Source organism: Larus michahellis, chromosome 1, assembly GCF_964199755.1.
Source record: "Larus michahellis chromosome 1, bLarMic1.1, whole genome shotgun sequence".
NCBI classification, from domain to species: Eukaryota; Metazoa; Chordata; class Aves; order Charadriiformes; family Laridae; genus Larus; species Larus michahellis.
Window position 1 is genome coordinate 29,812,333 of NC_133896.1, and position 144,179 is coordinate 29,956,511.

The window sequence follows — 144,179 nt, forward strand, 5'->3', positions numbered from 1 at the left end:
TCTGGAAAGAATTACAACTGGGTTGAATTAAGTGAGTAATTCTAATGCTTTTTTAATTAAAAAAATTTTCATTCCAAAACTACATTTTCATTTACAGTCAGAATGATACATTTAACGTGGAGTAAATCCAAACAATTTTACATTTGATTTTTATGCTTACCCCACAACAAAATCCATTATTCACACAGGTCTGGTAAGTACCTTTCATTCAGACTAAAGTAATTAAATATTCCCATGTGTGATGACACCTGAGACAGAAACTGCTGCCCAAGGTTAAAGCCAGTATGGTAAGCAGTTAAGCCAGTTCGGTCAGCAGGCGTCTCTGATTTCTCAGTTGATTGCAAGGCAATGGGTTGAGGCATCGATGTTTTTAGCTCTGTGTTTTCAGAGGCCGAGGGAAACCAAAGCACTAAAAGCAACCCAGCAGACGGCACAAATGGTATTCATCAGGAGGAAATGCAGGGCTTAGTGTTGTACAGGACCAGTTGGAAATTCAGACTTGGCTACCATAAGTTAACAAGTTGGTCGTGGAAAGCTGTTTGTATACCGTGTCAGGGCAATTAAGTAAACAAAGTTGCAACAAATAAATACCAAGAATGATCAAATTCTGCTATTGAGAGAGAGAAGCCACAAGAGCCTCCAAATACTGGCAAACCCTTTGTGCCAAGGGACAAGAAATTACTACGAGGCCAACGTCGACAAAAAAATCCACATGAAAAGGCACAAAACCGAAGAAACAGAACCTTGCAGTACCCATCTGAACTGGCCTCTCAAGGCACGAGGCCCTCAAGAAAATGAACACTGAAGGGGGGAAAGATACATCTACATACACAGAAGATATTCATACATTTATATGTATGTACAAAGAACTTATTTCTGTCTTGGGCCAGGCCTTTGGAAAAAGTCAATTTACATTAACAGTAGTCCTGGCTATGTGGCACCATTCAGGTTTCTATGCCATTTTTCGTGCCATGCTTTCAAATCATAATACAGCAAGAAAAAAAAACAAAAAAAATGAAAACAAAACCAGAAAACAGCACAGCATCTGTCATGTACAGAGCCCATCCTATTTTTCCAGATAAAAGTTGCATATGTGTTTTCATCATCAAGTCTGTGAGCTTTTATTCATGAAGGCAGGCCTGGAGTTCCTCTTCTACCTGGCACAGAGAGTAATGAGATCAGAAGTGATCCCGAATCAGTCTCCAGGAAAGCGCTGTCTCATCCCCTGACTTTTCTCTTGTCATAGTCAGATTCATTGTACCTGAGATGACAGCCGCTGCCTCAACCCAGATGCATACTATAAAATGTCTTTAAGGGCCTTATAGAAGAGGAAGGTGATCTTGAACCTAACGTATTTATTTTGCGGAGAGAAGTATGACTGTGAAGGTGGGACAGGTCACATGCTCATGGAAGTTTCTTTACTTGATGAGATACATTTGTGACAGCACTGAAGAAGTCAGGAGAACAACCCGATCTGCATTATAAAAGGCCCCCCTGTCTGGGGTTCAGCCATCATCAGGGATGGAAAGGCATCTCAAGGGCACAAAACACTGAAAAGCAGCAACGCTCTACTTTCTGCAAGCTCCCACTCACATCACTAGAAACTGATCTTTCACAACATTATCCATGACTTTCTTGTAGCTTGTGTGTAATAAATGAAATGCTGGGAAAAGGATGGCAGTAGAGCTTGAATGCATCTGACCTGACTTATTGTTGCTTCTCTCTACAAGTAACATTAAAGAAAGCTTACGATTGATTGTGTTCATAAATATTTGTTCCATGGGAAAAAAGGTCCTCCTCAAGAGAAGTCAGTAATTGAAATTTTGTTCAGCTTTTCGACTTTGCTTCAGCTTAGTTGAAAAATGCTGCTTTTCTCATGACCCATAAAACCAGGGTCTTTTAATTCTCTCACCAGATATTTAATGAGTTAATAATTATTTACTAACTACTTAATGCCTAGAAGCAAAATGTTTTACTTCCAGTTATCAACTCTTTCAGCTACTTAGTCTCCTCCTGGCTTGGAGCAAAACTGGGTTATGATATCATGTAATTTAAAGACTGTACATTTTTCTTGGCATTAGCCACACAGCCTTTACTTGTACATTAAAGCAGGATCAAAATGTACCTGACATCCTGTCGGTATTGGACATCCACAATGTTTCTACCTACAGAAGATGTGTTAGAGAAGTAACGTCCAAGGACAGAGATCAGACTAGGCAAAGCAGTGGGACAAATACAGAGATTAGATAATTCATACACACACTTACATAAAATAATTATGCTACTTTTTTTTTTATTTTTGGCTCATGTGTTATAGACAAATCCAGCATTTTCATGCAGTACATACTAAAAACACTGTAAACAAGCAGCATGTGAAAACTTTGAAGCTGTTTGGAATTAGTAGATGCATCCACTCTGGCAACTCCTAATTACATCATCAGCTATTTGCCTCCTTTTAATCCAGTGTATTCTCATCTTACTATACTAAGCAAATGGCCGGATACCTTGAGCTAGTAAACATATTGGTCTGTAGCAACCTACCTGTCTACTAATACTTATCTCTAGGCCCATGTTTTTAGATAAAGCACATTTTGTGATTCATATACTGATATCTCTGTGCACGGCTATACATGGAAAGAAATATGTATTCTTCAATTATGTTTGCGCAGAAGTAATAACTCACGTGCTGTAAAATTCTGGAAAAGAATCACTTGTATTTTTAAGGCATTCTGGCAGACAAGCTGATATGGGGGAGTCTAGTGCCTACCACCATCCTGGATTTGATGCACCTGACAACTTTCTGTGATGCAGAAAATACCTCACTGGCCTAAACTGATACATAAGGCTACTATTGAAACCAGGCAAAACACCAGAAGCTCATTTAGAATTAAATAGCAGGACAGTTATTTTGATTTCAAGACATTCCCTTTGTTTTGTACCAGCGATTGTCTCACAAGACTGAAATATCATAGTTTATTCTAGGCTGAGGAACAGATTATAGCCTCAGCTTTTTCTTCCTAGACTTAAATTCCTTTGTTATTTCCATAGGAATGATTCCCCAAAACCTTAGGATTACTGTTGGCTGTCTAGGATTCCATCAAATTATCAATATCTTTTTAAACCTGGACACAGTATTCCCAAGTGTAAGCAAAGCTGCATGAAGCAGAATTATTTTCCTGTCCTTAAAAGTCATACCCTATTTATATATCTGGTACAGTACTCATTTTTTGCAACTTCATCACATTGTGAACTCCTGTCTCATCTGCTCTCCATCACCCTCAGGTCCTCCTCGGCATTGCTGCATTTTAAAACTTATGATTAGGGATCTGCCCTTAAGTAAAAATAAACAACTCAGTCAGCCCTTACCCAGAATTTTGAGAATTCAGACAATCCAACAGAACATTCCTCTGCTCTTCTAACTTCATCTTCCCTAGTCACACTACAAATAAGCACATTTACTCCCACCACACACTAATCCTATTATAATTACTTCTCAGAAAACCTTTGCTGTGGGTTGAGGGGAAATGGAGAAGAAAATAAAGAACTGTGCCAGAGGCTCCAGTCCTATCATGGACAGGTAAGTGTTCCTCCCAGCACCTGATGTGAGCCTACCACTCTTTATCCCTGAGGGCGGAAACGAGAACTGCTGCTTTGTTGTCATCACCTTTGCTCCAGCATCTTCTCATTAGCAACACCTCTCTGAAGCATTTCTCTACCATCTCTGGTTTCCCTCAAAGCTCCACACAGTTGGGAAACTCCTGCTGGGTGGCAAGCGGGCAGGCATGGCAAAGGGGGTTTAAGCTGTTTAGTATGGGTGTATGCTGAAGTTACTTTTTCCACTATATTTCTGCAATCAATAGTGCTAGAAACTTCCACATAAAGCAGAGCAAGTTAACGTTCTTAGCTCATATGATTCTAAAAGTTGATGCTTCAAGAAAATCACAAAAATAATAATAAAAAAAAGTACCACATTACAGCATGATTTTCTTTGCATCATCAAGGTTAACTGCTGCAAAAAGTTAACTGCTGCAAAAGCTCTCCTTTGCTGATTGCATTCCTACCAACCAGTAAACTTGTGAAAAAGGAAAGCCTATGGTCAGCTTCTGTTTCTAGTCATGTTGCACTGTGCTTACTGAGAGAGGCTAAGGGTCCTTCATCCCTGAAGTTTTCCAGGCTCAGCTAGACAAAGCCATGGCTGATCTGATTTAGTTCCAGGACGAGTTCTGCTTCAAGCAGGAGAGCGGGCTAGATGACGTCCACAGGTTCCTTCCAAACAACACTTCTGGGAATCTGGTCTGTGAAAGCAGCAGGAAAGTCAGAGCTTTTTAGATGTCAAATACTGAATAAGGGAAGAGGAGAAAATGCACCTAAAAATAAAAACAGAGTCAAAGGATGCCTTGTTTTTCCTGTCTCACAACAGCAACAAGAGCCAGGAGCAGGCAGAAAATACAAAAGATCTTTTTCTCTCTGGCAGCTTGGGTGGGTGACTCACAGCGAGTAATGAACTCTCCGCATACTGCTCCTGTCAGTGCCGAGTGGATTTGCCTTCTCAGCCCTGACCTGGGCCATACAACTGCGGACAGAAAGAGGGAGCCTGGCTTTTTCCTAGCAGTTTTGGCAATAAGACATAATGCTAAGGACAGCTGAGGACAGCAATCACTGAAACTTAGACTTTGCAAAGCAGCTAAAAAGCAAATGACAGAAAAGCAGGTTGAGAAAATCCCAGCACTCTCACATCCCACAGCTGCTCTGAATTGCAGCCAGCTAAGTCTCTCCCCAGACTTTTCTTCCCAAAACTCAGAGTGCCTTTGGATCCCATTAACCTTTACCTCTACCTACTGCCAGCCGGAAAATGTATGATACGTGTTCTTGTGCTTCTCTATCAGCCAAGTTCACCACCACCAATTGTAGTTTTCCTTGTGACTTCTAACTTGCAAATCAAGACTAAAGATTAAACAAAGGCAGCTTTTTCATGGGGGTGGGAGCAGGAAACAGAATCTGAGGATGATTTTGCAATTAACTTATTTTTGTCCAGTTACTATATACTGTAATTGCATGCAAGCACTGAGGCACTGATGGCATATTTCACTTAGAATGTCATGCATTTTCACAGTGCTTATATACCCGCAGAAAGCTGTTCATGCTTTTCCAGAGCAATAGTAAGACAAAGCCTTGCAGTAAAGATTTGTTTTTAAACTTTCACTTGTGTTTTGCAGAATTGATGGATTTGTATATCAGCTAAACTTACATTTATTAGACCCAGAAAGTTGAATTGTATTTCATTTGACCTTCAGCTACAGGTACTAGATTTCAGTCTCCATAGCTCAGACAGCACTATACTGGTGTCTCGCTTCGGCATGTAAATATGTTTTTTCATATATCTTACACCTACAGGCAATGAGCATTATGGCTGTGACATCTGCTGCCAGTGCAGCTGTGGCTCCAGCTGGTTTTCTTCCCTGGAGTAAACGAACAGCACAATACTTAGATTCTTGGCGGGGGGGAGGGGGTTACTTTATTGTAGACAATATCATCATAATCACCAACTATATCGTTACTGTTTTGCAACAAGTTGTTTCACAAGAAGTATGATTTAAGAAGCATTCCCAAGATTTCTTGCGCTTAAGAATGATAAATCTTGTTTTTCTTGTCTTTGCCGTATAGAATTTGTTACTGCTTACTTGTACACCAGGCAGAACAAGAGCACCTTAAGCCTGCTTTGCACAGCTTGAGGCTAAAAAGAACCATCTCCACATTGCACAGGCTTCATGACTGGAAGCTTTTCCTGTTGAATTCATCAGCACAAGGATGAAAGTGACTGTTAATTTTAAATGTAGGGTTGGTGGAAGCTTTCAGGTTCATGCCCTGAGAACGGATCCTTCTTGGTCACATTCTGGAAAGGGCTCAGGAAGTGGCAATGCACTTTCCTCTTTCCTGAGGTCTTCCTCCCTTATTTTAAGGAATAAAATCCTTTGATACTGCAAGAGGTAGTTCTATTCCATGCTGAAACAGTCCTTCGTAAGAAGTCTCTTCTTCCCTTATGCTTTCTGACCTTCTAGTTCAAGTCTAGTTCAGTTCAGTTTTAAGTGCAGCAAACTCGCAGTTCCACATGAAGCAGGACATTTTGTGGATGCTTGTGAAGTACACACATACCACAGGATCTCCTGTGACGGTGGTGGATTAGTCCTCGTGAACGCAGTGGCTCTTTCCACCACTCCTAAAACAACCTGCAGATGCTGTTAGTGATCTAGCTGCCACACAGGCACTTGTGCATTCGGAACTGCCGCTGACAGATAAGAAGCTACTGAAAAACATTGATGAGAAAATTAATTATATTTAATCCCGATTAGGATAGATCTGAATCTGTGACTTCAGGGTGAAGGAGAATGAGTTCTGTGAGCGAAATCTCCTACCATAGGATGTTCCGAGGTGAGCTGTATGATGTCAACAGCTGACTCCTTTTGGACAGCCAGTCTCTGCTCAAGGTCAAGTAAGGGCAAACCAAGTGAATGCAAAAGTAATTACTTAGGGAAAAAAGAGGCAACATCAACAAGCCTTGGAATTTTAACTGACAAGAAAGGAGGTTATGTTTATCTTAAAGATGCAAGTGTTGGTAAGTAAACACATTTGTTTTCATTTGAAGATAGACCCATTGATCTGTTTGCCCTTGCTATGTTGTCGAATTGATCACCTAGCTGGCTGATTGGATTAAAATGTTTTCCTGGTATGTGCCCTTTCCTCCTCTTAGTTTCTATTTCTTAAATTTTTAAAGCATATTAAAAACCAGTTTACAGTTCTTTTTCTAATTGCAGACAACATTTACAGTATCTCTTGTTATTTTAAACACATTGTGAGCTTTAGAACAATGTTATATTCCTCTCATGTTTTCTGTCTCTAAGTGCTGTATTTATTTGGTCATTTCCCGTTTACTGGTAATTGGTTCCTGTAAGAAATTTACACTTTTTACATACAAAAAATCTGTATCTACTACAATTCAGCTTCACTAGTAGAATTCTGTTGCGTGAAACGGGGCCAAGTGGTTTTGGCAGAAGATAAACCCCCTTGCGTTCTAACACTCCTCACCGAGGTGGGAGGCTAGGTGCGGCTAGGTTTAAATTCTGAGTGATGCCCAATTCAGCACTATCAGTCCAATCGCGTTTAATATGTATTAAACTACTATGATTTGGATACACTAATAGTGGACTGCACCTTCAGTCTAGTCGTGCTCCTGAACTAGCACGGCCTCTCTGTAGTTTTGGTCGCGTTCAGTGAGAAAGCGGAACGACTAGCTACTTAAACAGTGCAGTTTATTTAAACAACAGATATACAGGTTCTTTAGGATTGCCGGTGATAAATACACTGTCTGCAAAGCACGTGCAAATAAAGATATTGCTAAGTATACAAACGCGCGACAAAATTATAAACGATACAGCCTGGCTATAAATGTAGGGTAGAGATTCTCTAGAGAAATTTCTAAGTCCCCGAGAAAGCGCTCGGTGTAATCGAAGTCTTACCCAAAGGCGTCCCTATGGGGGGGAAGAAAGGCTCAGCCCGTCGACTGATCCCGGAAATCAGCGGTGGAATTCTTCGCGGTGGTGTCTTCCCTGACATCCCCTCTCTCTTGGGCTATTTTTGTATTATTTTTTTATCTTCAAAGTGGAGTTTGAGTGACTTTAGTCATACGTACTTTTATTATGATTAATGTATTCAAGGAGGAGTGTTCACACCTCGGGGGCAGATAGCCTCCGGGATGGAGGTGTGTTTTGGTACATTGTGGTGAGCAAAGTTCGCACAAAAGGACAGCATTTCATCAACATTTGACAAAATGTTGGCTCGGGTAGCGTGTAGGCCGCTTATCAGTTCCGTAGTACCATCTCGTCCCCATATCTGCTATTCGTCACAAGGGAAGGCCACGGAACAAGCGTGTTCCGTTCCATCCCTCGTGTAGTTTCGCAAACAACCCTGTACAGGGAATCACAGATGTTGCATTCTTCGTGTGCTAGCTGCGGCTGTATTCTACCTCAGAAGCCTCTTGATTTTATGACTTTCCTTAATGTGTGAACAATGCTGTATTTTTGTATTCTTGGCCAATTTAGTAATTATTCCACAAAATCAAACAATCTTTGTGAAACTGCAATTTCATATATATTATCTTCACTTAGCCTATAGACTTAAAATCAATCTGGTGAAATCTAGAAAGACAGATATTTAGTGTAAGTTTTAATTTTTGCTTTTCTTCTGTGATTCATTAGGTCACCTCCCATCATGTACAACGAACCTTGTAAATTTTTAAAAAAATAATCAATACTTGGCTAAAGTTACCATTTCAAAGTATGCACTCTTTAATTATGAAGTATTATTTTGCAATTAAAATACTGAATTGGGAGCCAGGAACCACAGAGCATCAAGAAAAAAATCCTGACTTATGGCCCAGTTCTTCATTACCTTGCTCTGCCTTAAGGGTCTATAGAAAGGCACAACTTCTTTGTCAACTATTCAAAGATGACAAGGGCTGGCGCAAAACTTGCAGTGCAGGTTAGGTCCCTTGGTTAATTTTGGAGGGTGTACTGTAATTAGAGGATATCTGTGGCACTCTAGCAGAGGCTACCCCATGCCAAAATGGCTGAAGGATGAGTGTCTTCGCTTCATCTCCACATTGAAACCAGCTGGCAAGAGGAACTTGAGGACTTAAATAAATGGTCCTCTGAGACAGTAGGTCTAACACCCTATATAATGCAAAGGGTCATTTTTTTTCTTAGCATGTAAAATGTATGCAAGTAACTACATAAAGTGTGCGACTTGACAAGAAGCAGATGACTCAATTCTCTTGAATTATAAAAGGTGATGGAACTGGACCCAGTTCTCCCCCTGGTTACTCTTAAAGAAATCTCCTTTCTTAAAAGTGATAAAGATATTCTTAAAAAAACATATTCTGATCAGCACTAGCTTGAGGCATAGATGCTATAGGCCAATTTACCTATGGCTTGTGAGATGATGTATTTGCATCAACATCATCTTTTCTTCGAGAATATAGCATTTAAAATATAGTCTTGCTCTTTGTTAAGAAATTCTTCAAATTCTGAACCAGATACAATTAACAATCTAATTTTTTGCCTGTAAATAATCTCAAAGGACAATACTGAAGAGAGGAACTGCACTTAATCTAGGGCTGTAGTGTACCTAAAGCCCAGTTTGCCCTTATCCTGCTCCAGCTGTAAACCTCAATTTATTCATGGACCCATCAGATTTTCTAGCTTGTGTGTGGCCTTCACTTAATGGGCCTTTGCCTCATGCTTCCTTGCACTGGTATCCAAATTTCATCAATTTACAGCACAATGCTTCCCTTCCATGCTGTTAACCTCCATGCTAGACAAAGCTGGGCAACCTGTGTTTGCTGTGCCAGCTTAAGAGGTGGTGGAGCCAGGGAGGGGTCACAGTAGGATGGCAGGGGGTCATGCTTCAATGAGGCTAAAACCAGAGAATACTTCCTACACATCAGGAATTCTCCCTACCATATGATCCTGAACGCAAGGTCTTATGCATTGTCTGAGATGCCCATTTTGAGGCTTGCGAGTTGCTCCTATGGCATTCATGAGCACATTCAACATGAATAGTAAAAAATAGTGTAATGTGCCAATTAATTTATATACAAGACTGAAAAATTGGTTCTTTATTTTTGGCTTTATTCAGTTTACAAATCTCTTCCCGTTGCAATCTCATCTGGTCTTCTTATTCAAGGATTCAACTCCATGTTTAGAAAGAAATTTACATCAGACTTCTACTTATGTGAAATTATAAAATCACACAAGAAACAGCGAAAGACTGAAGTGAGAAAATAGTTCCTCTGAGCACACTGACTACTATTCCTGCAGTCAGAATTACAGCCTGTTCCAAAGCTATGAAGCTATTCTGCCCATATATCAATCAAGATTTGCATGTTTACACACCAGATGCCGGCTTGTGATCCAATGGCCATTACTGGTTTTCTGTTAGAAGCAAGACAGATTACATTAGTCTGGAGCCAACTGTTTGTAAAACTATTGTAAAAAGAGTATACACAGAGTAATAGTGATCACAAATCCCTTACTAAGCATATTGACCCAAGCCTTGCCAGTAAGGTTGAGAGATTCAAATTTAGACCTGATAAGCAACTGCTGTCAGAAGCGGTAGCTGCTTATGTCAGTCATCTCTGAGACCCAGCAAGCACATGTCAATTCAGCAATACCCAGTAGCAAAAGAAGACTTCAGACTATAGACATTTGCTTGTTACCTTCATTTAGGGGCGGGTTCTATAGGAAGAGGAGTCTCAGAAATACTCACAGATGACCTGGTAACTTGAAATATCAGAACAGTAAGTATTACTGTCACTGAGCATATACCCCAGAGTGGAGAGAATGTAGAAGATAATTTATTTAAAATAAAATTCCATTAAAAACGTGACTCACTGAGGATTAGGTAACTCTTTTGGAAGTCTCTTACACCATACCAATTAACACAGGCATTTTGGAAAGCCCCTCTCTTTACAGTTTCAAAAATCTCAGCAAGTTGCTCAGATTGCAAAAAGGAAGTCCTAGCACTTATATAGAAGTTCAGCAATGGAGAGCTTTAAAAGATCACCTTTGTGTTGGTATTTCTTTTTATTCAGGATAAAAGAGGAAATTATGCTGGAGTACAATTCAAAATAATAACAGGATCAACCTCTGTAGTCTTTCTCAACAGACCAAAGATTACATGTTCCCATTACCTTTGGGGTGTGTTAGAAAAATCCCTGGCGTGCAATTTCCAGCTAAGCTTCTTTAGGAAGAAATCCAATTCCTGTCCCCCAAAGGCCTTTAGTGAGGTAACTTAAAGAACATCAAGTGTAGGAGATTCACAGGCAAGGGCGATTCACATCACAGAAACATTTATGTAGTGCTCTTAACCGCTAATGTAGGCAGATCCATTCAATCCCCAGGAGCAAAAAGGTTCCTCCAGCAAAAGAAAACTGGCCAGGGTCCCATTCATGTTCATCTGCATGAAGAAGCTATGGCAAAACAAACAAGCCAGGTGTGAATTTAAAGTACAATAGCCATTTGTTTTGGTTCTCTTAGCAATCTGGCTCCATCGGGTTACACTTGGGTGGCTACAGAAGCTGCTGTTTGCAGCTGGATACGTGCCCCTTGCTCAGAGGTTTCTGCCTCCATGATAAGGCTAGTTCACGAAGCAGCTGCTGGGCTGCCACAAATTACAGACTAAAATTAAGGAAACGCATCAGGCATAACACATGACCAAGAATGCATCCTCGTCCTAGGTAATCCTAGGCATCTTAAGCAATGTCAAAGCTACAGAATAAATGAGATTTGTAGGTAGCCTGAAAAAAATCTGTCAACAAGGATTTGTAGGATGCCTCGTGCTGGATCTGGGAACAGGGTGGAATTCTGAGTGCCCTCAGGAGTCCTCACCAAACATGATTTAAATATAAACAGTGGCCATACTAAAACCAGTGTCTTTCACACCATCTAATTTGAGCCGCTCCTCTCATAAACGAGCCTTCACAGACCAACAGAATTCTGTTTCTCCCACACAGTTGGGTTTACAGGCAACTCCTTTTGAAATAGCAAATTGTGTAAAAATAACAACACACATGACCAACCCTCCAAAAACTGTAAGGCCAGCTAGACCTTTCTATATATCTATGGGTCTTTAGAATTCAGCCTGAATGGTAAAAAAATGGAGATAGCCTTTTACCAAAAGGAAGTACAACCTAGAATATTTTTAAACCAAAAATTTCTTCCCACCCTTTCACACAGGTTTTAGTATTGTTCAGAACAAAAAAAAAAACAAAAAACACAACCAAACCTTAGTGAAAAGGCAGGCTTCAAAATTACTTTTAAAATATATTTTTGCTTTTAGTTCTGGTTCAGGGACCTTTAAGTAATGATGGATAAAATTCACCTTTATGAGTACAAATAGAGCTTGAAAGGTCACGAGTTATGTAAGAAAATTGGCCACAATTACTTTTTTTGATGCTTCAGAATTATTTCTACGTCTTCTAAGAAAAGGCTGTTTCTATTTAAGCAGAAAAGCCTCCAGGAGACCATTCTGGCTTCTGAAAAGGCAAGGACAGCAGCACTTCATGTACCTGTTAGGCTGCGTGATAAGCCTCATGCTGCGTTTTGTGGATCACGTCAGGCTCCAAAAGAGGCAAATATTTTAACTTTATAATATGAAATTACGTTCCTGGTGAGCATATGACCTGGGAGCTGGCAGCCATTTCACCTGGATTTAAAGGAGTCATCCAGCAAAAATCCACCTTTCACATTCCGGCAAGCAGGAGCTCTGCCTTCGGCTCTTATGCCCTCCTTACGTTACAGTGTCCTGGCAAATCATTGTCCCCATTTTGCAGTACGTTGTTATTATGACTTCCAAAATGATGTCTTTTCCTTGGTGACCAGAGCAGAAAAGCGAGTAGCCTAAATAGACATTTTTATTATAAAAGCATTGTTAATGACATTTCCCTCTAATGAAGCCATCAACATTTATAAGGAGGGTTTGCACCATTTTGAAAACTTTTCTGACAAAGAGCATCTACATGCGTTGTGTTTCAAGGAACAAGTCAAAATGGCAAATGCGAGCACTTCAGTACTGGATCCCCAGCAAAATTTGGCTGCTTTTGAAAAGCGGAACTACATTTTCTGTAAAGACACAGGTTCCACTTGACAACCACAACTCTGAAGAAATTAAGTATTTGCAGTTAGCTCTTCCCCTCCCCTTTCTTTTTTCTTTAATTAATGAAAAAGACACAGCACCTGTAGGGGCTGAAAATATGTTGCGGTTGTAATTACGGAGCCGTTCAGATCATACAGCTGGGATTCTGCCAAAGCCAGATGAAGGCGCAGGCTGCCCTGTGGCTTGGAGGTACTTCTTCCCCCTCCTGTTAGGATGCCAGTGAGATTACGGTCCTGCTCCGAAACGTTTTGAAGCTGCCTGGGGAGAAAGCACAGAAGTGCTGTAGGTCTCAGACTTTAATAGTTCATGCTTTGTGGTGGCTACCCTAGCTTTGTGCGAGCCTGCACACGTGGGTCTCCTCCATGGTTTGCTGGACATGTCTCTCAGCCTGCATTTCCACATCACCCCATCCTCCCCCGATAAATGTTCTTGTCTTCAGCGCTGCCATCTCTCCTGAGGGCAGCAGTTTGAACTTTGCCATGAGACAGATGGATGCCTTTCCTCACGTTTCCTCCTTCCTCAACATGGCTGCCACCTTCCATTTTGGACAGAGGGGTTTACGGCAGCCATTTCACCTCCGTGTGTTTCTCCCTGTGGCTTCAAGGCCGGGCTCCAGCACAGGCACTGCCCTCCACTGCCATTAGTGAGACTGAAGTTGCGGAGTTGTGGAAATCCTACAGGAAAGCAGGAAAACGAGACAGGAGCAGGCACCAGAAACCAGACCAAGGGCTTGGAGGGCTCTGCGGGGGCTGAGGCACAGGGAGGGTGGAGGGCTGGCACAGCGGGGCCATCACAGGGACTCAGGGGGAGAAGATGGTGAGAGCCACGTAGGACCTGCTGGGGGAGGGAAAGCACGGCAGAATCGCAATAAACTGTGTGACAGCCCCTGGCCTCGCGTGGGGCTGGGGCAGGGCGCTGCTGCAGCCCCCCGCCATTGAAACCTCCAGGCGGAGTTGAAAGAAGGGGTGCTGGAAGGTAGTAGATGCGCTATTTCCTTGCTGTTTGACAATTTTAATTTTTCTAACCTGCATTTAATGTAATGATTTGTGATATGTGTAGCTCAAACACACACACTTTAAATTATTATTGAAATGTTTTCAGCGTGTGAGAAGTCATTATTTTAACAAGAACTTAAGATTCCAACCATAATTATAGCAGTTTTTCTAGAAGTTAACACGACAGTTAATCTTAATCTTGGACAAGAACACTCTCACACATAGAGAGAGGTTTTTATTAGACAGAAATCTGAAAGATTTCAAGTCTTAACTAAAATCTGAACATCAGTATGAAATGTGTGTCTCCATTAACTGCTACAATACCTTTCTGTTCTATTTCCTAGTTTTTGAACATAACAGTTTATCAGTGTATCCTCAACAAATTGAAATGGTTATTTAATTTTATCACACTCTACCTATCTTTAAATAAGCATTTCAGAATTGCTCTCTTCTTCTGCAGGCTGTAGTCTCATTCATACCTCAGGGCAGCTGCTATCAGATCACTCTTAATCCATAGTAATAGGAGATAAAATTTAAAAAAAATCTAGCATGGAGAATGCTCACTTCACGGTATTTGTGTCACAGTTGTTTTATTAGATGTTCGGGAGAAGAAAAGAGAAACCATTCTTTTAACAGCAGGATAATCTTTATCTGTGGTGCTCATATGGGAAAACTATTACGTGCCTTTGTGTACTTACTGTCAAAAATTCTGAAACAGCATTAATATTCGTGGTTTCATTTCTCCTACCACCATTCTTTAGGCTCCTCAGTCCCGATCCTTCAAACCAATGAAGAGAGTACTAACCCTTTTAATTTTATTGATAAGATCTTAGGCATTAGCGTCACTGAGGCCAGACTTACCCAAACCTAAAACATGAACTCTGCACCGAATACTGTGTGTGCAGGGTAAGAGCTTCGGCATTCCTTGCTCTTCCTGAAGTATATTATACCGCCTGCAATATGTTGTCCCGAAGACAGAGCTCTGTTTGATGTTGTATGAATAGACTTTGTTGTTGTTCTCTCATCTTCTTAACTGAAAACTTGACTTGAACTTCAGTGGAGTCCCAAATAAACCACATGACAGCATTCAAGAGGCAGGAGAGATTAAAAGGACTTGGGCAATCTTTGGAATAGACAAGAATAGTTTATGCATACTAGAGATGTATTCCTTTATAGGTCATATCTAATGATACCCAAAATATCTTCTCCCACACCCTCTCATGACTTAGGAGGAAACAAAGAGAAAAGTGGAATGACACAGCATACCCTGATCTATCCACGGCTTCACAGAAGCAGATTATTCTCCATAGATTTTTTTTTATTTCTTTTCTGTCTCAAAAATTCATACGCAGCTTAGTCTTTCTCTGGGTGCCTTTTAGCATCCACAACCCCAATCAGACTGTGAGGTCATCTTAGTTTATGAGTCAGGCTATCTTACCTGCAATACAAGATTACAGGGATACTGCCGTATTTCCCAAGTTGAAAATGACATAATGTACAGCCACATTGCTATTGAGCTGAACTGGAATTATACATACCGGACTCATACAGGAAGACTGGAATTTGAATCCCAAGAATTGAGAACATCTGTAAGGCTATCAGGTTCCACAGATGCACAAATAATCAAACATAAAAGCTTTCCTACTAGCACTGAATTTTCTTGAAGTTACTGTGTCTAAATTGATTACTCAGCAAGTTTATGCATAGCAGCTGACAGAAACATGAATCAGTGCTAAAACCACATACTATTTTGACTGACATTGGAAGAAAACCAGTTAGACCTGCTGGATGTTTTGACATCTCTTGCTAAATCAAAGTGATTTTATGAGTTAATCTTTTATGACAGCAAGAAATCAGCTAAGAAGCAGCTCAATCTAGAAAGAGTAGCTAGTAGTCTTTGTTAAAGCAATCATTATATTGACTCTCTTCATTTAATAATTCATACATTCCAAATAACAGAGGAATATGCTCAAACTAAAATAAATAAAAAAACAGATTTTTAAGGGAATTTGGGATTACTTTTCAATAAGTTATGTTTATATTTAATGATCTTTGTTAATAGAGTATTAAGTATGTTTGCGATGCTTGTGTTGCAAAGAAGTTGTATAATGACGTACAGCATTTACACAAAAAAATGCATTATCTGTTCTCAGTATCAAAGGATCGTTTTACTTTCTACACATACACATAACATTCAGAATAATTCAGATATAAAGTACTTTGCTGGTTTTCCAGAAACACTTCAGTAGTTCCACAGAGTTTAATTCCCACTTTACTATTAAACAAGTGACAGACTAAAGGGAATAACAAAGTCTTAACTTTTCCCTCCTGTGTCTAAAGAAACAGTTCCTTTCCATGGACAGACACAGTTGGTATCTGCTGGACACGACAGAGATGGTGAATGTATTGTTTATCAGAAATGCTGGCTACTGTTAAAATTACTCCTGCCTTTTTTGCAACACGAGCTAACAAGCAAAAGACACTATTTGAATAAATAAAATCTCCTATCACTATCTAATTCTTGTGGTCTTGAGGATTCATAATTAGACTCCACAGTGAGCCCCCATGTGTGAAGCATTTTTCAGCTGCCTTCTCCAAGTTGGGTGTCTCTGCCTACTTGAGGAGCAACTTTAACTAGTCCTTCAATAGAAGAATCCTCTGTTTTTCAGAAGAAAATGTTTATTTCTGTAAATACTGGGACTTCAGATGCAAACTGCAGTCAATATCAAGGGTATTTTTCCACTAAAATACACAGGGGACTAAGTAATGGGACTGCTGATGTAAACTTATTTTTAAAGGTGTCAACCTCCAGGAATGGAATCCAGGATCTGTAGTTATAAAATTATTGTTATGGGGTAGCAGATTTAATTACTATGTAATTTTAATTACTAAATTACTAAAGTGTGTAGTCTGGAGAAATGTAATAATGGACCAGCTCTTAATAATTGCCTCGGTGCAAATTCAGGGATGTGGCTCCCACTTTTTAAATCAAGTCATCATATTTCGTGGCTTATAGGACTCTGCAATTAAGGAAGAAGAAAAATCTTAAATTCAAACTAAATATGCTATTGATGCCTGTTTGTCTTTCCTTTGGATACACATAGCAAAAACAGTTATGCATCTAACCTTTTATTCCTTTTAAATTACCACAGTGTTTCAGTATTCCATTAAAATCATTACATGCTTTTGGTAATATTTTTACAGATTACATTGCATTAGAGACTCTTATGATGATGTCATCACATTGGAGAGAGAGTGTTGTCTAGAAAGGTTTCTTCTCTTTGATGCTGTGTCATTTTTTTGGTTCCTTTTCAAGCAACCAGCATCTATAAGATAGAAGGGACGAAGAGGCTGAGAAGACTTGATTGATAAAATAGAGTTGGAAGCAGAGCACTGATGATTTGCACAGCTCAGAAAGTTTTCATGTTACTTTTCTTCCACAGTTTCCCTGGGGAGAAAGACTGAAAATATAGGCTGCTGTCACGCTTCCCTCAGGAAGGAAGAGCACTTCCACTTTGTATAATCTCGCAGGGAAGATGTGGGTTCAGATCCCCTGGGGCAGAGCAGAGATGTGAACTGGTTTTCCCACATCCTCAGTGGATGTCCCAGCCACCTGAGTACTAGAAAGGGCTGGGGTTATTCCTCCTCCCGGCCTGTGAACCCAGAATTTTGTTTCTAAAGCTATTCAGAAAAAGTGACGGGCACTGAAATATTATAGAAGTGTCAAAAGAACCTGTTCTAGTTTGTCCTAAATTGGTTTTGGTTTGGTTTTTTTGTTTGGTTGGTTGGTTTTTTTCCAGAAAGTAGCTAATACACAGAAGATTGATTGTCTATTTTCTACATTCAGGATAGAAAGCCTAGCTGCTCAAAATGACTCTTTCTCAGATGGTCAAACTCCATCGGCCCCATCAGGACATAGGTAGTTTATTGTCTTATCCCCCTGGAGTAAGTGCACGCGTCCTTATCGCTCGTTGTGCTCTCTTGCCTCGGGGACAATCACAAGATTTATGTTCATCTTCATTTGTTCCTTGACTCTTCCTGCACTGCGTTCAAGAAATGTACTGAGCACAGATGTTTTTTCTCTACCTTGACAGAGCAGTGGGTCATTAGTGCCTGCCAGAACCGGTCCTGCTTTAATCGCCCGCTCCATCACCTCCCGGTATCTCCATGCAGCGCTCTGGGGAAGTGCCTTCTTCCATCGCTTTGCATTTGGAGTCCATTGCTGGGACCCAACTCTCACCACGTATCTGTGTGTCCTGAAAGCATAAGGCCTCTTCCTAGAGTATTCTCTCTTTTTTATTCCTGGAAAAACATGACAACTGGTAAATGGCATTTGCTTGCTTATTGAAAACTAAACTTCTAAGTTACTTCTTTAAGAAGAATGTATTTTTTATCTTGGTCTATTTTTATGTAGAACCACTTAGGTTAAAAATTCGGTACTACTCTATTTTTTTATAAAAGCTTGTACACCTAGATATGAAAGTAGTCTGTGCATTAAAGTACTGAGTTAGATTTTTTCCCCTGTTGATGTTATTTCTAAAATACCAGAAAATAATCAAAATATTGAAAATATAAAGCAACGTCATTAACTTTTATAAAAAAATGAAGAGTTGTGTAAAAACTGTACAGTGTAAAGTCATGGTAATAAAGTATGCCCAATATTAATACTGTAAGTTTTGAAATAATTGTGACAAATTCAAACCACTTCGTATTTAAAGCCACTTTGTTAGTTTTAGAAAGAATTCCTAAGAAGTGAAACCCAACAGTGACAACATCATTCAAATAGTAAGTTTTTATTATTATTATTATATTATTATTATTCTGAGAGAGTATATTTCACATAAGACAATTAGATTTCCAGTTTTCCAAACCACAGACACGCTCAGATTTTGACTGTGTACCCTGCACTTCTGAGTCTGGAGGCTTGCTACTGGGAGGGTTGATGCCACAGCAGTATCTGCCAGGCATCCTCCAAACACCTCCGTCTCCTTTCTGTCCCTCTGGTGCTCCTACTCTTCCGAGAAGGCTCCCTCACTGCTCTCCTAGCATCACGTCGCACACAGAAGACTGGCTCATGCTTTTCCTCTTCGTTCCGTGCTTCTGCAAATCCTACACAATGTCAAAGCAGAAGGAAGAGTAACCACCATGTAGGCTGTCCCTTAACCAAAGGGGTTACCAAGTAATTATCAATGTAATCAAAGTAGTTATCAATGTAATCTCATATTACACTGTCTTAGTTCTTCTTATGTGGACTTGCATATAAAACTAGAACTAGAAATATTTCAGAAAGCTATCATTAACCACAGCACAAAGCCTTCTTTTGAATTCAGATTGAACTTCCTGAATCAGTTTGGTGAGTATGAAATACAATAACCCACACGAGAAGCTGATTTTTGGATGTTTTCCAAGTCAAAGTAAAATTAATATATAGTGGTATTTTTTTAATTAACACATGCTCATTTTTTTTTCCAGTTTCGAAATTAAAAGAAAAATGTAACTAAATGAATAACTCAACCACTACACTCCTCTTTTCTGTCTTAGTGCTGATGTCAGTAGCAAAAAATTTCATTTCTCCTGTATTTTGAGAAAAAACCCCAAACCTTCAGAAAATTTATTGGAAAAGCAGAGTGACACCATGCTCTGTGATCAGCTGTGGAATCTTTTTGGCAGGACTGAGAGAGTGCTGATGAGGACCTGTTATACACCCCACTGCACACAGTTGCATGTGTCACTGACTTCTCATTAGGATGAAATCTTGACCCTACCCAAGTCAGATTTGTCACCGATTTAATTGCAGCCGCAATTACCTCCTTAATGTTTTTGAACATCTTCAGAGAAGACAATTAGCTGCTTCTGGCCAAGTCAAACAAGCAAGCAACTTCATGGCAGATCTCCCTGCCGTGATCTCGTGAGGAGTGGTTTTGTCCATCCTGTTTCCAACGAGGACTGAAAGAGAGAGCTGAAGTACTTTGGGTTTGGTGAGAGGTTGAAGCTGGGCAGAGCTGCAGATGAAGCTCTTCCCCTCGAACGGGCAGTTTTGCCGGCTGCAGGTCTTGCTCCTTCTCCGGCAGTGTATTTCCACCCAAATAATGTCAGAAACTGTACTCTGCTGAGAAACGGGCCCAGCAGCAGCTCCATGAAGACGGAATAAAGCCTGTACAGAACCGTGCTCTTCAAATGCCCACGTCCACACCACAGACACCAACCTACCAAGGTTCGTTTTACCTTATTTTGAATTCAGTTTGTTTCCGTGAGGTCTGTTGTAGGTGGGGAATGGGTGTTACCACCCTGCTTTGGAGGGATTCACACCCAGATCTGTCACGGGTGTCCCTGGGGAGCAGGTGAACTGGGATGACGCAGGGAGAAGACAGGAGCCCCCGCTGCATCCGTGCCCTCGAAGTCCTTCAGTATCTGAAAGGGGCCTACAGGAAAGCTGGAGACAGACTTTTTACAAGGGCATGCAGAGATAGGATGAAGGATAATGGCTTCAAACTGGAAGAGGGGAGATTTAGATCAGACATCAGCTAGAAATTTTTCACTCTGAGGGTGGTGAGACACTGGCACAGGTTGCCCAGGGAAGCTGTGGATGCCCCATCCCTGGAAGTGTTCAAGGCCAGGCTGGATGGGGCTTTGAGCAGCCTGGTCTAGTGGGAGGTGTCCCTGCCCATGCAGGGGGGTTGGAACTAGATGATCTTTAAGGTCCCTTCTACCTGAACCATTCCATGACTCTGTAAGTCGTGCTGCGCCGGGACCCTTCCTGTGTTTTTCACCTGATTTCTCCCCCTAGTTTACCAAGCCCCGCGGGGTGACCTGATCCAGGTGGGGGGGTGGACAGTTTTCCTGGGCATAACTAAGCCCACACCTCCGGGGTGCGGCCAACCCCCTGCCCTCAAGGCCGAGGGAGGGCACCGACGGGACGCCGGGCGCCCGGGACGGCGAGGCTGGCTGCCGCCGAGGGACTCCATCTCCCGTCGTGCCCCGCGGCGCGCATGCCCGCCCCGCCGCAGCGCCCGGCGCTCACGCCTCCCTCCCTCCCCCTCAGCCGGGCTGCGCGGCGGAGCAGCGGTAACACCATGGAGGCCGCTCCGCAGCCACGGCCCCGGCCTGGCGGGGCCTCCACCGCCGCCGCCGGTCCCCTCCTGCCGCCGCCGCCCCCGGAGCAGGAGCGGAAGCTGGAGCAGGAGAAGCTGTCGGGGGTGGTGAAGAGCGTCCACCGGCGGCTGCGCAAGAAGTACCGGGAAGGTAACCGCGGGGGAGGGGGCCGCCCCCTCCGGGCCGCCCCGCTCCGCTCCCCTCACCGCGGGAGCCGGAACGGGGCGGGGGGCGGTCCGGCGGGGAGCCGTCGTGCCGTGGCGGGAGGAGGGGAGCCGCCCCCCGCGGGGGGCTCGGCGCGGATCGGGGTGTCCCCCCCGCGGGCGTGGCGCGGCGGGGAGGCCCGGTCCCCCCCCAGCCGCTGCCGGAGAGCCGCGGGCCGGCTGGGCCGCGGACCACTGCCGAAGGGGGTGTGTCGGCGGTGGGGGGGGGTGGCTGGGAGCAGCGGCCGGGAGCAGCGCCGGGCGCGCTTCCTGCTCCTCCCCGGGCCACCGGGGCGCCGCTGCCGTGGGGCTGCCTGAGGAGCCCCGGTGGGGTCTGCCGAGGTTCTGCCCCTTTCCTGGGGCCCTTGGCAGGGGAGACCTCTTCGTCGCTCAGGAGGGCTCAGGGCGCATCTCCAGGAGCTTTTCCCGTGGGATGTAGGAGAAGAGGATTGGTGCCCTGGGATAATGCAGCGCTTGGCTAAAGATGTGCTGCACCTGTGTGTGGACATGGGTCCATGTGGCCCTGCCTTACCAGGCCGTGTGAGACTTCATAGCCAATAGCTACAGCGAGGCCCTTCACCACAGGCAGCTTCCAAGCCGTATGGCAGTGTTTTCCACGCTGGGAATCTGCAGGAGCAGGGAGGACAGTAGGTCATGAGTGCCAAGAGCGACTAAATGGTGATTTGGAGAGGCATGGGTCTTCGTGAACTGTTTGTGCCACCTGTCTTTCAGCCGTGGAGGGATAGTTCAGGCTGCAGCTCTAAGCAAAATAGTTGGGAAAAGCTGTTATAAAATAAATTGCTCTGAGTCCTTGAAAAAATCTACTTTGTCATCAGTATTAATGCCCTTATGCAAGGTTCTTATGGCTGGTATTAGGAATGCTTAAAATCTCCCAGAAATGCTTTCAGATGAGCGTCAGAGTTGAGATTTGTTTGCTGAAATTTGTAGCCTCTTCAGGTTGATTATAAGGATCTACCTAATCTTTATAACACAGGTTACAAAAAATTCATCCATTCATTCTTTCGCTGAGTCCACATCTCTTTCTGACCTGGTGCGTATCTCAAGAAGGACACTTGTAGAATGGGAACTCTTCCTATTGGATGCACTGGTTCTTGCCTCTCCTCTACGTCCGCATATAGCACTTCTGTTGAAGGAACAAGGTCATTCTGCTTTCTGGACTTCAGAAATCTCTGTGGGAGCCTGTCCATGGGATTTGGGCACAGATATCTACCTATGTAGACAATGATCAAGAGTCACTGCTTATTTTGGCCTTGTGGAGCCAAAACTGAAGGGAGGATCTCCCTTCTTGTCCTGACGTTTAGGTGAAGGAACATAGTATGTTTTAGCAGTTGAATCCTGCCAAAAGAGCCCAGCTTTGAGCAATTCATATTTCTCTGTTATTTCAGAGTGCCTGCAGATTAAGGCAGACAACTTTAAACTAAAAAACTGTGAGCAATCTCTGTAACAACTGAATTCTTTTTTAGATGAGAGCCTAAATTACATGGAAGTCTATGTAAGCCTACTTCTCAGCAAAGTTAGTATGTAAGGGTAAGTTGTGTTTTATCTTTAGTTCAGGGTAATTGGTTAAACAAAAGAGCAAATAGCGCTCTTAACTAACTTCATATGTCCTGTAAATCATGTGTTAGTGAAAATTTACAGTGATTTTTCTAGTCACTCTAAATTAGCGACATTGTGTATGTTTTCATGGAGAGAGTTAAAACCTAAACAGGTCCTCAAGTCTGTGCAGCAAGAAGAGCTCCACCCATTACCTGCTCATCCGATAGTAGGTGGTCTTTACAAGTTACTAGTGATTAGTAGTGATAGTACTTCATATATTAGGTTGTTTCAAGTAGAGAATTTTATTTTTGGAGGTTTTTCTCCCTACGTTTCTCTATGCTTCTAAAAGCAGACTTGAGAATCTCCTTACTAAATGCCTTTAATGTCATTCTGAAATTGTAATAATAGTATGTGCTTGAACTGTGAAGGATCTTTTCTTGGGGTTTTGTTTGTTTGTTTTGTTTTCTAATACTCAGAGACACTGGCAAATACGTTACCCTGAAAAAGTCAAAGTTGACAGTTTGCTAAAGAGGAGTAAAAAAGCAACAAACCGTCTGTAATTTCTCAGTACGAATTGAATTATAACTTGGGTATGAAAAAGCAAAGGTAAAAAATGCATCCCTGGTTATATGCTTACAGCTTGTTACACAGGCGAAGTCTCTTATCTCCCCAGTGCAATGCACCCGCCTCCATATGAAGGAGAAACAGAGCTATCTGTATTATTCCAAAATCATGTATTGTCCTTTTTTAAATTTATCTTTATTTTTATTTTTTTTACTTCACCTCTTCTCACACTTACTAGAGTTCTACAAAACTTTCCTATTTTATATAAATAAGCAAACAGTACTAGAATTGCTGTTGCGTGGACTTCAGTGCTTTGTTTGTAGATAATAAAATAGAATTGCTTATTAATTTTGTTGGTAGGGGCAAAAGCATGTTGAGTATCCTCTGAAAGCTTGCACAGGGTGAATAAGTCTAAGAAAGCCTTTGGTATTGTAATACGATCTTAAGTTACTCTCTTCTGTTAGAATTGTTGAAGGGAAATATATGCGTCCTTGCGACACTGAGATGTTTGTTGATAGAAGTTATACAGGCTTGATTTTAATAAGCTGATTTCTTTGAGAATTCATTTGCCTTGCTGATGTTAGCAAGTCTTGAGTTTCAATGAGCAATTGTAAAAGGCAAGCCAGTGTATTATCTGACTTGCTTATAACTGGCACCATTGTTATCACTTTGTTTCATTTCCCACAATGGTTCCCCTCTTTTATGAAGATGAGACAGTGGAAAAGCACCAATATGCTTCAAAACTGCAAGCTAACATGTTTCGGAAGAAGTTGCATACTTGTCAAAGTGCAAAAGCAATATTTCTTAACTAGGGATGCATCACAATGATTTTTTTGCTGTTGCGAAGGAATTACTAGAGTAAAGTTTAGTCAGCATCATGTCATCTAAAGGGTTTGATTTCTTTAAATTTTTTTTTCTTGGTGAAAAACTATAACTCTTGAGATTCATCGGAGATGAATCTTGCCTTCTTTTTTAATTTCTGCATTTGTTGAACCACATATACTTTTAAGTATGGTGGATGGATTTTGGCTTTACTTCTGTACTGTAGCTCATGTCATATCATAGTCCCAAGAGTGTGCCAATGTATTTATGACAAATATTTGCCATCTTCAAAATGGTTAAGCTTAAACTTTAAGTTAGCATTGAACTGCATTTTTTGTTTTAACTTTTTACTGTATTACTTTTTCCTGTTTTGGGGATATTATTAATCTAGTGTGACTTCCTAGTGTGAATATTTGTATTTTCCTCCTTTTTTTATCTCCTTTTCTTTTCATCCTTTTCAATTTCCTTCCCTTCCCCTTACACCCTCCCTGTTGTTAATTAGTAAATATAGAGAGGTAGTAGGTAATTGTAAATGCTGTGGCACATTTGTTATTTTGTGATTGCAGGATACGCTTCCCCACCACCACCACCACTGGATGGTGGATGCTAAGGTAGTATTATATATTTAAAATGTAGTATATATTTAGAATGGTTTAATTAAGCTTAACAAATGAGTGTGGGTTTTTTAGTGTGAAGAAAAAAAGTGTATTTTTTAATTAAGGTGATCGATCCTTGTCCACACTGAATGCGTCAACTAAATTATCTAATTGTTAGTAAGTGGTTTCGGACTACTTTAAGTCAGTGATAGAGACGAAGAAAACCTGTCTAGTGGTTACTAAAAATGCACATCATTCCTCAGGTTAGCCTATAAATTCCGTTTTCATGAAGGAAACATTCTTAAGTGAGAACAAAACACACTAAGCTGTAACGTGTTCACTTAGGAGCGTACCTCATTAGCATAAAGCTGCTGTTTTTCTGAAGTTTTACTTCTGTTTCCTGTCCAAATGGATTAGTTTAATCTTAATTACCTTACAGACCAGGGTAAAATCCAAAAGCTGAAACAACAGCTCTCAAGTGCTCGGCTATTCGCTTATGAGAAACTTCAGGGTTCTGCATGCTTGAGACAAGCACTTAGAAAGTATGGAAATTACGAAACCTGAATCTGGTGTTTTCCTACTAGCCTGTTTTGGTATGGCAAAGGGGGAAAAAAAAAATTTCTCATTTAGTCTTTTGCTCTTGGTTCCGTTGCCCGGTACGGTAGGTGACCCCAGATTTTACAGGATTTTCCACTATGCATCTTTTGGGCACCTGCAACCATAGGCTAGAACACGTCATCTTTGTTGCATATATGCCTATATGTTCCATATATTGCATGTACACTGATGTCTGTCAGGCCTGACAGACAGCCTTGTTAAAGCAGATTTAGTGGTTCATAGGGAAATAAACATGATATATTGAACATCTGCTATGTTGGGGTTTTTTTTGTTTTATATAGGTTTTGCTTTACTTGTTTGCTTTCAGATGCTTGTTGCAGCCAAGTAGGGTTAATATTTACTATGATAAAAATCCCTCCCCTGGTACAGAGGCAGCCTTTTTTTTTTTCCTGAGTTGTTTCCTACCTTTATAGTCATGTAGAGCTGTATTTATCAAGTAAACATTTTCTACGCAGCATGATTCAGTTATATAGATTGTTATATATGTAGTCTGGAAAAATGATTTGGAAGACCCTCTTCTTCTCCATGGAAGTCCTGTATTGAGTACAAGTGGAAAAAAATTGCTGAGGTATCCGTAAAGGTATTTTATGAAATATTTCGCTGTGTGTTTTGTTTCTCCTTCCACACTGTTCAGGCGTGGAATCACACAGAACTGATGTTTGGCCTGATACTAGATATTGTATTACAAAAACTGATAGGTGGTAGTTTGATTCATTAAAAGAAAGATTTGTCGAAACATCAAAGAAATGAGTAATAACTTTATTAAGAGTTTTTTCACATACAGAAAATTAGGAAGAATTTACGGAACGCTGCCTGACAACAATAAGTAGTCTGAGTAGGTGAGTGGTTTAGATATTCATGTGAGACGAGTCGTTCTGAAGTCAGTTACTTTATGGTCTCTTCCTCTCATGTTTTTCATGAAAAACCTTGACAGAGCTTAAGTTCTTCCTGATGTGAAACAGGAAACATTTTGCAATAGTGGCATTTTTCACAGGACAGGAAAACTTTGTCACTAACTCTACATGATAAGTTAACAGTTGTTACTGTTTTTTGTTGAAAACTTAGGTTTATTTCTACACAGCAAACCAGTTATATTTTAGATCTCCCATTTGTCTTTCCCCACTTGGATTAATTTCTTGAAGGAGGTAAACATTTGGGAACACTAATTGTTACATTTTCAAGCAACAGAAACTAAATACTGTTTCATTAAAAATTAAAGTTGATGCTATTTTATGACATAGGCGTTAAGATACGCTTCTCCTTACAGTTTGCACACCACACTTTTGCAGTGAAACTTCCATTAGAAATCCCATAACATTTTATAGTTTGGGGGATTTAACTAATAAAATCGTTGCTATCATTTATTTAGTCCACAAATTTTGAATGCCCAGTGGCTACAGCACAGACTTGCATGCACTGAATGCTATATGTAACCTCCTTCCTAGCTCCATTAACTGCCTTTGTGGGGAAAATGGTGTTGCAGGGTCAGTGTAATGAAATCTGTGCCTGTGCCTCAGCTGCTGCTGATTTACTTGCTCCTGTGTTTGCACAGATCTACCAAACTCAGTAGTTTCTGTTAATCTCTGCATGGGTGTCATTGAGGTGCAGCACGTAGTCTGTCCCAGAAAGTCAGGTTTGGGGAAGAGGAGAGAGGGGTGATAGTTTCCCATAGAGTAGGTCCAATACCTGGGGGCAGTAATTGCTTAAACTATCGCATATAGGCTCCCCACTGTTTGCGTGACAGCCATCGGAGATTTATAGCAGATTGGAAACACCGATCATTCTTCAGGGTGATGTAAGCTGACCTCCAGTAGATGCTCTACGTAGCAGATGAATTGTACCCTGGGAGTCTAGTGTAAACAGATAGATAGGAAGTTTACCTGACAGGTCATACGTAGAAATCCGTATTTGGCCAAATGGATCCTTTTTATGTGAGTAGAAGGGAGGAACACTGATATTGAGATAAGTAGAGAAAATGAGATTCTTCCACTTTGTTCGTTTTCTTTTTTAAGATTTTATTGTGAAATATTTCAGGTAAATCCTAAGAAAGGTAAAGCAAACACTAGTCAGACAAGAGAAGGAAAATATTAGCTCTGATTGCTTGAACTTTGCCCGCGTTGAAGTTCATGTTATCTATTTAGACATATAAAATTGGAAAACAGTGAAGCCAAAAATACCTAATGTCTTTCACAAGAAATACTGGTTTTTAGTAAGACAGATGTTTGGTAAGTTTCTAGTTTATCTTGGATACACTGAAAAGTGTAAATAGCGTAGCATTAGTTGGTATTCCTCATGTAATTTTATTAATCATTGTCACAGTATCCCAACATTTAGTAGTACAGCTAAATTTCAGCTGACAAGTCACTGTTAATGAGGAAATTTTGTCGGATATTCATAGGAATTTGATTTCAGCTGTAGCCTAGTAGACAGTGTAGAGTTGCTTTTCCCATTTACTGTTTAGCATGTTGTAGAAGCAAGTGAGAGGAGGTCTTAAGAGGCTAAAAATGAGATGGATTTTTTTCATTCCACAGTGCATTGCCATCAACAACAAAAAAGAAAGCTCAAAGATCTTGCTAGGCGTTGCTATGGCCAGCAGCCTGTCATCTGAAGTTACCCAGTATTGTCATGGGCGCTTGTTAATTGTGGGGATAGGTTTGCTTCTTACAATGAGCAATTCAAAGAGCTTTATTAATAACTATTGCACAAATATGAACGTGTCACTTTTGCTTCTGGCTTTCATTATTTGTCAATTTATTGAGCTTGTTTTCTCCTCTACCAGGGCCATCAAAGGTGTACGTAGGAAGGCAGTGAGCTCTTAAATAGAACTGTTGAAAAAGGGAGTGGATTGAATCTGTTTTTTTTATGTTACCAATTTATATCAGCATGTAGGTAGCCAAGACTTCAAACTCTTAAACCCTTGCTTGCCTTTTTTCCCCCCCTATCTGTTCTTGTTCTTTTTCCCTTTTTCCTCCCTTTTTCCTCCCTTTTTCCCCCCACTTTGAATTCAGCAAATTGTGGTTTTCCAGAAGGAAATAATGTCTGTTCTAATTCCAGTTTTCTTCAAATATTAAAAAACTGTTTCTTTTGAGGGGAGTTGTTGATTAAGACCTAAACCCGCATTGCATCTACCTGAAGCTTAAGTGCATGGTGTTAGTTAAATTTTGGGATGCAAAATCTGGTTCGGTGATGGATGAAGTATTTCATACTTGTTTTTGAGATTGTCAGAGATGACTGCACTTTTTTTCTGAAGAGCACTGATGGAATTAAGGAAAATAGTAGTTAGAAAACTTGTCTGGTGGATGTAATAGTATTTTCTAATTCTATATGACTTAAATATTTTATTGCCTGATAAAATAGAATGATTCAAATAAGTTGTTTGGGTTTTTATCCCATCGCAAAATGAAAAATACTGCCTTTAGCAAAACTGAGCTCTGTTTCTTTTATATACAGAGGATTGTGTTTTGTTTAAAATACCAATTAATATGATTTGTTCTGTCGGAAGTTCAAGAATAATTGACTAATTAATTTTTCTATTTATTTCATAAACATACCTTAAATGACAGTTCCATTTAACACTCTAGAAAGAAATGTCTTTTAAAAACAAAACCAAGCAAAAAATAGTATGCAAGACAGCTGGGTTTTTGTTCTTAAAAATGGACTGCCAGGAGAGAACAGTTAAGGTGTGGGATTGTCCCACCAAGAGTGGCAAACCTGCTCTTCTCACGCTGTTCTGGGAACCTTTGGTGAGATCTTGTAAATAAATGTGAAATGAGCTCGTATGATTCTTCTTTATTAAAAATATTTTCAGTTGTTGAAACTTACAGCTAACGTTAGGTCTCTATTGCTGTTACACAATTAAAATTATCTAGTAATTAGGATCATTTAAAAATAACTTCTACATGCCTGACCTGTTCTGTTTGTGACAGGATTCAGCAACTGCTGATTACTCTGTGGTTGAGTTTGGGGATATAATTTGGCTTTTTGCAGGCAATATTAATGTGGGTGGAAATTATTTGGAGGGGTTCATCTCTTCTAGGTAAAGAGTATTGGATTTTTATTATTGCATTAGTCAGGACTGTGTTACAAAGAACGTACAAGTTGGACGGTCATTTGTTTACTGACAGAATTGCTAGAAAGAGGTGGGCTTTGGGCTTTTTTGTTTTTAAAGGAATAGTTAATCTTCAAAGTGAAGAGTAGGTAATTTATTTATTTTCTAGACGATTCTGGATAGAAAAGAGAGAAAACATTAAATAATTTTAAAATACTGCCACTGAAGTGATTTGAGAGGTATGTGAAACCCCTGTTATGAGCCAGTGTTGCCTATCACACTTTTCAGCTGGATGTTGGCCTAATTGGTTCCTTGGTGGAGATCCAAGGAGCTACGAAGATCTCTGAAGAGTAAGTGCTCAAACCATGGTTTAAATCACATAAAAGGTGATATCTACATCTATAGTAAGAGTGTCCAGTAGCCTTAAACTTTATATTATGATATGGTCATGTGTATGTGAGCTGAAAACTTTAATGGACAAAATCAAATATTAACTTTAAGATGTGATCAAACATGCAAGACACTTTTATTTATTCGTTTATATTAGCCTACCACAAACTTCTATTTAATTTACAGCATCATTGATTGCTTAACAGAAGATTTTATTTATCTTATTTCTTTAGTTTAAACCATTAGTTTTGAGGCAAAACCTTCCTGCCTATTTTACTGCCTTTTTGGTTACACAAGCAATGATTCATAAATAAATGTTTAACTCCACTAGAGTTAATGCAATATTTGCACAGGGATTATAACGTATTGTTTGAAAAATTAATACACAGTGGATTATAAAGTATTGCTTGAAAAATTTAATACGTATCTCTACTCTGTTCTGGGCATCAGTTTGAAATTGGATAGTGGACGACCTGTTGTAGTCACTACCTCAAAATCTCAACAGGTAGGAAGTATTATTTGCATTTTTAATTCAGTATTGGAGCATGATTCTGGAATTAAAGTTCCTGTAAAGCCAATGTGCCTGTCTGTGCCTGCTCAAAGCTCACCCTGGAGAAGAATGGGGGGGGGGAAAAGCCCAGAACAACTAACTTACTATCATGGTACTTGCTCAAGGGAAACTGGACCTCAGACACGTCTTTGAAAGTCCCTGCACAATGGTGCCAGTGTCTTAAGAAAACCCTTCGTCTGCAGTTGTTTTGGAGCTTACATTAATGAAAGGGCAGATAAATGGGTATCATATCAAACACAGTATTGACAAGTGGGTCAACAGCAGATGCTGAGACAAGAATATATGAGAAGTGCTGCTGGAGTGTCACTGTATGGTTGGTTACCATTCAGTCTTTCAGTGATTTCATGGTCTAGGAGCTACTGAATTTGCATCTTCGAATATGGAATTTGTCATGGATTTTCTTCCATTAGTTTGCCCAGCTACATGAACTTTAAGCTTAATTATACATTTTGTGAAGAAATAACTTTTTTGGTTTTTGCTTTGAAGCTGTCTTTTTATGCTTTTCCTGAATGTCTCCTACTCTTAAAACAACCAGAAGTTGTTCCATATTTACCTTTCCTCTGTCATTCATGATCTTGTGGAGGTGTGTCCTTTCCTGCTTTCAACTGCCTTTTTCTGGCCTCTGTTTAGGTGTTCCTCATACAGAAGCTGTGCTCTATCTGTCCCATGTTGCCATGTTCTCTATCTCTAGACCTGCTGCACTGGTAGATGAAAACAAAGCAGAAGTGCATGCAGAATTGACTTGATATAGGATGTGTGACGGAATTACTCTGTGATTAATTTTTCGCTTTTGTTCTGCATGTCGCTCTTAATAGTCTGTATCATTCTGCTTTATTTTCTTGTCAGCTCAGTGCCAAGAAGCTGTTGCTGTCGTAGGCAGCTCTGTTGTAACCCAAAGTTCATGTCTCAGAGTGCTGGTAGTCAGCTCCAGGTCTGTTGCTATATATCTAAATTTAGGATCCCTTATCTGTGGACTCTTTTGACCCTCCTCTGACTTTCAGAGAGAACTGCAAATCTGCCTTGTTCAGAAGGAAACAAGAAGAGTTGCTATGAGAGCAAAATTCAGCGTTAGGAGGCATTGCTACTTTGCTTTAAGAAAGGACTGGCTAGTTAAGAATATCTGCTCTCTGCATGTTTCTTCTTCCTCATCTGTCATATTTCTTAAGTTTTAAAGAAAAATGGTATTTGGAAATAGAATAATTGCTTAAGAATAGACCGAATGAAGTAATGGGCTAAAAGAAGAAGAGTGCTAAACTTGGGATTTTGTATTTGTGATGTTTTCCCTCAGTAAGTGTTCAGTCGTTTGCTTTTTTCCTTTGTAATTAGCTGTTCTTCAAACAAAACTTTAGCAACTGCAGGTCATTTGAGCATTTCACAGTTGTCTGGAGCATGCAGTAAGATTCAGAATATGGTGGCAGAGAAACTATGAAATTTTATCTAAATTGCACCAGAATTAATTTGCTTTGAGAATACACTTTGAACTTGGCTAGTGCTTTCTGGCTTGCTGCTGTATGGGTTCTGCACTTCGTTGACACAAGAAATAGAGATTTGTACGAGTCGTGCTTGTTTTGCCCCCTTTGCTGGTAGGACACTGTCTATACCATTTCTTGCTCTCTTTTGTCAGTAGGGTGTGTTCTGTCCTGCATGATTTTTTTCTGCTTAAGGATCTCCTGAAAGCTCTGGAAAAGTGACCCACAGATTTTAGCAGAAACCCCTGTGGGGGACAGCCTGTGAGTTGGGTGTTTCTCTGCTCTAGCTGTCACTTGGCGACTATGCTAGCACCTTTTCTTATATAGCATATCTCTCTGAACTTGGGTCATTTGGGAAATAATGAGGGATACCAGTCAAATGTAATACTGTATTTTTTTGTCCAGTCTAGTAACTTTCTCATATATGCTTGTTGAATAGCAAGCAGAATATGTGATTTCTTGCATAGCTTCCCTATTTTGTTAAAACTAAATCATGTCCACTCCCTTCCATCTCAAGTGCCGTCTCACACAAGGGAGTATAAACACCTAGTTTTAAACGTGACTCATTTTGATGATTGTACAAGTGTGCTAGATGATTATTTTTGAAGAGAAAATTGCTGTGACATCCCTAAGCCAAACTTAAATAGGGAGTAACCTGGATGGTTGGTTTGAATCTTCTAAGTACACAACTATCCATACTTGTCCATCATACTCAGTCTTGCTGTAATTGAAGTACAGGTGAGGTGAGGGATTGTTACTGCTTTGCACACATGGAGGGAGAGGGGGATGGAAAAAGTTGCCACTGGAAGAAATCTGTTAGTTATTTCCTGCTAATTGAAACAAAGCACATCAAAGAAATTGCCCTAAGTGGGTTACAAACAGAAATCTTTTAGTGATATGAGGACAGGTCATGCTGTAGGCTAGTTCCAGGCTTTAGCAGATATTAGTTAGCTTATGCTTGATACAGTTTTTAAACATTTTTTTGGTAATACAAAGGGTGCTACAAAAACTTTCTGGAACCATGTTGTGTAAATGTGTTAGTTGTCGGAGTCTAAGCTTAGAGTCAAAGCTCTGCTCTTGAAAACTTGTTAGCCGATCGGCTTGTAGGTGCAAAATCAGTAGGTAATTTTTATTCAACAGACTTATATATATTTATACTAGGTGTGTGCACACATTTGTGATGAAGAAACACAAAAGGAATTAGTGAAGATCATACCAGTGAGTATGTATTTTTCTTTCCTAGGGCAGAAATGTCCTTTTAGTAAGGTATACCAAGGGTTTTCTTGCGATAGGAATTGTGGTTAGCCACGACCAGCATTTTGTTTAGCAGTACATTATGTAAAGCAAGCTAGAAGAAGTGGATATTTAGCAGCAAAAGAGGGAAAATCATCATGTTTAATTACTTTGAAGTGCCAGAATTTAACCTGCAAGACTTCTTTTTAGCAAGATGAGGAGCATGGAAATAAATCTGTCCTTGGAGATCAGCAGACGATTTTATCTGTGACTTCCTGACTGTGGTCAGTTTGATTCCCCGCCCCCCAGTACTTTTGCCTAGAAGCTAATTCACTGAGACTGGCAAGATTAGGCAGACATCAGTGATGGCGTGAATTCCTTTTCCACTATATCCAAAGAAATCTGTATTCTGGGTTAAACTTTCTTTCTGACATGTAATATCATCCACAGTATTTGCCATGAACATGAATGCTACTAGGAAATCTTTCATTGTTTCATTTCTAAAATGTTTGTCATGTTAATGCTCATGGACAGAAATCTGAAAGCAAAACTTCCCAGGGACTTGAATTTCACAGGACAAACTGAACAAAATCAGTATACTGAGAATACTGCTAGTTTCTCAAGTATCTGATAGTCCCTTCCTTCTCCAAGACCTGGAATTTTGTGTTCGACTAGGGAAAGGGGACCTTGTTTTTGTTATGTGCAGGTAAAGTAATCTCTGGGTTCATTATGTAACATCTTTTAATTGGAAGATGGGGATTTTGCCATGGAGATAATGAGACACTTTGTATCTAACGTGCAATTTTTTTTGTTGTTGTTTTGTTTAGTGGGAGACTTTGATAAGATCTGGCGTGAGCACTGTGAGGATGAGGAAACTCTGTGTGAATATGCTGTGGCAATGAAAAACCTTGCAGATAATCACTGGGCAAAAACTTGTGAAGGGGAAGGCCGAATTGAATGGTGTTGCAGGTAAATCTTAATGTATTTGAAAGATGCAATTGCCCACTTCTACTCACAGTTACTTATAAGACAAGTCTTAAGTGTGGGGTTTTTTTGCCGGTTTTAAAGATTTGTTCTATAGCATGTTAATGATTTATTGCTTCCTAAAATAAGTACCTTCTTACTGTTCCAACTTACCAAGAAAATATAGCTTATGAAGTGTTTTGTTATAAGGTGGCCCTTTTTTTAAGTATCTTCATCAAACACCTTTTTTTTTTTTCCCTCGAATACTGAGGCTGTTTGCAAGTAAACCTCTGAAGTCATTTTCTATCGGTTTGTCTGAACCTAAACTGAACATGTACAGTGAGTGTAGCTAAAGTTTTGTTTTCAGGGCTTTGGTTTGATTTGTGCGTATAATTGTGTTTGATCTCTAAATGCAAATCTCTGCTGCTTAATTTTCAAGTCTTAATCTTGACTTTAACCTCTGTGAAACTTGTTTTAAATGGATTTTAAATTTTAAAATTCCTGTCATAAGTATCTAATTTTTATTGGGCTGTCCTAATAATAAAGTTGCGAAGTGAGTTCGGCTAGACTGTTTCAATCCTTGAAGAAGATAAACTCCTAAAAGAGGAGAAATGTTGGTCACTCAGGATTCATGCATACAGTTGGCATCCAAGGCATACCATGGAACCTGTACAGCTGAATAAAACAAAATACTGTTGAAATCTACCAGGGAAGAGAATTTATCAATGGTCCACCCTTTGGGTATGACTTTAGACAGGCGAAAAGTGACATTGTGTGCCAGTCTGTAGGTTCTGCAGGTGAGTGCCGCAGTGTGATGAGCAAAACACAGCAAAGAGAAGCAGGCATGGTGTCACTAAATTTAAAGTAATTATATGGGTCTTTGAGCCCATTTAAAAAAAAAAAAAAAAAGGAGGGGGAACAACTGTGAAACAGTTGATCTAGGGTACTTTTTGGTGTCAACTTGAACTGTTCTGTGGCTTCTGGAAATGTAGCAAGTAATAGTAAGCTCATTTGCTTTTTCCCTACAACAGACTCTTAAATACTTGAAAATAATTCCTTTACATATCAATCTTTTATCCTTTAGCTTAACATCCCCCACCCTCCAAAATAGTTAAGTGTTTCTCTATAGATCCTTTTCTGGACATGTTTTGTGTATCTTTATCCTAGTTACAAGTGAGGTGAATCAATTGGAAAGAACTACCCCCTAAAAATGGACACGGCATTCCCCTGTTCTTGCCAGGGATAAATAAAATGAAGAAATACTGTTGAGGCTGTAGTAAACTTTTGTTACGCTGCTGACCTTGTTTGGTGGGTTTTTCGTGAGGTTTTTTTGTATTGGTGCGGACATTGATTTGTGCTCACTTGTAATCCCCAACTCCCCATTTCTCTTTTATAGGCTTCCTCAGTTGATAGTTGTTTTGTTGTATTGGTGCTATTTATTACTTCTGTGGAAATGCTGATATATGTACTTCTCTTTACTAAATTACATTCTTTTGAATCATATTGAATTCTAATACTGTGATTTCTTGCAGTATCTCCCCTTCCCCCCTCGGCATAGTTCACGGATCAGTTAAGAGCAGTACTGGCTGTTCCCAGTGTTCGGGTTATCTGTGAAAGTAGTAATTGTACTGGACCCAGGACAGACTCCCATAGAATATTGCTCGATATTTTCTTACAATTTGATTGTCAAATAATGTGTGAAACTTTTTTCAACAGAGCGGTATGCACTTACTTGAAAGTAACTTCAGCTGAATGGTATTCCCTTAGCTTGTAGGACAGGATAATGTTCCTTGTGGACAGTTGATGGCCTGTGCATTCAAGTTGTTTGTGTCTCGCTTGTTTTCCTTTTGTTGTTCCTACAAGACATTTATTTAAATGTCCAGTTCGGGCTTTGCAGCATGAACTCGTATTGAGAAGAGAATCCACCTAGCAAGAGACATTAAAATGCTCTGTCTCAGTATAAAGCTTTAGTTAAAGCACGTACCTTTTCAGTTTGCAAAGCCAAGGGGTCAGGAGTTTTACATCAGTAGAAAAAGAGGTGTGCTTTTCTCTTTTGTGTGTCTCGGATTAAACCCGGGCCTGGATGGATAGATACCAGAACATATTGGATTGACTGTGTGTGTTCTGCAGTTTTTTGTTCCCTCTCAATGGGCCAAGAGGTGTGCCAGACAGATGGCAGGTCCTATTGCTGCTGCTACCCCTTGTCTCTGGGTGCATAATTGCATACAAGAGAACTTGGCTTGCATGAGACTTCTCTGAAAGCTTTTGCTCAGTGCTTTAACTGTGTCACCATGACAGCAGGAAGGTAGCTGATGTATTGGATAAAGTTTAATTTGGGAGTGGAATGCTGAAAATACTTGGGAACCACTGGTGTGTCCCTTCTGAAGAAAGGATAGTCTAGGCTTTTTTGTTTTTCTTTGAAGAAATATCTTTTTCGAGATCTGAAACTGAGAAGCGTTTTTTTCCACTAGTTAAAAGAAGTTCTTTGTGTGTTGTTTTGTTTTTTAAAAACCTTACCTTCATTTTTCTTATATTCTCCTGTAAAGAAGCACCTGATAAAGTAAATCAGAGAATGCAGAATAACCACTAGAGAAGCCATGTGTATGTCTCAGGATTGAGAATAAAAAATTTCTTGCAGGGTTCCCCTTTCGAAAGCCTTTCTGTCTATTTAGTTGAAGTCACTGGAAAAATGCTTATTCTGACATTAATTCTTAAACCAGGTGACATAAAACTTATTTTTATTTTACTTCTTCATTATTTCTTGATTTAAACAAGGACACATCCAGACTTTAGAAGCTATAGAGGATGGAAAGCAGTACATGATAGATTGTGCTGATGACCATATGTTGCATTGTATAGCGACAGTTTTACTTATTGTTTCAGTGCAACATTAGACATCTGTTAGCTGGCGGTGGAGCCAGGAGGGGAAGAGGGATTGAAACTTTGTCCCTTCCAGATGTAGTTTAATGATCCCCTGAGTGGTGGTGTAAAAAGCCTGCAACACTCAACTGTCCTTCCTTTAACGTTCTTTTTAAATGTTTAGAAAACTGAATACAGTAGCGAATGGTATTTGGAAACTAATATTTTTGTTTCTCTTTCATTTCACTTATTTTACAACACAAAACTTAAACCAAAATGGGGTAAGATGATGTTTACCGAGAATAGTTATCCTAACTCTTGATTTTTTTGCTGGCATAGGTAGGCTGGTGAACCTCTGTATGGACAACAAATGCCAGCCTGTTCTGGTTCTAGTTAAAACAAAATAAGATAGACCAGCAGGTTTGCTTCTTTCTGTTGCTTTTGCATCAGTGTTAAGACTTGTGTTGACTTGGCAATTTTTTTTAAATAACAAAAACCAAAATCTGAACTTCTAAATAAAAATTACCATCGTGACAAAGCACTATTTAGATCTGCACCTTTTTAAAGTCTTTTGACTTCCATGAGTAAACTCAAGAAACACGGACTTGGATGAAGTTAGTCAGGTGAGTGCAGAACTGTTTGGAGAAACTTGCAAAGAATAGATGTTAGAGGTTTATCTTAAATATGTGAATTATTGAGGAGGACTCTGTCAGTGTCTGTCCCTGCATCCATTACTAATCAATATTTTCATTGGCAATCTGCTAGAATAAAGTCTTATTTATTAAATTTGCAAATGAGATCAAACAGAAAAGAACTGTCACTCTGGGAGCAGGATTAAAATTAACAGTGTTGTTAACTATACCAGATATTATCAATTATACAAATACAGTCCAGAGAGTAATTGGTTGTGTCAGTCTTCTGGAAGAGCATTTGGATTCTGTAGCAGGCCACAAGCTGAATATGAAACAGTCATGTGGTGCTTTTGCAATAAAGGCAAATAACATACTGGAGTGTGTTAATTAGATTGTCCACAAGATACATAAAGTACTTCTCAACTTTATTTAGCATTGCTCTTAGCCAAAACATCACCTTGGCCACTGCACTTTAAAAAAAAAAAACAAACAAACAAACAAACAAAAAAACCCCAAACAAACAAAAAACCCCAAAACAAACAGTAGCTTAACTCCAAGAAAGATGAAGAAATGATCAAAAATCTTCTATTTTTTTCCACAAAAGCCTTGTGTGTTTTTTTTTTTTTTTTCTAAAAACTAACTGAAACTCTCTAGTCAAAAGAAGAGAAGCCAGAGTGATCTCTTACAGGATCTTTGAGAATAACACGTCTCTGCTAGACCTGGAAAGCTCATCCTGTTTGGGTCTGGAAGACTGAATGAATGAATGTTTAAAGTCCTTTCAACACTGTTTTGCAGCTTTTCTTGATGAATGTAGTTAGTCGAGCAATTCACTTTCAGGAGAATGGAATTAAGAGGGAGGTGGCATAAACAGGAGGAGTGAAACCATTTAAAATAGAAAAAAGGCATAATGTTTATTGTTCATGTTTGTATGACAGTCTTCATTTTGCTCTTAAATAATACTTTGTTCTGACAAAACTATATCTGTTTGAACACTGGAGCTAATTAGAACAGTGATCATATGGTAACTTTTGGCTATGTTCAAGTTCTTGGAATCCTCCAGTAATGAAGGACACTGCTTCCAGAAGCTGGCTAGGGCTGGAGGGGTGGACACAACACCAGAGAAACATCCAATTACAGACCTAATTGTGTTTCTCAAAACCCTAGAACTGAGACCAAGTATTAAAAAATAAAATGGAAAAATGTAGAGAAGTTTCTCAACTAGAAGTTTAACAAAATATAACTGTGATAATAACAAGTTATAATACTTTAGGTTGAGAAACCTAGTTGTCTCACTTATAGCTGAATACAGGATTTCCTTAACCTAAAGCTGGGTGTGCATGACAATAGCAAAATATTTTCCATTCCAGATAAACTTTTCTGCTCTTCTAGATATGATTAATGGGTGCAAGGGAAACTGAGAATTCCCCCTTCCTTGATTTTTTTTTTTTTTGGAGGTTGGCAGATGGGTGGGTTAAGCCCGTAGAAGAGTTTACTCTTTTGCTTTTTTTTCAGGACAGCAGCTCTGTCAGTTGACACTAATAAACTTATTCCTCAGTGTGTGAGAGGACGGGAAAAACGTTTTACAGACAGAAACCATGATAAGTCCAGAGTTTCCTTCAGCTCTGAAGGGAAGTATGTTATTTCTCTGTACCGTCAGTGAACTTCATCTTCAATATTAGGTTTTGATTAGTAAATACTGCAAGGAACATGAGTCAAGCTCATGTTTTCCTCATTATAAAGCAGAAGGGAAGGGATGGACTGTGTCAGTTCTTAGCCTGTAAAACTGGCTGCTTGAAACCCTGAGCATTGATAACAGCTATCAGAAACTGCTTTTGGCCATGATAAAAGCTGACCACACCAGTTTTAATTTAGTTGTTCATTATTACTTGATGAGAAGAACTACCTACTGATTCTTTCATGGGGTTTTAATTTCATAAGGTGTTTCTTTAGGAATTCCCCCCTCCTTTTTTTGAAATTATATATTCTGTTGAAAACCTTGGGTTTGGTTGCTGTATTCAAAAATGAAGTTTCTCTTTCATGGCTGGAGCATATTAACAAATGAATATGTATTCATGTTGGCTTTTACTAAAACTTCCTATACGTGTCCAGCCTAAATGGCAGAACATGATGGTCAGCTTTGAGATGTGAATTATGGAAAACAAGTTTCACTGAGGAAATACCTAGGGTTTGGGGTTTTTTTCTTAAAGCAAAGACATGAACTGGACACCTCACCTGTCTCTCTGCCAGCAGACTTAAACAGTTTAGACCTGAAATGTTTATTTCGCTGTTTGTGTAAACTGTAGCAAGTGTTAGCTCACGTAGCATTTACATTGCACAATTCTTCACAAACAAGCATGTTAATTGTAGAGCTATTATTGTTTCATCAAAGACTGAAAGCTTAAATGCCAGTTCAAAATGCAGACATGTCAGTTCTCAGAATTATCAAATAGATTCCTCAGTTTTATTTCTCTTTGTAGATAATTAAGGGATGTTCTGTTCGTTCCTTGAGACAATTGTTAAGTGTTGTCTTATATAGCTGCATACGCAGAACCACACTGTGATCAATGACAGCTTTTAATGGCTGTGAAGTTAAACATGTGGCTACATCAAGTTGCCGTGGGGTAACCTCTGGTTGGCTACTGTGCAGTGACTGCCCAGGTGCTCGCTGTACCCCATGGTAGGTGTGAGATCGGCTTCCACGAGGCGGGTACACATACAGCTCCTCTGTGGCCACAGAAGCCAAAAGGGCAACATGTAGTAATCCTGCCAGAATTACTGTAACTTCAGAAAGGCGTAAAATGGAGGTAACCCTCAGAGGTTATGAAGTGCAGTGTTTCCTGGGGTTTTGTGTTTGGATGGATGGATTTGGTTTTGGGTTTGTTTTTTTTTGGTTTGGTTTGGTTTTGTTTGCCTTCTTGTGGTACTGCACAGGTATGCAGACCAGGATCTGAATGTGAAGAATTTAACCCAGTCTTGGGCCTTCCTGTGGTTCTGGTCCCTCCGTCTACCAGTGAAAACCCAGGAGCAGAAGATGCCTCTCGTCATGGTTGACTCTGATAGTGTCTTATGGGCAGACAAGGAAGATCAGTTAAGAAGAATATAGAATTATAAGAACTCAGTTGACACGATAGGCAAGAGTAGAAGGATGGAAAAAATACTGATTTGTACCAGTACCAAGAATGAGGAAGAAATGGCTTCTCAGTGACAAGAGGAGCTTATACTACACTTTACAAGTAGGTAGTTCTCCAATGCAACAGCTCATTAAGCATTAAGGTGGACAACATACCAGCTTCTGGTGAGTTAAAAGGTTGATAACATCAATAATTGAGAAAAAGCACTACGTTCTTCCAAGGTTGCGAACTTTTTGATGTTCTGACTTAACATGTCAGCATCAATGGCAGTGCAACACTATTTAAACTGCCCTTGATTCTGGATGTCTTGAGAGACAATGAGGAAAAAGACTTAAAAATAAAGAGACTGCAAGATGCTAACAAAGTAGTAAGGTAGATGAGTTTCATTTTTTCCCCGAGTTTCATTTCTTTGACTAAATGACACACAGAACTAAATAGCTCTAAATTGATCATATGCTTATAAACAAATAATACACAATAGTATAAAATACATTTTTATTAGCATACCAGCCATAATTCAAGTGTTTTTTCTAGGGTTTTGTTTACTGATGTCTTTAATCTCTTTCCTGCTAAGTTAAGTGACTGGCTCCTTCTACTTTTAACTTTGTCGATTTTAGAATTGTCTTTCCGTACATGCAAGCTCTGATGGATGGAGTTGGGTGTGGTTTCACAGTCTATATATCTCGGAGTATTGTAGCCTGGACTGTTGTTCATGCTTTTGCATGTGATCTTGCTCCATATTGTTAAGAGGTGGATTTTATTTCTTTATTCCACCTGGTATCTCTTTGGTCTGAAAATAGCTTTGATTACTGAGGAACTGGAATTATAAACTTGTTGATTATAAATATAATGTTTACTGAGTTTATTTTTTATATAGCTGTGTTTTCTGCTCTAAGGTTACTGTCTGCATTTTAGACTTTTTATATATAGTACAAGAATGCCTAGGGCCTACCTGAGCAAGTAAAACTTCCTTGTGCTTTGACTTTGTTAGACACAGGTCAGTTTTGATCTTGAGGTCCTATAAGCATGTCAGCACAGAAATGCATCCAGGATAACTTATTCTTTTTCCCCCCCTCATGGCAAGAATTAGTAACCTGGACATAAAGCGTTACTGTAATTACACATTTACTGACTCAAAGTGGTCGTTTCCTACCATCTCAGAGTAAAGCAACTTCTACCTGTACCTGTTTGATTATGTATGTTTCCATTTGAGAAACTCAAGTCCAATGACTTGGTTTTATCCTTCACATCTTATATGGTGGAGAGGCTGGATATAATATCACCAACCCTTAGATAAGCCTGTGTATTCGGAGTCCTTGTCTCTGTGATTTAAATGCAGCATTATGCCAACATGTCCTTTCCTGAATCTGTGACGTGAAGTACTATGTTATCTTGATCCTGCTTTGTATAAGGTGTTATTAAACTACACTTGAATGTATGTTTTCTGAAACCTTTCCTTCAAACCTCTGCAGCTTTATTAGAGGAAAATTGAATTTCAAGAAAGCGTCATAAAAATGGGTTGTTATGAGAATATCATTCAAACAAGTACTATATCTGTTAAACTTTCCATGCAAGTACTTGGTTGGCACATCTAATTAAAAATACTGCTTTGTTCAGGGTGAGTCAGGCTTTTTAATTTCACAGCAACAAATTGTTTCCAATTTTAGTTCTATTTTGTGGACAAAATTCAGTTATTCTTGAACATAATGCTTGCTTCTCATACACTAGTGCTGACTACTGGTATGCAGATGTAATTTAACATTTTTGATAACATTCATTCCTTTAAACTGGTATACGTTTCTGTTCTAGTGTGATCAGTTTATTTTTTTCTGGTTTCTGTTAGCAAAATAAGTATGGGGAAAAAATTGAAAGCTAAAATAAGTCTTTCACAATAATACAGCTACTGTAGATATCTGTTACTTAAAAACAAAAAACATCCCAGGCAAACTCAGTTAAAATTAAAAACTGGCATAAGTTAGCCCAGAAGCCTGGATTATGTTTCTTTTCCCCAACATTATGTGCCTTGCAAGACACAGATGTTTCAAAAGCCCCTGCATTTATGAGTAGCTAGTTATAACTCTTTGCGCCTTAGTGGAGAACTGTGGTACTCAGGTGACAGCCGAAGTCTATGCTCTGGTGATGTTCTGCCAAGACTTCTGCTATCTTCCTCTAAAAGTCTATCCAGATAAAACTATTTTGAATCTTTTACTCAACTGTGATTTACGGCCCAATTTCTGGAAATAAAACACCAATTGACTTCAAGTGTGTCTTTACGTGTATTGCATCTTTCCTAAAGCTGATTTACCAAAGTTGCAGTAAAAGCCAGATTTGTTTAAAAGCTGACATGACTTGTATCTCTTAAACCTCTGTCGTGTGTCTTATCTATAGTAATGACCAAAAAATAGCACTCTCTTTTTCTGGGAAATTTTTTTTTTATCTTTTCAGTGTATGCCGAGAATATTTTCAGAACGGTGGGAAAAGAAAAGCACTTGAGAAAGATGAAAAAAGGGCACTTCTTGATTCTAAGACCACTCCAGCTTTAAATGTTCCCCAGGCTCCCAAGATTGAAGATCCTTTGCCAAACTTTGGCTTGACAAATCATGAAGCTATAACAGAAGAGTAAGTGTTCCTTGTTTTCCAGACTTTTTCCCCCACTCTGTGTGTGATAAGACTTACCTGGACGTTTTTTTCCCTGGAACATACTAGATCAGTTATATGTATTTTTAAGAGTTAAGAAGGGGCATTTTCATGTGAATATATACGTTTCAAGAAATATTTATGTTGTATATTTTGGTGTATGCCTTAAAAAAATTGTTTGCGAATGCTCTAACACTTTAATGAAGATGACTAAGCTGTCAGTTTCACTTTTGTATGTCATTGGTGTGCAATGCAATTTATATTAAACCTTGAGGTGAAATAAGGGAGACGTTAATTAAGTTAGAATCTAATGGTTGTTCAGCATTGTTGAAAAGTCAATTGCTTATGTAAGTACTAAGTGCCAAATGTAAATATCAGAGTACTTAAAACTTTCTCTTCATAAATAATTGCAGAGAAACTCTTGATTCCAATTATACACTTCAAAAGCAATTTTGAATTATAACCCTTAATTTTACATGTGCTAGCTTTCTGATGACAGGCTCTGCAGAAGTTGTAGTATCCTTGAGGTATTTTCCTAACAACAGTTTTAATTTTGGTTTTGACCTTCACTCAAGTAAGAATTTTATTTTTGGCATTCAGGAGTAGCTTTACTATTTCAGTTACGATCCCACCCTCCTTTTTTTCTTAAATAACATGGGTCATGTTTGTGGCTATTCCATGTGTTGGAAAGAATTTAATATTTTTGCAAGTATAAGGAATAATGAATGCATAAGCATATTATCCTTAAGTGTTACGCTTATGACTTGCTTCACATTCTTCATAGACCAATTCTTACAACTATCTGCAATGGTGTTTCTTCTGTTGAAGAGATTTTTCTCATTATTGTAGCACATCATCTGTGATCAGAACTTCCTTTAAGTTATAATATTAGGAAAGGAATGAGCATGTTACTAATGTCATTAGCAGATGTGTCTGTCCTTATGAGCTGGTATCTTTTGTGGTTTCTCATGTTTGTAAAGTAACTTGCAAAAGGCATAAAGATCCCAAATGCTTATGTAGTTGAATAGTTACATGCAGAACAAAAACACTTACCCTGTTGCTGTCCTATTGTGACAAGACAACAGATGCTTCCAAAATGGAAGTAGTGGCTTCTTATAAACTGACTTTCCCCACAGACTCCTCTTTTTAGTGCTCATTTTGCTAAGTCAGCCTCAAACTGAATACCTGGTTTTAATGAGGACTGCCAGGCACTTTTGCACAAAGGGCTGATGAGATACTAATACCTTATAACATCTCAATAATTCTGGCATTTGTTAACACATGGTTTTAGCATTACTATAAATAGCAGTTTGTTGGTACTTGTTTGATTCAATCAATAGGTTTGATGATCATACACTACTTAAAGTTGATTTGCCTTCCAGTGGGAGGCCTTGTTGTGGTAAAGCACTAGCTGTCTCTGCGTTTATGAGACAGCATTAGCTCTCCGTCTTCGTACTTTGTACAGTTTATAATGGCCATTGCAGAGCTAACTTCACATGAGTTTCTTCTTGCTACCAGTAGTCTGTAGCCTTACCTTTTGTTCTGACTAGTGTGTATAGAAAGTAGCTAACAGAGAAGTCTTCATTAAATAAATTTAAAAGTATTTGTTAATATAGTGAGTGATGATGATTTTTATCTTCATTCTCAAAACTCTAAAAATACATACATCCACAAACCTGGCAAAGGCAAGATTCATAATATTTACCTGAGTAAGCAACAAATGATGGTAAGGTTTTTAGTAGCTGTACAGACCTTAAAGCAACAGTGCATAACTGTTCTAAGTTACTACCCAGAGAAATCAAAATTCAATTTCTTCCTCTATGCCCTATAGAAGAAATTACAGAGTTTATCAGAATGAAAATGGATTGTGTATTACACAAAGCATACTTTCCTCCTGAAATGCTTTTCTACCATGTCTTCACTGATCAATCAGTGAATTCTGAATCTTGGTGAGGTCTTGGTACAAGGAGTATGGGAGGAACCTCCCCATACACACACTCTTCTTCAAATACTGTCACTCAATTCTGGTCAGGTAACACTACAAATAAGAGTTGTGGGGTTGTCTATAGGAATGGCTAAGCCTATGACTTTTTGTTTTACTCTGGTTAAGTGTAAAGACAATAACTTTGTTCTTCCCATATGTAATCCCCTCTCAAGTAGTATTAAAAAGAGGCTGCTTACATAGGAACTCTTTCTGAGCTTACCTTTACTGTCAAGCCATTGTGGAGAGACTGTACTTTGCTTGGTAAGGAGCAGAGCTAGCTCAGGAATAAAAAGGTAGTACAGGTAGTAAAAAAGATGCTGGGAGATGTAGAGACAAATAGGAAGCACTCAGCCGGCTCTTAAACGTGATGGTAGGAAACATCATAGGAACCAGAAGGGCTAAGTTTACTGCAACTCAGGAAATCACTCAGCTACTTTGAACCCATTTTCAGTTGCTCATGTTGCTCGCCTCTTTGCCATATTAAAATTGGTGAGTCTCACAGAAATAACTAATGTGAACAGTCCTTTTTTAGTTTCATCTGTATGAAAAATAATGTATTGTCCACAGTAGTTCCTTTCATCCCAGGACAAGTTCTTATGTCTCTAACATTAAAACTGCACCTGTTGTGAATCTGGACATGAAAATGTCTCAGTCTTGCAAGATAAAAGCAGCCGTTATCTGCTATTTAGCAGCTCCTCCCTTCAATAAATCAGTCCTCTCTTTGTTCTCTTTTTGAGTTGTTTCTCTTCTTTTTCTGTCAAATTAAGCAGTCTTGCTTTTTATCCTTAATGGTGAAAATCACAGCGTTTTTGGTATGAATTCTTCCCACATGTTGGTTTGCTTCTTAAGGTTCAACCTATCATTCCTTCTTTGATATAGCTCAGCAAGCTAGACCTTCCTAGTGGATATCTTTATGCACGGATAGTATGAAAGATTTGAGGCATACTAGTGTTGCCACTCAGAACCAGATACATAGCTTTGTTCTTCTCTTCTGACAACAGTATAAGGCCTCTGAATTTTTTTTTCCACCTCCCATCCTTGATAAATAATAAGAGTAATTGAAAACTGTAAAATAGGAGATCAGCACTTGAAGTGATTAATTTCAGAGATAAAGTGACTTTCCTTATGGTCGTATAACTGTGCTCTATTTCTATCTGCTTCCAAGAGAAAATGTTGCTTATCTGCACAACACCTAGTTGAATAATAGGTGCATTTTTAAGGGGGTATTAATCAAGAGCTGCAGTCCATTTAATAAAGTTCTTGGAATAAACAAGTGTGGGATACATTTAAAATGCACTGATTTCCCAGGTTATGTACACTTCTTTACCAGTTCCTGATGTTAAACTATTTGCGTTTTGTTTTTCTACCTGCACACTAATTCACTGCAGAACTGTGAATTCAAGATGTGCTTGGAGATTACCTGCAGTGGCAGAGTATTTCCGTTGCTTTTAATGTTGCCTTGACTGAATATCATTAGGAAACAGGGGACTGAAGGTTGATTAGCGATGAATTCCACAAGACTACAATTGTTAACAAAGTCATAGGCTCGCTGGATCAGCAATCGTCACAGTTATATTCTCACTGAGGAATGTGACTTAAGAGTTCCAGTGCTGAAAAAGTAGGCATCTGAACCAGTGGTCTTCAGACCATCTGAATTAGTGGTCTGTGCTCTCTGTATATGTTCAGTGACTGAATCTAAGTGCTTCTGAAGAGCTTCAAAATTATTTCAAGCACCTAACTAGGATCCTGTTCCGACTGATAACCGGCAGCCTGAGAATTGCTACTAAGAGATTCATTGCACCTGTGTTCTGAGAGGCAGCAAAACCTGACAAGCAACAGGAAGTCAAGACACAAGTGAGCATCTGAATCTCTGCTACTTCTAAGGTTTCAAAGTACATTTGCATTGAATTTAGACTACAAGGCTTCTTGGATGTGACACACAGTTACCAGAGTGAATTTGCCCTGTATCATATGCCTTAGATATGTTGTCCATTAGTGTAGAAGAGAGTTTCTGGGTTCTGCTCAGCGTGGAATCCAGAGTTGTAGCTTTCCGGAAGTGTGCCCCAATGCTGTAGTAGTCTGAAGTTGTGTCCCCCTTCACCCAGTCAAAAAAATGCTGCAGCCAAGAATGCAGGTTTTGTAAGAGAGGAAGACAGAATACATCACAGTGATTTTTCACTCTACCATAAGTGAAGTGGGCTCTCCCGGAGATTAGAGGGCTTTGGGTTGTGCTGCTTAATTTTAATCTGTACGAGTATCTCATCAAACACTTTAAATGGAAAATGTTAAGATCTCTAGAGGCTGTCATTCTTCTTTATGGGAAATTTTATCTGCATTATATAGTCATGTTCCTTCTTGTGTTTCCTGTGGTCCCATGTGTCTTCTGTTCTTTTGCTGTTACCGTTGGACTCTTATGTAGAATGCAAGCATATCTACAGACATACATTTTTGTGTTTGAATGAGAGAGGCTGCCATTAGTGTCTCCATTTGCTAGACAAGGATATGTGCTGGTCTGAGAAATCTCATACTAGCCTTATGTGGAAAAAGACACTACTTCAGCCCATGTTTGTGATTTATGGCCACTCGGATCTGAATGGTCACTCTGCAGTATTCAGATTCCTGTTGTACAGATTACATTGGGATTGGCATCTAAACTGGGAAAAAATTGTTGCTATCGTCTTCATTCTGAAATCTCACTTGCTCCTGGCTGACTTAGAGTAGCCTGGTAACGTGTACACTTAAAGATAATTGTCGCACTATTTGCATTGGTGTGATGCTGGTATCAGGACAGAAGTATCCCCTGATTATCTTCTATTCCATGTAGAAGCAAAATCCTTAAACTTGGCATTATTATTCTGCCAAATGCAACAAGAAATCTTTTCTCGCTTCTCCAGCGTCCTCTCTGTGGTAGATCACTGGGAGTCTAGGAGGAACACAGGAAACCCAGATCTCTTGATTGCTGCTTAAAGTTTTTTATTTTTTTCCTGCAGTATTCATTACTGCTTTGTTGTTGCTATGAGTACAACCATGGCTTGTTGGACTCCGTTGGCCCTGCAGATTTATTTCTGAAAATTTTTGCAGTTACCTGTCTCTCTAGGGATGAATCTTTCCCAGAAACATGACAAACGTTATTTTGGAGATGCCAATTAGAATTCACTACAGAAACTTCAGCAAAAAGCAACATTTGCTTGCTGGAAAGTTACCATTCTCCACCCTGAGAATTCCCTGTGGAAGCAGTGAGTTTGCCTTTGTTTGCCTCTATTAATGGATTTTGGATATTCTAAGATCTTACAAATCACGATGGAAATTTTTAGATGCAGCCCTGTAAATGATCCAATAGAAAGAGTTCAAACTGTTGGGTGCTAGTGGTGCTGTATATTTTCTTTTTTTCTTTTTCTTTTTTTTTTGATACGCGGATGCACTCATTAAGTTGGGCTTTAAAGAACAGGCTGGTGTAAAGTCTGTACTAGCGGACTTGAACAGAATTGTTTAACTCCAGCATTTACTGGTCTATTGCAATTGCAAAGAAAAAATAAACAGCAAGGGCCTCCAAATTCAAAATGCATGGAAAATAAAACAAACTGAAGAACAATGTCTTTGACTGTAGGGTGTATTCAACAGCTGATTGCTTTGTATTAGTGGTCACTGAGTGCAACATTCAAATTCTAATTGTTTTAAGAAGGACAGTGTACCAGGTTAGACAAACTAAGTGCCAGGATGAGGCAAAACCTTTAAATGACGACAAGATAGCTGACTGCCAGTACTGTCGTACAGGTGTGTTGATCTTATCTGATGCTGCATGATATACACTGGTAACTACCTTAGTCATGAAGAAAATGCCTATGGTTGCAAACTTGAAGACCACAAATGTTCCTCTAGGCATTGGTCAAAGAGACTGTCCTTTGGAAGATAAGAGTGCTTTCAGAGGCAAGTCAGCGGTCATTATCCTCAAAAGATGTCAGGCATCTTTTTTCTTTTCTTTTTTAAACTATATATTTAACTTAAAGGAAAGAGCAACAATGTCTTTATCTTCATAAAGGCATTTCAGTTTGGTTTTGCAGTTGGTTACAGGTGACGTCAGAGCTTCCCAAGAAAAGGCAAATCTCATCTGCCAGCCTCTAGCGTATCTTCTGCTTTGCTATAGTGGGAGCTTCTACCAGACAGTACGAGAGTGTCCTCTCTTCATTTCTTCAGTCTGCTATTTTATTTCTGATCTCCTGTTCTTCCAGGTTTTTTTTACCCTAGGAAATTTTGGAATCTGTTTGAGATGATGATGTGCCAGTTACTCAGTGTGCTGGGTTTGGTGGTGGTGGGGGTTTTTTTGTTTGTTTCTTTGTTTGTTTTTTCATTTTCCATGATATTTTGGAAGGGTCTGTGTGCATCTCTGCAGCATTCTGGTAATGTATCAGAGTGTCCTCAGCAGTCTGTCAACCTCCTTCTGTCAGTCCAAGCAGTAACTCCTGATTTCTCAATCCCCCCGCCTTCTTTCTTAAAAATTCACCTTTTGTTGTTTGGTAGTATAGCTAAGCATTTAGCATTACAGCCATCAGTCCTCTTATCTATAATTTCACCTTGAATAGGAGGGTCATCACACAGTGGCAGATAAGGAGGTAGTTTGTGTGTTTGGTTTTTTTTGGGTTTTTTTTTGCTTAGTAAAACGTTCTTCAGAATTCTTACGGGATAAATCTTCATTTTTGAGTACTTCAGAATTAGTCTGATTAGGACTCTCTTTCTTAAACTAGATGGCTATTTTTGACTATTTCTCATTAAAAAGCTTTTGGATATTCCAAAAGGAAACTGATGGCATGGCATGCAATAGACTTTTTGTTCCCAAGTAGTTTTGAGGGAATACTTCAATTCATTCAGATGTTTAGAATAACTTCCCTACAACTTTGCATGGACTCATCTAACTCTTTCACAGCATCCATTGAAAATAGAATTGGAGTGAACCTCCAGCATTTTAAAAAATATTAGCTAACATAAAGCAAATAAAATATTTTAAAAATTTTGCAGAGAATAACTAAATGCTTTCATTTCTTTGATATTTTTTGTTTACCTTGAAAAAACATTATGTATTCTCTTGTCTTTATTAAACCAATTATGGCACTTGACTTCAGATGCCCTTTAAAATTGGACTGACAAGGGGGTAGGTCACAGAGTGTTGCCAGTTTCCCTTTTAAACTCCTGAAATTTTAACTTTGGTGACTTGGGTGACTTCAACACCAATAAATACCACAAAAAGGTAAGTGGGAAACACAAAGCAGTAGAGAAAACCTGTCTAGTGGGCACACAAGTTGCCGTTTTAGTTTCTTACTACAAGTTCACAAGTTAATAGTATAACAGCGGCTCTGAACATAAACTCTTCCGCTTGAGGACCATCCGCTTTACTGGTAGAGCTTGGTCCTTTAGGTATCTCAGCAATTCAAGTATAGCATTCATTTCTATTAGTCACTACTGTGGTGTTCTATCAGAATTTTTTTGCATTAGTTATCTGAAATTGTAATTCAGAATATAGCTTCAAAAAAACATTTGATAAAGCTGAATTTTTGCTGCTTCTTAGATTGCTCCACTCCTTGGGGAAGATCCGATTACTTGATGTTGGTAGCTGCTTTAATCCATTTCTGAAGTTTGAAGAATTTCTGACAGTTGGCATAGATATTGTTCCAGCTGTTGAGGTATGTAATGTTTTCTGAATTTAATATAATTTGATTCTCAATATTTTAGAATGCTTCAAAATGACGTTAAAAAAAAAAAAGTATGTTTAATACTGAAGTATGTATCCTAAATATCTGTGCTTAAATAGGAACTGTGCCCCTCCTACAAGATCCTTTCCCATGAACAGGCTCTAAAGTGTAGTTGTGTTGTTTTAAAAATCAAATTGTTTTCAGCAGTTCTGCCTTTATAATGTAGTTGTAAATCTTCAAATTGGAAGGTTTTAGTAGCCATCTTTTAATGGCATTTCAGATGAGTCTTTGCATCTTAAAAGGCGTAAGTAAAAATTGAGTGGGCTTATGGTTAGGCATGAACCTCATAGAAGCTGCGTTCACTGACAGAAGGAAATGATCAGTGACTGTACTTGGGGAGGTTTTTTGGGGAGTTGTAGTAACCGGAAGTGCACTGTAATGGGGCTTTTCAGTTTTTTGCTAGAATTATTATTGAACTGCAACCCGAGGGACAAATTCATCAGCACTTTTGGGGTAAATTGCTTCATTTTCTCTAGGTAGTAAGGTCCTCAAATGCACTAATTCAGCTGTAAGCATATGTTCTTTCTGTCGTTTGCTTTTGACTCAACTTTTGTCAGTCCTAATAGTTTATCAACAAAGCAAAATAACAAAGTGGAATGAAAATGAAAAGATACAGAAACAATGCATTTCTGACAGAAAAGCCTTTGACCATACACATCTTGACCACTTACAGTTTAAAATCATGCTCTATTAAACTCAGTGGCCTAAGGTAACCCTCTATAGAAGTGAGAGGTGAGAAGTGTACAAGTACAATATTACAGTTAACTTGAAAGTAATGTTCTTATTTGCTACGGTGTGGTTTACATGCTAAATGCATGGTATTTTGTTGTGGTCACCAGGTTTATTCCATTAACACCTACTTTATATTTTTGCATATATGCTTAGAGGTGATGAAAGATATTATTGAAAAAAAACCTGAGTCTGATAAATGGCTTTAAAAATCAATTCAGTGTTAGTTTTATCTAAAACACAAAGAAACTTTGAGTGGACTCCATCTTGCCTAATTTGAAGAATAGGCATCAGTTGCCCAAACACGATTGCCTTCCACTGCTTAAGAGGCTGTAGGACATCTGCATAGGGCTGCTGGGCATGGCACAGGATCTAAACGAGACGCATGCCACTGAAGTGGCAGGCTATGGCATCTAAAATGATAATACATGGCAAGTAAATTTCTAGCTAACACACATAGATCATGGGTGTCTACATCTGAGGTTCTATGTTCCAATTACAGTCAGTGGAGATCTATTAAAAATAGTCAGTGAAACCTAAATGTCAGCTGTGAGGTGAACTGTGTTTTAACCTCGGGGGCTGTATTAATTAGTTCTTCAGTGACTATAATGGGAGCCTAGGCACCCGAAGTTACACGAGCTGAATCTAACAATTAAATTTTGGGTATGCATAGTTGATATCTAGTCTATCCTGCTGTTTTCATAAGAAAATTACTTGTGTTCTCATGAAAATCAAATGTACAGTGACCAAAGCCATTATTGGAAGAGTCCCAGAAGGGTTGCTTCTGTGGATGTAATGGAGGAATGTGAGTAATCCAGGCCAGACAACAGGAGAGGGGGTAGTCAGGTAGCTGCAATTTCTGTGCACTAACCAGTTCTTCAGGCTATCTCCCAGTACAAGGGAATGATAAGATAATTGATTTGTTGTCATCTGACATAGTACCATAGCTTGATGATAGGAACTCCCCGGAGTGCTACTGTGCAGACCAATGTAGTTACTGTGAGGCCTCTCTCGGGCTCACCAGCTTCTCTTACTTTCATTCTTTTGGATACTTCGGTGTGTTTAGGGCACCTTGAAACCTCGCTAGCAAGCGTTCTTGAAGTGACATGGAGTAAGTTTGTACACTCAAATGCATCTGCTAAAATAAGCATAGGCCCACCTCCAAGCTATAAATAATAAGCCCTGATGTATTCAAGATGACTCTACTTTGAGCTGCATCAGCACCATAACCTCCCAAATAAATTTATCTTTAGGCTAGCTGTTGCCTAGTCTGATTTAAGATTTCAGAATAACAGCCAGAGGGTTCTTATGGTAGTTAATGTTGTTTTCTGACCTGAAAAATTGATCTGATAACTTAGTGGTAGAAGCTGAAAATAGAAGAACTGGTAAAATCTTCTGATTTAGCAGATCTTTCAGGTAAGATACCAAAATACTTTTTGAAACACATTGAAGCACAGAAGCTTCTTAAGGAGTCGGTTTCTTGAATAGTGTTAAATAGAGGGTTAAATAATTCATTCTTTAATAAAAATAGATTATTCCACCTTCTGGATATAGACTAAGTTGTTGAGTAAAATACTTCAGCTAATTTAGGAATTGGAAGGATATAACTGTGGAAAAACTAGGAGAGGAGCTGAAATGTTAGTTACATAATAACAGAATTAATGTCTTCAGAATGTTTAGAATTGCTTTCATAAAGAAAGAATGTAAACTGTAGAGATACAAATATGGAAATATATTTCCATTAAAAGATTTTGTGTTTTGAGGCGGGGGCGAGAGAGGGGGAACTGCATCAAGAGAAAAATTAGCATTCTCTTTAGCTAGGCATTGTTTACTCATTTTCAGTGTCTTGGTGTAAGGTACACTGAGGGAAACATTCAGTATTAAAGAAACATGCTGGAAAGACATGGACCTGTTGGAGTGGCTCCAGAGGAGGGCCACAGAAATGATCAGAAGGATGGAGCACCTCTCCTGTGAGGACAGGCTGCGAGAGTGGGGGTCGTTCAGCCTGGGGAAGAGAAGGCTCTGTGGACATCTTATTGCGGTCTTTCAGTACTTAAAGGGGGCCTACAGGAAAGACGGGGACAGACTTTTTAGCAGGGCCTGTTGTGATAGGACAGGGGGTAATGGCTTTAAATGAAAAGAGGGAAGATAAAAGGAAGAAATTTTCTACAATGAGGGTGGTGAAACACCAGAACAGGTTGCTCAGAGAGGTGGTAGATGGAAATATCCCTGGAAACATTCAAGATCAGGTTGAACGGGGCTCTGAGAAACCTGATCTAGTTGAAGATGTCCCTGCTTATTCAGGGAGGTTGGACTTGATGACCTTTAAAGGTCCCTTCCAACCCAAACTATTGTATGATTCTGTGAAACTAGGAAGAGGGAAACTGAGACTGGGATAAGCAGAACAGGTTTCTTCTTGCTGACCCTTTCTTCAGATCATTCTGCTTGTAACACAGACATTCCAGAGTATAATTAGCAGTGGTTATTTTCTTAGAGGAGTTTAATTTGTCTACATAACAAAAAAATAAATTAAAGAATTGGAATGAAGGGAGAATCTCCACTTTGGGAAAATCCAAATACAATTACGTACTGCTGGGAAACATGCTAAATATACAGATGTTGTATTGGAGCAAATACAGTCTGAGACAAAAAAAAAATGGAAACGGGGCTGGAAAGTACTGGAATTAAAAATTAGAATATACAAGTATGATTGTGTTATCAAATGTCAGTGGATGCACTAAAATATAACTGCTGTTTCAGTGTCTAGAAGGACTTTAACATCAGTTCAGACTTGTATGTATAGAGTTTAGTAGCAGTCTCCACTTTAGCGGGATTTTTGTCTTAAAACTGTCTGCAGAGTTCAGATTCCACTTGAAACATAGTTTAGTCCTGAAATTGTCTTTAATGTTATTTGTACATAGCTGGTTTATGAGTATTTTTACACTACTGAGAAATGCATGCAGTCTAAATTGCGTTTTCAACTGTGTATGTATAAACTTTGACCTAAGTCTTGCTTCTGAGTAAAGTTAGCATCTTACTATGAATAATTATTCTTCAAAGCAGTTCTTTCTTTTAAAACATATTAGAGGATATCATGAAATTACTACTGTTAATTTCCTGTTCTAAATATTACAAGGAAGTAGAATATAGCCCTGCAGGTATAATGGTTGCAATTAAAATTTTTTGATTATAGCCACATAATACAAATCTCTTTCTTGGTTTTTGGTGTTTTTTCACTTACTGGAGGCCAAGACTAAAGCTACATCACAGATTTTTTTGAACATTGATTATTTTATCTCATTTATTGCATACTCTCAAAAGAGAATGTGATTTTTGCATATCAGTTGCGTTATGAATACCTTTACAATAGTGTTCTAGTGATCTCTTTTTTGAATATTGCTTTATAAAACATACTACAAATATTTTTGCGGTATGAAAAAGCAACAGATCTAACTCCACTTTTCAGATGCACTCCACAGAAAGTTTTGTGTCTGCTTTCATGTTCGCTTACCTGTTTAGAGTGTCTGTTGTTCACTGCATGTTCTCTAGGCATTAATAACAATTGTTGCTGTCATGTCAAAACCTTCTATCTTATACCTTTTTTATGAAAGAAGTCAGTCCCAGGTTTTTATTAATATAAAGTGCCAAAACTTAAATGTAGTGAATAGTGTACTGTTGCTCTTATTTTTGAATGCTCTGTGATTAAGGATGTTAAGAACTTATTCTTCTGTATGTTGTATTGTGGTGTCATTTCCCATCTTTGACAGCTTGAGTGCATAAATGATCAACAGATGAATTTACAGCCCTTAGCTTACTTTGACAACTGCCCAAATGTGTACCACCACACTTTGCATTCACTGCAAGGTTAAAACATGGACCTGCATCACTGCTGCAGAGCAGTTTGTGTACTGTAACTTTCCAATGTATACTGCCTTGTCGTAGCTTCTTTGTTTCTGTACCAATAAAGAATGACACTTTTTTTCCAAGTGACTGAACTACTAAGTTTCTTGGATTCTTTTCAGAGAACTGGTGGAAACACTGAGGTATCAAATTTATTTTCTAATTATGGATTTCAGGTTTATAAAAACCTATAAAAGGCTTCCAGCATCTGGAGAAACAAAAGCAATGTAGGCTTATCTGAGTTCTTCTTAAATCATCTGTGAGATAATTGATATATACTTTGTTTCTATTTGGGCTAAATTTCTATTTTTATTTTTTTAATTAACAATCCTCAGCTGTCAAATCTCTAGTAAATTACTGCACATCTAAAATGTTGCTTTGTAATTGTGAAAGCTAGCAATATGCATTAAATTGTTATTTTTAGATTGTTTGATTTAGTAGCAAGAGGAATGTTCAGCAGGTTTGACATCTCAAGGAAATGGAGAGGTCATCATTGATCTTCAGTGGGATTGGATTGTATTTGCTCCTTAAACTAACCTTGGTGTTTGTTTGGTTTTCTGTTTTTCTTATTCTGCCAGAGCGTATACAAATGTGACTTCTTAAATCTTCAAATTCAGCAACCTCTTCAACTGGCACAAGATGCTATAGATGCCTTTCTTAAGCAACTGAAAAATCCCATTGATTCTCTGCCTGGAGAACTGTTCCATGTCGTCGTTTTCTCACTCCTCCTTTCTTACTTTCCATCACCCTATCAACGATGGATATGCTGCAAGAAGGCACATGAACTTCTCGTATTAAATGGCTTATTGCTTGTAATAACTCCTGATTCATCTCATCAGAATCGCCGGGCTATGATGATGAAGAGCTGGAAAATTGCCATCGAGTCCTTGGGTTTTAAACGCTTCAAGTATTCCAAGTTCTCTCACATGCACCTGATGGCATTTAGGAAGACTTCCCTGCAAACAACAAGTGACTTGGTTAGCAGGAACTACCCAGGAATGTTGTATATCCCCCAGGATTTCAACAGTATAGAGGATGAGGAGTATTCCAGCACTTCCTGCTATGTTCGATCAGATACCGAAGATGAACAGCTAGCTTATGGTTTTATGGAGCTACCTGATGCTCCTTATGACTCAGACTCTGGAGAAAGCCAGTCTAGTTCAATTCCTTTCTATGAGCTAGAAGATCCTATATTGCTTCTAAGTTAATGTAGTCGTTGAAATGCCCTTGCAGTCAAACCTCTTGCTTAACTAATTTTGCTATACTAACATGGGCTCAACACACAAAAATGGTTTGCATAAAGAAAATGCAAAGGTTTACAGAGTTTGCTATTTTTTTCTACTTTTGAATTTTAAAATTTATTCTTGTATGAAAGTGAAAAAAATACAAGTTTTATGCAAATGACTCATGTCATAGCATAAATTGCTGTTACTTTCTTTAGATTTGTATCACTAATTTTTTTTCCAGAAAGGTACCATTCTTTTCTTTAGTGCTGTGAAGTGTGAATTCTATTTAATTTGCTAAATGTTGTTTCAATATTTTAACTCAATGTGCTTGAGCTTAAGGCACTGGAGTTGGTGGGCTTCTGAGAAGTATATGTAGGAAGAAATAATTTGCACTTTAATTAAATGTGCAGATAGGTTAAGACACTTGGTTACGCATGTCCCTTCTTAATTATGGAACAAAACTTTTTTCCAAAATTTGTTTCACTCCGGTTAAACCTGGGCTGGAGAAACTATAATGCTTGCACATTTGATTTTATGTTTATTGCAGCCCTCTTGAGACACCACCAAAACGAGATAACACCACAACACTGGAATATACTCATCCGTAGTTATACATACTGTAATTTCATTGCATAAATAGTAGTTAGACATGAGATTTCTGAAAATGTTATCCCCCCCCAGAGGAGTACGGTACGTCTAGTCAATTATGTTTCACTTCAAAGCTGGAACATGGTTTTGCAATTTTATGAGTGTACAAGCACTAACACATATCAGTGTTTCCCCAATGATGGTGTTCTGTATTCTCTTCAAACTGTGTTTTTTTGGGGGACAGGGCGGGGTTTGTCATGTTTTAAAGTAAATTATTTATGCATTTTAAAAACAAACAACTCTTTCTTTACTTGTCCTTATTTGTAGACATCCCAAGTTATATGGTAACTACAGACTGATTTTGTAAAAAGGAAGATAATAATACAAGTTTTTCAAGGATACCCATATTTGCACAAATCCGTGTATTCAGACCACATAAGTGAAGTTAACATACACTATTTGTTTGCTTATTTGGACCCAAAAATCATCCGTTTAGTTAAATAAAAACTCCATAGCTGTCTGAAAACTGACCTGCACTGTTAGGAGATAGAACAGAAGTGGTTTACATCTATTAAGTTTTTTGACTTGTGTAATAAATTTCTGAATCTTTGCAGGAAGAAACAATTCTGTTCAGTGGTAAAAATAGAGGATTCAATATTAGTTTAGCTTAGATTCCCCTCCATTTAAAAATAATGGCCAGAGTTTTCAGATTTGAATGTTAGGCTGTTAAATCTATATGTAAGTGCCTAATAATAAATGATTTGAACTGGGTGCCACATCATGGTTTTAAGACTGACTTCAGCAAAATGATAGAAAATACTAGTTTTGGAGGTGGTGGTGATGAAATGTACCTTACACCATATTAACCTGCCATGTTGTATTTATAATGCAGAAGATAACCAGATAAACTGAAGTTGTAGTGTGGATAACACAGTGGTTGCTATAAAAATGAAACTTACTCCTTCCATTGAAGTTTTGCACTGAAAGTGTCACAGTTTGACCTACCCGTTTTTCTCTTATACTGTTTCCTACATAGAGTCATCCCACATTGGCCCAGCTTAACTCAAACATGATCTGGACTACAATGCTTTATTCTTTAGCATAAGCTTTTTGTGTTTCCCTTCTTAAATTTAAAGCATCCCATAATACGTGATTCAAATTTGTTATTCAATCTGAATGATAAACCAAACAATGATATTCCAATAAAAAATGAAGTTTAGACATACAAGTAATATGGTTGACTTTTAAATTTTTTTTTCAGAAAACACCTGTCTAATGAAATACACCATGGCTTCAAAATCAGCTGTAAGTCAGTATTTGCATCTGATGCTTTAGCATTTCATTTTCACTAAAATTTTTGTCAGTCAAAGCCTTTTTTTCTTCCCAGTTAACCACTGACTCCAGCAGTGCTCATGTTAAAGCTAAAATATTGGTGCTATAAATTCAGCTGTTTATGAAAACTTAATCTGTGCATACTTCAAAGTGTACCTAACACTTTAACTGATACTCCTTTTAAAAAAAAAAAAAAAGTTATATACCAGCTAACATATATGTTGGTATTGGTTACTGTAAATTGGTTTATCCCCCCAAAACAGTTTAAAATTAACATTTAAAATTTCAGCCTTTTTGGCAGGCTGGTGACACAATTGTATTTGTGGTTTAGGGACCCAAGATTCATAACTGCTCATTCTAAGTACCTGAAGTGTTCTTTTTTGTTGTTCTCTCTCTCTCTCTCTCTTTTTTTTTTTTTTTTTTTTTTTACAAGGGACAGTAGTTTCTGGTGGAGGAGGAAAGTGGGATTTACATAAATACTTGTAACTCCATGAACAATAAAATGGTGATATCAGGAGTTGTTGGATATTTGGCTTTGGTACAAGAATGTTTCTAGGTTATGAAATATTTGAAAATTATGACTGTGCAAGAGATCTTTCATTCTTAAGGTGCTGAAGAGGAAAAGGAAAAAAATGTGTATTTGCATTTCTGTTGTCTTTATCTCACTACTTTTTGTGAACAAAGCACATTTATTAAAAAAAAAAAACACAACCAAAACAACAGAAAATGTTTTTTATAATTGTTTCTTTGGGGTGGGGATGTCCTTTTTTCTTCCTGTGCAATTGTTTTATGCTGAAATCCAGTGAAACCAATGCATAGTTATTTTCCTTATTGTCAAGAAAATAGTTGTGTTGGGTTAATTTTATAAACAACTGAATTATAGTAAAGGTGTTAAATTTGGTACTTCAGTTTCTACATCTCAGTTGTGGTCTTTGCTTTACAGAACGGGTTTTGGAGTTCCTCCAGTTGATCCTGTATCATGTTACTTTGCCTGCCCGCTTAGGATGCAACCACTTTCTAATGCTGTTCCTCTCTTCTCTCTTTAGATGTTTTCAATTTTTCCTCTGTCTCCCTGAAATACCTTTGCAGCACCCGTTGTGCGTTGGCCCTTTGAGGTCATTGCTGTGTTTTTCTACTTGGTGATTTTGAGTACTGGAGGTGTTGGGAAAGGATGGCAATGGGAAAAGAAACACAAAAAAATCTGAAAATGCAAGGCTCTTACTCAGATCCAGATTTGAATAAAATTAGATTTCAGCAGAAATGTAAGTGTGTACCTAGCACTGCAGAACCAGATGGCATATTCTGGTCTCTTTCTTGACAGTGAAGATCAGAAAATGTGATTTCACAGCTGTTCTCAGTATTGCTTCCTGCAGAATCTTTCTGTGCTTTTCTGCTTCAGGGAGACTTGCTGACCTGTCTTTAAAAGTGTGATCATTCTAAGTCTTTGTAATCATATCTCCATGAATCAGCAGCCTGTCTTTGATTGCTTGCAGTTGGGATACGTATATATTCAGGTTTTCCACTCCTTTTTCCTCGTTTCCTCAGTTATCCTCAACTCATTGTTTTGTACCTGTAGAATAGCAGGAAGACGTTTTTTATAAGGTTTGCGTTTCACAAACTGGCACAAAAGCTTAGTCATTTTTTTTTTACTTTTTAAATAAAATACTTTCCAAGAAGTTCAAGAAATAGTTGTTTGAAGAGTATTCCTAAGTCACAGTTGGACAGATACAGTACCAACCAAGTGTTGCCCATGATGCTGGTAAAGCATCTGAAGCAGGTGACATTTACTAAGCAGCTGAGATTTCTGCTGTTCTGCTTGTAAAAGGAAAACCTCTTGGCCCTCTCTTTTTCGTTTTTTTGGGGGTTTTTTGGGGTTTTTTGGTTTTTTGGGTTTTTTTTTTATTTTTTTTTAAAGTAACTTATAGGCCTGTTGGCCAGTTTTATGTAAAATTTGAAGAGGGGTAAGAATTTTGGAGATGAGTGAGGTTCTTGTGAATGAGTTGCCTGAATGATTGAGGCAGGAAAGACAGACTGTCGAAGTTCGGATGTTTGGGTATCCAGCTGTGGCCAGTCAGCACTAGTGCTCCTTGGCTAAGGGGATGAAGGGGCTGCTTGTAGTGAAGGGATTTACAGGGACAAAGGACATAAATCTGCAGCAGGCCAGCCCTCTTGCAGTTCAAAGAGCCCCTGTGCAGCAGCTGCCTAAACTTCATTCAAACTCCAGCTCCCCTTGTTTTGCCTGCCTAAGCAATGGAGCTATTATGATCCAGAAACTTCCCGTTCTTGCCTGCCCGCCTGCAAGGGCCACTTCAAAACATAGATTTCCAACACCAAGTGTTATGAAACACTGACAGTCAAGGAAGTCTGTCTTCTGCAGAATGGGAGGGTGGTGAAAGCTTTCATTTGGGAATCAGGAGTCAGTCTGGGACCAGAATCCTCTTCCCCAGAAGGGTTAGGCTCACAAAGGATGGGAAAGGCTGGGGAGGGCTCGGTCTGTCTTCCAGTCCTGATTCAAGAACAGCTTTCCCTCTTCTGTGTCCTAAGCACCAGTTGACAGTGTTTGTAAGTTTGGTTTCGTTGGTGTGTTTTTAATATTCTTCCAGCCCATTAACCTTGCAATTTTTTTTGTGTGCAGAGAATGCACTTTTGTAGAATAGTTTGGGTTGGAAGGGACCTTTAAAGGTCACCCAGTTCAACCCCCCTGCAATGAGCAGGGACATCTTCAACTAGATCCGGTTACTCAGAGCCCCATCCAACCTTGAATGTTTCCAGGGATGGGGCATCCACAACTTCTCTGGGCAACCTGTGCCAGTGTTTCACCACCCTCATTGTAGAAAATTTCTTCCTTATATCTAGTCTAAATCTTCCCTGTTTTCGTTTAAAGCCATTACCCCTTGCCCTATTGCAACAGGCCCTGATAAAGAGTCCCTCCCCATCTTCCCTGTAGCCCCCTTCGGGTACTGGACAGCTGTTACAAGGTCTCCCTGGGGCCTTCTCTTCTCCAGGCTGAACAACTCCAGTTCTTTCAGCCTTCCCTCACAGGAGAGGTGCTCCAGACCCCTTCGTGGCACTCCTCTGGACCTGCTCCAACAGGTCCATGTCTTTCCTGTGCTGAGGCCCCCAGAGCTGGAGGCAGTGCTGCAGGTGGGGTGTCACCGGAGCGGCGCAGAAGGGCAGTGTCGCCTCCCTGGCCCTGCCGCCCACCCCTCACTCTTGCCGATCATCCAAATGCTGCTAAATTCCCAGAGAGCGAGTCAGCTGCGGGGCTGGAGGCTGCCCATGGCAACACCGGTACAACCCCACCACGGCCCACAGGTCGCCTCGTGGCCCGGCCCGGCCTGGCCTGCTCGCCGCAGCGACCTCCGTCTCCGGCAGCGGCGTGGTTTGAGCCTCGGCGCGGCCCGTAGACGGGACGCCCGGCTCAGCCTCAACATGGCGGCGGCGCTGCGCGGGGGGCGGGAAGTTTCCGGGACGCCTGTTGAGGTGAGTGCGGGACGGGGACGGGCCCCCTCCCGCGGGCGGGGGGCACAGCGGCGGCCCGGGGGGAGCTTGGGCCGGGCTTGAGGGGCCGAGGGGAGCCGAGCCTGGCGGACAGCCCCCGGGGGACGCGGCCTCCCGGGCAGGCCTGGGGCCGGCTGCGCAGGGCAGGTTGTGGGGAGCGGCGTGGCCGCGGCAGAGCGGCGCCTGGCAGCCCCCGCTCCGCGGAGCCGAATACCGTCGTTAAACTTGGCCGGCCGGGCCAGCCCGGCAGCTAGGGCTTCGGGCGCTGCCCTCCGGCTGTCTGACGGCGGACATCGAAATACGGGCTGGGTCCGCGCCTCCGGCGGCTGAGGGAGTCCTTCACCTGAGGGCCAAGCCTCCTGGGTTAATACGTTAGCTAAATGCGACTTTGTTGTTTAAAAACAAAGTCTCATAGAGTTGCTTTTTTTTTAAAAAAAAAAAAATGCACTAAGCTGGAAGAATAAAACTGAAGGAAAGAGGGTCTAGTACTTTCAATAGGCCTCACCTAAACATTAAATTGACTGCAGCCAAACTACTGAGCCATCTTTGGGGTTTGGTTCTTTTCTTCTACTTTCTTAGGCAAATCGGCGTAAAAACTACTTTGGGAATGCTGATGCTTTACATATAGGAAAGCTCCTGGGTAGTTTAGTTTCTAAATCTCTACTTAGACTCTAGGTTTTGCTTAAAATTGTGTTTGCAAAAGTTGACGAATATTTTAAAAGTGGGTGTGCACTTTCTGTTTGTTTTGGATCTAAATGTGGTTTGCTCAGGAATGCAACTCGGATGTTGCAACCTGAAACATTAAGGCCATTAGTTTAAAAAAACAAGCAAATACAGCACCTTCCTCCCTGACTTGGAATAGTTTTTGAACAGTCAAAGTCTTAACAGAAATGAGTAACAAATAGCTATGTTTTAAAGAACAAATCAGATACTGAAATTTCTCATTAAAATTGTCTGAATTGCTGTGTTACATTTGTTTGGCAATAGCTGTGTGATGGGATATATTAATCATGAATATGCGCCTTTTCCTCTTTTCCCCAAAAAGCTGACCAGCTGTTTTGCTTAGGAAAATACTAGTGATTAATAGCGTGGTTTAGCCGTGCACCTTTTTGCTAATTGTCTGGAAGGTCAGGAAGAGAAGGCTGCGTTCACGGTCTGAGCTGTGTCACTTTGCGAATACTTTTTGCTGGAGCAGCCCCTGTGTCTTTCTGCCAGGGACAGGAGCATTCCAGCCCCAGCACCCAGCTCCGGCAGGTGGGGTGGCGGCAGAGGAAGCTTCTCCATCGTGTTTCTCATGATGTGATGGCAGCAGAACTCCACTTGTCACGAGCTGAACCAGTCAGAGTGGTTTTCTGTGATGAGCAGCTGCCTGCCTGTAAGGGAGTTTGGTGGTGTAATGATCCCACCAGAAAATAATTTAGCGACCGTAGCAAAATTTTGAGCCAGGCATTAGGCGGGAGCTTCTGCCCTTTGCATGTGAGCCCATCTGCCTGCTTCCGTGAGGCCGTTGTCCAAGGGAATACATACAGTATTAGCCCCTTGGTTTGGAAGGGTTCCAGAAAGGCTCAGGAATCAAGATAACAGGGCGGGATGGCAGATGTGCTTCAGCGTAGCAGTCATTACACATCAGTGCTGTGGGTTGGAAGGACATGTGAAATCGTCCCTCTATATTCGATGACCTTAAAGGTCTTTTCCAACCTAAATTATTCTGCGATTCTATTCATGATTTGAACAAGAGATAACTGGTGTGTGTGTGCACCTGTAGGACTTGAAATAAATGGCTCAAGTTGTCCATAATGCCAATGTTAATTGTAGTACAAGAAACAGTGAGACTGCGGACCGTGCTATGATACCTGATATTTTGTGACCTGGAATATGATAGCTGACTTTGGGCTTTGTTATATATATGAAGTAGAAACAAGTGAAAGGTTGAGTGGACCACTAAGTATATTACCAGGTCAGGGGAGAAGTATTACGAGATCTTAAGCATCCAGGCAACTCAGAATTAAGTTTATATGTATAAAATATTAATAATAATGAGTACTATGAAAATGCACAGTTGAAATCCAAAGAACTTTAACTTACAGCTACATCATGCACTAGCCATTTGCTTTAAGTATATGGTATGTGTTCTATTTCAATTAATAATTTCTGCAAGTAATATCTGCAATGTTGTTAGGTATTTAACATAATTTGAAAATATATGTTACCAAACTTAAGTAGTTTAAACAATAGGATTTCTTAGGCCTAGTTTGTCTCTACATCAAGTAGTTAAGCTAGTTTTACACTGGGTGTCGGTCTTCAAATCAGCAAAGCTTATGGGTAAATCAGTCCGTTCACTTTTTCTTTTGTTGTTCACTGGTTTAAAAATTGAGAATTTAAAAATCAAGAGAGAATAAAGGGAGTTTCAGTCAAGGTGTCCTTTCATACTTTCACCAGCATTATAAATACAAGCTGTAAGCAATAACTTAGCTCTGAGTGTTCTTGACACGTTGGTTGCTCTGTCATACCAATAACTCTTCAGAAGTCTCTGTAAGATGGGTAATTAGGTAATTACTTAAAAAAATTATAGAGGCTACATATGAGTCTTCTTACATGTTGGGGACTCTGCCCATAACCTGTATAATCATACTCTTATATAAAACTTTTCATTAACAACTTTAACAGCAAATATAAATACTACACAGGATTTCAGTAAATTTTAAGTGAGGGAATTTGGACAACTTCCTGGTCTCTTGGTAATTTGTGATGCTTCTTAAGAAAATTAGAGACGAAAAGATATTGATGCTGATTTTCTTGTTTCTGTACTTTTCATGTTATCCACCTGTTGTTTTCTGCCTTATTTTCTCTGGAGGTATAAGCTCTGTTTTGTTTGTTCAGTGACTCCTGATTTAGAGTTTCTAGGCACAAAAGGATCAAAAATCAGAAGTACATGTGGTTCTCTTTACATGTAGTTTCACAGAAAGCTTGTTCTGTGAGTAATTCTTATCAATTTGTCACTTATAACACATTTTGTGTCCAGAGCAGGGCTGTGACTTCAAAGTACAAACCTTTTTTGCCTTTAACTAGAGCTCTGAACTGTGCCTCTCACAATGTTGTGACAAGTAGAAAATTATATAAATACAGTAAAATGGAGATTTTCATGGAACTAGATTTTCCTCAGTAACTTTTTTTTCCTAATTGTAGCAATTAGTAGTATTGTTTATTTGTAAACTCCATAGGATTAGACACCAGTAGAATTACCGTGATCCTCGTGTTTCAATACTTGAGTTCAGACCAGGAAGAAGCTGTCCTGGTTTAACCCCACATGGTGACTAAGCACCACACAGTCGCTTGCTCAGTCCCACCGGTGGGATGGGGGAGGGAATCCGAAGGTTAAAAGTGAGAAAACTTGTGGCTTGAGATAAAGGCAGTTTAATAGGTAAAGCAAAAGCTGCACACGCAAGCAAAGCAAAACAAGGAATTCATTCACTGCTTCCCGTCATCAGGCAGGTGTTCAGCCATCTCCAGGAAAGCAGGGCTCTGTCACGCGTAACAGTTACTTGGGAAGACAAACACTGTAACTCCAAACATCACCCCCCTTCCTTCTTCTTCCCCCAAGTTTATATGCTGAGCATGATGCCATATGGTGTGGAATATCCCTTTGCTCAGCTGGGGTCAGCTGTGTCCCCTTCCAGCTTCTTGAGTGCCCCCCAACTTCTTGTTAGCAGGCCAGTATGAGAAGCTGAAAAGTCCTTGACTGCTTAGGAACAACTAAAATATTAGTGTGTTATCAGCTTTATTCTCATCCTAAATCCAAATCACAGCACTATACCAGCTGCTAGGAAGAAAATTAACTCTATCCCAGCCGAAACCAGGACAGAAGCTTATCCCGTGAAATAGTAATGATCTGCAGTGAAATCTGCCTAGCTGTGTTTTCTTACAAAGTTCCTCTAAGTACGTTACTATCTGTTCCTATACTATATTAAAAAGAAAAGCATGTAGGTTAAATGGATTTGAGTGGGAGGCACTTATGTTTTAAATATAATATTTATCCTGAACATTTTGTAGGTTTTTTTTTTGGGGGTGGGTGAAGTGGCTTAGAGGGCTGAAAATGAAGGCTTTGATTTTACATTAAGAAAAGTCTCTGAAAATGTTGCCAGATCAGTTGGTATATCTGTGTGTCCACTCCCCTTCTGTGAAATGGAGATGATGATATCCTTTTTCATTATCTACTGTGAGTTAAGCTTGTTAACTGATTACAAAGTTGTTTTTGTAAATCCTGTAGCTGTTTGACTACTAAAAAGAAGTCTTGCAAAGCATGCTGAAAAGGTTTAGTATAAAGTGAAAACTTACCAAATGTAATGGTGAAGTAGAACAATGCTTTAAAACAATATTAAACTATTTTAGAAGGTAATGGATATCACAGCAATATTTTGGATACCCATAGATATCTAATGTAGGTGCCTAATGGATGGGTTTTGTGGAAACACTGCACAGGCCAGGTTTGGTTTACCTTTTCCTCTTATTCAAATTATGAAATAAGATTTACGCAGAACCCATTTTATATTGGTTTTAATAATGACCCCAATTTGAATGACCTTTAACAACACATTTACTTGGTCTTTATTATGTGTTTTTTAGTTTAGATGTTAAACTCTTTGGTGAGAAAGGATGTGTCATGTTCATGCTGTATATGATTAGAAGGAATTATTTGCCATTAAAACTTTTTTAATTTTTCTTCCAGGACTTTGGTGATTCTGGACCACTGTTACTGAAATGATATTACAGAAGGCAGCGACTGCATTGTGTTTATTGGATGAAACCCAAATATTTACTTTCAGTCAAGTGGGTAAAACCCCCTAACTGCAGTTTACATGTGTAGGTCACTGCGTTACTGTGTTAGTCATTGTCTCTATGCAGCAATGACAAGGCTAGAAGAAGCAAACAGAGAAGTGAACATGCACTCCTCCGTCAGATACCTTGGCTATCTTGCCAGAATCAACCTACTGGTTGCCATTTGCATGGGCCTTTACGTCAGGTGGGAAAAAACTGCGGATGCACTGATTTTGGTAATATTTATTCTGGGGCTCTTTGTTCTTGGAATTGCCAGCATACTATACTACTATTTTTCAATGGAAACAGCAAGTTTGAGTCTCTCCAATCTCTGGTTTGGTTTTTTGCTTGGCCTTCTCTGTTTTCTTAACAATTCTGCCTTCAAAACGGATGTGAAAGAAGAAGCTACCAAATATTTGCTCCTCTCCGCCATTGTTTTAAGGATATTATGTGCTCTGGTTGAGAGGATTTGTGGTTGCATCCATCATCGACCGACTCTGCTGACAACAGTTGAATTTTTGGAGCTAGTTGGATTTGCAATTGCCAGCACGACTATGCTGGTAGAAAAATCTATGAGTATTATTCTGTTGGTCATGGCTTTGGCCATGTTGATTATCGACTTACGTATGAAGTCTTTTTTGGCAATTCCAAATCTGGCAATTTTTGGAGCCATTGCATCCTTACTCTTTTTTCCATCACTGCAAATCCCCACAAACCCATTTGCCTTGGCATGTTTCTTCAGCTGCCTGATTTCAGATCCCCTTCTCGACGTTTACTTCAGTGGACTCTCAGTTACTGAACGATGGAAGCCCTACTTGTACCGTGGTAAAATTTGCAGAAGGCTTTCTGTCATCTCAGTTGGAGTCATTGAACTAATCTTTTTCATTCTTGCAGCCTTTAAACTACGTGATTTGGATCTCTGGTATTTTGTGATACCTGGTTTTTCTATTTTTGGAATTTTCTGGATGATCTGTCATGTCATTTTTTTTATAACCCTGTGGGGATTTCACACAAAACTAAATGACTGTCACAAGGTATACTATACCCACCGTGCAGAAAACAACAGCCTTGACAGAGTTATGGCATCTAAAGGAATGCGTCACTTCTGTTTAATTTCGGAACAGCTAGTATTTTTCAGCCTTGTTGCAACTGCTGTTTTGGGAGCCGTTTCTTGGCAGGTAAATAATAATCTCTTTATCTTGATGTCCCTCTTGAGAATGCTCCTGAGAATTGTTGGCTCCTTAGAATTCCTGTGACATTTGATGGTGTGCTGTGGCTCAGCAATTTGAAGTTGGAACCCTTGGTTTCTCTAGCATGCTCTTCGAATTTAACACTTTGTGCTGCTTTGTCTGTGGCCTGTTAAGACAACTGGAACATACCAGCTTCTTTATGTGGGCAGAATGGGAAGAGTTAATGCTTCCAGGGGCAAAAGAAGTGTGCAAAGTATTTTAAGTTTGCCTACTTAACAAAATGATTTTGCTTTTGAATTTATTGTGCCATAAAACTTGTTTTCAAAGTAAATCACTGTGTTGAACCCTAGTTACACTCACTATATTGAGGGCTTTTCTTATGGACTATTTCAATGGAATCAAGGAAAATTCATGTTTTAAGAATATAATTTTCAATAATTTTGCTTTGCATTTAACCATTAATGTGGAGTTAGGTTAGCTGATAAAATAGTAAATCGTTGGCACGTGCTCTGAGTGTCTTATTTTCAAATCTAGTTATGCACCACAGGATATGTCCTCTGAAAGACCAGTTCTTAAAATCACAGTGTTTTTTTACTTTTCTTTCCATTTCTTAATTATGTTATATTTTCTTTAGCAGAAAACATACGTTTCTCTCAAAATGCTCAGGTTTAAGTACATTGTGTGGTGTCACAGTTGCAGTAGGGTGAAAAGTGAGTTTCGTGTCTATTTTCGTTTTTAAGCTTGTCTAAAAATCGATGGCAATAATTTTTTTACCCATGCATCTCTTAAATGAATGACATATATATAATAATAATATATAAAAATTATGTATTATTTATGGCAGATCCAGTCTCCAGAAACTTCTCCTTAGTGTTTCCAGTTCATTCCTGCAGATTTTCTTAGATTAAATAACCTTGTGGATACAAGGTGTTACAGAACTTGGTGGAAAAGAAGATTTACAATTATTGTGTGAGGTTGTGTGTGTTGGGTTTTTTTGTTTGGTATGGGTTTGGTTTTGTGATTTTTTTTTTGTTTGTTTGGGTATTTTTGGTTTGGGGTTTTGTTTTGTTCTTTTTTGCGTGAAGAGCATTAGAAGTTAACAGGCAAGTGTGGAAGGAAGTCTAGGTAGTTTTGCTCTTTCTTTGGAAAAGTATCAGCATGCATTGCTATAGTGTGTGAGCTTGCAGAAAGGACAAAAGGAAGAAATAGAACCAAAAAGAAGTAGGTAAGAAAAATCCCAAAACTGTATTTACAGAAAGTGAAGGTTCTAATGCACCAAAAGAAATGGGAAGGTGGTTTGGGAGAAACAATAAAGATGGAATATCAGCATGCTAATATTGCTGACTTCCGTACTTTCTCTTATGAGGTGTGTGATTTTATCAAAATGCTAGTCTTCAATTTTTAAATGCTAGATGACTGTTTGTCAGTAGAAGCAATTTTTTTACCATCTCTATCAGACAGTCTTATTAATTTCTCTGTCCTTGCCCTCCTCCTTTAACATCCTGAGACGTGTTAGTTAATAATTGCATAGTTTTAAAATTACTTGGATGGAGTCACTCCACCCCGTTACACCTAACAGAGCAGTAAGAACAACTTAAGTGTGTAAGTTGTCCGGATAACCACTGGAGAGAGGCGGTTTCTTTTGGTGGCACCCAGAGCCTGTCTGCAGGGAGTTACAACCACCAGCCTTGGACAGACTCCTCAGGAGAAGGCCTCTCTTTTCCATCCATCTGCTTAAAGCACACAGGCACTTCCTGAAGGAGGACTGCTACATTCCTGCAAGCTGTGTCCGTAAGAAGGAGGATTGAATTCACACCCATCTTGTTACTTTTTTCTCTTCACTTTGATAATTCTTTGCAATTTTTTTCTGTCTCCGTCCGCTGCCCCAAAATAACTGCAACTGTTATGTGTCTGATAATTTTCTCTAATTCTGAAGAAGTGCTGTGGAATGACTTGTGCAGAACTGTTCACAAGAAGCAAACTGGAAATGCATTTAAAATCTTAATGTTTGTTATTGGCGTCCTGTGTGTAAATAAGATAAACTGTTGCCCATCACCTCTGTCTGACAGGTTGTGTATTTGCCTATTAAGTGGGAAAAGGAGTAGTTCTAGTGTCAAAAAGTGAAAGGCATCAGACCAAATACTTTCACTTGTCTGGAAATTCAGGTTTTTATAATAATCATCATTTAGTTTTAGTAGATAGTTACATTTACATTTCTTTTACTATATTTCTATTTCTTTCATCATGTATTTCTAGTAATCAATTAGGTTAAGTTTATGAATGTGGTTGTCTCCAGCTAAAATAGTTCCTACTTCAGAAGATGTTATGATGTTTGCCTTGCAGATCACTGTGCCTATTTCATCTGTTGTCAGAAAATTAAATACTTTATCAGACCTGTCCAGAATATAATTTAATAGATGGATGTATCATTTATTATAGTGATAGCAGGAAACTGTGGCCTTTTCTGTATTTTTCTGGATAATGTCAGGTTTCAAAATAATTAGAAGTAAGAAAGCAATGATGCATGTGCACACAATTTACACTCTTGCAGAGCATTTGTTTCTTTAAGGAAACCTCTAGAAAAAAAAACCCAATTATTCTTCTTTGTAGGGGGGAATTCAAGACCTTGAGACTCTACTTCAGAATCTTTTGCTGGATTTTTAAGTCTGCTGTTTCAGGAGGTCTAACAAATTCAAGCGTAATGGAGCAAACAAGTTTCTCTGCTAAATATATACTTTCCTTGTAGTGATTTATACATATTGTAACAGTAAGGCAGCAAATCAGACTGTTAGAGAATACTCTAGCTTTCCTCTTTAAAAAGCAATAGTTATTGCTAAATACTTAGTGGGCTGGGATTTCAGGGTTTTGTTTGGGTTCGTTTTGTTTTTAAGAAAACTTCACTGTAGAAGAAAGCTGGTGACATCACTATGGGGTAGAAAGAGATGGGGCTGTGTTAGATGCCTTTCCATGAAAACATCAGCTTAGTGTTTACCAGTGGTCAAAAAAGCAAATTAAATATTGGGAATTATTAGGAAAGGACTGAGGGTATCATTATGCTGCTGTATAAATCCATAGCTTCTGTATTTTGAATGACTGTGCAATTCTTACTTGCCATCCTATAGATAAGAAAACAAGTGAAGGTTCAGAGAAGGGCGACAAAATGCATTATAGACACGAAGCAGTTTACGTGGAGGGAATGAATAAACAAAGATGCTTCAGTCAGGAAAAGAGAAAACTAAGTGAGAATATGATGAACATATAAAATATGTGTGATGTGGGAGAAGGTAAACAGTAAGAGACAATAAACGATCAGTTCCAGTGCAGAAGTTGAGGGGAATCAACTTGTCAAGAAGCAGGTTGGAGCCAGAGAGGTGGGAATAGTTCCTGAAACAGAGCTGAGTTGGCTCTGGAGCTGTTTATCGTGGCACATCATGGCTGTGCGTACCGAGTGGTTGCAGAGGCTCAGGAGGAAACTGGGCAAGTTAATGGAAACAAATTCACTGAGGTTTATATACTATATGGAAATTGTGTCTGGCTCAGGAAATCCTTGAACCACCAGTGGTTGGAGAACTCAGGAAACATAGATGCTTGGTCTGTTTTACAGTCTTTCCTAGGCATCCGTTTGGCCTCTTTGGAGACCAGACATTCTTATAGACAGACCTTTGGTGCAGCTTAATACAGCCACTCTTACATTCTTATATTACGGAATTTCTTTTTACTTAAATTTTCAACCTTTTTTTTTCCTTACATTCTCTTAGCAATGCCAAGTATTCCTCAGTCACCAGTTCCTGAAAATGTTTGCTTTTTTAAAGTTGTTTAAACATTTTTTATATGTGTAAGATTAACAGTTTTCAGTTTTTGCAACTTCAGTTTGGGATTTATGTAGTTGTTTTAGTAAGTGTTAATTATATCTGAAGTCTGTTAAGTACCACCTGGAAGGTGAAGCATTTTTTATTTATACCTTTCCTAACTCTGAAGATGTACTGAAAGCTTGTTTAATGATACTGCATTTGATAAGAGAGGTGGCTTGAAATCCCTTTTTGGTCTGACATTTGACCTCCTATATAACAAATAGAATTGGCTAAAAACCTGAGCCTTGGAAAGGTACTTTTCTAACAGTTAGCTGTAAATAATTAGCCCAAGCATATAAAAAGTCTAGCTCAGCTGTGTGTGTTACAGCCAAAAATGGGGTGGTGAGAGGGGTTCTCTATCATGGAAGACTTTGTTACAAGCACATTATATATGCTTTTTTAAGCTGTAATATCTGCGCATCATATAAATCTCAAGTGTATGAAAGGTCAAGACCTAAAGAGACAGTTGTCTGCTAATTGTTGGCTAGAAGTATCCTATTTGATTAAAATTGCCAGAAAAATATCAAATCTCCTTTTGTGTAAGGGCCTTTAAAGTGGCGTCAGTTAACTCACTGTTGCACACACGGTATTTCGTGACTCATGCAGAATTGTTGAGGCTGGAAGTCCTGTATGCCAAAGACTTTTCTTTACAGGGACCTTACCCCTTGTAATAAGCCATGGGTTGAAAGTCTCCATTCCTGGTGCTTCAATATGTGCTTGGGAAGATCTGTGGCTCCTGAGAGCGGAATCTTTCTCCAGCAGATCAAGCTTTAAATGTGAAGAGCAGAATTGTCAGGTCTGTCTGAAACTGAAGGATGAGCTCAGAAAGCACGAGAAGTATAAAAGTAATTTGTTAAAGCTGGTTGCATACAAAAATGGAGTAACAGCTTTTCAGTGGGGCGTGTTTCAGCTGGGACATGGTCTGCTTCTGAGAATAATCCCTGCTTTAACTGGAATGGAAAGACACCTTGACTTGTTAGTAGGAATACATTGGAATGTTCCTTGCAAAATCTGCAGGAAAGTGTTCTGCACCTGCCTTTACATTTGTGTGAGTAATTTCAGTCAGATCAATAGACTCCTTAGCACCAACTTACTAATTTCAGCAATTACTCACGTGCCTGTCCATAATTAAGCTCTTGGATGGGACAAGATCCAGCAGAAGTCATGCAAATGACTTGGCCATTACTTCTTTCAGAAGCCAATAAAATGATGAAAAATTTGCAGATGGGAGTCTTGGAATTTGCAAGCAAAGGTCTTGTAAAGGTTTGGAGGAATCTTTTTCTCAGAAATATAAAATCAGATTTTGTTAAGTGCTCTATGCCAAGGTAACAGTACCAGTTTTTCTGAACTACTGGCCAAAGAAAATTATTATCCCTGGAAGACCTGTGTTTAATATTACCAAGAGAAAAATGAACTATGTCAGAGTCAGATAAAGTAATGGAGTGAAGTACTTTCAGTACATTATTCTTGTTTTTAGTGAATTTTATGGGTTAGTAAAATAATAGTATTCATTATATGCTTGAGTACTTAAACGGAGAGTAATATTGAACTCGAATTATTCATGGAAGAAAAGTTAGTCTTTTGTATGTATGAGTATTTTCTTGTTTTGGGGAGAGGTAGTGATTTTGTAGTATTTATTGTGGTGTGGTTGGTGTTTCTTGAAAGATCAATTTACAGTGCCTTAAGAAAATTAAAGATGGTGACTTTTTTTAACTTCTCTAAAAACAAGCTTATTTTCTGAATAGTAAGAAGTTTTCTAAGTAACATCTGTATTTACTTGCACATACTTTTGTTAACATCACAGATTAAATAACTTTTTTTGAATGCAAATAATATCCAGTCTTTGTCATTTTCCCCTGCTTTTCTTCCTGACTTGTATTTTTAATCCAGTCCTCCTCAAGCTTTGCGTGTCCAGTTTAATTCTTTTTCTTTTTTCCCCTGGCAGCCCTGCTGCATCCTCTGGCCTCTCTCTGTAGTTTCTCAAATAGCAATGCCACTCCTGCTTTTTTTTTTTCCCCCTCTCTGTCAGCCTGGTCATCTTTAGTTCCCTGTCACCACCGCTTCCAAGGGCCCAAGGTCATGATGGGGATCTCCGGTGACAAGAGAGAGAAAGTCTTCATTGTCAGTCTAAAGTATGTGATTTACGTGTTAAGCTTGCTGTCAGAGTCTCAATAATTTCAGAAATCAAATTTTTATATAAAAAAAAATAATCAGAAAGCCATTTAGTGTCCTTTTAAATTGACAACCACTTCAGGTTTTGCTGGCACAAATGCACGTAGACTAAAGCACAGGCTTTCCCATGGTTAAAACAGGAGTCAGGGATGGGAAACGTAATGTATTAAATCTGTCTGCCAGTGAACATGATGACTGTTTTCTGCAAACTGTTTTCTAGGTTTTCCCAGTGCTGTTTTAATAGTGAGAAGTAATGGATTATTTATTGCTCTTCAGAGACTATTCTTTCATTCAATAGCTTGTTATAAGACTGTTTCTTCTGCTAGTTGATTTACATTGAAACTCTGCAAATTTTGTCTTGAAGCTTCTTTTTACCCGTAATAACGTATCTTCTTTTCATTTGGAATAAGCTATCCATCAAATATTTGTAGATTAGTTATCACATTATCCGTTTTCTACTGAGCCTTCTCCATCGTGGAGCATATACTTCTTTGTTTTTGCAGAATGACTGCAGAGGAGCTAAGCAGATATATATATATATATATATATATATATATATATATATAAAAACCCCATATATATAATATATACAAAATTATAAAATATATATAAAAATTATATATATATATAAAATAGGTGAATATTATTCAACTTTCTAAGTTGATGGTCTGTTACATATAATCCCAAGCAGCCGACCCTAGGTGGCCCTGCTTGAGCAGAGGGTTGTGCCAGCCCATTTCCAGAGACCCCTTCCAACCTTAACCATTCGGTGATTCTGTGATCATCTTAGTTGACATATGTTTAGTAATTTATTTCTGTTTTAATCAGTAGGGCTCTTCTGTAGGTCTTTGTAACTGGCTTCCAATTTAAACTAGCGGGAGGGTTTGGGGTTCTTTTCTTCCTCCTTGTTATTTTCGTCAGTCACATGTCAGTAATGTTCCATTGTTAATGGTTCCACTTCCAACAGTGGTTTACTCCTTGGGACTGGAGTTGTCCTATCTGTGAGTATAAAATTATATATCTTGGCTGTAAAATACCTCTGAATTCTTCTGGTGCTTTAACAGTTGCACTTAACAATAAGTGTGGCTTGAAAAGCTAAAGAAAGTAGAAAGATAATACTACTAGTGAAATCTCACCGATCTTTTATTATCTGTCATGTCAGTCATCAGAGGCAAGTACATTTTTTTACCTTTTCTACATTATTTGAAATGAGAACTGTGTATTTGAAATGACACTGTGTATTTCCTAAATATTAATTTAGAAGAAGACAGACAAAGGCAAAAAAACTCCAAAGACTAAGAGATTAAATGGCTTCTCATGTTTTTTGTGGGTTTGCTCAGATGGTGCCTGTCTTCTGTTTGCTTTTTGAGCAGTCTGTCTGGAACCAGTGAGCACTGAGAGTACGGGGATGTGCTGCAGCTGAGATCGCCAGTGCAGGCGAAAACAGAATGAAAATGGCTTGAACAGATGAAACAACAAAATCCCTTTCTGGCTTCACCTATGCATCGATGGCCATCTGCCCTATTAAGAACCAGTCATCAAATCTTTTGGATTTAGTAAAGCACTGACAGTCTCCACCTGGCATCTTAGCTGTTATCTTAAAAGAGGGACCTATCTTCAGATTTACAGTAATTACTAACTTAATTAGATATTGGTTTTTGCTATTTCAAGTTCTTTTGGTTAGATGTTTTAAAATGCCACCAGTCATTTTTTTGCAGCCCTGAATTAAAATACTTTATTATCTTACTAAAGAGCTTCTGTAATCATCATTAATCATTCTTATATTTGTTAGCAATACATTTCTTCTAAATCAAAACTGCTGAAAAAATGCTGACAGCAAGTGCCAGCATCTTTGCATTAGATAGATGTTTATACATGTAAAATATCCATATCCATAGTGTAAGATGGCCACTAAATGAAGATTAATTTGAACCTTCAGGTGGAGCTGAGTTGATTCATAATACTATTTCCCATTCCCCTTTAATACTTGGTACGAACTAAAAGCAGGATACAGAGCAAGATGGATCACTGAGATGATCCATACAGTTTCTCTGTAGGATCCTTATCTCATACGTACTTACAAATTTTCTTGCCAGTATCTTCATATTAGTCACAGTAATTTCAACAATTAAATGTAATATTTTTTATTTTTTTTTTTAGAAGTCAGACTCAGTCAGAAGCTTGGTGAAATTATTAATCTTTGTGATGATCTCAAGTTGTGTTACTGCAGAACACTCTGTAGGCTTAATAACTTGCACGTGTTTTAGGGGATTAAGAAAACACAGGGAGTGTTTAGAACAAGATGGTGTGTTGGAAGAAAACTTTTACAATAAAATTATATAAAGTAATAATATAGTAGTATTCTTTAGGATATTATGATAGCTGTAGTTTTTATGGGCAAGTGTGGTTTTTATTTTGTAATATGTTCACTGGGACCAAAACACTAATGCAATGTAAGAGCCGTTTGCTCTAACAAGATCCAAGAAAACTTGTATTTATATATGATGGAAAAGCTGAATTTGTCATAAAAATGCATTATAATACTTCCTCATCCACGCATTCAGTCTTTCCAAGGTTTAGAAAATCCTCTAACTAACCGATCATGAATAGAAGCTTTTCCAGACAAGCACTTCAGTTTCTGCAGGGTCTTCCCTTTTTTTTTTTTTTTTTTTTTTTTTAATTTAAAGCAAATTATCCTTCTGGTATCTACCGTTGCAAAAGTAAGTCTCCAAATCTTGAAACTAATTTAGCTAGAGAGCTCCACTGTTTCATCAAAGTCGTATATTTTACAAGGTTTCTATAGAACAGAAATTAACCAAATCTTTGTAAGTTTTTATTGCTGCCGCTCTGAGTCCTTTTCAGAGTGCATTTTGAAAACTGAGGCACAAAAATGAGCAATATCTGCTGATACATTTGAAACAAAAATTGTATTGTCTTAATTACAGGATTCTTTTTTCCTTATTAACAACAAAACAAGCTGAGGTTGCACTATAACTGTTACACTGTTTTAAGCTTTCTTGTCTTCTGGTGATTTCAGGTAATTGTATGGATTTGGGGAAAATTAATTCTGAACATCCTTGTTCTCTGACACAAAACTCAAGACTGCACTGTGTGAATGCTTCTCTGCACTTGTCCTCAATACATTCCATCCGCTCGCTCACTCGTTGATCCTGTCCCTCTGAGTGTAGGCATGACTCAGGCAGGGGAAAGCATGCATCTGGAGTGATGCAGAGTACCCCCTGAGATGGCTAGGAAAATGATGTACATAAAAGTGATTGTGAATCTCCTATTATTATGTATGTGTGCTTCATAGGCACACATTGCTCCTTGTAGATTCAAATTATCAGCACAAAACGTCAAATTACGTTATACCACGTGAAATCGGATTGCAGTATTAACACTACCATTATCACCTGTTGATGGACTTGTTATATCCGAACCAGTTTTCTAGCTTGAATGTTAGCAAGTCAATAAGTGTATTAATTGCATTTTTATGATAAGGTGTGCAGGGCTGTGGGTAAAGGGAAGCTCTTGGTGGTTCTTCTGGAACTGGATTTGATGTCTCCTCAATGTCACGTCTTCATGCCCTTGAGAGCTAGAAGCTAAATAAATAAACTTTTCATTTGTCAAGAATTGCATGAAGCATAATAGGAGCTGTATATAGTTTTATAGTGGTTTCAGATGTTGGAATTTGAGAATAATGCTATCAGTTAACAGTTACCAGTTATTTGAGAATAGTGCTATCAGTTAATACTGCTATCAGCTAGTTATCAGTCAGTATCATATTCTGGTGTTTATTTGTGGTTAAAAATATTGCTGTCACCATTTCAAGCACACATAGGTGGAATTCTTCTGTCAGAAGTATAATGGCAAAGGGTATTCTTCCTTAGGGCAGGAAGCACATTAGATGGGTAAAGCTATTCTTTCGGATTAAGTTGTGCAGTGTTTACCTGTTTAAAAACTGAATATAGTTGAGTTATTTACCTTTGTCTATGTGTTAAGTTGAACTACCAGTCTACATCAAATCACTGAGTGTTAAACAATAAGGCAATATCCAGATTTTTAAAAAACATTAATATTGTAGTTTCATGCAAAGAAGGCAAATAAAATATAGATGTGGTCAGAGGCCACAGGACTCTTCTCAAGACATAAATCCATAGCTGGGAATTTATTTCATTTGCTGCATAACAAACTTCAATGTTTAATAACTGCACCATGGATATTAAAGTTCTTGGTTAATTATACATTACAATACTGTTTCTACCTTTCCTAAAGCATTTAATGCCTCATTAAACCCAGTCACATCGTGTTAAAATAATTAAAATGAATCTCTGTCTGTTCTGCCTGTCGCTGACAGGTGGCATTTCAGAAGTCCATTCTTGTTTTGCTAGTACTAGGGCTTGAGACTTGACTTTTGAAACTCACTTTTTCACAGAAATCATCTATGTATCAGTGAGTGTAATCTTTTTCAAAACTGCTTTTTACGTACAAAACAGGAAAGCTCAATAGACAAAGCACAAAGCTGTGCGAAGGCTACAAAGTCGTGTAGTGGATGTCTCTTCTCATCTGATGTTTATTTAGCTGATAAAGAATTGTCTTTTTAATTCCAATAATGTTCATAAATTTTCTCACAAGTCATCTTTTGTGTGATACGTAGTATTCCACGAAGAATATTTTAAAAACTCCGGTATGAAAAAGCAGGAATAATTAAATCTATATTTTTAATCATGCAGCATAGTATGCTATCGTCTGATGCTAGGTATATAATATTCTGTGTTGTGCTTACTGATTAAGGCCTGATCCTGCAGATATTTACAGATACACTTCCTTTACGCCCATAAATAATTTTGTGGCATTTGATTTTCCTGCTTAAATGGGTAAAGCTAAGCTGTTATCAGGGCTTTTAAACGTATTCATGTGCTGTTCGTGTTTTCGGATGCACTCCTTTCAGAAGAGTGATCCCTGCTTACCAGCTACCTTCTATACAGACCCCTAAATTGGCCTTTCATTTGTCTTTAGAGTACTTCACCGTGTAACATGTGGAAAAATAAGTATACATTATGTATGATAACTTGCATGTTTCAGGACCCAATTGATTAAATTGATTTGATTAAACACAGGGAATTATTCATAAAACCATGACCAACAGATAGGAAGGATTTTTCATGCAATACCTAAATCTGTCTGTTTTCTTTTTTAGCCAACCAATGGGATCTTCATGAGTGCATTTCTCATCGTTTTACCTCTGGAATCCATGGCTCATGGCCTTTTCCATGAGCTGGGAAACTGCTTGGGAGGAACGTGTGTTGGGTATGCCGTCGTGATTCCCACCAACTTTTGCAGGTATAGTTACTGTGTATTGCAACTTCATGGTACTGTTAAGTGTACTGTTAGCTTGTAGAGGCAATGCAGTGCTGTTGCTTGTATTTTTCAATAATTACATACAAATTTAAATAATAGGCAAATAGTGTATTTTTCCTTTTCCTTACCTTCCAAAAGGAATGAATCACTCCACCATTTTATATGTATCTAATTTGCTTTTGGAAAACCAATGAATGCTTTACGCACCAATCGTGCATAAGCACATTCCACAGTCTATATCTCACGCAAAGGAGGATTGGGGCATTTGACTGAGTGCAGATATTTTATAACAGGAGATTTAATAAACCAGACAAATCAGTTTAAAACAATTTTGAATTCTATTAAATGAGATGGTGTCTACATTTAAAAGACATTAAAATTAGATTTGCGAGTGGACTACATGTCAGTTATTGGTATTGTGAATTTACAGCTGATTTTTCATGCAATATAAATGTTACCATATGATAAATGCTTAGGGGTGGAGGGATTGTACTATTATTATTTGCCCATTTGGGTGCTTTTCTTAGAAGCTTTAAACTTACGAATGCCACTTTAGCTGTATAATTAAAATTGTGTGTACACCTTTTTTTGCTAAACAATAAAACAAGAGCTATGTAAGTTATCCATGTGAGTTACAAGAGAAGCAAAGTGGTAAGTTGAAATGAAAGGCTTAAAAATAGAACTGCCCAATTTATGAAAACTGCCCAGCTTGCAGTATGTGTAATGGATTCAGTGGACAGGGAAAAGAAAATAATGGGCAAAAAAACAGAAGCTAGTGTGCTGATCTTAGATCACTGTCTCTTAACAAATTTTCTGAGCTTCAATCTACAATCTTCAGCTGTGCACTCTTTTAAAAAAAAGTCCATGTAGTCAGTTATTGTTAGGGATTAAAACAATACATTTTCCAAATTTACATTACAATAGAAATAAATTATTTTTGTTTCCATGGCAATAATTTAATTCTTTTATTGTATTATGTTATTCTAGCTCTGCCAGTGTTCTCTAATTTCTGAGTGAATGAGATACTCTTGAGCAACTGTTTAGGACCTGACAGAACTAAACTGTATTAATAAAGTCTGACTGTTTCAGTAATGGGCCCAGTCTTCACTTGCTAAGACAAACAGTAATGATTCAATATAATTGTAGTAGTGGAACGTTAGCCTTCGTGAAGACACTAGACAAGTGAGAAGGTGTGAAATTTAATTAGCAAGACCAAAAAAGAAAGCAGGTAGCTTTACACACTGACTTGCAAACCAAATACATGAAGAATACATACATATATACAGACAGAAATATGTATAAAAAACAGAAGTCGTGTTTTCTTTTAGGAGAGTAAGACCATCTCCGTATTTTCATCCATAAAATCTGTCCATTGCCCAGGGAACCCAGGGGCTCTTTTGTTATATATGCACATTCATATGCACATACACACATATCTATATGTACATGGTTTGTTCCAGGTCTAGTTTGTAATTTTCTTAGAACTTTAATTTTATAAGGGAATACCATCTGAAACATACTTCTGATGCTGAAAGATCGGCATCTGAACAGCACACACAAGTAAGAATTACTGTACTTGTGTGAGTACTGTATTAAATAACAGCTAGTTTGGAACAGAGAGAAAATAATTCAGAATATCTGAGCAATATGTGTACTTGGATTTCCCTTTAGTCTATCATTGGAAACCAGTTTGCATGATATTTTGCGCAGACTAGCACTCATTCCCCCTGCATTTCTTTCCAGTTGTGTGTGAACAAACGTCTGTGTGAAGGCAGTCCTATTTCAGTGGGACTTAATGAAATCGTTGAAGCCCACCATGTTCACATCACGGCTCCTCTCACTCTCCCTCTGTCTCAGCTGCCAGAATGGCATGGGGCTGTGTAAGGAGTACCCTTTGAAGTGAAGAAGTGTGACAGAAGGAAGGGGGAGATTGTGGTCCCTCGCTCAAATACAGTATTTTGAATTGTTTATAAACTGTAAATATCAAGTCTATTTGAATTTAAAACAGTGCTACTACATAGCAGAGAAAATATGCACAGGGTGAAAAAAAAAATCACCAACTGCTAAAAGTCCACTAAGCATGAAATAATTACAAATCATAATCATAAGCTGTTTTTCTTTTCTTTAGTCCCGATGGCCAGCCAACTCTTCTTCCACCTGAGCATGTACAAGAGTTAAATCTAAGGTCTACTGGCATGCTTAATGCCATCCAAAGATTTTTTGCATATCACATGATTGAGACGTATGGTTGTGATTACTCTACGAGCGGACTGACCTTTGATACCCTTCACTCCAAGATCAAGTCTTTTCTTGAACTTCGGACAGCAGATGGACCCAGACACGATACCTACATTTTATACTACAGTGGACACTCACATGGCACTGGTGAATGGGCACTGGCAGGTAACGGTTCAGGAAATTTTTTTAGTAATAATTTTGGTATTGATAAGCTTTCCAAATCAAATAATTCTTTCTTTAAAAAATCATACTGTATTGCAAAACTTTGAGGTTTTGATCACATTTATTATCTGATAGTCCAGAATGGCAAAGAACCACCAGTCTTTGGCGAACAGGTTTATACAAGCTCCTGATAGGGAAGGAAGAGAGCAAAAACGTGATTTCATATTCCCCTTAGAAGTCAACAACTTCACTTTAAAGATCACTTTTTTTTTTTTTTCCAGAAAAGTAAAGTGGAAATGATCCCCTCCTGCTCTAAAGATAGAATTCCCCTGTATTTTGAGGAATATTTGTTCAGTATAATGAACAAGAATAATCTCTTCTCATTCCCTGGACATGGCAGAGTGAATTATGCAATGTTGTGTGTCACTGTGTCAGTTAGGCTGTCATGAAGGACTGCATTTCATGTCCTTAAGATGTGCCCTGTTTTTTTTTGTAAAAGAATCAATCAAAGAAATAGGAGGCAGGTATACAATCCACACTAGAAAAGCAGGTCTTCAAGCATATAGCAAACCTTGTATTGTGAAAACAGATCTGGTTTGCTGACATCCTAGAGTTTGGGAGTGACTGTGGGCGCAGCGTAGCCTCAAGACTACAAACCCCCTATATAAAGGCCCGATTTAATGCCTTGTCATATGCTTGGCATTGACTTCACCATTTCCCCTTTTCTTGGCCTGTTTTTGGCCTCTTTATAATGGGCAGTCCTATCTCAACTGTATTCTTTGGTAAACCTAACGAAGTTTTCAAATCATTGCTAGGTTTAGCCTTGCTCTCCTGTTGCATGGAGCTGGCCGCCTGAGGTTGCTGTGTGCAAAAAGTGAATCTTGCAGTAAATATATTGAAAATATGCAACTTCTTTTGTTCCTGGGACAGAATTAATTCTCTTGGATTTAAGCACTCTGCCTGCGAGCTCCTGGCTGTTTGTCAAGAGTCTCTCTCTAGTGGCATGTGCTCTTCAGCAGCGCAGACAGATGTTAGCTTTGCGTGTGGTCATGCTGAGACGTTCAGGTACGGGTCAGCTTTCATCTGGAGGCTGCTTTCCTGCTTTGGTGTGACTCCGTGCCTGAACTGTTAGACCTGCTGACTCTGTGCCTGAACTGTTAGACCTGCTGAAGAGCAAGGTGTATTTTTTCTCAAAGGCTTCATCTATATCGGTGATTTTAAAAAGACATAGCTGTATTCTGAGCTTAGTGCGAGTGATGTACCACATTGTACACCAGGGGGGCTGAATGACTTCTCCGAGAAGAGGGTGGTTTGTCCATAAGAGCGGCTGCCGCTCCATGCAATTGCTGAGCGTGTCCACACGTTGTGTGGAGCAGACTGGCAGCAAGACTCTGCCTCCCACCCGTGCTCCAGCCAGCACCATAGACACCGTTAGCTTTCTAGCATGTATAGAGCAAAATGTTGCTGCAAAAACTGGACAGTTTTCAGCCCAGTCCTGGCTTACATCTGGCCAGCCTGGAGCATGACAGAGGAGGTCAGGCCTCTCTATATCTGTTGAGGTAGATGTAGCCTAAATTAAACTCTGTCTTCACTTTTAGGATAAGGGCTAAGGTAACCGTTAAAATAAAAAGAAAGTCTCTGTGCTAAAAGATATAGTATATAAAGGCAGAGGTGTTCAGCTTTCTCACAAAGCTCTTTTTCAGTTCTCTATCTAAGCATATCTTCAGCTTCTACTTGGAGATATGTATAGTCACATAAAGGAGAGGAACAGGCAGCTGTCACAGGTCTTGCATCCTTTTTTGTGATTAATTTTAGATAAATCATGGAGTGCAACCTGATACTCCTTCCAGATAGCACTGCTCCTGGATGTAACTTGGAGTATAAACTGAAAAGGTGAAGCCTGTTTGATTGTGTAATTGTACCGCATGTCTTTGACAGTGGCATTTTGTGCCAGATGGAACATTTGGTCATCAGCTCCAGTATTGAATGTGCACCATGCTCTGACCTCTGGAGAGAATGAAGCGAGATGGCAACAATGAAATACAACATTCGGATCTAATAGAAAAAGTAATGTCTCACTGCCGGCTTATGCCATGATGTGACACAGCAGTAGCAATGTAGTCTTCACTTTGTAATGGCATCTTTTAAAGGAGGCTTACTGGATTTATTAGTTCACTAATGATGTTTCTCTGTCATGGGAAGCTGAGATGTAACACAGTGGTGTATAAAAGAAACTGTTAACTAGTCATGCATAAGGTATGAGCAGTCAAACGACCTGGGAGGTCATGTTCTCTGAGCAAAGGCAAAGGCAAGAGCTGGGCTAATGAAGCTTTTGTCTCTGTGGCTGAAACTGTCGGCTTAGCTGCCTGCGAAACCTGCCAAAGAGCCAGTCGTGGCCAGACACATGGATTTCTTACACAGCTTGGTGCCTAAATCTTGCACTGGCCAATGTCTCCATGTGTTTGAGGTTAGTAGGGCTAGAAGCTGAGCAAGTGTTTGCGTGTGCGTATGAAGGATGAGATGGTTTTCTTCGGGCGCAACTATCCAGTACTGTTTTGAAATCACCTGCAGCCCTTTGTAGTTATATTGCAATAAAGTTTATTTATCAGCCTTTAAAACACAAACAAATAAAGAATTTTTTTATTGCTAATTGACACAGAAGGCTTATCTAGAAAAGGGAAATAGCTTCTATATAAGTCTCTGCTTGTAAATAACTTCAGCAATTTGGGGATCATGTACCAAGACAAGTCATTACTGTAGATTTGTATATTAAGATTTTCTTCGGTACTAAATTTTTCAGGTTTGCTTTTTTTTTTTTTTCAGAAAGTAATTTTGCTTTTACTTTAACAGATAGCATGCTCAAAGCTTTAACTCTGAGCTATTAATTTGAAGCACTTTTTTGTCACCCCTTGCAGGTAGAAATGTAAGTGCTGAAATATGCAGCGATTCTGTTTAAGGTTCATCTGTGCAGTTAAATTCCTACTAATGGGATTTTAAACACTGCTAAATATACTTATATTCCACAATTACAATCACTATGGAATTAAAATGCAGTTATTTTAAATCACATTTTTCTACCTTTCTCATAAAAGTCTTCGTTTCTTTTTAAAGTTGACATTTTCAAACTAGACTGTTTTTGTTGTAAATCTGTATCATAGCTCCAACATGCCAACATCTAGCCATATCAGTTCTTCGCATTAACAGTCACTATGGAGTCAGTCGAGATTTATTCACTTGTTCACAAGGCACTTGAGTAAGTAGTCTGCTTTTCAAAGCTACGTACATCCTGCGCTATCCATTACACATAAGCAGAAATCCTCCCCGCTACGGGTAACTTGGTTTAATTGCAATCTGCTCTTTTAAAGCATTGTTGGAGCGAGAGCTGAGACGGAACATGAGAAGTTGGACACTGTAGTTGCAAGTGTTTTCTGAGCTGATAGGAAATAAATATTGTGGACAAATTCCTGTGAGATTTTTGTTTCATTGAGTTGTGAATCCGTACCAATTTTAATTTTCTTAGAGCTCTGAAGACAACTGTGTCTATAGAGTGAATCTCTTCGTTTCTGGTCACATGATTTTTTCAAGCTAAAGCGATGGTTATGCCTGTAGGTGGCTTTCTCATTTTGCTTCAAACTGTTAGCATGTGTTGTGTTCCAAAGTCCTCTCTTTTCCTTAAAAGAGGAGTCCTTTTTAATATTAATAAAAACATATTAAAAGAAGTGGTTTTTTTCCATTAGAATTATTGAGAATTTAATACCAAATAAACTCTATTTCAGGTTTTCTTCCCTTGTTTAGCTATTTCCAGATTTCTTCAGAAGGCTGTAGTTTCTTTCACCTCTGAGAGAATTATTTTTATTTTATTTTTTGTTGGTTGGTTCGTTGGTTTTGGTGTTTGGTTTTGTTTTTTTTAATCAAGAGTGAGTTAAAGGCTTCATCTGCCACAGCAAGTCAGGTGGAATCAGTTAATATCTCTCTGGAGATCTGCAACATCTATAAGCAGGGAGGATCAGTTGAAAATTGCCGTTATCTCTGTCCAGGTGGTTAAAATAAGGGATTCTTGGAACCCACAGTCAAAATTCTACAGAGGTTTCTGTTTCTTCCTGCTAATCTTAAATATTTTTTCCTTGTGGCAGGAGGTGATGCTTTACGACTTGACACACTTCTGGAGTGGTGGAGAGAAAAGAATGGCACTTTTTGTTCTCGACTCATCATCGTTTTAGACTGTGAGAACTCTCAGCCTTGGGTTAAAGAAGTAAGAAAAGTAAATGACCAGTATGTTGCCGTGCAAGGAGCAGAAATGGCCAGAGTCGTAGACATTGAGGAAGCAGACCCTCCACAGCTCGGTGACTTCACCAGGCAATGGGTTGAGTACAACTGTAATCCTGACAGCAACATCAGCTGGTCTGAAAAGGGCCGTACGGTGAAAGCAGTGTATGGTGTGTCAAAACACTGGAGCGACTACACTTTGCATTTGCCAACGGGGAGCGATGTTGCCAAGCACTGGATGATATACTTCCCACGTATCACCTATCCATTAGTACATTTGGCAAACTGGTTTTGTGGTCTCAATCTGTTCTGGGTCTGTAAAGCGTGCTTTAGGTGCTTGAAAAGATTGAAAATGAGTTGGTTTCTTCCCGCAGTGCTGGACACAGGACAGGGTTTCAAACTTGTCAAATCCTAATTAGGAACCAAAGAGGAAATTAAGTGAGAGCTTTGGGAACGTTCTCACTTTACGGTACTTACAACTTTTTATATGACTATTTTTCTCTGAAAAAGTCTGCTACACTCACTTTTTTCAGCTCTTTGAGCAGCTACAGTATATGCAACAGTTAGAAACTGCGATCTTAAACAGAAGAGGGTAGGACTATGATATTTGAGTTTTATTACTGGTCTGTATGTACATATGTAAGAGACTTATTTAATATGACCACGCGTTTTGGAGACAGTTCACGTGTTCATATGTGTTACTTAAAGCAGCCTTTGTTCAGAGTCACCAGTTTGATGGACAACAGCCCCTGTGAATATTCTAGCGTGCTTGTTTGCCATTTATATCCACTATAAGGTTCAAATACAGGAAAGGAACCAAGCTAATACTCAAATCTATTTATATGTCCTTGAAATTATATGGTGTGGTCAAGGGTATTATAAAACAGCACTGAGCCAAAAAAAAAAAAAGAGAATGAATAGCTATTGTAGGTAAGTAGCTACAAAGAATCTTTAGTTTTATTTGCTTTTACATCTTCAGCCCCTGCCTCAGTTCTCTGCTGCCATCAGTGGAAATTTGCCACAGAAAACAAGGAAATAGGACAACTCTCTAATGTTCTGATGCTGCTTGGACAATGTTTGCTGAAGTGCAGCTTTAAAAACTTTCAGTTTTACTTTCCAATAACTTGCTGGTAATCTTTTTTTTTTGTGTGTGTGTGTGTAAATATTCCCAGTAGTGAATTCATATATGGAGTGAAAAGTGCACTGAGAGTTTTTCCCTCACCTGTTAGGGTGGTTCTGTCTTTTCCAGGCTCTTACTAGTTTGTATTTTGAAAAGCTACCCTGATGAAAAAAAGAAACAAAACCCCAGGAATTTAAGAAAGAAAATAATCCATAGATAAAAAATAGAAATACAAGCGTTGCCTTGCTTCCATGTTTATTTGAAGTCTTTGCTGTGCCTAAGACCTTGGTTCTGTAAAATGCTGAGTACAGGATTGGGGCAATGCATTCATTATCTGTTAAAATCACGAGCAAAGTTTTTCAGAAAGAATAGATTATTCCCTTAGGACAGGAGCAAATCCTGAGTATTCCTTAACTCTGTTCTCCCAGCCACAAGGTCCTAATCTTAATCCTTCCAATTACAAAGCTGGATAAGAGTCTAGAAATCCTGCCCCCGCCTTTCCTTTTCAGTCAGAGAAGCTGCATCGCTTTCTGGTCTTGTTTTCTCAAGTGCAGAAAATGAGAAGTGAAACAACTAATCGGCTAAGACAGTGCAATTTGTAGTGGGTTGTTTGCCTATGTGTGTGCAATCCAGTACACCTAGAGTTTACTTTTTTCTGTTTCCATCGGTATTTTTATTAAAAAGTTAGGTATTAGCTGATATTTGTCTAAAATATAACTTATTAATTTTTTTATTTAAAGAACTGAAAAGAGCTCTTTAAGTCTTTGCCATCAAGGTTTTTTTCTAATTCCATTTGAACTTTTTAGCCAACTAAGTTAGAGAATCTGCTAACACTTGATACCTTTTAGTAACTCCTGAAAATAAAATGTGTGATTAAATTATGAAATCTGCAATAGCCAAAGTAATTTGAGCTCACCAACTTCAAAATGGTGATTTTGTAGGATTTGCAAGTGACAGCCACTAAGTTTCTTCATTGGTTTGTATTACACAACTTTTTTCAGCAAGACACACGCTCCCACCCCACTTTGCTTTTCTCTGTCCCTTTCCATAAAGTGAAAAGAGGATAAAGAAATGAGATGAGGTATCCTACCACCATTCAGTTCCATGGGGTCTTCTCCAAGTAAATGCTGTGATTGCAGCTCTGTCAGGGATTTGAGAGGTGGCTGTCCTCAGTAAGGCCAGAGGCCAATTGCACCGTCTAACTTCAGGTATCCAACTTAAGTTCCTAACGTGGGAGCCTAAGGCAGGAGTCATCTCATTTAAATTCAGATGTCTGAAAGCTAAACACCTGAACCCATACTAGTGACCTGAACTGCTCCACTGCTCATTAACAAAGAGAAATAAATATTTCCAGAGGAAGACTCATTTGATCTCTGTTTTAGGTTGAATTTTCCTGTGGTTGTGCGTATTAGATTTGTTTTGCTTTTTCTTTCATATGCCAGAGGTCAAGCAAACAAATCCCTTATGTCTGCTGAATAACTTTAGAGCACTTCTGTTCTAAGTTGTCCTCTGGAGCCTGGGTTGAGTACATAAGCTACTCATTCAAGCACACAAATTTGATACTTGAAGTTAGGCTGAACGAGCATCCGTCAGGTCTCAGAAAAGCAGCACTGCCTCCTCTGCAGAAGTCAATTTTCAGCCATTTCTGATCAACAACCCTTGAGTATAAAGATTGCATAAAGCCAATCATTTGGTTTGTACAATCACCGTTATTTTGACTGCTATTTCCGTAAAAGTTCATCTGATTGCATCATAAACTGTTCTGACTTCAGCACTGGAAATTTTTAACAAAATCCCCATAAAGCAACACTGTAATACCCGATAGTCACCCTGTGAACATTTGGAAGTCACAAGTTAGTCCTTTCTGTTTTGGAAAAGCTTTGATTATCAACCATAACACTTCTTGCAAATTATCATGGGTAAATCTTACTCTGTACCCGCTACTGTTACATTTTTATGGATGTCATCTGTATCTTTCTTTTTTTCCATCAAAGAGAATAGGAAAAGTGTGGGACTCCTGACCTGCCCTGGGGCTGTGAGCAGGGTCCGCTCTGTGGCTCCGGGCGGAACAAACCCAGCAGTTGGTGCTGATCTTTTGCCTGTGTTTATTAAACGGTTTCCAGCTTACTTATCAAATGGTTGGATTTTCTCTAGGATACAGCAGGTGATCTTTATCAATTTACTGAAAATTAGATAAGGAGTCAGCTAAAAATAGAGCAAAAAGATTATTTGTAAAACTGATCCCGTGTTTACAGATTTGTTTCAGTTTTCTCAATTAAAGGACTCTAGTTTTCTGAATTTGAAATAGGTTTAACATGAGCTGCTTTTGATTTTATTATTTTATAAATGGCAAAGGCATGGTGAAAATGCTGACTTAAACTAAAAGAAATGTTTACAGCCGTTCAAAACTGTTAGGCCTTTTTGGACAAAGAAACCGTCCTGTGTGTTTCCAAACACAACAAAACCCAGGGCGTGGGATGATGAGCCTCAGGAATTCAACAGTGTTAATTCCCTACTTTTACACCGACTAATACCAATGCATCCTACCGTGTCCCTTGTTCCCAGGTGGAGTTTTTCTCCGGCTGCGGGCACTGGCACATCTCCACCGCTCTCTGCCCAGCCCCAGGCGTGTCCCTGAGGGACAACACACCAGGAGCTCCTCATCCCAGTGAGGAGCGAGAAGTTATCCCTCTGCTCTTCCCTGCGTGAAAGGCAGGGACAACACCCGAAAGAGAAATGTAAATCTAATTCCAAAGAATGTTACATGTGCTATCAGTTACAAGTTGCTTTTCTTTAGCGGTAACATGCCGACGAATTGCCTGGATGGAGAAAATCTAAACTGTTTTTTAGGGGCTTGTCTCTGTACTGTATATTCAGACATTTTGTTATAAAGGTTGCTATAAATTTATATCACGGCAGTAATTTTATGTTGACTGTGTTTCATTTACCTTCTGTACAGTATCAGCCTTGCTGAAACGTACAAATGCACTAAGTCCTACAAATTGAAGTATTTAAAAGGAATTTGAATTGCAAATTCACAGTAGTATTTTTCTCTGAACAAGTACTGGGGGAAAAAAAGCCATTCTTCCTTTTTGCACTACCAGACTTAAGTGTTTGCAGTTCCTTGTGCTTTGTATGCCTTGTGATTGTTGTTGTCCAGCCTTCAGTTCAAGTTTTTCACAGAAACAATTCCTTCACCTTTATTAAGTTTTCCCTTTATTTTGCAAAGGCATAATTAATGCTATACTAGCTGTAAAGCCCCTCTGTTGCCAGCAGTAGACAATGTAACTAGGTTAAATTTCTTGTTTATAAATACTTTTGGGGGGGAGGATTTTTACTGGATGTACTGATTTTAGATCTGTAAATAGATTATTTTTTGTGTATTTGTGATATTGCTTAAATATATTTTGCTGGTTTGGATGCTCATTTCCATTTCATATTTTTGTTTATACCTTGATCGCTTCCAAAATTTCCGTGCTTCCTCTTGAATTACACGGGCGTTTTCTGTACGCTGGTTTCAGGTGGTTTTTTTAGCTAGAAACTGCAACAGGGTTTACTGAAAATACCCTAAGGATTATCTGTAGTTTTAACAGTTTAATAGAAACGAGAAATATTAGCTTAAATTATTAGCACAGTTTTCACCTTGTCATATTTTTATCACTTAGTCAACAAACTAGTAAAAGTGTTGTTAATGCTTTGAGGCATTATTTTATAGACACTTAATTGAAGGCTTCGTCTACTTGAGTATTTGTATTTAGTCGAACTTGTCATCTCCAGTAAGGTCTGACTCTAAAGTTAACGGAGGGTTCCTCCTGAGGGAGATCAAGCCTAGAAGAGTGAAGCAGAAGGACACTGTGACGCTGCCGAGTGCTGCGGAGGTCGGCTCTGTGTGGCTGCTCCTCTCGGAAGCGGCTGGGGAGGTTCCTGCGCTCCCTCCTCGGCAAACAGTCCCACCATTACTCTTAACAAGCTGGGGCCGGGCCGTGCACCTCTCAGTGAAGACTTCTGCAGGGAAGGTAGGAGCAGCAGAACTGCTGGTGTGATGGGTGACGGGCATGGCAGTGGTAATCCAGGGCCCAGCGCTGCAGAGAAGGGCCCTGCGCCATTAGCAGTGCTTTTAACACATCGACCAACTGGGCACGATGAACATTCAGCGGCACTTTTTTTTTCTTTTTCTTTGCTTCTTTTTTAACCAGAAAAAATTTAATTTCGACTTATCCTTCTAATTCATGATTGAATCCATTACTTTTGCAACTTATTAAGCAGCGTTCCTTTGTTATTAGACTTCTGTGGATCCTGTCTGCTCAGTCTCAAACTCAGAGGTAACCCTAGAGAGCAACACAGCTCGCCCTCAGTGCAGCCGTTCTAGGTCTCTCCGGATGGAGTCGGGCAACCCAAGGTATGTCTGCAGCCACGGCACAGGGTTTGGGTTTGTTTTGTTGGGGGTTTGTTTGTTAAATTTTGGTGACCTAGGTAATAAAAGTCAGTGTAAATAGCCATATGAATGTTCAAATAATTTTTCTTCTTAGGTGCTGTTACATAGTAGTGTTGGAAAACGAGTGTAACCTAAGCACACCTAGTGAAGAGATTTTATTTATGGTATTACTGTGGTATAAGACGTTATTTAAAAAAAGCTTTTCAAATTCAGTTCTCTCTGAAAATTGTCCTGTTTCTGAAAAGCCACCCGTTTGTCAGTTAGGAATGAAGATGTAACAGACTCATGGAAAACACAGTATGCGGTTACACTTGACGAGTATGTAGGCTGAGCTGTAGTAATATTTTGGAAGGAAAATAAAGAATTCCAGTATTTTTTTACTATTAAAAAAAAAAAGTCCACAGCAGTTTGTAGCAGAAAAAATTCAAGCACATTGATTTGGAGCAAGGAGTGCATGAAGGCTTTATCAGCGTTACCTGCTGGCTCCAGCACCGCACTCCGGCAGTCCCATCGGATCTTGGAATACGTTGCCCATTACCGCAAATACGCTGTTACCACCATATTAGACTGGAGACCGGAAAGCTGGATTCAATAAAGACCCTCAGTGTTACAGAGCTCTCCTTTAGAGATTCAGAACGAGTACAGCCTCCTCGCGCAATGAGGTGCAGACGCACCTCGGGCATTTGTGGAGGGATGGTCACCCGATGGTCACCTTGCAAGGCATTGGTCGGACTCTTCGGGATGCTGAGTAGGAAGCTATTCCCAACAGGTGCCTGCAGAATGACACAGAAATTTAAAACTTCGCTTCTCATCAGCACTGGATTATTTTCTCTCTTTCATAGAGTCATTTCAAGGTGTATTGAAACATTTCGGGCTCTTGCCTCGGACACGGCTCTGCCTGGAGCTGGGGAACTGCCAGCGCTGAGTCACGCCAGGGCTGAAGCTGGTGGAGAAATGCAGCCAGCTCTGTTGATTACAGACAGCTCTGTAGTAAATAGCTGCTGAAATAAATCAACGTGAACCTGACTTTGCCATCCTACAAATACAAAGCCGGGGTACTGTAAGACAGTCTGTGTCGGGGAGTATAACAGAAGACACCTTGGCTTCCTTTGCAAATGAGAGAGAACAGCCTGATGCAGAGATTGGCAATAGCCGGGAGAGAAGCAGAAACTTCTTGCAAAAAAAATGTTTGCTTTATAAATTGTGTATAAGGTCTCTAGATACCATGGTACTGAGTACATTATAAATGCATAAGAGATCCATTAAGAGAGATGGAGGGGGGGGAAACCCTGACAAATCAGGCTTATATAGCTGAAAGTCCTGAAGATTTCTTCTGCCTTGCAAAAGAGTTATAAAGATTTTTATCCTTAAGGAAAGGTTACTCCTTTTCCCAGGAAGGAAAGGGCAGAAGACAAGGAAGAAGAGAAAAAAAAAAGAAGCCAAAAGGAAAAGAAATACTATCAGATGGGTCGGATTCAGGAAAATGGGATTCACAGACCTAGAACTAGAGTGAGGCTTCAGAACTGATCAGTGTTGTTTCTTACAGAGGTGGCCTCTGTGTACCAGCAGATTGTCTGATTGTCTTACCTTCCAAACCAGGGCAGCGGCATCCAAACTGCCTTCTAAACGTGTCCCAGCCAGGGAAAGCTGTCACCCCGGCCAGAAGTGTGCTGTGGCCCATCCTAAAAACCAGACAGGATAGACAGGCAAGATTCCATTCTGGGCTCATGTCCTGGCACCACTTAACGTACCCCTATAAAGATGGCTTCTAAAAAACTACGATTATTATATTTTTAATACAGGGCCTGAAATGGGATAATGCTGTAGAGCTACAGCTGGCTGAGTAGCAGGGGTTTTATAGTGTGGAGGCAATAGTGGGTGTTACATACCCTCAGGCACGCTCCCGCAGTGGTGTTTGTGCATGAAACATCTGCTGCGGCACTGAAGAAGGTTCCCTGTCTTCTGCCATTGCCGGTGAGGACAGTGGCTCAGCCTGCTTCAGCCAGGTCTCTGCCTCTGCTTCATTTTTACTCTCAGGTGAAGCTCCAGATGCTTCTCTGGATGTGGAAACGTGGTACCTTCCCCGCTGAATTTGAAGCAGGTTTCTGGTATCTAAAATTACTCTTGGAAATGGATTGTTTCAAGCATGTTTTTGATAAGATGATGAATCTTCATCTGATGAATCTGATGAATGCAGACAGAATACAGTGCTGGCAGACACAGACGAGGTACCTGAACTACAGAAGGACAGACAGTCGGGCTGGAAGGGGAGCAGGAAGCCCTAGAAAGGAACCGTGTCCTGCTTGTCTTGCAAGGTGTGCCACAAGACTGCTTGATGAGGGCAGGACGTCAAATATTTGGTAATGCCTGCTTGTTTGGCATAGGTGTATAAAAAGAGTAAAACTAAGATAGCTACCGGGAAGGATTCACATGACTGACCTTCACCCTGCCTAATCAAATACAGAGCGTGCGTACGGGGCCAGCACTTGGGAGATGCCCCGTCTCAACAAGCCCCGACAGACCAGTTCCACCCACAGACAAGAGCACATAAGCCTTTGGACCAGCCTGCTCTTGATACACAAAAATGTGCACATAAACACTAGACCTGGCTGTTGGAGGCTTGTAATAGATGTACAGAGTCTTCAGGCATCTGCAGTTCTGGGTAAGCAATTTGTCCTGCTGGGGATGCCAGACTTCAGCTTGGCAAGTGTGGGGCTCCTGGGAATCTACTCCCAAAGCTCCTAACGCATCTTACAGAAGTGTAACATTTAGAGGCAATCTCTGCGGAGGGGCCAAAAACGCCAGAACCCAACCATCTGAAAAGCTAGTACTTTTCCAGAGTTCGTTGCGGGGCGTCAGCTGCCCTGTGGCTCTTCTGAGGAAACAAGAAAAGGAATTGATGGCAGCTGGGAAACGGCTGGGCACAGTCGCAGAGCGAGCTGTTGCCGGTGGAAAGTTAGCAGCTCTCGCTTGCCTGTAGCCTGGAGAGAAGGTTTGTTGGTCATTGCGTGATGCTAGATATCGAGTTGCAGCTGGAGTACTGTTACCGTAGTTCATTTCCTAATTCTTTCCCCAGCTCTTCACTAAATAACCTTAATAGAGAGTGAAGCTGCGAGTCCTGCCAGAGGGTGTTGCAGATGCTTATGTGGATAAAGAGATCTAGGACAGACTCTCGGTAGACAGCTGCACCGCGGGCTCTGAGACACAAAGCTAGTAACCCAAGATCAGGGTTCTTCTCAGCTACAAACTCTTTGACCCGCTCTTATGGCTCATCCCATTTTTGGCCACTCTCAGAAACATGGTGCCGGACTGGATGGGGCTCTGACCAGACCCGATGCGGCTGCTCTCATTTTATGTTCTCCCCCCAAAAAGCCCACAGCCCTCCTGTCTACCCAGTTAGCACAGCGTGAAATGGCCCCTGAGACCAGCACGTTGGTCAGTGGTTGGCAAATGGTGTCTACCGTGTGTCATCTCATGCCTGACAAGGGTTAGTAGGTATCTACTTGAGGATCCCAGGATCTTTAAGATCGGTCAGTAGAATACCCAAAAAGAACCATAAACTGTGAAACTGTTTTCATCTCTAGATCTATATTAGATTGTAGGACAGTCACTGCGTGACCCCGAATGCCCACAATTGTGTCAGTGTGCTTATTTGACCTATAATGTCAAAACTGAAGTAAATACCCAAAAATACCACTTAGAGGAGAAAACTCATTCCCCGTTCACCGTCTCTTCTCTTCGAGCTATAGTTTCTGCTCTTTATATTTCCAGTGATACGAGGATGGTTTCAGTTGTCTTAGTTACAGTTTTGATGTCTTCAGAATTTATGAGGCACTCAGCTTTAGACCGCAAAAGGGAAATAAGTCAAAACCGGTCACAAAGCTGTCAGTTCACAGCTCATTCCAGCTCATCCATCTTTCACTTTCCATTTATTTATGGGTTGTCTTTCCCACAGCAGAAATCCCCAGTTTGAGTGCTGTAGCTCAGATACAGCTCCTATTCGAGCCATCAGCTTTACCCCAAACCCCACTTGGATGAATCTGGGCTGGGGAATGACCACCGAGCTCACAGGCATCCCAGCTCTCATGTGGGACCGCATGTTCATCCTGTATCTGCACCGCTCTGGACACTCACGCTGGTGCTTCTGCCACTCCATGTATTCTACACTCTAAGAAACATTGGTTTATTTACTGCAAAGTCAAAGGGCAGATGTAATGTAATTTAAAACCTTGGGATTTTAGGGGCTGCATGGTAGGACCCAGTGAGCGCTTGTCCACCAAACATCATCCTCTCACCTACGCAAATTCAGCCCAGCTTTTAGCCCTCTGTTAGGGTTCCCGCAGCACAGAAATGGCTCCTTTCCTCACCTGAGCTTTTTACCAGCCTCGCACACATTGCACAGCAAGCTTGTGGGTTTGGGTGTGCACGGCGCTGGAGAAGAGCTGCCCTCATGAGAAACGCTGCTGACCACTGCCCTCCCCCTGGGAGAAACCAGGGGGCCGGCCCCAGAGCCTCCACCTGCTCTTGGTGCGTGGTGTGAAGGTGCGGTGCTGCCCCACAGCCGGGATTTCAAGCCCCAGATACGTGGAGAAGGCCAGGGGTGCAAGCAGGCCTGCCAAGCCACCAGCAAGGCAGGATGTCATTGACGAACTGTCACTAACATCAGCTGAAAGCCCAGCTGCAGATGGGTAAGCAGCTGGAGAACTGGGAACCGGGACTGGGAACTGTGACATCCGTTCTGGAGTTAAAAGTTCAAGTTAATATCTGGACTCTTGTTTCACCATTAAAATGCTATTTTAAAACAATACCGAGGGAAAGAGAAGGAGAAGGCGGCAAGAAGCCCGGTTGGCACTCCCGGCTGTTGGTTGGCGCTAAGGTCAGAGCAGTTTGCAGCGAGCAGCTATGAGGTTCAGATCCCTGAGGCGAGTTCAGTGCTGGTACCTCATCTCCCCAGAGCCCCAAGGTCTGGACTCTGCGCCAGTGCCCGCAGTTGTCAGTGAAATGCTGGTGTCCCACCAGTTCTGTTTCTGGAACCGGCTGGAAGCCTGCAGTCCACGGGGGGCCGTGTAGCAAACCACCCAGCACCTCTAAGTCCATAAGCTTTTTCCCTATTCATCTCCTTGCAGAGCCTGACATCGTGGGTATGACTAGACAAGACCTCCAAACGTGTGCTCTGAAGAGCTGGAAAGAGACATTCCCATTTAACTAGATGGCTGGTTCCAGAACTCACCGGCGACATGGGAAACTGGCCTCCCTTGCCAATGCTCCAGCTACCTTAACGTGTGTGTAAAGCTGTGTGGGATCAGGTTTCCCCACTCAGGAGAGTGTGATGCTCTCGGAGTACAGCACGTCACCTTTCCCCGAGCCAGCCCACCGCCCCACGCGAAGAGGAACGCTCCTGTGATGGGGACTGGAGGAGACGCTCCACCAGAGATGGCTCCCACAGCGGCTTGGGAGGTGCTGCTCTCACTGAGCAGCCCCGGGAAGTGAACTGTAACCACCCGCGCCACGGGGGAATAGCTGTAAATACCAAGTTTTGGGTAAATAAGAAAATTCCTGTCTCCTTGCCAAACAGCTGTTGATTTATTAGAGCAAGGGGGTGTAAGGTTCCAGAAGCAGCTTGTCCTTGTGTACAGCAAATCCCATCCTGTACAGCCTGGTGGTGTACGCAGGAAAGCCAGCAGTGAGTGTTTACTTACCACCCTTCGTCTCAGGAAACCATGCGTGAACCTAAGCACAGGAAGCTGCATTTTAAATGTCAAAATATGCTTTAAAAGCTTCGTCTCAACTACATTTTCCAAGCCAGAAAAATACCAACAGCTTCAAGAACAATGCAACGCAAGAAGAAATTAATTTACTTATGTTTTTTCTTTCTTCTCTTCATAAACCACACTCTCCTGAAGTCAAGTACTAATATATTAAAACGTTTTTCAGCAGCGGCATTTTGCACACCAGGAAGAGCTCGTAATTTTATTTCGAAATGGCATTTGCATATTCAGTTAGTCAGATCCATTTCCTCTCATGATTAAGCATGCTATATAATTGAGATTCCTCTTCCCTGTAGTGTGACACAGCATGTGACTCAAAACTTGCCTTCATAACGACACTCGTGAATGCTAAAGCACAATACATGCAGGAGAGCATATTGCGTTCTTGTATGCTCAGGCTACAGGAAAATAGCTGCAGTGCTCCGTAACTTAGCTTTCTTCAGAGGACTGGATGGTGCCTTTGGTCTGAGAGAGAAATATTTGCAAAGAAAATACCAAGGAAGCTCTCTCCGCTTGTAATTTTGTGAGTTGGAGGCATGTTGAGGGAAATGAGCTGATCATGCCGAGAATGTATCCATTTCTTACAAGGAGGGCACCAAACCTCAAGGCTGTCGTAGGGTGGGGTTTTTTTTATTTTATTTTATTTTTTATTATTTGAACTCGCTTTAGGAAACAAGCCAAGCTTATACTTAGTGAGTTGCTCCAAAAACGCGCAGCTGTGCCTATGTGCTTTCTGCCCCATGCGGAGTGTGGGCAGCCAGAACTGAGTCCTGCGCTTCATCAAACATTTAGAGAGGCATCACATGCCCAGCCACCATCTCCCTGTATTTAAAACTTTCTTCCACCTAACCTAGACTTTTCAAACTCGCCCTAATTGGAAAGTAAGCCCCTGGCAAGTATAAAATTTTAATATTAAGCCACCTGAGACGTCCAGTGAAGAAGAAAAGTTTTTTAAAGAAATTGAACACGAGAAAAAAGATAACCACTGAAGCAACCACTGGAGTAACTCAAAATCTTAGCGGAAAAAAAAAAAAGGACGCAGGTGTTGAGCAGAGGCTTAGAAGCGGCGCAGAGCTGCAGCGCTGGGACAGCCCGCGACGCCTCCTTCCCGTGCATGTGCGTGCAGGCCCCGAGTGTCAGCTGTACATGCTTCTCCACTTCTTAGGAAGTCTTCATTTCTTATTCAGATCAATGTTTCTAATTCTAAAACGATTCATAATGCAAGGTAATGTCATTACATTACCAGACAGCTTAATTTGCAAGTTCATTCCGTGCCAGGAGCAAGGCAGCAGAGTCCCTAATTCTAAATAAAATCTATTTTATGCCAAATATCCTTGCCAAAGCCCTCTAATGAGCTGGCACCAAATGGCTTCACGGGAACATCCTACTGTCACCAATGCTTTCCAGGCATTACCGGTACCTTACGATGACCCATTTTTTTGTCCCCATGTGGTTGTCGGTTTGTTCTACTCTCCTCCAAGTAGCAAGCATGAGAATTTCCTTTCCCAACCATCACACATGTTAAAAAAGCAGGTCACTTCGGTATATTGTACTTCAGGTCTGTCATGTCTGAAAACATTAAACATTACTACTAAATATTTATAGAGTGAAGCAGTTCTGCGGCTGATAGAGAAAGCGGTCAGTGTCGGAGTCTGACAAATGTCAACAGGAGACCTCTCATTCATATACAGACAGGAGAAAAACTTTATGTGGGATTCAATTGCTTCGAGTGCTTACATGAATTATCCTGAAGGCTTTGCTCAGCCCAAATGCTCTTTGCCTGTGGAATAGCTGAAGGTTTCACTTACCAGCCTAGTGGGAGCTGAGGAGATGAGAATATTTTAAGGCCTCTCTTGACAAATAAGCATGTTCCTCTCAGGAGGAACCAAAAAATTAGATCAAAGCACTGCCTTCTCGCTATTAATTTAATCATCATGAGCCAAATTACAAGCTCGTTTCTTCCAAACTCCCATTAGAGGAAGCTTTCCCTAAGAAGTAACTGAATAAACTCCAGCAGAAATCTCAGTGTCTCTCCCCGATGCCCAGCACACACAACACATCCCTGCAGCAACAGAACGTACTGCCCGAGTGCTTTAACTGTACAGTTTTTGGTACTCAGGAGTAGTTACACATGTTAATTGGTGTGTTTTGTACTGTATTGCCACCCACAGCTGAGCATAGCAAAACATTATAAAAAAAAAAAATAATAGAGGCAACCCAAAAGAGAACGCTTACCTTCTTAACTGAGAGCTTGCTTACATGAAGGTCCAGTTAGCACCAAGCAGTGGTTTTCAAAAGCTGCTAACACATCTCCATGGGCTGTCTCCTCCGGAGGTGGCCAGTCATCTCCAGGTCATTACCAGCGTGCGTCCGACACAGTGATCCACTCCACAGCCCCGCTAACACCACACAGCCTTGTGGAGATGCACTTGACAGCCTTCTCCTTACAGCCTCCACTCTGCTCGTCAACAAGAAGCAGCTTTACTGGCAGCTCCAGCAGATCATAGACGAGGAGCCATGGATTCACGTCCAGTAACAAGTTTTCCTGGAAGTCCTCGATTCAGTGTAAAAAGGTTTCAGGGCTCAAGGAGGGAGAAATGGGTTCCTCAGATGTGGGGTGACCTGCCCTGACTGAAGAATCTCATCCTGACACAGAACACATCTCTAGAGATATGACAAACAACCAGCAAAGCTGGGGAAGCAGCACACCAATTACCAGACTCGTAATCTCTGCAAAACACGGTCACCAGCACTGCCCTGAAACCTGCTGCCTCTGCTCATCAGCCATCGGTTAGGCCCCAGCAGGTTATTTGTGGGCTGGTGACGGGATTGTGCTCTACAGGTAGGACATGATATATTTTCAAGAGGGTGGAAGTGATTAAAGAACCTTATCTACTCCTCCTTGCTCTTACATTATGTGTCTGTCTTTGTTAGTGGAGTCACTTGCTCCAAAGTGTGGTTTAGCACAGAGATACGTTTGTCAGCATTAATGCACCACGCTGTAAAGCATCCACTTCTTCCCACAGCTACTGTAATGGATAGAATCGATGGTCTTCTCCCTGGAGATCCACCTTATCCTCCGCTTCCCTGATCAACAGAGCCTTTTCCTGAATGGCTGTTGAGCTACCGACTAATTAGTTGCAAGGTAAGGATGAAGTATGAATTTGGAAAATTGAAAGACAAGATGCAAGGCCAGAGACTTCCACTTAACAGCCTTTTAGTGTTAAGATTCTGTACTTCAAGACACAGAGGTAGAAATTACGAGCAACTAGAAATCTACTCTATCCAGAAGTCCCTTATGTAGCCTCTGATGAAGGCTGTCAGAGCAGCACTCCTGCTATGACAGGAGGGGGCTATTTTTTATTATTAATAATTTAAAATAAATTCCAGTGAAACTGTGGCAGCAGTCTTCACGCTTTGTGTGATTTTGAAGGGCTGGCCTACGAATGGCTGGTGAGAATTTTAAGACCTGTTTTGTGAATCTACCATGAAACATTGCTTGTCTTTCTTTAACAAAATATAAGAAAAATGAAGCAAGATGACTGTTTTCTTACAGCTCGGAAGGAAGTTTATACTCCTGTGATTTATTAAGCTTGTGGCTGTGATGGTTTTTTTATGCTTTGTTTAATATTGTATGAACATTGCTATTAAATGTCATGATTATTGCTATGAAACTTAATGAATATTGTAAAATATGGGGTCTGAACAATTTATGAAATGCAACATACAATTTCATGAAAACTGGGCGTGTGTTGTCTTGGAGCCTGCCTAACTTACAAGATATTTCACTGAGAACTTAATTATTTTCTTTAAACACTGGCTTCTATATTTCATTAAAACATCAGGGAGTCTTTTTAAAATACTTTAGATATTTCATGAAAATTGCTGAATATGAAAGCAGAACTTCTTTGGCTGAAAGTTATGCTTTTATAGAACTTTTTCGATTATACAGATATCAAATACTTCATACTTAAAAAAAAAAAAAAAAGAATCCATTTTGCTGTAATAAATTACACCAAAGAGGAAAGCTTGTAAACTCAAAAAGAGTAAGTCGTGAAATTTTGATGCTTACAGAAACTATTGCATGAATTTGTCAAAGTCCAAGAGATCACAGATTTCCAACTTTACAATTAGCTGCCCACTTTGTTTCAGGTACCTTGAGGACCAGGATCTTGTATGGGAGAGAGCCCTCAGCTGGATGTCCTGTTTCATATGGCCATCAAAACAAACCTTCAGTTCTTAATGCCCCATGCTATGGCCTGTGCAGAACATAAACTGTGATAGGAGGAAAAAAAAAAAAAAGAAAAAAAAAGCACCTTGTTTCAGTCTGCTTTCCAGTGAAGCCATTTGCCGTTCTTTATCTGCAGGAACGATTCTCACTCATCCCTGTTTTCCCAAGTCTGGTTGCTTATGGTGAGGTTTTCTTCAGTTATAACGTGGCTAATCCCTCATCTTTCTCTTTCCAAGCTTGAGAGATCCTGAAAACAGCCCTGAAAACACTCGCTGTCAGCCTTCTTAAACTACTAGGTGTTGTTCAAGCACTCCCTCCTTTGATTCTTGTCTCCTTCTTGTTCAGAATTGCAAGGAAGGAGGAAATTGTCCTTGACAGCACCAATGGCTCATGTTCCATCACCACGGAAGGCAGGTAGATTAAAATGAACTTCTTACTTGGATGACTTAAAAGATGCAGTTTCCCACACCCTTCGGTTAAGAGATGTTTGCATCTTCCCTACACTGGAGACAAAAGTTGTTTTCCCGCCTTGTTTTCCCCAAGTATGACACTATGTGGTCAAGAGTCCTCTCTCTACACTCCTGTGATGTGTGGCCAGTGGGGGTAGGTGGCAGATTTTTTGCTGCAGACCATAGATCAAGGCGAGCTGCCTGTCAACAGCAATGGTTCCCATCGCTGCAGTGGGAAAGGGAAGAAGAGCTTTCGGAGGACGTTGGCAGGGAAATACTTGGGAAAGCCATGGAAGAAATTTCATGCTTTGGATGCCTGCAGGAAGTAGGCTAACAAACAACCGCACAGTGGTTTTCACTGGAAGACTGCATCCAGTATTAAAAAGCACAGATGTACTTGTTTAAGAAGGTAAATGGAAACTCAGCAAGACAGGGGCAGATTGATTCCCTCACAAAATGCTGCTGGCATGTAAGAGCGTAGCTTGCTGTAGAGGAGCAGATGAGACGGGAGTGCTGCCTGGCAGTGTTACAGCTGTACCTTCAGTGCATCCTGCAGATAGGTACAAAGTTCATTTACTGGTTATAATAGCCCCTCTAGGATTTCCTTGTAAAATTGACTTGTTAGACAATTAAAAGCTCTACCACCATTCTATGAGTCATCTGTCATAAGTGCCGTCTCAACAACCCAATGATAAAACGGAATCAAACTGCTTTAAATGATGCCTCGCTTCTAGAGGGCTCCAGAAACTTATTCCACTGTAAGGTTTTATTACTGTAAATCCAGTATGTGGCACACTGAAAACACCGCCAAGGTAGACAGGTTGGTTGCTGATGCCAGAATCCTCTTGGACCTGTCTCTCGTCAGCTGTGTGAACCAGAAGCTGTCCTCAGCTCTGAGGGCCTGGCTTTATCAGCAGCCAAGAGAGGCTCACTGCGGGCTGCTCTCTGACGAAATGCCATCCAGCTTGTCAGAACAAGAATACGGTAAAAATACTGCTGGAGGTCTGGGTTTTGCCCAGTTTCCTACGGAGATGACACATAATAACCCTGTGTGTGCATGCGTATGTTCCCGGTAACTTTGGAACGCAGTGATCAATATAAATCTCATTTCATGCCAGGCTAGAGATGTTAAAGATGTTCGGTTCCTGCAAGTTTCATGAAAATATGCAGAGGAGATGCGGACGGACCTCCCATAAACCTCCCTCTTGAACGAAAGGCTGAACGCACTTCAGGTGCTAGTTACTGCATACAGGAGTGAATACATCATGAATGTCCTTATTGCCGAGGCATAAATTACGGCTAGTGTCATTAAACACCAGAGTCCAGCTAGGAGATTCAAATCCACAGGTAATTAATTTCCTTTGCGTTTTGCCACTCATGAAACCTGCTGTTTGTTCTTTGGGTCTTCTACAATTTGCTTTTACCTCACTATGTTAATAAAACATCTGGGCTAGCCCAGATGCCTCCTGGCTCAGGTACCTCTTCAGGGGATACTTCTCAAGCCCATCCTGAACCTTTCCTTCCTCCCCAAAATCAGGGAGATCTGCCCCTGGCTGGCTGACATAGCACTGGAACACCACAGCCATATTCTGCTGCTGGTGATGCCAGGGATGTGCAGGTAAAAATGCCCACAATTTTCTCCCCAGCTGGATAAAGCCTGAAGGCAAAAGGGCTACTTGGTCCTGGTGGGAAACACAACAGCGAGCTCGCCATACATTAAAAACCTATCTTTGTCTGTACTACGTCAGTAAGCTGTGAACTCAAAGCACCTTCAAAACAGACCGAGGAACAAACACTGTCTTGGCAGTCAGGACACTCTAATTATTTTGCATTGTTAGTTGTTAGCTGCAGCTGCTTTCATGAGCAGCAGATAAGCTTAATGTGAAATAAATACCCCTGCGAAGACACATCTTTAATTTTGGACCTGTCATCTCATCCAAACTGCTGCAGTGTCACGGGAAAATAGCTATTTTTAAACACTCGTTCTCCATACCACTTTCTTGATCTGTTTTGTAAAGTAATCTTCAAGACACTTTTGCGGGGCAGTTAATCTTACGGCTACCCGCAGACGGGGAATTTTCGCGGCGTGGGTAATGCAGTATCACAGTCCGGGCTCTGGAGAGGCCAGAACAGCCCCCGTAACTCTGCGGAGGACCCCTGCCCTCTGCCCCCCCAGCTGGCGGCTGCATTTGTGCCAAGCACCTGCAAGGGAAGCAGGAAGCTGGAGCCTGCCGGCATTATTATTCTTTACCGACAAAACAAAAAGTGGCTGGCAAAAGTTGAAGGTTGCTCTGTGGTGTCTAATATCCTCCTCCCCTCGCTCAAGATGGAGACTGGGGCAAGACGACTGAGGTGACCAGAGGGTAAGTGGCTCTCCCAGCCTCTAAGGTAGAGGCTTAATCTCAGGTCTTGCAGAAAGACCCCAGGTTCACGAGAGATGAGTTCCTCCAAGATCCTGGTACACAGTAAGGGGCAACTGACCTCTATCCCCTATAAATCCAATTCCTCCTCCTTCTCCAGTTTCACCCCCTGCAGCTGTTCTCCCCAGAGTTGCCCCAACACTTCACCTTTTCCCGTAATTTGCCTTTCTCTTCATTGCAACCCCAAGGTTTTTCCTTCCCAGCTGTTGATCCTGTAGTCTCTGCCCCTGACAAACATTCACACATCGTTTCATTTCCGAACTAGCTGAACTGTAACCCATATAAAGCAGATAATTTCACATTTCCTTTAAGCAAAAAGAAGAGAAACACGGTTTCCTCCACCAGTCATTTCTAAATTCAACACTGATTTCAGTCAATGACAAGCATAAACTTTACTAAGAACTGGATGGTGTTGCAGTTCAGTGGCTGCAGTGTGTCCCCACCAGAGTCATTCTCAAATGGCAACTTCAGAAGTCCACGTTTTATTGCCCCGGGAGGCTCCCTCCAGTTTCCCTGAAGAGAGAATTAAGCTTTCCATACAAGTGCCTCAGAGGTTCACGCAGTGCTCTGCTCTGGCTAGAATAAGTGTTGAATAACTAAGAACATTTAAGATATAAACAGATTAATAATTTGCAGGTCACATCTTCCCAAAAGGTGTGACCTTCACTTGCCAGCACTAAAAAAGCCCTGTTTTATGAAAAGGAAAATTGATTTCAAGACTCCTGCCTGAATTTGAGTCACAAGTGCTATTCCACATTAGCACAGGACATGCCAGATTTCATGGTAATCTTGAGTACATGTGTGTAATTTGGACATCCAAAAGAGCCAGTCTTTACATTTCAAGGGCATATCAACTTCACTCTAGCAAAGTCATCACTGTAATATCATCCTCTGAAGAAGGTGAAGGCTGTAATTCATGAATGCACAGAGTTTACCTAAGAACTCCTGTTGTGGTGACCTCAATCTCTTGGAAAATCCTACCCCTGCTTCAGGTACACCTCTGCTCTTCATGCAACAGCTGCTAAGATGTCAAAGATTTACCAAAATTACCTGTAAACCGCAAAGGTTCAGTTGCTGCTGCACACGCATCCGAGACTGCGATAAAAATGGAAGCGGCAGGCCAGAAAACAGGGGCATGACAATTCCTCTGCACTACAATGAAAAACTGGATTATACTGCCCAAAGGGATAGATGCATTTCAAAGAGGTCTTCTTGTAAAGCTGGCACAGCGCATTGCCAGAGATTCTGCTGGGCCTCATCACAGTCTGCATTTTCTTTTTGTTTAAAGGTACAACAAATCACCACAGCGAAGTAAATAGAGAGTCACGGACTTTTCTGGAGTATACACCGCTATCTGTTAAAGCTGATAAGGTAAACTGCACTGCTATTAAGTCTTCAATACCTTGGATTAAAATGAGTTTTTAGTAATTGCACTGAGTCAAAGCCGCTCCTGAACTCATTAGTCACAAGGGGTCTCTTAATTTCTCCCTGCTGTGTCAGACTAAATGGGGTTTTGCTGTCCTCTTCTGTCTATACCTTTTTTTTTTTTATTTTATTTTTTTTCCTGGCTATCAGTAACATCCCCCCACAACATTTTCAATCAAGGGCTTTCCTGTAAGGACTCAGCACGTGGGAGGCAGGCAAATCTCCTGTCACGGCTATACAGAGCATCTAAGTTGAAACACAGATTTTGCATTGAGGAGGGAAGAAACACTGTCATCGGTGTTTCTTTAAATAGTGACTAAATTTAAGAATGCAAGTCGTCTTTGGTTTTAATTTCGATTAGCCATGAAATTTTACCTTCTTATACCAGACAAGCCTAGCACAGACCTACTGTCTTAAGACCGCCTTGCTCTGGCTGTGTTTTTTGAAAACAGGCTGACTCAGGATTCAGTCCAAAATTGCTGTGATACAGTTTAAAATTTCCCAGCTGTATCTCTAAGATCCTCTCTGGAACAGGCAAAGCTGAGTAGGAGGTTACGTGTCCGCCAGCAGGACACGTCCTGGTAGAACACTTAAGCATTAACCAGCACCTGGCAAAAAGGCAGCAAGACTTACTTCATACTGTGGTCCCCAAGACCTCTAACAAACTTAAGCCTTTCTCCTCCTGATCTCACCAAAACACGCTACGATGCACAAAAAGGAAAGAAAAGACTTCATGCCTACCACTTTGTTTTATTGATTGAAATAAAAATGTGTCTGCTGGTTTGGTTTTATCTATCCCGTACTGAATAGAGTTGTTTTATCTACAGCGAAAGTCAGATGTGCTGTTCCCATGTTAAAATCCGGGAAAACTGCATGTTATCATCAACTCTGTTTTATATGCAATCCTAAAAATCATCTATTTTGCTTTCTGGAAGTTTGTGGGGGTTTTTTTAATCAGAACTGGTATGCTTCAGGACAGGAAATTGGAAATCGGCTCTTCTCCTTATGAGACAATCAATAACTGAAAAAGTTGTGCTGGGAGTTAGGTTGGCAAATTGCTTCTCCTTATGTTGTCTGTAGAGATATAAAAGAAGAAAATTAAAGAGTTGAGGGAGTGAAAACAAGTGTCAGAGCTGGGATTTAGACTTTCTGGTGAGAGGCTTAAAGGATGCTTTCTCAGGTAGAAGAACCATCTTGATTGTCAAAAGAGTCTAGGGTCTACACCAAATACCCCCCAAACACCCAAGAGGAAATCAGGTCCATAAATTCTACTGTTTCACAAAGCTCTGGGTGTCCTTTGTGACTTATGTAAGAATACAGAATAACTGCTTAGAAATCTCTTTGTAAAGCCCATCTTTCTTATTTCTCTTGCCTGAAAGACTTCAGAATTCCTGCAGCGAGCTCCACTGCACAGCGTAGCTATTTCCCAAGGGTAAACACCATAAAACCTGAGTGAATGCGGGGAGACTCCGAAGTGAAGGACAGGGATCCTGCAGGACCACAAGAACTCCCTGGTTTTGCTGGCTGGGTCCGGGTAACCTGCGTGTGCCTTCTCTGGGGAGCCAAGGATTAAGTCAGGATTAAGCTTTGGGGGACAAGACAGCAAACTTCAGGCTCAACCAGGTTGCTGGCACATAAATTCCTCCTCAGACCTAGGGCAAGTCAGGGTTTCAGGCTGTGGATTCTGCTGTACAGTGCCCAAAACCAGGTGCTGAAAGATCACCTTTATTCTCTTTTATTTTTACCTCACATTCTTGGAAGGATTCAGATCCCCATTGTTTTACTAATATTGTCTGAAATACAACTCATACACCAAGATGTATTTGATTCTGGCAGAGATATATAGATATACAGACAAGATGCTTTATCTTGTCCCTAGTCCTACCATTCAGGAAACTCATCCTTTTCAGAATCAAGGCCCCAAACCCTGACCTCTACAGTAGAGACCAGCTTTTCCTGTATTACTGTTGGTTTGGGGAATACCCCAGTGCAAATGGATTTTCTATACATTCAGGGAGCAGAGCAAAAAATCCTTAGCGTACAAATCTCATAATCTGAGCAAATCAACAGGAGATCGGAGGGGATTTTATCGCCGGTTAAACAGGGCACGCCGCAGGAGGGCACGGCCAAAATGGTTTTAGACGGGTCTGACAAGATGTAGGTGTCTTGTAGCTAAACTCGGAGATGTCTGACTGCGTGGCAGGCCCGAACAGGTGAAACGCCATAATATCCGTACCAGGAGCCGGCGAGCGATCCACTGAACCCGGGCAGTGAAGCTGCCAGCAAAGGGGAGGGTGCGAAGCCGCGTAATCAGACGTGGGGACCGAGGCCCGCAGGGTTCGCGCAGTGCCTCTGGCTGAAGCATTTGCTTTGCTGAGAGGGTTCGGCAACACAGCATTACGCAATGGCATGGAGCTACGCAGCTGGCCAAATGCTTCTTCCGACTTCGACTGCTAATTATATATTCCCAGACTGAAAGCTGGCGTGCAGACGCTAGTCGGCCCAAGAGTTGCGTGTGCTTTGTTTCCATAAAAAATGAGCTTAGCTTCACCTCAAGAGCTTTGGAAACTTCCAAGGCTAATTGATCCATTAAATTTAGGCTTTGAACCAAACCCTGCCGTCCTGTGTTTTCTGGGCACTGCAGCTATCTAGCAATGTTGAGAATCATATATATATTCAATAGCTTTTCTTTAGATAACCATACTTTTTAAAAAAATCATTAATATGCCATACCATTAAAAGATAAAAGGAACTTTGATGTAAACTAAAAATGCCTTTTGAGAATGTTTATCAAGTACAATATTATGATGCTACGGCAAGTTAGATTAAAGCCTGAAACTCAAATACAATACTAAGATGAAGTCCTTTTACTATAAAGCTTTAGTGCTGCTTTAAAAAGCAGCTAAATACTTGAAATGGATTGAGGTGATACAATAGGCCTGCTGATTTTTTGAAGTACTAAAAGAGCGTGAAAAACAGAACTATCCCAAAATTTCAATTTAACCTTTGCTTCTTTTTTTTTTTTTTTTCCTGCTACAGGGTTGCCACATAAACAACACTGGTTTCTAATCTGCGCATAAAAGACAGCAGGAGGTTTTTAATTGCGGAGGTGAGAGCCAGGTAAGCGTAGCTGCAGAAGCCATTCCACCTGGAGCGAAAGCAAGAGGAGGGAGAGCACAGGAAGAAGCCACCGCTCCTCAAGACCTGCAAAGAGCAACTGTCCCTGCGGGATCCAAAGCAGGTACCGAGGTAGCCACAGTAGTTATCTGAAGTATTTACACTGAGAAAAATGAAAATCAAATCCTACGGTGCTACAATAATTGGCTCTTTTGAGCAAGGTCAAATAACCGCTAAGCACTTGAAAGGTTGACAAGAAAACTATGAGGACACTTACTTTATTGATAGGGCCTTGGCAAATGTCTTCTCTTTACATTGTTTGTCCTCTGAAGGAACAGAGGACCACCTCCAGATTAGCTGCATTATGATCATAATTATGTCAGTTAAAAGAAGGTATGCGCAACTATGCTTGGATAAAAACAAGCAACTGAGATGGTTTTCTTGTTTACTACCATCGTGGATGGACACGCTGTCACAGGGGCTGTTAAATGCAGCAACAATGTTCTGCTTTTCTGGCTAAAATCCTTCTTTCTGTACTGGAAAGGGAAATTTGCAAAGACTCTAGATTATTATTATATTATTATTTTTAAATTAGCAGTAATTCTAAATACTCTAACAGTGCCACACAGATAACTGATCTAAAAAGAGTAAATATAATGTTTTAATGCTTTGAATATAATGAGTATAATGTCTCTAAGTGACCAGTTTTTCAAGACCGCTCTTTCTCAGCTTCCCCAAGTTCAATAAGAATAAATAGCATTCGGTGCCTCCTCAGGAAGATAGGCCCCACAATGTACGAGCTGGGAATGCAATACCGTAAAGCACTAGCACCTCCCAGAGGATGCTGACTGCTATCAGCCCTGGAGCACCCCAAACAGTCTTTTCTCCCAGCTCGTAGTCTCATTTTAGGGGTGCAAATGTTGATACAGGTGTGAGTTAAGATGCGACATATCTTACAAATACTACACAGGAAATCCTCAGATGAAGCCCTCAGCCAAGGTCCAGACACAGTGCCTTCAATCACAGCCAGGGATTAATCTTCTGGTGAAACGGAGATCTTCCCGCTCCAGGAAGAAGCCCTAGGAGCTGCAAAAAGCTGGGGCATTCAGCAATAAGAAAGCGGACAGTTTCCACTTTCTAAATAGGAAATGTTTTGGTTTGTTGTTTTTTTTTAAATTTCAAATAGGAAAGAACTCTCGATATATAGATTTTTATATTTGAACTCGTTGAAGTCTCAGCATTCTTGGAAATTCTCGGTTTTAATTAGGCTGCTTAAGTGTAGTAGTATTGGCTCTGCAGACTGAAGCTGCAGCACTGGGTTGTACTGTGTTACAGCACCGCTCTCCATTCAAGGAACGGAGAGAACAGAGTGCTGCGATACACCTTCATCCCACAGCACCGTACTGGTACCTTTGATCTCACAGCTATCATCCATTCTCATGAAATCTGACTCACTCTCCATTAAGAGACAAAGACTTTTTCTGGCTTCAGTAGCAGCCAGATGTGGTCTCTGTTGTCTACAGAACCATCGTTGCCACAGAGAAAGTAAAAGACGCACCAACAGAATTATCAGGCTTTCCATTTTTATAAGTGAGAATGTAATAGAAGATTTCCCATCCCACAAAAATCAAGGAGAGGAACAGATTCCAATTCCTCGAACAGAAGCGTTTCCTGAATAAACACAGGGAATGTCACTGGTAAAAAAAAAAACAAAAAACAAAAAACAAAACCAAACATATATATGCAGAGAATAATAATAATAATAATTAATAATAATAATAATAAAGTAGTTAACCCAGAATCAGAGAACAGTTTTAAAACAGAAGTAATTTAATACGGTCCTTAATCAAATATATTGTATTAGATCACAAAGAAGAAATATAATTCAGGCATCTATACCTTAAATGTAAAACAAAGAAAAATAATGCAAAACAATGCATTCCTCCGTTGTACTATATTTGCAATAAAGGGATGCAAGCAGTATCGGACAATATTATTTTGAAAATCCATTACAGCAATCCTCTTGTCAAATATTTCAAAGTGTCTTGAGATAAAAATGAATAAATACTGGCACTGATGCTCTGATGATTAGATACGCCTTGACACCACGAGCTGTGACATAGTTCAGGTTAATCTTTAGCAAGGATAACTTGTGCGAATGCCACCAAAACGAGTACCAGCCAGAAACACAAATATAATACACTTCTTGACGATACATGCTGCCACTTGTCAGACTCTTTCCATCTCCAATGTGCAATGCTGCTTCTCCACTGCACGTCTGCTGCTGACTGCTCTGGAAAGTGTGATTGTCCAAACTTTTACATGGATGCAAAGCCAGCTACACCAGGCAGACAGACCTCTGCTAAACTCAACAAAAGCAGAGCACAAGGTTCCACCAAGGACAGAAATCCCTCTTCAATTATTTTTTAAGTAACTATATCTTAAATCAGGAAGCCTGGTCTCTCAGGGCAGGGATGCATCTTGCAATTCCAACTCTGCATGGTACTGAGAGACTTCAGGGGAACTTTTGATACTCCACATTACTTCAGTCCTAGTTGCAATTACAGGCCACGAAATTCAGACCATTGCTTTTGCAAAAGTCTGAGTGTGACAGAAGTTAAATCTTCCAGTTTTGAAGGAATTTGGTTCATTAAACTGCATTTCAAACTGACATGTGACTTAAAGGATGGGTGTCAGGAGGATGGGGCCAGGCTCTTTTCAGTGGTGCCAAGAGGTAATGGGCACAAACTTGAGCATAGGAAGTTCCATCTCAACATAAGGAGGAACTTCTTTCCTTTGAGGGTGGCAGAGGACTGGCACAGGCTGCCCAGGGAGGTGGTGGAGTCTCCATCTCTGGAGACATTCAAAACCCGCCTGGACATGTTCCTGTGCCACCTGCTCTGGGTGACTCTGCTCTGGCAGGGGGGTTGGACTAGGTGATCTCCAGAGGTCCCTTCCAACCCTACCATTCTGTGATTCTGTGACTAAGCATAAAACAATCTCAGTCCAAAACTGATACATATTACTGCAGGAAACTTGTTTTATTTTCCGAGTAATGACTAGGCTAAACAGTAAAGTGTAATCATTTATAAACCTACAATCCCACCATATTAAAAAATTTTCACCAGATAATCCATGCCAATAATCTAGGAATTTGTTCTCTAAAAAAGCTGCATGTTCATCTTACTTCAGCTGACTGCTGGCACTGTACCACATACTTGTCCACCCGTTCTCCTCTTTGTCTCTGTAACAAAATGGATCCAAATGATCACATAGACTTGATGAGATTGATGGAGTATTACCTAACCCTGAGCCACAGGAAGCATATTCTATGATGATAACAAAACTTCCTCTTAGAGGATGACGCTTAAGAGTTAAGTCTATTAACCTTTAAATAAGTACTTTCAAAAATAGCTTGGAAAGCCAACAAAATGTGAGTTCAAGAAACTTCATCGTCAACGTGAAAGAAACAAATTTTTCATAATTCAAACAAAACATGTGAACATTCCTATTCCTACAGCCATTGATTGAAATGGAAATAAACCAGCAAGACTGAAATACGAGGTGTATTATGCTGAAGGGCGCAAGTTCATAGTAGCTTTCTCAAATTTGAAGTTAGGTAAAGGAATCAAAATGGCTAATGCTGATTAATCAAATCGCATACTTGAACTAAATGGACAAACAATTTAAGCTTATAAATAGTCCCAAAATTCACACATGTGTTCAAGACAAACCTTCGCAGCATTTAGGTACTTCCACTATCTGTTTTCAGTGCCAAAGTCAGAAATTTAGATTCTAAAATGCTGGTTCAGCTGTTGCCTAAGTCAGGAAGCGTTTAATTCCCATTTCATGGAAGGATACAGGTGCCCAAAGTGGAATTTAAATCAAACACATGCACTTAAATCCAGCAGTGACAGTCAAACCAAGAGATCTCCACGTTTTCACCAGTAGAGGAGATGCACACAGTTTTTGATAGAAAACACTGAAACAACGAAATGATTGGGGATTAAATCCTAAATCTTACCTTGTAACATGCATTCTCTCTTTCTGGCCCAAAGAATATTTAAGTATGCCATTTAAAAACGGAGCAATTTCAAGCGGAGACTGAGAGCATGCTTTCACTGAGCTACAATTGCCTGCTTTGGGAGTTAAGTCCTATGAGTTCAAATCCTCTTCAGGAAAAGGGAAGTACTGAAGCAGTTCTCCAACATTCGAAGCAAGTGGCCCAAGCCATGAAACATAACATTTGACAATTTTCAAGGGGAAGGATTCCTTACCACAGCATTTCTAAGAGTATTCCCAAAGATATAAATTTCTTACTTTCAGGGAAAAATACTTGATTAAGTAAGTGTAAGGTCGCAAGCATTTACCAGTGTTCAGAATGTATATTGTCCTGGAAAAAACACTTAATTCTTCAAAACTGAGTAAATTAAGGATAAGCAGGCTTCCTACAGAAACAAAGATACTTTCAAGTAAGAGCCACAGCCTTCATCTCATCTAAACTGAGAAATGCAGAATGAAATCTCATGCTAGTGCAGAATGTTGATGGGAGGAGGTCTAGAGGAACGGAGAGATGAAGTCATAGTAAGTCTGCAGGTCAAGCAGACAACATTCAATCTTGGCAAATGCAACGTAACGCATGCAGAAAGGAACAACGTGTTGAGTTCCAAACTAACCGTACTGCTCACCAAAGAAAAAGTCTTGACATTAAAACCACAGTTCAATGTGCTGTAACTGACGATAATGCTAACAGTGTTAGGAAACAATAAATATGCTGAGAGGAAATGAGAGTGTATTTCAACATTTTTTATAAATCACTGATTTATACCATAGAACCACGGAATCACAATGGGAAGCTGGTCTAGTTGCGGAATCCATATTGACAACGCAACTTGAATCATCATCCTTTCTGTAAAGTTAGATACCTATTCTTTGCTTTTCGAGTGAGTTCCTGCATGGATTCCGCCTGGAGCGGCTGCGGGAGGGAGACGATGGAGCTTTAGCACTGATACAACAGACTCTCATCTGCATCTCAGAGCTGCACGTTGCAGCTGCAGAGCTGTTGCGCTGAACAACCGAGCTGCTTCATTGCAATGTTCCCACTGGAAAGAGGGAAGGGTTTATGTTCAGGAAATGGGTATAAAGCCCACAGAAAGAATACCTGGAACATACTCAGGAGAGCTGAAAAAACACAGAGATGCAAGGGGTTTGAACTAACCAAATTTCAGGCGTTATTTTTTGTAGTACCGTTGCAGATACAGACTAGTCTGCTTTATGCCCCTTCCATTGATAATTATATCTAGTCACTAATTCTGTGCTGAGATAAACAGGTTTTTCCTAAAAAACAAGATGGTGCAGTAGAAAAACATTACTCTCTTTTCCAAATTACTTTTGTCTTTTGAAGCTAACATAGATCTGGTAAGAAGTGTCAGTTGACATCCCTGCTTATAATACAGGGGCATCTGGACAAGTCACACGCACTGCAGCAAACCTAAACTGTCATGACTGATGTTTACGTCTAATCAGCCCCACTGATGTGACAGGATAATTCTGCCTGAGTTGTTTACCCTCAGCACTCTGAGTCATATAAGGTGTCAATTATACTGAAGTTAATAAGAAAATATTTAATTTACTAACTGCAGGATCATACAATGAATCAGCCTCTGAAGAAACGGGATTAGTTAAAAAACCAAAAAACAATAATTGCCTGTATTTTTTTAAAACACTATAACAATATAAAATCTAGTTCAGTCTTATTTTCCACATGCAAGTCAGATTATTTAAATTCATGAATAATGGATATATCTCTTTTATGATGTCTTGTTGCTTTCTATAATATGAAAAGACGAGCATTATGCAAATATAACATCTTAAAAAAACAGTCTCTTGTCAAATAGGCATCATTTTCTATTTTTCTGTTGCTAATATAATTGACAAAATACTTGATAGTACTGATTATGCTTTTTCTTGTAAACCACTTATTTTATGGGCTTAAACAGCTGTGGTTTTGCCTCTATGACATTGTGATTTCGTTATAAAGTTGTAACCATGCTGTGAAAGAGCAATACGCAAAGTCTTGGGCATACCACCCTACCAGCTGGTAAACAGCATTTGATAGCAATAAAGGTATAATTCAATCAACATTGCTACATTTCTAAAAAGAGGATAAGGTTAATATTATTCCCCCTCCTCAAGTTGTTAAGCCCACATGAAACGAGCAGGGATTTAATTTGCAAATCTGAGCGTAGATGTTCTTGATTTATATAGAATCTCTTCAGAGATCTGCAAACATCTGTCACTACAAACAACTCTAGGTCTCACCCTGGGACACCTTGAGTCAATTCAGCTCTCTTCAAAATTTCTTCTAGGATCCATCGTATCTGCTATAAAATTAGACCACAGACTAATTCAAACCTGAAAGTGGCTTCAAGGTTAGAGAAAACAAGGTTACGGTTAAAGCATAAGTCTTGTTCATTCCTACATTACACCATTTCCACAGATGAAACCTAAGTTCTACAGCAATAAAACAATTACAACAAAGTGGCAATTTCTGGCAAAGATTTTGTTTGGAAATACTTATTACAAAGTTATTTGCCACTACAGTACTTCAAACTTCGCAAGTACCAGATTCTACAGCATTACAGACATTGAATGAAAAACTCTGTTCTGAAAAATATCACTTTCAGTTTGACGAGATATTGGGGATCGAGCCAACAGAAACTTCGTGAAGTTCCATGAGAAGTGCAAAGTTCAGAACCTGAGGCAGAAAACTCAGATGCATCGCAACAGACTGGGAACCAACTGACTGAAAAGCTTCTGGGGTCATCGTGGTGGGTCTCAAGTTGTATATAAGCCAATAAAGTGACCTCATGTACTTGGAATAGTGTATCTAGCTTTGTGCCACCTAGTTTGAGCAGAAATTTAAGATAACTGGAGAAAGAACAGGAGAAGGCTCTTGAGGCAAAGGACACGTGGCCTACAAGGAAAGGTTGAGGGAAAAAGTCTTGTTTAGCCGGACAAGGAGGAGATGAAGGCTGAGTGGAACTAACTTCGCTCTACAAGAACCAACTGAAACGGAGTTACAAAAATAATGGTGTCAAACTTTTCAGACAATGGCCTCAAATTGAAGTTTATATTGGGCATTAGGATAAACTTGCCCATCAGGAAGGTAGTGAACCTTAAAACAGGTTACCCAGAAAGGCCATGGAAACTCCATTCCCAGAGACTTTCAAGACTCAGCTAGGCGAAGTCACAGCTGACATGACTTAGATTTGTCAACAGTCTTGCTACAAGTGGGAGTCTGGACTAGATGACTTACAAAGATCCGTTCCAACCAATATTCCTATGATTCCATGTGAAGAACTGAAAACCAGCATGTAGTCTTGAAGATGCTTATCCCTGGAGAAACAACAAGTTTTTGTTGTGTTTTTTGCTTTCTTTTTTTTTTTAACCTAGAGAAAATGGACTGCAGTTTGCATCACCCCACAAATTGTAATTAAACCAGTACCATCTGTAGAGCTACCTTTGAGTTTTTTCAGCTACACTAAAATGAAGAGGTACTTCAGCAGGGAGAAAGCTAAGATCTAAGAATCCCAATCGGAGGCAAGCACCTTTGAGAAAAGGAATTCAGACCTGATTTCTTTTCTCTGCAGCTTCTTTGAAGTAATTTCCAGGGTGCTTCATTTTCCCTGCTGTGTGTTAGGCACTTGTGCTCTTAACAATAATTGGTAAAGTTAAGGACTGCAATAACCAGGCAGTGTTTGCCGATGCAGCTTCTGAACTCTGCAGTACCTCTGCTGAAAAAGATGTGTTGAAGACATAAAGGAGAATGTTGTTTTACTTTTAGCTATTTTGTAAATTCAAAAAATAATAAATTGGAATACATTACACAGTAAAGATTCACAGGACATGTTCCGTACAAAGGATACTGTAATTATCTGCCAGCTTTTTCACTAGCATTAAAAAGTTGTGGGACCATCCTGGTTTGGTTTCCTTGGCTGGAAGAGGTATGAAAGCTTAAAACCAAGAAGCCCTTTCCAGTTTCTGGTGTCAAAAGCATTTTTAAAGAGCACATAGCTAACAGGTGTTGGTGACAACCAAAATCTGTCACTGCTGATTGTGGCACAAGGACCAATGTTTTGCCATCAATTGCCTGGCTTATGAATTTTATAGTCTTCCTTCTACTGGTGTGGGGCTTTTTCCTTCGTGATGAAGAAACGCGGTTTTGTCCCTGCACATATATATGTGCATGCACGTATACTGACCGTAACGATTTAACTGATCATTTATTTCACATACCCGGAACTAACGTTTGCCATGCAGGATAACTGGTACCTTATCCCTGTGATGACTCTTCTACTGCTATTACCATCCTTGTTTCTTCCTTCGTGGTTCTCCAAAAAGACTCCAAAGCAGTCTTGGTGATTCACAGAATGTTCCCTGAAAGCTCACCTTCTGAAGAAAATATGGCAAAGTAATTTTATGCTTGAACATTCTTGTACCTATACAACAGTTTAGGAATTAAATACAGTTTGAGCTTCTGTTGTACATTTTTCATACAATTTTGCCTGTTCCAGTGTTGCACTAAATTGGGATATGTTGCTTATTCTAGTTTTTCCAAAACATACTTTCATGTTAAGTAAATCTCATTTGTATTTTGTTTTATATACTCTTAGTCTAGTTGAGCTCTCAATACAAAGGCACTGAGCATGCCAGGATGGCATCAACAGCTCTGAAGGTCCCTTGCCTTTTCCACGAGCCTGGGTATGGTCTGACAGCACAGAATCAGCGCCAACACAGGCCATCTTGAGGCCATCTTGAATTTTGCCTGGGTTTCCAGCAACAATCCCTAATATCTGAAGAGCTGTCTTGTGGTCTGAAAAGATCGTCACGGATTAGAATGGCCCATAGTTTCACTTTCTTTCATGTTTCATCATGGTAAAATATGGAGGAAACACTGGGAAGGAAATCACGTAAAGCTGCTTACGCCAACACTGCTGTTCCCTCCTTTGGAATAGCAAATCTTCATGAGGCTATTTTATCCTCCTTAAAACCAAAATCTCATTGTACCTCCACATTAGTGTTTAGATAAACAAACAAAACAAATTACAGAGAAACAACAACCAGAAATGAGTTTACATTTGCACTTCAATTAAAGTTTTTCCCTGTGTTATTCGCTGTTTGACCTACACATGCAAATATACTGTTTTTTTTAAAAAAATTAAGATCTCTTTTGAACCTTCTCCACGAGTATAATACTTCTTCCTTGTGCCTCTAGTTAAAAAGTGTTACTATTCTTTAACTGTTTTTATCCGATTTGATGCATTCAACGAGAAAAAAACCAAAACAAACAAAAATCTTTCTCAGCAATTCAACGTATTAAGAATAACCTCTATCCCCTCTAATCAGCAACCCTGAATCACTGGCACGTATTGTTGAAAAACGTTAATTTAGGTGTTTCTAGCAGGAAAATAAAAATCTATGCCTAGATTTTAAAAGTCATAACTTAGTCATTTGCCTGCAATTATTTTATTTGCAACCTTTTACACGTATTATATTTTATAGATTAATCAGCAAATGTAATCTACCTACCTGTCTTCAAATTCCACCGCTTTAAGCCTTTCGTTCCTTATCTGTCTGTTCTTTCCATATTGTCAATTAAAAAAAAAAAAAAAAACAAACAAAAACCTGACAAAAATCAGCCTACATTTTGGGTAGGGACTAAGTGGAACTCTGCTTTATGTTCCATAAAAGCACTATGTACTTCTGTATCTCCATAGAAATGCTTCTCAATAAAAATAAGAAAACAGAACATTCTAGAGGAAGAGAAATAGGCCTTCGGGATAGATTTGCAGTCAATAAGAACGGATATATTATTACCTTCTGATGTTGCATCCAGTTTCTTCATTGTCTCTACATCTGATATCCTCCTTAAACAGGCAGTGTTGTCTGGATATCTAGCTGGAGTACCACACTTAAAGGCTGCACTTTTTAATGTGGAAGTGATTCAGTTGCATGCTCTTTCCTTAATGCTGCACTGAAAGAAAACAGACTTTCTCAAAGAAAGAAAAAATTTCAATATTTTAGTAGAGAAAGTTTTATGGGTCAGAAACACATTTCTTGAAAAAGTATGTAATAAAAATCTTTAATGCTTTCAGAACAACAGCCTGTGCATAAACAACTTTAACGACAGATCGAGAACATAAACACACAGATATGCATGGAAAATGTTAATTACTGTAAATACAACGGTATTTAACACTGGCATAGCTGTAAGTCTACCTCTCTCTAGCCACTCCTGAAGGCCTGCCCCCACCGCCAGAGCTGCCTGTGACCAAGACATCAGTCATCCAAGGCTCAGCTCTGATACAGCCAGTTGTGCAACCTTAGCTCCGACTGCTAAGCGGATTGCTAGGTGAGAAAGAGCACTGAGAGGATCTGCAGAGTAAAGCCAGGCAAGATAAGAAAGGTAAAACTGCAAATAGAGGTTTACCGAGATAGGAGTTCTTAGCAGTTTAAGGGGAAAAGGCAAACAACATATAGAGGCATAAAAACTTTCAGGAAAAAAGAGGGAAGCAGAAGATGACAATTCAGCACCATCAAGATCTGTTCCAAAGAGGAGCAGAAGTCAATCAGCCTTCCTCTACTTGACTGATACCTCTATGGCCAGCAAATGCTCTTCAGGTGTCTTATTGAGGTGGGAGCATACTAATGCTTAGCTGAGTAGCTCTTTAGTCCTAGTGATCTTTTCTGTGTTTTAGCCAGTAAGAAACTGGTTTCTGCATTTGACTTGGATGTGTTCTGTATGCAGAGTGCTCTTTCTGCATGGTAAAAGGTGCCTGAATGAGGTAAGGTAACATACAGAATAAGGGGTCTACAAGTACAGTGCACAGCCTAGTTGCAATAGAAATAAAGAGATCTGGCTATACACAGTAGAAATATCTAAATTTTAAATAGCGAGGGGGTGTTCTCTGGAGAAAAAATTGACTTTTACCTTCAAAGGAATGAAGCTATTCTTCTTTAAAATAATTTTTTAAAAAAACTGTATTTTGAGGCCTGTAAAAAATGTTAAGACAAACCAAAAGGTTACATGACACGGATCCTTGCAATTGCAATTGCAGGGAACCTGGTTCAATGACCCAAGACGTCCCTTTCCAATCTTAAATTCATATTTTTATCGTATCTGTTTCTGTTTCATGGTAAAACAAGCAAAAAAACCAAGCTTTGCAAAATCAGTCCAACTTGCTTCTCAAAATTTTATACTATCAGGTGTTAAGAACTGTAAGGCATGCATATCAACTTTGCCTTTGGCTTGAAGTTTATGTAATCTACACAAAAAATACCCGAAAAGGAGCAGGCAGGTGAGGAAATGACTGTCAATCATGGTTGGATTTTTGGAAGGAATATTTAAACAAGTCCTACATCTTTGTTTGTAAGCCATGCATCCTGAAGCCTCGGGTAGGGGGCACAGGAACTAGCTCTGCTGCCTCAATGGAAGAAAACGAAACGACTGAATGACTTATTAAAGATATTAACCACTGTGGAACATTTCATTATTTTAAGTAATAACAACATTGAAAGAATTAGGAAAAAAATGTCTGATCAAGCCCATAATTATGTTATTCATAATTAGTATCTTATAGTGAAGTCTGAGCGCAGGCATAAACTTAATTCGTAGGCAGCATCCTCTAACAGAAAGTCTCAAAAGCTCAGTCTCTGTTGGAGAATTAAACGTGGCCAAGACAGTCTCAAGCGCTCTCTTGCAGTTCTTTATACTGTTTATCGTATTTAATTCTTAGCATTCTCCTTTACCATGGCTTTGCTGTGTCAGCTACCACCCTCCCAAGTTATACCATATTGCTAGGACAGCATGGGCCAGGCACTTACTCTCAATAGACAGTATGACATGGACACAATGTTTAACATACATAGATAAAGAAGAGAAAGGTTGGTCATATGAACGTAAGTCATAACGTGACACTTCCTTTAAGAGTCAGAGAACAGGTTCAGGTGTATTTTATGTAGTAACACAGAGACAACCCCATGGTCTGGATTAGCACAGGACAGGAGTTTTGCAGAGACGGCATGTTGAGGACTGTGTAGGAAATGTATCACATTTCCCCAAAGCAGGCTGTAGAGTTTTAGAAATTAATATCCTTCAGTATTGCTAAGTTTCAATGAAGGCAATAGAAAGGCAGGTCTTTCATGGGAATAAGAAGTTGTAACTCTCCCTAAAGACATAGTATTTGTAGGACAAAATAATTTCATTGCCCTATTGATCAGAAGTAATTATAATGATGTATATTTTAAGAAACATTGCTGATAATATTATAGTTCTTGTTGAAGGTCTTATCTAAACAAAACCAAAAAAAAGTATCATTATAACTCAGCTGTTAAATTACTAAATCCCCACTACAGTGTAAGTGAAGAAAATTCACATAACTTGCTAATGTTGTTATAGATCTATTCCTCCAGAAAGAATGGCAATAAACAGTACTGGTAGAAAAGTGGTAGTACAAACTTCTGCATGTGAAAGAGATATCTACATATAAACCCTGGGAAAAAACATCCTGTAGGTCATCCTACTATAACTATTCCATGGCCACTGGGGAAAAAGATGGGATAACTATGGACTCTTACTGCCAAAAAGTAAAACCATAATAGATCAAAGCTTGTTCTGACCGCTCATTTCAGATAAGCTCTGTACTTCTCTATACAATTGAATGAGTTCTCACTTATTATAGAAACATGGCATTTTAAGATTAGAGAAGTCCTTCACATCAAAAAACTGATGACTCCTCTTGGGCAGTTGAAAGGCCTGTTGATGGGAAAACAACTGAAATTTTAACTAGAGCATCAGCAGTATGGAATTAAATGCATAATAACATAGCGATGATTCCTTGAATAAGCTTGAGCATGTGGAGAAGCTACAGATACCGGATCCCAAAAACCATCACTCCTGACTCCTTGAGGGATTAATAACAAGAAATAGGTGTCCACTTGTCCAGTTTTAATACACGTGATGTCAGTGGTGATTAAGAGTCACTTGACCTGTGAACACCAGCTAGTGGCCTGAGCAAATCTTACACCCTTAACCAAGGGGTCCTCATACTGCACTGGCACTTTCAGTCTCATCAGTCCCACCAAATAACTATCTATGGGTGCTAAAGGGACCTTAATTTTCCACATCTTTTGCCTTCGGACCAAGAACAAAGTACATCAGAAAGGCATTTTTGGGAAAGCAGAATACGTGCTCACTATGCTACATCTGTTCTGTGAATTAACAGAGGATTCTCCACAATTTTTCTATGCTTTCATAGAGCATTAGAAGTAAAGTGTCTATTTACTAATTGCACATTAATTACCAGAGCACTTATAACACAATCCTATACTGTAATCAGCAGCATATGAAAATTGCAAGCTATCTAGCAAATGAACTTGAAACACTTCAGATGTATGTGTCAAAGTCCAATTGCAGAAGATGAGAGTTAAAACACTGGTTCCAGGGAGCCTATAATTAATTTTAAGTCACAGTGAATTCTGTAAAATTACTTTTGTGTTTAAAATTAAGCATATTCTTCAGTGTTGCTCCTTCACAGCTTGAAGTCTAATCACCTAGTTTGCTTGGCAAGCCTCTTTGAAATCATATCTTCAATTCCCAGCCAGCAAGGTGACTTCATTCCTTTAGCTTTAAAAAGTGATTGATTAAATTTCAGACACTTCATCATCATTGGCCACGTTGGTAACATAGAAACTGATGTTTTATCTGCCCAGTGTAGATATTAACAATCTCATAAAAATGAATTTGGATGGAGAAGGTTTATCATGCTGTTGGAATGTCATGATCTCTCTTCTAAAATCTGCTTGTAGGAACTAGTCCAAAAATCAATTATTCTTGTAGTAAAAGAAGTGTAATCTTCAGTAAACTAGCTTGAAGTTTTCCTGACAGACTATCCAAATTTTCATTTAGTGTGTCTCATAGAGATGCAACTTTAATTTCTCACCTGCAAAAATCTCTATGATGTCATAATATTGTCCCATGCTGAGTAATTTGCATCTAATGCAAACCAAGTTGCAAAGAACTATGGGTCTTTCTTAAAATATGAAAGAAGGGTGAAAAAATGCAATAAAGATTGAACCTCATTTATGTGAAAACGTACTTTTTTTACTGATCCTCGGATGTGTCAGGAGATGCAGAAACTAACGCAGGTTTGATATGTTACTGATCAAGCATTTTACTCTGTGAACTGAAACATTGCCTAGAACTGTTCCACTGATACTGTATTATTTCTTTATGCGCACGCACACTGCTCAGTAACCATAAATCTTCATATTTCTTGTGTTAATTTTAACTTTAATGATAATGTTCCATCTATCCTGTAATTCCTTTTTCTCCTTAAAACCAAAATACCGTATTTAGTCATGCTGCCAGAAACGAGACACTCCCAATTCTTTGGCAGTCTCAATTTTGTGCCATCCTACTTTTGCAAGTATTCTTTCAGTCAACTCTAAACCAACTTCAACTTTAGAAAATACCGTGTGCCTGAGTGGAAAGTAGCATGACAGTTCTTTCGGGACTGATATTCTTCCATCATTGATATTATCTCAACTTTTCAGAGGCTAATCAGATCAAATTTCAATGCCTCATCACATCAGTACATTGTGGGAAATCACTGTAAGCTTCCCATTGATTTCAAACTGTAATAATCGTTCCCTTGGTCCCTCTAAAGGGCTATATTCACTGTAAAATCTCCACTGGTGTCCATCCTCTGAAGGACAACTGTTTCCAGAGAATGCCTGTGGTAACGGGGAAACGTTAAGCGGGCAAATTAGTGAATAAAATGGAGTTCAGAAAGCAGATAGTGATGGTCAACAGTCAGCTAATTCAGTACAGCCCTTCAGCAGTTGCTATGTAACACCTTTCTATTGTTGTTTTATTCTACGCATGTCTTTATACCACATTTATCACTGTCCTGGTTCCGGTGGGGATAGGGTTAACTTTTCCTGGTATTCCATGCCATGTGAGCCACGCCCACCCTGAGCTGCCGGGGGAGGGGGCAGGAAGTTGCTGCTTAAAAGCGGGCTGGGGCGTCCCGGGTCCGGCCGGTCGGCGAGCGGCGGGGAGCGGCGGTTCCGTAATCGCGTTTGTATATTCCCCTGTCCGTGTTGTTGTTGTTGTTTGCCTGTTCCCTTTACTGTCCTGTTAAACTGCCTTTGTCCCAACCCAAGAGTCTTGCCTTTTCTTACGATCCTTCCTGTATTAGGAAGGCACGTGCGAGCGGCACGTGGTTCTTTGTTGCCATCTGAGGCTAAACCACGACAATCACGGTAGTATCTGAATGCCTTCCAGTAGTACACACAGCAATGTGACGAGCATCTGCCACACGCTGTTTGTTATCTTCTCCCTTGGGAGAACTGTATGTGCTGAGGAGCATTCTGCTTCGGTAAGGCTTTGGGTTTTTAACCAAGCGCTGCTAGTTACTGCAGGAGGGATATGGAATTGTAACTGAAAGGTAATCCAAAAACAAAGCTTTTACTTAAGCACTCCATAATATGAGAAGATTAGATCAAAACAAAACTCAAAAACCAGAAGTAAAACAAAACTCAAAAACCAGAAGTATCTGAGGTCCATTTCAGTCCACATAAACAGTGGCTTAGAAAAGATATGCAAATGCTTAAACTAAAGCCTAATTTGACCTCACGTTTTCTGTTTTTAAACACAGCATGAGAAGCAAAACAAACTAAAATTTCTATACCTTTTCATGGTCTTCATTTTTTTCTAAAGGCTGCGGGCTCCTTTTTGCCATAAGAATATTTATGATAGCCCCCCCTTACGATTAAAACACAGACACGAGAAGGATTGAGCCTGAGGCTATCGCCTAAATCAACGTCTCTCTTTTTGTGCTTTACAGTGCTCCGCACAAGAGCCTCGATGTATGAGCAGCATGTATCCTGTAAAACAAAGCATAACAGCAGGCTCAGTGTGCTCCATCCTGAAGGTAAGGATTATTTTGCAGCACTTCTCTTGTGTGCAGGCTGAAGATGTAAAGATGCCTCTGAAGCTGACGGAAGCCTCTAAGAGCACCATCTAGCAGGTTCATTTTAGTGCATGAGTAGGAGTGAACAGAGCCAGCTCTGGTTAAAAACAGTATTCATCCAGCCAGTGTGCACCAAGAAGCATAGCGTCACATTTCCGACACCGAGAGGAGTACCTGTTACACCTTTTTTATTTAAATTGTAATATCCCAGACCAATTCTGGATGCTTTGCGTTTTATGCAGCCCTAGCGTTTCTTGCTGTAACTGTTCAAGAATTTATCATGCTTGCCGTGTGACTGAGCAACTATGCATCTACATCAGTAAACCCATTTCCTACGTGACGCTGTCACTCAAAGTACGTCTGCACCACAAACTCTTTTATGACCCTGTACACACATCCCTCCAGGTACCTCCAGTACTGGAAGAAGTTAAGCTCTGCAACTCGGAGCTCAGCATAGGCTGGTGATGCAAAGACATGGTTATCTTCTGAGCCTTTCTTAAACCCTGGATTTTCATGTTTTTTCCCAGTGCCCAAGTTCCGTACTTTGAAGTTGGCTTTGACAGATCTGCACTACACAAGCACGTTTATATCTGTAACAGGAAAAGTCTTCCATGGAAAATTTGAGATATAAAAATTTAAATCTGCAAATATTTCTCTATCAAAATATCACTTTCCTCACTTGAAAATATCTTACATGATAAAATATTTTATGTGAATATAACTAGGTTTATTTTGATTACAGTTCCACTATATAAAAGCTAGTCAAAGGAGTGCTCTCTTATAACAAATACAGCAGATTAGATTTGTAATTTCTAGGAAATCAGCAATAGCTAAATGAATAAACTCAAGCACTAATAGAAATTAAATGCTAGAACATACTGTTCATACCATGATCACTTACAGGGTTTGCAGGGTCCAACTGGACAGCCTTATTAGCAGCACCTATTGCTTCTTTCAAATTTTCTATTACCAATGCATAACAAGTGGGAGAAAGCAACAAATAAAACTACAGGCATTTTTCTTACGATTAGATGTTTTTCACAATGAAATCGGAACATTTAATACATACAGTGTGAGTACGCCATATTGGCATTTTTTACAACATTCCCTTGATAGTACCTAAAAGTCCTCTTCTAAAAATCTTAAGTGTGCTTTACCCTAACGAAAACTACTTCTACTCTTTTTCCTGTGCAGCCATTGTATCTAAGCATCTGTCTACTCCCTTTCAGATGGTATTTTCTCACTCAAAGACGAAGTCGTACAATATATTCCAAATGCCTTAACAACGTGCTGCCTCCAAGACGCAAGGACCTGTTCCTGTCTTGTTCTTCCGCTACCAAGCCTGGTCTCCAGTTAACTCACCTCTTGTAACTGGCTGACTTTTTACCTGAAGCGTACGGAGTCCACTGAGTGGGTTTAATCCTTATAAGACAATGCGGAGTCCCAGACTGAGAGGTGATATTATAAATGCAGAAAACGCTGCCACCACAGCTTGTGCCATGTTAGACAGCAGAAAATCCACACAGAAATGAAGTTTTGGCTGAAAGACAGATTTTATGGTGTGCAAGACCCAAACTCTGGGTGCAACTTCTGTCTTGAAGCTGAGTACTCCTGTCTTTCTGTCATGACAGTTCTTTCATGCCTAATAAAGGTTACACTGACATTGCCACCTTAGGGTCCCTTTAATTCCATCAGCCTATTTTAATGAAATACGTCGAAACAGTATCTTTGAGATTCTGACACTTTGACACCTGAAATAGGCCAACAGGATCAAATTCCTGGATTAGGGATCTGGAGTGTAATTGCATGAGCCACTTTCCTGTTGGAAACAAGCTGCAGGTACTCTTGAAGGAAGACAGAAAATGAATAAACCCCAACTGACAGACATTAATCATACTGCCTTCTGCAATGCTGGTACCAGAGTATGTACAGGACTGGCAGGACAGCCCACAACAGAAGTTGCACGTGCCAGAACAGAAGATGCCCCGTTTTCACTGGCACCCCTCACCGGGCACACTGTGGCTGCAACAAGATGGCATTATATACGCTTGCATCAAATTTTTACTGAATTAGAATTTAAAAAAGTAATTCCTAGACAATACTCATGGTGCTTTTGCTCACTGCAAAGTAAAATCCAGAAGTAAAAACTCAGCCATCTTTGAGCCGAATTTATAACCTGCACTTACGTTTTAACGAGTTGTGACCTCTAGCCGCCAATGTAGCTAAATGAATACTTGGTCTGCTGCATCAGAGACACGGGAAAACACACAGTGAAAATGCACATTCTTACCACGACAGCTTACAGTTCGAAGACAAAAAGCGGACAGCCGGAAATAAAACAAGAGACCCAGAAAAACACAGCTACACCTTCATGGTCACAAAATAAATTGAAACAGAGCTGAGTGCAGAACTTACAAGGCCCGAGTTCCAAGTCTTTGGAAAGAACAGCTGGTGTTGCAATGCAGTTTTTTTTACTGATGTATGGCTGCCCCCGACGCCCTGTCTAGCTACGGATACCTTTCCAAAAAAGTTGAGTAGGTGAGTACTCCCTTCTTCCTCCCCATTGCAACCTCTGCATAGCTGAAATGACTTATAAAGCCAAACTATACAACAAATCTCATCTTTCACCTTCTCCTTTACTTGGGTTTACCAGGTATTATTGTCATTATTACTCATTTTAGATTTTTAAAATGCATTTCATAAAAAGACAAGTAGATCTATAACGTATTTTAATTTAATTAAAAACATCAGAATGACATGCTGAATAGGGTCAGCAAACATAAAATCATAAAAAAAATAGGAGAATAAAATCTAAGAACCGGTATATGAATACATGTTATCCTACATAGCACATACACCGATAACATATAAATTTGATCATGAAGCAATATGGAAGAAATACCTAAAATGCAGACATTTTTAAGAAATTATTTGCACAATTTAGTCAAAAAGTTACACAATGCCTTTCTGAAATGGACCACCATCTGCAGGAAACACAGATGTATGAACACTGAGAGACTCTTTGCCACTGTAACATCAAAGGCTTTGTGAACGGCACAAAATACATCAACCCTCTGACCTCAATAATCCTGCAAATTGATATCTGGAGCCAGCCAAATAAACATACTCAACAAGATTAACCATGACTGCAGATGTTAGTTCTGGTTTGATACCTGTAGTTTTGAATCCTGAGAGCACAATTAGAAATGGCCAACACATGCATGCACCACTGCATTGACTGAGTATATGAGTGTTTAAAGCTGAGACTTTTAAAATCCATTTGACCTCACTGGAAAAGACTGAAAACTGTCTCAAAATCTAATCTATAGCTTTGTCGATACCCTGGAGGAGATGGATAATCTTTACTTCAACATTTCAAAATCAAAACGCATTGTTATACACATGCATTCAGTGAGAAGAGAGCAGGAATCACTCAAAATCCAATGTAGACACTAAGAAAAAAGTGTTGCCACTTGTAACAACTTTTGATAAATGCAATGGTTGTGTTTACAAATGAGATAAAGCTGCATGCGATCGGTCAGTCAAGATTTCTGCAAGATAGTCTATAAACCACTATGGTCACATACGGTAACGACGGTAGGTACCTGTAAGGGAGGATGAGGACAGAGACAGACTGAGAGCTTGTGTGCCTTTTCTGGAGACGTCTTTAATTCCCCAATACAATCTGTTATTAACATTTTAAAACATAACATATAAAAAGATCTGTTCAACAAGCTTCTCATATAAACTATCTTAATGTTTTATTCCTGTTCAAAAACAAAAAGCAAAATCAAGCAGAAGTGGCTTTTATTTTCAAAAGGAACCCACACCCATTTGACTTGTCCAAGCTGCACTGAAATCGCTGATGTCAGAAGCATTTCTCCCAGAAACTGCTACACCTTGTACCGATAGCACTCCTGTCACTGAAAAGTAGTGTCGGACCTACACTGGCAGCACATAAATCTGTGTTACAGACTGCATAAAGTCTAACCCTGCTCCAAGACTGGTTCAGAAACTATCAAGACAGTTAATACCATCAAATTTTTAAAAATGTGTTCTAAAGGTTTGGCTGTGTTTATGTAATGAACATTTTGCATTAATTTTGCATAAACACAGCATGCTTTCAATTACACAAGTTGCTTTACATGGATGTGCCCCGGCATTTGCAAAAAAAAAATCTCACAGAAGATCAATTTCTACTTTAAAAGTTATATTGCTGAATTTATTCTGGGGGGAATAAATTTTCTATGAAAAGATCATATCTTTTAAGTATTTTCTACTATGTAATTTGTACACGTTAGACACATAGAGATTGACAAAAACCCCTAGAGTAGTTCCTTTTCAGATCAACTGTTTTCCTTTTGTATCTTAAACTCATACTTGAATTCCCCTGCAGGTCATGGGAGAAGCAATAGCTTGGAGTATCAATGAGAATTAAGTCCTGGTGAAGAAGCTACTGCAAGCGAGGAAGCCCACTAGGCTGCCCAGCTGCCAAATTCACACTGTGCTCGAGTGCAAAGTGGTCTAAGACCCCTTTAAGACCCAAACAACAACACCGCTGTAGGTGGATGAATGTCAAACGAAAGTAGTTTTATTACCTGCTTTCCCTACTCTTTTTAACGCTCTGACTACGGTAAAAAACAGGAAGCAAAGAAAAAAATCATCTCCATAAGCACATTTTTTGTACCTGGAATTTCAATATTTGTTGACTAAATTTAACCAAAGTTCTAGAGAATCTTACCACATTTCACATGCGCGTACGCTCTTCGACAAAGTGCTGGTGTTTGGAGGATAGATGCGGAAACGCAGCCAACCTGGCGTACTCTCTGAAGAAAAAGAGACGGGATCATGAACTATAAAGTTATGATTTAAGCAGCAACATTACACTACATCCAGTATCATTACACCAAGTAAACACTGTCATTACAAACTTAATGATATTCTTGAGACATCCACATTAGCACCATTGGTCTTTTATTTATTTCAAATTACTGTTCTTATTTACCTCAGCAGGGCTCTACACGATTACTCCCCAGACTGCTCAGACTCCTATGGGGATGATTTATGTTGTCATTCCAATATAATGTTTCCCATAATTGTACTGTGTTTAAAAAACATTAGAACCCAAGGGGCTAGACAAGGAGTTATAATATTAACAGCATGCTCATATAAATCAATTTACACCCTTGCAGGGAAAAAAAAAAATGAAAAAAAGAAGTTAATAAGATTACAGAAGAACTGCAAAGCCGGTGCAAACCTACCATTTCAAGTGCGTTTAATCAATAACTGTAAATGCATCACAGATAAATTATGGAAATGAAAGCATAAGCAGGAATCCATTTCCACATGTGTAGTATTACGTTATTGACACTAGCAGACTGATCACAAAAAGTAGGAAAAACTTTATTTCACTGAAAAGATTCAGTCCCAGAAAGTGTCGAGCACACCAAATGCTGCAAATGCACAACATTTTTAAGAGTTCCCAGACTCTTGTAAGATCAGTCTAAAATTAGCGGCAGACGGAATTTCATAACTGCACCTTTTTAAACATTCCAAGTATAGTGCAGGGATACAGCAGCAACCCACGATTTCAGAAACACTGACCACTAAGGACAAAATCTAATGATAAGGGTTATGTGGGTAGAAAACCAGGGAACTTCAGCCTCTCTTTTCCATTACCTACTAAAATATCTCATTTTATTCAAAAAAAAATCTCACAAGTCAATTTTTAACATGCTTAATGCAATGTACAAGCATAAGGTAACCTAATATGTTCAGAAGATGGATTACTTGTAGCTCAGTCTGATCTGAGCCTCTAAATGCGGTATTGTTTACTATAGTCACTGATCTAATTTTGCTGCACTGTAGCTATATTCTAAGATGCAGCTGTCAATCACTTGGGGATAAATTTGGTGTAATAAAAAACTACAAGACTGAAAGAGGACAACAAATATTAAAAAACACTATTCCAATATACTCCCTGATCGAAAATGTAGCCGCTCACTAAGCCTAGGATATTCTTCTCCGTAGAGAGGAGCGGGCTATTATGCAACATAAACACCATAAATCCCACAGCGGACGTTCCTTAGGGAGAGATGAAACTTCTATTGCTTTAGCGAGTTCATCCAAAGCCTCTTTACGGTGATTCCGTTTTTGCGAGGCTACAGCTAAATGATCAGAGTCACAGATGAGATTTTGCAGTTTTAGTCTTGCTTAAGTTCGCTTCACCCTAATGAAAACTACTTTTACTCTTTTTCTTGTGCAGCCATTCTATTGTATCCAAGCATCTGTCTACTCCAAATGCCTTCTCTAAGGTACTCTCAGGTAGCGTCTGTCTCAGGACAGACTCTTACCTTCTGTAAAGCAGTCTGCTCTACAGGATTAAATGGAAATACGCCGCTTCAGAGCAGCTGAAGATCTAACCATTCACTAGAACAACGGAACTTGCTGCTGAGGAGAGAACTGTATTATTATTTCCTTCTAATAAGAAAGGAGACGCTTCATAAATATGGCAAATTAATTTTTAACGCTGCAAACTTATCACAATACTAAGCCACAAAAAATTATTTATTTCTGGCTTGTAAAAAAAAATAATAAAATCAGTATTTTGAATTCCAACATCAAATCACACATAAGCTGCAAATTGAACTGCTTAGGTAAATAGGGGAATTGTTGTGGTTAAATTTCGGCACCTGGGAAATAAGTAGGAGCGCAGCTGATCAGAAATTGTATTACTGAAAAAAAGTTTAATCAGAAAACATTGGGTTGTTCAGCACAAAGTATTTCATTTAAGCGCCTGCTCTGGAAGTAGGAAATCTAGGAAATCCAGATAAATGCAGGACAGGTTACCTGAAGAGTTTGTAAAAGAGCCAAAAAAAGCCAAAAATCCCCGCAAGCACAGCCACTGTAGCAATTGCAAGACTTACTGGCAGGAACTGCAGCAGAAGCAGGAGCTCTGAATGTTCCATGCTTTAAGCTTACAGCAAAATAAAAATAATAAATACAACTAATTCCCTCATGAACAGGAAGACCAGTGGCTGGAGCTTTGCTGTTGACTGCAATGCAATCAGATGTTAACACCTTTTAAAAGATGTGGGAAGAAGAAAGGTGAAGACTTGGAGGGAAATCAGAGAAGTAATATACAAAAATGAGTCTTCATGCTTTTTAAATTTATAGCCAGGCCTTTTGTAAGAATTATCTGTTGCACACAGGAGGGGTTTTCTGCCCATTTAAACCAACTTTGGGGGCAATAACATGGCCAGCGGCGCTGGCTGTATCACCTGAACTGACATTCACCAGTCAGACTGAATTTGTCCTCCTTTTCTCCTGCTGACCCTACCACACGTCCTCCCAAATTTCCTAGCAGCTCTCCAGGACACAGGTATTTGCAAAATACCACTTGCTCAGTACTTTTCCGTTCAGACTCCAGAAGCACAAGCCAGCTTCCCTCCTCCAACAACATGTAATTTAACGCTGCCAGACTTTACAACGCAGTCAAGATTTTCTTCCACCTCGCGGGTTTTGGAGACCTCGGAGATCACTTTAAAGTTATTGGTTGGGTTTTTTTTTTTCATTTGTTTCTGAGGAGGGGAGCATTTGGGGAATATCACACAGAGGAGCTTCCAGATTTTATACAGAAAAAGCCACAGTTTTCATGCAAGCACATGGTACCAGGGGCTGAAGCAAGGACCTCTGGTCTCCAACTTGTCCTCGATCTTCGTATCTGTTTATCTCTTGTTATGTGAAGCAGAAATAGAAAATTTTAAACAATCTTCTTTACCTGTTACTTTTTATGCTTTAATACTCGTGTTATAATAAATGAAAATATTATTACTACTGTAATACTGAAACAAAGTGTTAAAATAAAGTTAGTCCATTCTGGACATTGAGTCAACAAACGTGTCAATCATTTACTCATGTTACTGAAAATATCATAAATGTTCTAGGCTTTAAAAATTATCTACTGCCATTTAATAATTCTAAATATGGTACTTGATGTAAAAAGGTATTTGTGATACTGCCTTTGCAAAATACTATCATTTTTTCAACATATCCAGACTTGTGGCCAATGCCTGTAGGTTTTTGTGAGACCTTCAGAGATTGGTGGTAGAAGTGACCACCAAGGGAGTAACCCTCGACCTAAGGTAGGAGATTAATGGGGCGGCACGACAGCAACACCAGGCAGAAGTTGTGAGCACATTAATTTCCCTGTGCCTGGTGTTGGTTGATATCAGCTGGTATTGGAGAAAATCAGAGTTCTTCCCTCCCACATGGCTGCCTTCTGAAGGTGGGTTTAAAAATTGGTCTTGAATAAGGTTGTCCTTCTGAACAACCATGAGCATCGCTGTGATCTGTGCCAGTTTCAGTCTGGCACTGCCCTGTCTTAATTAAAATGAAAGAACAGCACAAGAGTAATGACTGTCATACCAAGAATGTCATGCACATGTTGATCGGTTGGCCATGTTACCTTCCTTAGGAAGAAATCAGGTAAATCACATTAACTAAACAGATACGACATTTATCCCACTCTTTTCATAGCAGGATTTATTTTCTTCCCAAACCAGTTTTACAAGTTAATTCTATTTATGGGCATGGCTCTATTTCTTGGAAAAGACAGTTGTTCGGTGTTAGCCATGCAGTTTTGTGATGCCTGGCATCTGGCTTTCATTTAAAAAAAATAAAGAGCACATCTTAGCATGAAGACACATAACAGATAGTTTAAATGACTGGATAATTTACATGATATAGACTGTACTTAAAAGTTTATTTTACATTGTTACAGTGGGCTGCATTTGCTTAATCATAAATACCTCAAAAATATTCTCTTTATTTTATTCTAAAAAGGAGTAAAAAGCTCAAAATTTCTCTACAGTGAGGATGCCAAGAGGTTAGGAGGATACAAAGAAATACCATTTTTCTGTTTTTCTTTCTAACTTATTTTCTCCTGCTTCACTTAAGTGCTGTATGCTTAAGCATCCGGCTGCCGTGGGTTTCCCAAGTGCAGCTGCACACCCCTACGACAAAGAGCTGCCACATTAAAAAAAACAACAAACAAGTCATATCAGAGAAATGATTGCTATTCATTCACTGTTCACACATTCATTTGTTCTGGCAAGTCATGAATGCGTTGGGTCTCTTGCCCTTGTACATATTTAATGTCTGTAAAATGTGCTGTATCCTGGGCGTATCAGAGCTACTGCAGAGACTACGACACATCCAGGAGTGTCAGTGACTGTTCACAGATAACTGCCCTGTTATCTGGATAATGCAAAAGGCTCTGCTCTTTCTCATTAAGTATACGACTGGTGCAGTTGTCTCTAGCAACTGGATAGTTAAAATTAGAGTTTGGCATGGCAGAAACATAATTCAAAACCCCATATGCAGAAAAGGGCAGTGTGGGAATACATCTAAGGCACCTAATGTCTATCTGCTGCCAAAAGGAGCAGTCCCACTGCCTTTCCCCGTCTGGGCAGTCAAGCCTATCACTTGCCCCAGAGCTGGCATTTATCTGACTCCATGGTAAGGCAGTTCATGGAGCCGGCCTGCCAGAAGATCGGAACCATTTTCCTGCAGGACCAGACACGCACCAGTGCCAACACAAGAGAGACAACTGGAGTACATGGATTAAAGAAGGGAGCAGAGGTGGGAAAACAGAGCTGTCCGGGATTTGCAGCATCTGGTTCAGTTTAGCTGTTCTGTAATACCACCCTGGAAGCAGCAGAGCACCTAACGCTAACAGGAAAGACGGCAGGTTAGGAAATCCAAAGTCCTATTACCTTTGCAGAGCTTATGTTCCTGAACCAGCTTTCATCCATATAGGAAGCAGAGGCTAAAGCATTCTCCGAAGAGCTGGCACTTACAAATGCGATTACCAAGAACAGAGCAGGGCTTATAATTATTTTTTTTAACTCACAGCGAGAGATATTTGTTCGTGAAAGCAGGCCTGTAGCATGTGGGAGACCAATATGGAAATCCCTTTTGAGCATGAAAAGGTTCAGACCACATCTTCCATTTGCTAAAATAGTACCCTCTCCATCAGGCCCTATTCAGAGCAGAAGAGGAGACCAGCATCTACAGCTTACAAATCACAGTGCCTAACCTTGCAGGCCTTAATCATCAGCACATGAAAAATCACATTTTCTTCAGTTGGCCAAACTAGCAACCTTAATACACAACAAGCCAGTTGGAAACTATTAGCCCATCTAGGTTCAGAATAATACCACTGAAATGGCAAAATACAAGTCCTTTCAAATTCATGCTGTAGAATACATGAAAGTCTAACTCGTAACAAAATGCCATTGTATGAAAAATAACCTTCATCTTAGCTGTAATTTTCCTTTTCATAGGTGCTAGAATTACCCACAAAAGAGGTAGTTCAAATAGAGTTAATAAAAAGTGAGCAGTTGTGTACAGCAGCTGCCTTTAAAGATTAAAATCCTTTTGCCTGTACCAAAGACAGGATCTGTAGGAGAGTCACCTTCCCCCAAATTGTAATGTAGATCTTGAGAGCACAGAAACAGGTTGCTGTAAAACATGGAAGCAATCTGCCTCGGAGCAAAAATGGTAGCCAGTAATGACAGTCCATTTTATGCCCCTGTGACTGAAGAGGTGATTAAGTTTAAAAAAAAAAAAAAGTTATAGCGTGGTTAACAGAGGCTCTGAGACCTGAACTATACTTCAGGATACTGAAAAAAAACTACCGCTACGTTCTTTGATTTATCCTTTCTGTACTCCATTCGCGTTGTTCCCCCAGAGAACAAAGGGAAACGGGCAAGTCCAAATGTTTTATGCTTTTTGCAATATTCTGTGATCAGTGCTCCCAGTACCTAAGCAAAGACACGGCTTGAATGGAATGAGTATTCAAAACTCTCATTTCCAAGTAAGGGAAAGGAAAACAGAAATTTAGGGGAAAAAAATCAGTTACCTTATATAAACAAGGAGAAAATTTTGACTGTTCCCATTCTAAATTCCTGACGGTTGATGAATCTGTGAGTATATTGTTAATTAAAATTCTCCGGCGGGATTTCAGGTAAATTCAGAAAGAGGATATGGGCACTAAAGCCTGTATACGCAGCAAGTCACAAGGGAAGTGGTAGAGGTGCTCTTTTCACCATCCGTCATTCCTCTTGAACCAGCGTAAATGTGCAGCAAACTCATGAAACCAGAACTGGAGGAGATGCGAACAGCTTGGCTCTCTAACTGGAGCTTAGCAAAGCCATTTTGGAAGGGGAGCTCATGTCTGCGCTCACTGCAGCTAAAGCTTTTATGTATTTTATATTACATAATAATTAGATATAAGCAAAGAACCCTAGGTGCAGAGACAAAGAATTTGGAATATCGTCTGTCTATAGAAGGTCTGGAGCGGGTCCCTTAACTTGAGAGCCTTTCCTGCAGTTACACTTGCTTGATCACTCGGGGAGTTTTGAATTCTTCTCTGGATGACAGCCGTGTTTCAATGAACAAAATGGAAGTAGCCACACGCAACAGCCTGCAGGTGGCTGCACTTTTTTTGGAGACGGGAGATAAAGTTTTAACATCTCTCTTGTCTCAGCTTGGAGGGAGACATGGAGTGGGTCTCAGCTGCTAAACACACATCACCTGTACTTCAAAATGCAGTCATTCTCACCTTCGTGTGCATTAAGTGCTTTGTTACAAAGGCAGCTGGAATCAGCCTGTCTCGGGAACAGAGGCAGAGGAGAGCTTAGTTTCTGTGTTCAGGTTGGGCGGAGGCTGGAGTCAAGCAGAGAGCCACAGCGCCTGGGCAGCGCTGACGGCCTCCGCAGGCATGCGGCACTCCCAAGGGCAGGCGTCCTCCTCCAGAAACACAACCTTGTGCTCAGGTGCCTAAAATCTTCCTCCCTTCCAGCCCCTAAGTTCTCTATCTATCTGATCTAGTAGTTTGTGCTACGAAGACAGACAGTCATAAAAAATTTTACCACAAAAAACAAGCATAAGTTTATGAAACCAGGAGTTAAAGTTACAAAATCATTCTAACAATTATAGAATGCTTTTGCTTACAAGATCAAATATTTTAAGTCCTACAGTTGATCCTACGGTTCAGCTAAAATTTGAGCGTCTCTGACTGGCTGTGTGCAGCATCCTCCCTTTTCCTTCCCCAGGAGAATTAAGATAATCAGGCTTCAGACACAGAATCCAGAGAACATAGAATCTACCAGGAAAAAAACCACCCTAATTCATATTCTGCCTGAAAAACAGCATAATAGGGCCTTGTGTTCCTTTTGATGGATCAGCATGTTCTCCTATTAAACCTTAATCAATTGAATACTGGTTCTGTTGTACAAAATGGACTGAAAAAATTACAATTCATAGCAGTGAGAGTAGAGAGTTAATTTAAAAAATTGGAAAATAGTACCGACATCCTTTTGAGAGATGTGGTACTGCACAATCCGATATTAGGCATTATATGCTTTTACTTTAAAAAATATAAACACCTTACACCCCTACATGATGGGATTTGGTATGCTTCCTTGTCAGCTTTCAAAAGAGATTTGCATAGCATGTACCACTGATTTACAGGAGTCTGGGCTGGGGTGCGCTGAACATGATGCCTAGCCTATTTTCGGTATGGATTATAACTGCAAGAGCAGGGAAAATGCTCTCCAGCTCTCCTCCAATACACAATAAACTTAAGTTCTTCATTTTCCTTGTAAAAAAATGGCAGAAGAGTTTTTAGATTGCCATTATTCACACAGACCTTGGAAATGCTGCCAGAGGCAAAAGCCATCTGTCCAGAGACCTTGTGTTCCCACACAGCTGCTCTGAACAGACTTTCTTTTCTCAGAATTGGAGGATGCTAGAGGTACTCTTGTAGGTTCTAGGCTCCCTTGTCTTATAACAAAGGAATCACATAAAAGGACAGGGAAAACAGTTATCCCTCATCCCATTGACAAGCAGCAAAAGCCTAGTGCTGGACAAATAGACCCTTCTCTCCACCAATAATTGTCACTGGATGTTGGTATTTTGCTCCCCTAAATGGGCCCCTATTAATGAGGGAAAGAATCAGATTGCAAATTTGAGAGCCCTTTGCAGAGACCTCTCAGCTGGCAGCTCTTTGGGTTTTCAAACAACTGCAACTACACTTGCGGTGCTCTCACTGTCCCAGCCATTCCAGTAGTTGCATGAAGACATGGAGGAAAGTCCCAAGCTGACTCGGGAATTTTTTAGATCAAAGCCGATGTCTCAGACTGTGCCTGGAAATAAATGGACGTTACGCATTGTGAAGTACTTTTGTTGTATGCTCTTGGAAAAAAGTAGGCTGCTCATTTCTCCACAGCATCACTTTCTTTTTCAAGACAAGACAGTAAACAACGCATCGCATACCAGTATCTAATTTCAGAGTTCAGCACCAACGTCCTCCTCCAAAACAAATATTCCTATCTTAGTGGCCAACAGAAACAGAAAAATCCTGCCATGCTTAGCTAAGAGCGGCAAGCAATATGCAATTCCCCATAAATTCAAACTTTAATCACAGCTGGCAGTTACGTATCTTTAGAGTGCAGAGGTGTTATTTTCCATGCCTTCCAGCAGGTTCCCTCACCTCGCCATTGCCTCAGTCTAGACTACTGAACTGCATCCATCTGTTTCACAGCTCTGCCCCAGTCAAAACCAGGTAACAGGTAAAATGATTAACAGCAACGTTAGTATAATTTCATACAATGTCTTATGAAGAAAACCACTCACAACCACTCACTTTCAGTACTGGATATCTTCTTTAATAAAAAATGGAAGAATAACTGTTTCAGCCACGCATACTGAAATGGTTACTAGAGTCTGAAAACAGTGCAGACCAACTACCTGATGAAACTGAAAGAAAATTTAGAAAACTATTGATTAGACAGCTAGGAAATCAAACATACCTGTTGGCATTGCATTCCGGTCAAAAAGTCATTAAGAAACGTCAGGATAGCAATTATCTCCCACTGCTTTAATACTATGCCTCTTTCCTTTCCGGTTAATTTCTAGTATTGGAGATCTTTTTCTCTTCTTGAAGAGTGTAAGACTGGCAAACCATATGCCAAATTTCCAATTGATATAATTTCGTAATGTTAAATTGTAAACAGCTCTTAACTTTCCAAAGCATTGGAAAGCATTCTGCAGTGATGCACAGCAATTTTCTTCTGGAACTCGGATTGCCCATTTTCCTCTCCTCTCTCCTCTCCTCTCCTCTCCTCTCCTCTCCTCTCCTCTCCTCTCCTCTCCTCTCCTCTCCTCTCCTCTCCTCTCCTCTCCTCTCCTCTCCTCTCCTCTCCTCTCCTCTCCTCTCCTCTCCTCTCCTCTCCTCTCCTCTCCTCTCCTCTCTCTTGCCTTCTGTTCCATTAAAATTTTCAAGTAGGGAGACTTCCATTCCTGATGGAATTACCTCTCCTTCAGAAGGTAACCAAATACAAATAAAATGCCACAAAACAAATATGTGAGTTAGCCAAGTCATAATTCTCGATTCAGTGTTGACAAGCATAAAGATGCAAAATCCTTTCAATTCCAACATACTGCATGGAGTGTCTTTGCTTGTTTATAGCATACATAAATTTTGGAAAAGATCTAAGTAAGTAAAAAGATTGATGCACAAGTCTTATCTTACAGAGGTAATGCTGTGAAAAGGGCAGAAAGTCAATCACATGCCTCTACAGAAGACCAGTCTGTCCACCTGGGACCATGGTCTCCATGCAGTTTTAATCCCTGGAGGTATAAATCACAGGAGAAGATGCATTCTTTGAAGATGGTTGTCTATTTTTGTTCCAGCACACAAAAAGAAAAATAAGCATTCTGCATCAGCACCAGTAGTAATAAATATTCAGCACTCTCATATCTAATTCCTAAGCATTTATAATCTAAAACACTGTTTTTATCAACCGTCTGTTTCAGCATGGTCCCAATTTTTATCACTGACTTCCAGTTTAAGATGAACCACCAGAAAACCAAATAGTATATTACTTCTGGCATTATGCCTTTGTCATTAACAAAAATAATTGTTGTCCTCACTGTCTATAAAACCATTTTCTCAGTGTTTAAATGTTGATCAGGAGTGATCCCAAATTCCCTATGCTAATTCCATTTTTTCATTTTCTCAGAAAACCTCAGTTTAATCTCCATCTTTGCAATCTTCCGATTTGGAGCAGCTCCCAGATAGCCTCCAAAGTAGTTAAAGCAAATGACCTGAGGGCTTGAGGGGACCGTTGCAGAACTACTCACCATGCAATGCTTGTGTGATTCTTCCAAAGACTGTTCTCATGAATGCATTGCCAGTATGTTTAGATGAACCATAGTAGAATTATTCGGTCTATAATTACATACAAGTTCCTGCCTTGGCAAGAGGCATACGATAATCATGATTCTTGAAGCATTCTCACACCAGCCCATATTTTCCTTAAGGTAATGCCATTAGTTCCACTGAAGTCACGCACATACCCATGGAGTGAAGAGTGTCCTTGGGGGCTGGAGGACAGACCAAGTCATGGGCTTCTGCCTTTCACAGCACACCTCCTCCAGAGGAACCAGAGTGTCATGGTTAAGACTAAGTCATTCCATTTATACACACATGTAACATGCACTGCTAGTACATGCATGCTGTCTCTCTCTCTCTTGCACACACACATAGCTGCTTTGGTTGGAAAACTGTAAGAAATCAGCCACAATTTTACAATAGATGTGAAATCAGAAAGAACTCCATCCACAAAAACGTTAATTCTACAAAACTACAAAGTACAAAAGAGGTTTTCCCCCTCTAACCTGTATCTTGATATGACAGTGGGTAGAGAAGAGTTAGAGCACTGAGCACAGGAAGAGAAAGATGCAACAGACAATTCATAGCACAGCAACGTAGAGCCCCTCTGCACCCAGTTTGACTTTTGAAGTTAACACAGAAACTAAACTTGCAGTGCTATTTTCCTCAGCATGGCAGTTACCGGAGGATAAAACTCATGGAAATGAAATTAGCCACTCATGTTTTATCTTGGAACAGACTTTGGCCATATTCACTCCTGGTGAGATGTGATAGTCACTTAATTGCACCTGAGTGAGCTACGTACTCTTCATGTGGAAGTCAAGCCATTCTTCTGTCATAAGGATTTTTCTATTTTTAGGTCATGAAACAAAAGAAACCAAAGTAAGTCAACTTTTTCAGAAAATTTCCCCACTGTAACTTTATTAGAGGAGGTACTGGTGTTTCGATTAATCTAGTTCTTTCTTACAAGTTAACAGACTCAAACATAAGTGTGTGAAACAGAAGTTGGTCAGAGATGCTCATGTATAGCCTTTTATCTTGGCTAAAACTTTGATGAACTGTTTCAAAGCAAAAAATAAACTCCAGAAGAATCAATGCTGGAATGCTTTCAGATGCTGAAGGTCCCTCATTTCTTTAGCATGGAAATTTGCGTCAGGGAGTCAGAGGTCTGTGAATACAGGACGCTGGAAAGCTAACAGTTGTAACAGTCCGAGGAAGATATCAAGCTCTTAGATTTTTCTTTCAGTGGGTGAAAAATGAGAGACACCCAACACACAACAAGCACGCTCATTCACAGCGCTGTGCACCTGGGGCCATGCCTGGGGTAGTGTTGCAGGGAGCAACCGTGGCACAAGACGATGTCCAGAAAGTGTCTTCTCCTATGATTTATGTCACAGTGTGTTCCAGCGGATGACACTACATCAGTTTCAGTACACCACCACAGCCTCTCACGGTCATGACCCCATATGCCATACGTTGATTGTTGATCGTAAGCTCAATTGTTGGTTGCACCTGGTGCATGGAGTTGCTTAATAGAAAATGATCTGTTTGGCTGCCCATCAGACATCAGGGCTAGGTGATGACACTGCACAAGAATCTTGTACCCAGTCTATAACCTCAACACTTCTGCCATTTAATCACCATCTAGTTCCAGATACATCTGGTCCCATATTTAATTTTTTATTATTTCTGACTCAGCTTTTCTATTGTTTCAGTCCTTCAGTTCATTCTTAAATCTCAAACACTAGTTAGATAAATCACAAAACACAATTTTCCATGGTTATATGTTTCTCTGTTCATTACATGTTGTGGCTAAAATCTTAATCCAAATGGAGTCAGTGCCAAAATTTATATTGGTATCAGTGAGTCTGAGATTTCACTCTCTTGATATTTTTTTGCATGTAAGAAGTCATGTCAAGAGAACAATAGTATTTCACAGGAAGTCAGCTAATTAATAGTTGGACAAGCAGAATTCAAGTTGTTTTAATTTCAGTCCCTTTGTGTATCTGCACTATCACATGCCCTTTAGCTATGGCAGAGAGGTTCAGTGGGCACAGCTCCTGGCAGACTTCTTGCTATTCTTCTGTCTCCCCCTGCACCTCCTTCACCTGCTTGGGCTCTCGCTCGTAGGGTAATTCTCCCCAGCCCTCTGTCTCCTATTGTCTGCCCCCAGAGCTGCTGCTTCCCATAAGAGGAGACAGTAGCTTCTGGAAGTATCCCCCAACTGGCTCCTCACTCCCAGACATGAAAATTCAGACATGAATAAATTGTTTGCCAAAAAATCTGTGACACTGCTCTGCCTCTTAGAGTGAAAGAAAATAGGGCACAGTTGAGACACGTGCTGTAGCCTCTTGCTCTTCCACCAGCCTTTCTCAGGCTGTTTCTGCCATAAGTTGTCTGTAAAAATGTGCAAACAGGTTTGAGGGCAGAGATTGGACCATGCAACTCCACATCTCCCATAGGAATTAGGCCTGATGATGCTTAGTCTGTGTATCTTGTGTGGTCTTAGGCAGGAGGTGGGTCCCGGTTCTCTCAGGCAGAAAATGTGCAGTAGCAGAAATTCAGGAACAAGAGAAACTTACAGGTAAATTATGGGCTCTGATCAGACAGGATTTGTGTAGACTGTTCTGCTGACATCTTTTGGCTCTGCAGGCTTCTGCCAAGCATGTACAAACTGAAACCTTTCAGAAATATGACCAGTCTGGAGTGGCATTGCACTGCATACAGCCATTCTGGCCACAAATACCGCTTCCTATCCGATTCCAAGCTCTCTTCAAAACTCATGGATGCAAGGCCTGGTCAGAAGAAGAGTTTACCAAAATTCTTTTTAAAGTAGCAGATTGACATCTTTTCCTTTTGTCTCATCCTCAGAAACAGCTGAAACTTTAAAGAAAAGGGGGTGGAGCAGGGAAGGGGAAGATCCTGTGTGAATTCGGCAGCTATAAGGAAAATTTTCAGCACAGCATTTAAAGTTTGGCAAAACTACGGTAAACAAAGTTTGGATCTTAACCTTGAAAGTATCATATAGTTATATTCACTGGCACTACTACCAACCCTGCTTACTTTGGCACATCGGTATCTTTCCATCAGTGTCAATTATAGTATCCCAAAATCACGATTTGTTCAAACAGATGCCACTTACTACAAAAAAAAAAAAACAAAAAAGCACCAAATAAAGGTTTCTTTCTTTCTCCCACGTAATCTCTCCCTCTTGTTATTACAACAATTTGTGATATAAGATGGGTAACACTCAGGCCTAGCTAAAATCTAAATAAGGCAATTCTATACCCGCTATCCACTGTTGGAATAGTCACTGTTGTTTTAAGAAACCTATTCTCCCAAGAGAAAAAAAAAGCACTTTATCTTTTTAGTGTACTCACAATTTCTGCTGCAATTCACTGATCAGTATCACTATTGTTTTCAACAGTGGGGTTATGTTTATAGGTCTGCTTTCATTGAATTACTTTCTCCTCATAAATCGTTTAATCTCTTGCCAAGATGCAATATCATACTTGGGCTGCACAACATAAAAATGGATGCTTTGCAGCCAGCAAAATTTAGAGCTCTATATGCCCTTTCATGAGTAGTCTACAAATAACATAATTTCATCATTAAAAAATGTTGCTTTTCTCCTTTTAGACTCTCTCCTTTTAAGTGCATGAAGTTTGATATTGTTAGTACCTCAAAATTAATTAAAAAAATATGGGAAGATCCACAGATAACATTGTGTGTAAACAAAAGTAACCCAGAAAATCATTTTAAGCAGCACACAGAAAGAGAGTCTTTTTA

General features: G+C 39.8%; 2 protein-coding genes across 2 annotated transcripts; both read left to right on the forward strand.

Annotated features, from left to right (window-relative positions):
* The first annotated feature begins 20,692 nt into the window (after window positions 1-20,692).
* On the forward strand, window positions 20,693-58,773 carry SAMTOR (S-adenosylmethionine sensor upstream of mTORC1). The gene is made up of 5 exons (XM_074605991.1): window positions 20,693-20,945; window positions 33,694-33,835; window positions 42,897-43,070; window positions 50,633-50,747; window positions 56,024-58,773. The coding sequence occupies exons 1-5, from the start codon at window positions 20,693-20,695 to the stop codon at window positions 56,651-56,653; spliced, it is 1,314 nt and encodes a 437-aa protein (XP_074462092.1). The 3' UTR covers window positions 56,654-58,773.
* An 8,049-nt stretch (window positions 58,774-66,822) lies between these two features.
* TMEM168 (transmembrane protein 168) lies at window positions 66,823-90,693 on the forward strand. The gene is made up of 5 exons (XM_074605861.1): window positions 66,823-68,085; window positions 79,321-79,463; window positions 81,610-81,884; window positions 86,015-86,616; window positions 89,833-90,693. Exons 1-4 carry the CDS (start codon window positions 66,949-66,951, stop codon window positions 86,560-86,562), a joined length of 2,103 nt encoding a protein of 700 aa, XP_074461962.1. The 5' UTR covers window positions 66,823-66,948; the 3' UTR covers window positions 86,563-86,616; window positions 89,833-90,693.
* Window positions 90,694-144,179: the final 53,486 nt, after the last annotated feature.

What these genes read in the sequence shown, in the direction of transcription:
- SAMTOR (XM_074605991.1), top strand. Translation starts at nt 20,693, where the DNA reads ATGCCCGCCCCGCCGCAGCGCCCGGCGCTCACGCCTCCCTCCCTCCCC. An exon ending in GCGCAAGAAGTACCGGGAAG is followed by an intron (nt 20,946 to 33,693) that starts GTAACCGCGGGG and finishes TGTTTTGTTTAG; the next exon opens with TGGGAGACTTTGATAAGATC. An exon ending in ATATTGTTCCAGCTGTTGAG is followed by an intron (nt 50,748 to 56,023) that starts GTATGTAATGTT and finishes TTATTCTGCCAG; the next exon opens with AGCGTATACAAATGTGACTT.
- TMEM168 (XM_074605861.1), top strand. Translation starts at nt 66,949, where the DNA reads ATGTGTAGGTCACTGCGTTACTGTGTTAGTCATTGTCTCTATGCAGCA. An exon ending in TGGGAGCCGTTTCTTGGCAG is followed by an intron (nt 68,086 to 79,320) that starts GTAAATAATAAT and finishes TTTCTTTTTTAG; the next exon opens with CCAACCAATGGGATCTTCAT. An exon ending in ATTCCCACCAACTTTTGCAG is followed by an intron (nt 79,464 to 81,609) that starts GTATAGTTACTG and finishes TCTTTTCTTTAG; the next exon opens with TCCCGATGGCCAGCCAACTC.